This window comes from Pygocentrus nattereri, chromosome 2 (genome assembly GCF_015220715.1).
Source record: "Pygocentrus nattereri isolate fPygNat1 chromosome 2, fPygNat1.pri, whole genome shotgun sequence".
Taxonomy (NCBI): domain Eukaryota; kingdom Metazoa; phylum Chordata; class Actinopteri; order Characiformes; family Serrasalmidae; genus Pygocentrus; species Pygocentrus nattereri.
In genome coordinates, this window is record NC_051212.1 from 26,503,450 (window position 1) to 26,644,471 (window position 141,022).

General features: G+C 40.4%; 11 protein-coding genes across 16 annotated transcripts in view; 7 read left to right on the plus strand and 4 right to left on the minus strand.

Annotated features, from left to right (window-relative positions):
- Nucleotides 1-3,539: 3,539 nt before the first annotated feature.
- On the minus strand, nt 3,540-11,632 carry snx15 (sorting nexin 15). Of its 2 annotated transcripts, none has more exons than XM_037546798.1 (8): nt 11,436-11,632; nt 10,621-10,656; nt 9,673-9,793; nt 9,329-9,444; nt 8,099-8,393; nt 5,894-6,013; nt 5,571-5,780; nt 3,540-4,368 (listed from the first exon to the last, which is right to left on the minus strand). In XM_037546798.1, the coding sequence occupies exons 1-8, from the start codon at nt 11,535-11,537 to the stop codon at nt 4,256-4,258; spliced, it is 1,113 nt and encodes a 370-aa protein (XP_037402695.1). In that variant the 5' UTR covers nt 11,538-11,632; the 3' UTR covers nt 3,540-4,255. The 2 variants fall into 2 exon arrangements, with proteins under 2 accessions (XP_037402695.1, XP_017565346.1); XM_017709857.2 differs by having other exon boundaries at nt 5,894-6,043.
- Nucleotides 11,633-11,995: 363 nt separating this feature from the next.
- fis1 (fission, mitochondrial 1) lies at nt 11,996-20,738 on the plus strand. The gene is made up of 5 exons (XM_017709858.1): nt 11,996-12,073; nt 12,956-13,088; nt 13,259-13,335; nt 13,501-13,606; nt 16,822-20,738. Exons 1-5 carry the CDS (start codon nt 12,029-12,031, stop codon nt 16,923-16,925), a joined length of 465 nt encoding a protein of 154 aa, XP_017565347.1. The 5' UTR covers nt 11,996-12,028; the 3' UTR covers nt 16,926-20,738.
- Nucleotides 20,739-22,282: 1,544 nt separating this feature from the next.
- On the plus strand, nt 22,283-27,068 carry cldn15a (claudin 15a). Its single transcript, XM_017709830.2, has 5 exons — nt 22,283-22,702; nt 23,668-23,832; nt 24,318-24,399; nt 26,156-26,266; nt 26,447-27,068. Exons 1-5 carry the CDS (start codon nt 22,486-22,488, stop codon nt 26,541-26,543), a joined length of 672 nt encoding a protein of 223 aa, XP_017565319.1. The 5' UTR covers nt 22,283-22,485; the 3' UTR covers nt 26,544-27,068.
- A 1,075-nt stretch (nt 27,069-28,143) lies between these two features.
- On the plus strand, nt 28,144-39,220 carry dnajc3b (DnaJ (Hsp40) homolog, subfamily C, member 3b). The gene is made up of 12 exons (XM_017709860.2): nt 28,144-28,663; nt 29,545-29,655; nt 30,324-30,448; nt 30,622-30,696; nt 30,791-30,934; nt 32,301-32,482; nt 32,722-32,841; nt 33,269-33,374; nt 36,916-37,036; nt 37,160-37,292; nt 37,444-37,592; nt 37,790-39,220. Exons 1-12 carry the CDS (start codon nt 28,576-28,578, stop codon nt 37,927-37,929), a joined length of 1,494 nt encoding a protein of 497 aa, XP_017565349.1. The 5' UTR covers nt 28,144-28,575; the 3' UTR covers nt 37,930-39,220.
- Nucleotides 39,221-40,044: 824 nt separating this feature from the next.
- Nucleotides 40,045-42,435, plus strand: LOC108434590 (cytochrome b5 domain-containing protein 1). 2 transcript variants are annotated; one of them, XM_017709831.2, is made up of 4 exons: nt 40,045-40,339; nt 40,508-40,584; nt 40,715-40,933; nt 42,020-42,435. In XM_017709831.2, exons 1-4 carry the CDS (start codon nt 40,213-40,215, stop codon nt 42,248-42,250), a joined length of 654 nt encoding a protein of 217 aa, XP_017565320.1. In that variant the 5' UTR covers nt 40,045-40,212; the 3' UTR covers nt 42,251-42,435. The 2 variants fall into 2 exon arrangements, with proteins under 2 accessions (XP_017565320.1, XP_037390283.1); XM_037534386.1 differs by having other exon boundaries at nt 42,015-42,187.
- Nucleotides 42,436-43,500: 1,065 nt separating this feature from the next.
- chd3 (chromodomain helicase DNA binding protein 3) lies at nt 43,501-92,066 on the plus strand. Of its 3 annotated transcripts, none has more exons than XM_017709861.2 (41): nt 43,501-43,880; nt 46,038-46,174; nt 46,286-46,459; nt 46,722-46,846; nt 47,345-47,583; nt 48,896-49,023; nt 49,316-49,445; nt 50,082-50,129; nt 50,293-50,468; nt 50,837-51,100; nt 51,438-51,641; nt 53,854-54,071; nt 54,172-54,303; nt 54,430-54,520; nt 55,455-55,646; nt 56,039-56,239; nt 56,830-56,967; nt 57,133-57,254; nt 57,527-57,700; nt 57,986-58,127; nt 59,396-59,527; nt 61,339-61,456; nt 61,660-61,784; nt 62,067-62,298; nt 63,520-63,689; nt 63,869-64,046; nt 65,776-65,862; nt 66,310-66,395; nt 67,208-67,341; nt 67,560-67,704; nt 68,217-68,382; nt 69,882-70,024; nt 70,225-70,480; nt 70,592-70,732; nt 71,011-71,139; nt 72,628-72,736; nt 73,652-73,784; nt 75,405-75,600; nt 78,787-78,950; nt 80,662-80,788; nt 84,462-88,628. In XM_017709861.2, the coding sequence occupies exons 1-41, from the start codon at nt 43,712-43,714 to the stop codon at nt 84,665-84,667; spliced, it is 6,381 nt and encodes a 2,126-aa protein (XP_017565350.1). In that variant the 5' UTR covers nt 43,501-43,711; the 3' UTR covers nt 84,668-88,628. The 3 variants fall into 3 exon arrangements, with proteins under 3 accessions (XP_017565350.1, XP_017565352.1, XP_017565351.1); XM_017709863.2 differs by lacking the exon at nt 84,462-88,628 and adding an exon at nt 89,657-92,066 and having other exon boundaries at nt 43,505-43,880; XM_017709862.2 differs by lacking the exon at nt 50,082-50,129 and having other exon boundaries at nt 43,712-43,880.
- Nucleotides 92,067-93,063: 997 nt separating this feature from the next.
- On the minus strand, nt 93,064-101,609 carry tnfsf12 (TNF superfamily member 12). Its single transcript, XM_017709864.2, has 6 exons — nt 100,658-101,609; nt 97,299-97,380; nt 95,330-95,386; nt 95,206-95,229; nt 94,993-95,120; nt 93,064-94,339 (listed from the first exon to the last, which is right to left on the minus strand). Exons 1-6 carry the CDS (start codon nt 100,829-100,831, stop codon nt 94,085-94,087), a joined length of 720 nt encoding a protein of 239 aa, XP_017565353.1. The 5' UTR covers nt 100,832-101,609; the 3' UTR covers nt 93,064-94,084.
- Nucleotides 101,610-102,135: 526 nt separating this feature from the next.
- Nucleotides 102,136-111,312, minus strand: si:dkey-19b23.15 (thialysine N-epsilon-acetyltransferase). The gene is made up of 6 exons (XM_017709865.2): nt 111,143-111,312; nt 110,777-110,828; nt 110,008-110,091; nt 106,530-106,631; nt 106,351-106,391; nt 102,136-105,216 (listed from the first exon to the last, which is right to left on the minus strand). The coding sequence occupies exons 1-6, from the start codon at nt 111,203-111,205 to the stop codon at nt 105,043-105,045; spliced, it is 516 nt and encodes a 171-aa protein (XP_017565354.1). The 5' UTR covers nt 111,206-111,312; the 3' UTR covers nt 102,136-105,042.
- A 19,952-nt stretch (nt 111,313-131,264) lies between these two features.
- Nucleotides 131,265-132,945, plus strand: LOC119264795 (zinc finger BED domain-containing protein 4-like). The gene is made up of 2 exons (XM_037543757.1): nt 131,265-131,537; nt 132,635-132,945. The coding sequence occupies exons 1-2, from the start codon at nt 131,385-131,387 to the stop codon at nt 132,926-132,928; spliced, it is 447 nt and encodes a 148-aa protein (XP_037399654.1). The 5' UTR covers nt 131,265-131,384; the 3' UTR covers nt 132,929-132,945.
- A 1,048-nt stretch (nt 132,946-133,993) lies between these two features.
- si:dkey-19b23.8 lies at nt 133,994-139,594 on the plus strand. Its single transcript, XM_017709866.2, has 3 exons — nt 133,994-134,308; nt 136,389-137,078; nt 137,880-139,594. Exons 1-3 carry the CDS (start codon nt 134,260-134,262, stop codon nt 137,963-137,965), a joined length of 825 nt encoding a protein of 274 aa, XP_017565355.1. The 5' UTR covers nt 133,994-134,259; the 3' UTR covers nt 137,966-139,594.
- An 85-nt stretch (nt 139,595-139,679) lies between these two features.
- si:dkey-19b23.7 overlaps nt 139,680-141,022 on the minus strand; it is a 4,158-nt gene continuing 2,815 nt past the window's right edge. For both annotated transcript variants that reach the window (XM_017709870.2, XM_017709869.2), the window contains 2 exons: nt 140,893-141,022; nt 139,680-140,597 (listed from right to left, as the gene is read on the minus strand). The exon at nt 140,893-141,022 is cut by the window's right edge and continues 68 nt beyond it. In XM_017709870.2, coding sequence (XP_017565359.1) covers nt 140,482-140,597; nt 140,893-141,022 — 246 coding nt within the window. In that variant the 3' untranslated portion in view covers nt 139,680-140,481. The remainder of the gene's footprint in view (nt 140,598-140,892) is intronic.

A 141,022-nucleotide genomic window follows, 5' to 3' on the forward strand; every position in this document is an offset into this window, starting at 1 on the left:
GAGCTGGCAGCAGGAGATCTGAGTAAACAAAAACATTTGAATAGACATTAAAAAAAATAATAGTAGAGCAAAGGTCAGATAGAAATAGAAAATGACACAGCAGTGTACTGCCTGTGCAGGCCATGTGCAACAAAAGACAGTACGAAATAAAATGAGCACGTACACCTTCACTTGGTAGACTGATGAATATTCATGCGGTAAAATGTGAAAAGTCTCCAAATCTAACGTTTGTTAGACTCCTCATCTTTAAAACAGGATCAGTTTGAGCGTTGTCTCAGCTCTTATGAGACCGACCCTGGGCTGGATACGCCACTGAATTGTGACAACTGCACATAGAGAACTGAATCCTTTGAACTGGAGCCAAATGACTGACAGTATCCCTGTTAAAATTTATGAGTCATTTGAACAAAGAGCAGCGAAATACATGCGGCTGGGTTATGGCCGTTTGTGCACAGCATTATAAAAATGCCACCTAACTCTCAGTCCTTTCAAACAGTGGGAGACATAATCAAAATGCTTAATTTGTGTGAGTCATGATCAAACATATTGCAATATGACTCCAAATGCGGCTGGAATAAAAATTTGGCATCCACAAGGATACAGACAGCGAGAGAGAGAGAGAGAGAGAGAGAGAGAGAGAGAGAGAGAGAGAGACAGAGAGAGACAGAGAGAGATAAAGGGAGAGATTGGAGAGGGTCGATGGACAGCCAAAGTGTTTGCCTATTGATTCCCTTTGAGAGAAAGTGTGTGTGTGTGTGTGTGTGTGTGTGTGTGTGTGTGTGTGTGTGTGTGTGTGTGTGTGTGTGTGCATGCGCACACCCACAGAGCCTTGGGCAAGGTGACAGAGAGAGGAGACAGTGAGAGAGTGAGAGGTAACAGGGACAGAAAAAAGAGGAGTGTAGAGGAAGAGGACAGCAAAAGAGGATGTGTACATATCCATCATTGGTCTATAGGAATTACATCAGTAGCTTAGTGAAGTATACGAGAGAGAGAGAGAGAGAGAGAGAGAGAGAGAGAGAGAGAGAGAGAGAAATTGTTAGAAAGATAGAGAGATAGAGAGAAAGAGGTTGTTAGAAAGACAGAGAGAGGAGAGAGTACTGAAGAGAGAAAAAGGAGAAAGACAGAAAACGAGAGAATGAGGGAGCGAGAGAGAAGACAAGGGAGACTAAAATTAAAAGGCAGAGAGTGTGAGAGAGAGAGGAGTGAATAGGTAGATTAAACAAAATAGTGAAAGAAAGAAAGAAAGAAAGAAAGAAAGAAAGGCAGACAGGAGAGAAATAATGAAGAGAAGATAAAGAGAAGAATATGTATTCATGTGTCAGGACTATTGTAAAGCACTGCGCAGTCTGATAAAAGCTTTCCTTTTCAAGGCATGTATGTTGTTACTACTTACTGGCTTTATCCTGATACACCTCACAATTATCAATCAACATTACTCAAACTCCATTAGAGAGAGAGAGAGAGAGAGAGAGAGAGAGAGAGAAGTGAAGAGAGATGGAGATAAATAAACAAAGTGAAAGAGAGAGAGAGAACCAAAGACTAAGAGATAGACAGACAGAAAGAGATGGAGAAAGAGAAGACGGGAAATACAAACAGAGAGAGCAGAGAGCCAGAAAGAGAGACTGGTGAGAGAAAAAGAAGACAGCAGAGAGATACAAAGACAGAGAGAGCAAGTGAGTGAGCGAAAGAGGGAGAGTGCGAGAGACAGAGAGTTTAACGTAGTTTTATCCACTTAGCAGAGCAAACTGATTCTTTGATCTTTGACCAGAATGACTCCTGTAACGCTGTGAAGAAGATTACTTAGTGTAATGCACTGCAGCACTCTCTTACCTTCCCTCTCTCACAGACACGTGTACATACACACGTATGTGGACTCACTGACTCTCTCACTCTCTCTCTTCTTACACACACACACACATACACACACACACACACAGTCGTACAAATACACTCTCCCTCACTCTGCCGCTCACTCTCTCTCCAGCACTCAGGATGCAATTATCCTCTTTGGCTGGAGTGTTTTGATGGCATAATTGCCATGGACACTGAGGAGAGAGAGATCGGAGGGAGAGAGAGAGAGAATGAGGGATGAGAGAGAGATGGAGAGGGGGAGAGAAGCACATCGAGTGCTGACACTCTCAGCATGCTAATGCCAAAACACACTCCACCTCCCCATTTTCTCTCTTTGTCTCTTCATCCATCTCTCTAAACACACGCACACACACAGGTGCAATAACCTCTCTCTGTTCCATTCCACATCTCTCCACTCACAGAGAGAGATGGGGAGGGAGAGAGAGAGAGAGAGAGAGAGAGAGAGAGAGAGAGAGAGAGAGAGAGAGGGGGAATAACAGAATAACAGGGGTGAAAAAAAAACATAAAAGGGGGGGTGGGATTTTTCCATCCATGGACAATGAAGAGATGATCCCGCTCATCCTCTAATCACACTTCTGTTTTTCAGGTTTGCCATCTTTTTCTCCTCTATTCACCCCTCATTTCTCCCCTCTGTCCAGGAAAACGAATATAGGTATCTGACACCGTACATAACAGAGTTATAAACTTCCCTTGTGCTTAAAAGGGAATTTCAGCGATTTTTTTCTAAATGTATGCATTACTCAACAGTTTACATGTAAAAAAAAAAGTTATTCAAAGAAGTCTCATGTGAAACTGTGCACTGTAGAGAAACTTGTTGACTCAGATTTCTTTACAGTGGTGGTGATAAAAACCAGGGGTTACAATATCTAACACAAATTTAGCCATTTTATTTACTCTTCACAATGACCAGTGAAGCTACTTGTGTTTTCTGAGTTTATATATGTAATGTTGACATGAATGTTGGTAAAATAGTTGCAAGTCGGAAACAATAAGGGAATATTTTGCCTTATGCTATAAATGTGCTTCTCCATCATTATTGGCTTTTAGGTCTAAACACTCATATAAAAATGTCATAAAACAATGTTTTAGGCATCAGGTACTGTATTCAATGTTGTTTGGCCCACAATGCAATCCTATCCGGCTCACTAAAGTATTTTAATTTTCTATTAGCTATTAGACTGTTTCACCATGCGCTGCATTACAGTCCCCAGCATACACTGCAACGTAATATGTGCTCTGACTTTCCTTCCCCAAACAGCTGTCAGTGAGACAGTGGTTACACCTCAGTTCTACACAGTTCTACACAATTTCACACCAGACACTCACCAAACACACTAGCGGCATTTCAGCTGCAGTTCAACCATTACAACCACCTAACGATAGCTCAGCAGCTGAACAACAAGAGTCCAAGTCTTAATGAATCTGCAGCAAAGAAAAGATGCCAGGGGTGTCTAGTTCAAGCAGATAGGTGGGTTTAAAAGACTGAGCTCCTTGGGACATTACAATTTTTTATTTACATAAATGTTTATGTAATATTTCAAAGGTCTACTATAAGTGCTTATATTTTATTGCTGAAGTTGTCACGTATTTTGAATAAACAATGGCTAGTCTGGGTTATAGCACAATTAATTAAAAATGAAATAAAAACTTTTTTTTTTACATCTGGCTCATGGATTTGTTGAGATTTTTTAATATGGGTCCTTTAGTGGTGGAGTTTGACACCCCTGTTATAGAGACCAATGAATGACTTTGTCCACATCTCAATGACTGAATTATTTAAAAAACTTGAAAAAAACATCTTTACATTTTAAGTCCTAGTTTCTGCACAATGCTCAATGAGGACACCTGGTGATAATGTAAAGGAATTACACTTGAGGTCATTTGTTACAATTTTTGTATAATTTACAAAAAAGGCTTGATTCAACATAAGAAACTGATTTGACAAACATTAACAAGGCTCATCATAAATACAGTTACAGCATTTGATTAAGAAATTGACTCTGGAACCATGTCAGGAGAAGTTTTTAGAAGGCTGGAAGGATTTAAATGTCATGGTTCCTTTTATTTAGACTATAAAATCTTCTCTAGTGCTATAGCATTTTAGTGAAAGGATCATGGTGCTAACGACTGGGCCCATATCAGTATGATGTAAGTAAATGCGGGAGTAAAGAGTGAAAGTGTGTGTGTGTGTGTGTGTGTGTGTGTGTGAGTGTGTGTGTGTCTGTAAGTGTATCATGTGGGTTGTTGAAGAGTTACACCGAAGAGAACAGCAGAGGGAAATGTTTCTGTGTGTCTCTGTGTGAGGGAGAGTGTGTATGTGCATTGTGTTGCGACTCTGTGGGAGTTCCACTATTAGTAGTGTAAAAATGTCTGTGTGTGTGGTCTACGTGTTGTGTTTCTGAGTAGGAGTGTGTAAGCAGAGCAGTCTCTCTGCGTGCTCAAGGCACTCAGCTATCCTCCTCTTCACTGCGTCCCTCTGCTGAGCGTCCACCTCTCCTACAGGGAGAGGAAGAAGGTACTGTTCATGCCCTTGTAACAACAAAGCCAAATATGTGCACAATGTTTCATTTCAGTTCATGCATTCCATCTCTGGTTAAGGCTTTTGGGAAAAACTAAGACCCTCTATTCACTACTCTGCTATCTATTCACTGCTGCTTACAACTAGATAATAATAAAATGTACGGTGTAAAATGTCCCTTTGGTTATGTTCATTACATATTCTATGGTTGAAGTTACTACTAAAAACACTAAAATACACTTAAACTACAAGACAACACATTTTTATGAACTCAATTTGAAGCCTACCTACCTTCTTTCACCATTTCTGAGTTTTGTTTTTTTTGTCAATTTGGCCCCCTGCCCACCACACACATTGCATTTTGGTACCTTGTGACAAAAAGTTCAATCAAGCATGTTTTTGAGTGATCTGACCGCAAGTGGACAGCAAGATGCAGAGCAGTTTATACCTGGTATTTCCATGCTTCTCCAGTGTGTCTCTGTGACCACTATGGTCAATTGGATTGGATTTCAGAACTGCGGAAAGTTTACTCTTTACTTTCAGTCTCTCACTCCTGTTTACTCTCAGACAAAAATGTGCTGTGAGTTGTGTGCATGTACAAATGTTTAGACTGTTACAAATGCAGATCACTGCTAAGATAATTATTCATACTACAAATGTGGTCATGTGCATCCCTGACCACCTCCAAAGGTGGTTTCAGTGATTAGAAAACTATCATTTCTGAGAAGCACTGTAACCAATTTACATTTGAATGCAATTTACATTTGCATTCGCCACTGTCCACTTAAGATCAGATCACCCAGGATGTGTGTTAATTCCAGATCAGAACAGGGCTGCAGATCTGACTTTCATGAGAAGTGTCAGAACTGATCCGAATTGTCATATGTTTTTTATTTTTTGTCATCATTGTATTCATCATCCAATAACAGCAGACAATTGGCTAGATGAGTCAGCTGACCTCCAGTGCAAATAACAGTTCTGATTGTATTTGCTTTTTTTTTCGATTGCAATGATTGACAGACTCACAAATATGAGTTTTTTTTTGTTGGTGTTCATGATGCATGAATGTTGCTTTGACTCTATTTGAAGACTATGTAAGGTTCTACAATGATTCAGGAAACTTGCTGATATTTAGGCTCTATAATGATCGCTACCCATTGCCTCTTTGCCTCTTCCATACCTTGCACTCCATTCATTAGGATGTCCACTGCTGATCTGTATTTCAGTATTGCTGCACTATATTCTCCTTCTTTTTCTCTCTCCTGGGCTAAGTTCAGTTCCTTGGTTGCCTGGGCCACATAACCTTCATCGTCACCATATCCAGCACCATCTGATTTTGTCAGTTTGAGGGACAGGAGTTCAGAATGATCAGGAGATCCACAAGACTGATCTGAAATATAGCATGAAAGTAATTAGCAAATGAAAAATAAAGCAGTACTGCAGTGCATGTGATACACAAGGCACAGATGAGGAGAAAAGAAGTGGATTATAGGTAGTACAGACCTTCCTTAGCACATGGGTCAAAGATGGCTAGGTCATCAACTGAGAGAGGAGGTGGAGCCCTGTCCACAGGCTCCTCTGATATGCAGTCAAAGAGAGCATCAAACTCCTCCGATTGGTCGACTGGAGAACCAGGAGGTTCAGTGTAGGCAACTTATATGAAAATAAGACAAGTCAATAAGCAGTTTCCCAAAACTGACGACCTAGGGGGTGGGGGTGGAGGGGTGGGTGATTAATAGGGAGGCTGATCACCACACTAAAGCACTGTTCGGAGGGGATTTGTTTTACATGCATGTGTGTTGTAATTGAACTAGTATAAGGTTTTCTCAGTGTGCTTAATCCAGTCCAAATACACCATGCCAGCAATTTTACAGACATGCCTGCTTCAGTAAAGATTCTGATAGATCTGGACTCTGGCGTGGACAGTTTATTCCTCTGAGAACACCAGCACCTTCTTTGTTTGATTTGCAAAGGTTCTTCTGCTTCTGTCTATTTCTTTTTTGGGTAGTACAGCACCCTCCACAATTACTGGCACCCCTCGTTAAGATGTATTCTTAGGCTTCTAATAGTGGGCATGAGGTGCTTTTCCACATACTCATCTTTTGTGTTACGCCAGACCCACTTAGAGTGTTTGTTGCCAAAAAGTTCTATCTTGGTCTCATCTGACCAAAGCACATGGTCCCAGTTGAAGTCCCAGTACCGCTTAGCAAACTCCAGACATTTACATTTATGCTTGTAAGTGAGAAAAGGCTTTTTTCGTGAGAAGTGAAGAGTGGATAAGAGAAATAGGCCTCTGTGCCACGTCATATTTATACCCCAGGGAAACAGGAAGTGATGATATACTAATTAAAGGTTCCTAGATACTCTGGTCAACTTTATAAACTACAGTAGAAATGACAGAAATGCTTCAATTACATTTATTTTCTATGAATTGTTAGGGATGCCAATAATTGTGGACCAGGTGATTTTATGAAAAATAATGATTTCTTAGTCAGGGATCTTTTTTTTTTTAAATTCACTTTAGTTAAAGGTTAAATTTTTCTACATTTTTCAGTGTGAGATTATGCTTCTGAAATAAAATTTGAATTTATTTGAAGGCTTTTAACACATCCTAACAAGGGGTGCCAATAATTGTGGAGGACATCGTAGCTACCTGATAGTTTCCCTTCAGATTTATAGAACTTAGCTGTCTTCTCACTGTTTTAGCCCCATCCATAGAATAGAAATAATCTAGAGAACTATTCTATATCCTGTATATTTTTTTACTATATTTCTTAAGTATGCTGCAGTTTTTACTTGTATTCTGTGTCCCAAGTGAAGCCTGTACTGTCAAGTGTACAACTCCGAGCATTAAAACATGTAAAACCAAAAAAAAAACAAACAGATTTTATGTGGTGATAGTTGAAAATTCCTAAGGTAATGATTACTAAAAAGTGAGCACATTTTAAGTTGGCTTGACGAATCTACTAATGGTTCAAATGTTAAAGGGGTTGTAGAACACTGTTGATTGTTTTTGATAACTGAATTGAGTTTATAAAGTATTTTAGGTAGCTAGGCATGCTATGCTATGCTTTGGTATTCCAGCTTGTTGTAAGGGCACTGCTTTATTGTTGTAACACAGTTGTTAAAGTGTTGTTAGGCTGTTGCTATCCCAGGTGGTTACTAAGGTGTTGCTAGGCTGTTGATTGGCTATCCCTAGTGATAGCTAAGGTGTTGCTAGGCTATTGTTATGGTAGCCAAGATGTTTCTAAGGTCTTTCGAGCGGTCAATTGCATTGTGCATAGATCTTTTTGGTGTACTGTAACATGAAAATAAAGTAGCCCCTCCCATCTCTACAACTTAAACCAAGATTTCCTTTCCTGTGCATATTGGTCATAAACATTATAGACAGCCTGCAGTGAAAATTACATTACCAGAGTACCCCATGACAAACTAACCCTGTCCGAATTGTACTTTAGACATTATTTTCTTAAAATGGTAATCAGGCCCCGCGACCCAGAAGGAGAAGCGGCTTAGAAGATGTGTGTGTGCGTGGTAATCAGGTAAATGGCCTACTGCAATTAGTGACTATATCATATATCATATGTGCAACCTAATTATAATACATAATGCTGCCAAGTCCAAATCTTGTATAGATCCAAATTTGGACTGCGGGCTGCCAGTTTGGAACTCTTAAAAAAACTAGCTAAACCAGAAATGCAACTGCACCTGTAGTGAACTGATCTGTGCTGATATTCTGTTGTGTTTCCTCTTGATCTCTGTGTGTCTCCTCCACTGGGCTGCTCTCCATGTCACTGAGAGCCTCCACTGCCACCTCAGTCTCATCCAGATCTTTTTCTTCCAAGCTGGACTCCAGTTCCTGAGCCTGGATGGGAGCTTCCCTCCCTGCCTCCTCTTCTGCTTCCAGTCCAAAGGCCCCTTTGGGTAAAGGGATGAGAGGGGGAGGTAGCGGAGAGGAGGAAGAGACAGAGGATGGTTCTAATGGTCGTCTCACTTCTCCTCCCTGAGAGTGAGAGAGGTAAGACAATACCAGAAAAAAGATAGTTACTGTCATATGGAAAAGTTTAGGCATCCTGATCAAATTACACGCTTTATTGATATTTGACATGAAAATATGTTAACAGTTTCTCTACAGAGAACATACCTATGCACATGTTAACACTGTTTATTTGCTACTTTTAACATACTGGAACAAAATTAAAACATCAAACATGGTCTACAATTTTTGTTTTATTTTTTCCAACATGTAAAACTCTGCAAATATATACAAATTTACTAACATTTGCAGAAACTGCCATATTTAAGTTTATTCCCTATAGAAAATGTGTTAACTAAAGTTAACTTTCTAAATGAACATTACTGCTATGCTTTTATTGCTATTTTGTTGAGAAGACAGTGGTGGTTGACATGATATTTTTCCAAAACAATTATAACTTTTCTCAGGCAAAGAGTTTTATCTCATCTAAAGTCACAATTTGAATGTATGTAGTGATTTTCCATTAGTATTTGATATGTGTTTTCCAATATAATCAATGAACACTGCATTTATATGAGCTCAAATGCAAATGTTAGTAGTTTACATTATCAACTATTAGATTTCAAGGACAACTAAAGACATGTTACATTGTCATGTCAATTAAGTTTTGGTTTACATCACTGGTTTTCAAATTATTGCTTGCATGTGTGATTATTTAGTTTTAAAAACTGTAATTTAATGAATGTGAATGAATTAACTTTTTACAATGTTATTTGGGCCATATACAATTTAGCATGGACAAAATGATGATGTACTTACAGACCTGTGATATACTAAATAAATAAATGTACAAATGAACAAATGAAAAAAGTAAATGATGAAAAGATTTCATTATATCTTTAAGCTGCTGACTCAAAATGTATCAAACCAGGATGGTTTGTGGAAGGGTGTGTAAATCTAACCCTAAAAAACTCTTTGAGCTGGGGGCTGTTGTACAGTGCTGGGATATTTGTAGTGAAGAGCAACATAGTTTCTGCAGCCTTTCTCCTCTCCTCAATCACCGCCTCATCAAACCGACCTAAAAGAGAGAGTGAGAGTTTTGTGTTAAAGAAAAGGAAAAATAAGAGGCCTCTGATATGTCAAAATTTCATTGCTATTGTAACAATACACTGCATCTCCAAAATGGTAACTGTTTTTTCTTCTTAACTTTAATGTATGCTGAAGCTACAGGATTTCAAGGAATTCTAGACCATGCTGTTCTGAAATGTTCACAGTGTAAGCACAGCACATTGTTTTCTAGTCTTACCAAACAGCTGTGCCCGTGGAAAAGGTGGGAACTCTTCTTGTCTTCTGAATAGGTTCCTGTGAGTATAAGCCAGCTCTCCATGCAGCTTCTTCAGCTCTGAGTACCTTCTCCATACCACTATCTAACAATCAAAACAGCACACCACTGACTCTGTGTCAACATGAGCTATGTCAATATTCAACACAGTTGAAATTTCTGAGACTATTTTAAGTAACATTGCTGAGTAAGCTGCTGTTTCAATTTCAAGGTATTAAGTCCGTAAGCTTTTTACCTTAATGCTTTAGGATTGCTAAAGTCATATTCACATGAAATTTACCCATTTAGTCCACCAATTCCTTAACACTTTATCACTACCAAGTCATCTGTTTATTAATACAGTGTGACACTAGAGATACCGATACCAGTTCATATTTTGAATTTGATACTGATTCCTGATTTTTTTTAAATACAAAAGACAATGACATCTGTAAACATTAAATTTCTAAATCTATAGTGAAAATTTGCATGATGTGTATTCATTTTGCTCTTAATTTAATAGGTAAAAAATTAAATCTACTCCAGAAGTTTCAGTCACTGCGTCATACCCAGATGTTGAAGAATGTGAAGCAGGGCTGTTCAGAGACACTTCTATTTGTATTTGGTGGATAGGCTAATGTAAAAAATGTGTCTATCAGCGAATCACCAAACTATATTCGGTACTGAAATTACTGAACAACACAGAATGTTTCCATCTCTGTAGTAAGTCATTTGGTTGGTATCATGAAAGCAGGGAAATTCCCAGCTCTAGTCAGCTTAATCTAAAAAAAATCACAACATGTGGTAACAGGCAGTTTGATTTTATTAAACTCAAATGAATACTTTGAATGAAATTATGCAATATAAAATGTTGCATATATCAACTCAAAAGTCCAAAACACTGCGGAGTGACTGGACAGGATCACAACCCACCTCTTTGACATCCTCTGGTCGCTTCTTTGACACAAACTGTCAGGAGAGAGGGAGGAAGAAATGAGAAAGGAGCAGAACTCATACATTACTGCAGAAAGAAATCAATGAAAAAGATTTATTATTATTATATATGATACTTCAGTCTGCAACTGTACATTGGTACTTTGTGTGTATTGCACCGAAATGAACTGGATGCAGTTCATTTTGTACCGAAGGTCTGTCAAAAGCAAATTCCCCCCCTGAGAACAAAGTCCTACATTGTAGTTCTTCATAAGAATTCTAATCTAATGTAAGCATAAATCATTGTGAAAGGAGGTGGGCAGTTTAATAATGCACCCAATGAGCACAGAGCCAGATGTAGATGTAGTCACGAGGGTCTCCTCTCGTGCACCGTGTCACGAGTTTTATTGAGCCACCCAGCGAACAATGGCCCATTGCTATTATTTAAACGGGGTGCAGAAGGGCACACTAACCATTACACGGCATTTCTTTATAACCTGGTCCTATTTACAGACATGTACCATCACCCACAGGCATCACTAATACAATACAAGCATGGATATAAAACACAGATCATCATCATCATCATCATCATCATCATCCAGTTAGATGGTCATGTCAGATAAATCTAGCTACTGATAACGGTTATTATATTATTATGTATTATAATTATTGTTACTCGATCGAACTGAAATAGCCAACTAACGTTCGACTTATCTGAAAATTATCACTGCTATCAAAGTGCTGTCACCCACTGAGCCTCTAAAATAAGATTACAGTCAAACGAACAGTTAACAGGTCTGTTGACTACTAACCCTCGCCGTCACTTTATATTCCGTGTGGCCTTTCTCGTGTGTGCGTGGATCTGTGACGGTGAAGAAACGGTAGTACTCCTCTTTCTTAGTCTTTCGAGCCATTCTGAAAGCTTTAAATAAATATATTCTACGGGAAACGAAGGCTCATGTGCTCTCTGCTCCCTGTGCTTCAAACCTGAAGCCAGTGTTTGGGCTCTCTGACAGATTCTTCCTGCTTAGTGACGTAGACACGGCGCGTCATCGACAGCTGAGTAAAATATTCAGAAAAGACGAAAAAGTGTTTTTAATACACGTGAATAAGTTTAATAATAATTAAAGAAAATGCGTATTCCAAAAAACTACTTAAACGTTTTAGACACAAGTCTTACATACAGTAAATATACATAAAGAAGCAGGCATAGACTAATGAATAGTCGTATTAGGAAGAGTATAAGGTGTTAAATATTGTTTATTTGTTTATTTGTGTATTTATTCATTTGTTTATTTTTTATTTATTTAGGCTTTAAGTAAATGTAAACATCACAGAAGCTGATAAGGTACGCTTCGTCATTGACTTTTATTTTGTGATTATTTTGCGAAGTGTTTCCGGCAACATGGAAGAAGTTGTGACGGACGTCGTAGCTCCCGAAGATTTAAAGGTATTTAAAGTTTCTCAAATCGTAACTTAAACTGCAGTCTCTTTATTCCTGAATTACGCTGTTTGTGTTAGTTCAACAGCAGACAGACTGACAGCCTGCCCGTTATCCTGAGACACTGGTAGTTAGGGAGGTTAACTAGCTAACCTAACTACATTACATCATCGTCGGTGACGTCGCTGTCTGATGCTGTATCGATCAGTTTAGCTCCTGAACCGCTGGAGGAACCGACTCGGACTGTCATACGGGCTGACCGAGCTCATACCGGTTTATTAACAGCCCTGTGATTCCGATGTTAGGAAGTGTAAGCGTGGCTTTGCAGTGCTAATCATAGGCGCGCAGTCAGGGCTGAGCAGAGAACCGAGTTCGGCCCTGGACCACACCCCTCTCTCTCTCTCTCTCTCTCTCTCTCTCTCAGTCACAACAGACACACACCAAAACAACCGCGCCTTTTATTCACTGTGCTACTGTTTTGCTTTCTCTATCAATGCTAGTAATAGATCGGCATCGGTCATACTCCAAATTAACAGATAGTTTGTCCGGTTAATCTTGCCTTATACTAGCTAAGTGTAGTTTGAGCTGAAAATCCAAAATGTTGCTCAGCCATCATATGACCGCTCTCTTTTTATTATTGTCAAGTCTAGTTATGTAACGTGCTTCTGTTTAGAGTAATTCGATTTTTAATAGCTGGTTTTGTGGCTCTTGGCTAACTTTTAAGAAGATTGAGGAAGGTGGTGCTCATGGAAATTTAAGAATAAAAAAAAAAGTTCCACGCTGAAACTATGGTTTAGATCATTGATTTTTATGATGGCAATAAATCACACAAGATCATTAAACAGTCTTGGTAGCAAATGTCTTAATTCCTCTTATGTCATTTTTTGACAGAGATTTGAGAAAAAATATAACGCTGAGCTGGTGAAAGGACCTGTATCTAAAGAAACCAAATTTGAATATGCATGGTGCTTGATCAGGAGTAAATACGCTAATGACATCAAGAAAGGCATTGCGCTCTTGGAGGGTGAGTGAGTCATTTGGACAACACCAAGAACCTTTGTTACAATTGAATTACAGCTTTTTACAGTTAGCACAGGCAAAAATATTTTGTAGTGTTAATTAGTTGGATGCATGTAAAGCAGATGTTGTGAAAACGTGTTCTATTTCATCACATGTTTCATTTCATGGTTGCAGAGCTGTTACATAAAAGCACAAAAGATGACCAAAGAGACTTTCTGTTTTATTTGGCTGTTGCAAACTACAGACTCAAGGTGAGGAGAAGTATCATCAGATTCTGTTTCTCTGTTCTAACTGCCAAATTATTCTTTCATCACATAATTGTCGTCAATAGACAATGTATTACAGTGTGTTCTATTGAAGTCCATAACCATGAGTAATGTGTGTGTCTTATTGATTTTCTTGTGTTTCTTCCTCAGGAATATGAAAGAGCTCTAAAGTACATTCGCATGCTGCTCAGAAATGAACCAGGAAATAAGCAGGCCATCGAATTGGAGAAGCTCATCAACCAGGCACTAAAGAAAGGTGCTGTCTCTGTGTTTGAGTTAACTGTATTTAAAGATTGAAAGTTTAGGGTATAACAAAACAGTGTAATAAAAAGTTTTTCACATTAATTCCATGTGGTACAAAATGTAGCAGAAATGTTAACAGTTAAAATTACGCAAGTAGTGAAAATAGTAAACTTTGCACAAGTTCTAAACATGTAGTCAATAGTCAGCATTATAGCAGTCAGCATTACAACATAATGAATGTCATTTAAGGAGCACAGTAACAAAAGCAGACAAGAAAGATCAAGAGCACTATAGAAAGGGAGACTTGTGCAGTTCAGGAAAGTGTCCAATTTTTGAGATCAACCAAAAAGCACAGAATGTCAAATGAGTTATGAGGTCTCCACTCTACATACTGTCTGGATCTGCAGTCTTTATATATGGGTTGGAGTGAAAGTGCCAAGGGCTCTTTGGAGCAAAGCCATATAAGTACCATTTTTCATTCCCTAAGAACCGTTTATAACATTATTTAAAAATATGTATGAAATGTGAAGAACCTTTTTAAACCTTCAGGTACACACATATATATATATATATATATATATATATATATATATATATATATATGAGATACTGATTTTTTATATATATATATATATATATATATATATATATATATATATAATCAGTATCTCACAAAAGTGAGTACACCCCTCACATTTCTGCAAACATTTGATTCTATCTTTTCATAGAATAACACTATAGAAATGAAACTTGGATATAATTTAAAGTAGTCAATGTACTGCCTGTATAGATTTATTGTCCTCTGAAAATAACACACAGTCATTAATGTCTAAATAGCTGGCAACACCACTGAGTACACCTTACACTGAACATGTCCAATTTGTGCCCAATTGTGTCGTTGTCCCTCCGTGGTGTCATGTGACTCGTTAGAGTTACAAGGTTCCAGGTGTGAATGGGGAGCAGGGCTGTTAAATTTGGTGTTTTGGGTACAATTCACTCATACTGTCCACTGGAAATTCAACATGGCACCTCATGGCAAAGAACTCTCTGAGGATGTGAGAAATAGAATTGTTGATTTCCAGAAAGATGGCCTAGGCTATAAGAACATTGTTAACACCCTGAAACTCAGCTATAGCATGGTAGCCAAGGTAATACAGCAGTTTTCCAGGACAGGTTACACTCTGAACAGGCCTAGCCAGGGTCGAAAAAAGAAGTTCAGTCCATGTGTTCAACGTCATATCCAGAGGTTGGCTTCAAAAAGCAGATGCATGAGTGCTGCCAGTATTGCTGCAGAGATTGAAGAAGTGGGAGGTCAGACTGTTAGTGCTCCGACCATATGCCGCAATGCCCAATGCATCAACTCAGTCTGCGTGGCCATCATCCCAGAAGGAAGAATCTTCTGAAGTTGACACTCAAGAAAGTCCACAAACAGTTTGCTGAAGACAAGCAGTCCAAGAACATGAATTACTAGAAACATGTCCTGTGGTCTGACGAGACTAAGACAAACTTGTTTGGCTCAGATGGTATCCAGCATGTGTGGTGGTGCCCTGGTGAGGAGTACCAAGACAACTGTCTCTTGCCTACAGTCAAGCATGGTGGTGGTAACTTCATGGTCTCGGGCTGCATGAGTGCTGCCGGCATTGGAGAACTGCGGTTCATTTAAGGAAACATGAATTCCAACATGTACTGTGACATTCTGAAGCAGAGCATGATCCCCCTCTCATGGCAGTTTTCCAACTCGATAACAACCCCAAACACACCTCCAAGATGACAACTGCCTTGCTGAGGAAGTTGAAGGCAAAGGTGATAGACTAGTCAAGTATGTCTCCAGACCTAAACCCAGTTGAACACATGTGGGGCATCCTCAAGCGGAAGGAGGAGGAGCCCATGATGTCTTATATCCACCAACTCCGTGTTGTCATCATGGAGAAGTGGAAGAGGATTCCGTTAGCAACCTGTGCAGCTCTGGTGAATTCCATGTCCAAGACGGTTAAGGCAGTTCTAGATAAAAATGATGGTCACACAAAATATTGACACTTTGAGCACAATTTGGACATGTTCACTGTGAGGTGGACTCACTTGTGTTGCCAGCTATTTAGACATTAATGGCTGTGTGTTGAGTTAATTTCAGAGGCCAGTAAATCTAAACTGCTATACTAGCTATACACTGATTATCCAAGTTTCATTTCTATAGTGTTGTTCCATGAAAAGATAGAATAAGATATTTGTAGAAATATGAGGGGTGTACTCACTTTTATGAGATACTGTACATACATATATTTGAAGACTTTACTTAGAACTATACAAAGCCATGAATCATTTAGGGACCTTTATTTTTAACTGTGCTTGATTAATGTTTTCTCTACTTTTTGTAGTTACCATATGGTAGTTGTATTTAAAATGGGCATGTGTATTATATACAGTATATGTACACAGATGGTGCTTCAAGGGTTCTTTAGGAAAGAAAAGTGTTCTATATAGAAAATGAAGTTGGGACGTTGTGTAAAACATAAATAAAAACAGAATACGATGATTTGCAAATCCTTTTCAACCTATATTCAATTGAATACAGCACAAAGACAAGATATTTAATGTTCAAACGGATAAACTTTATTGTTTTTTGCAAATATTCACTAATTTCAATCGAATATACATTGAAAAGGATTTGCAAATCATCGTATTCTGTTTTTATTTGTGTTTTACACAACGTCCCAACTTCATTGGAATTGGGGTTGTATATAGTACTCAAAAGGGTTCTTCTATTGTTGCAAATTTGACACAGAACCCTTTTGGATGCTATATAGAAACATCTAAAGCACATTCTCAGTCAGTCTAAAGAACCCTTTCATGATACAAAGAACTCTTCTTTGAGTGTTCATGGTTCTACATAGAACTGTTGTCTATACTAAAGAACCTTGAAGCACTATCTTTATTCAGAGCGTATGTATGGCTCACTATATGTGGGTGTCTATCTGTGTATGTTCCTGTGCATATCTGAGAAAAGACTGGTTGTCGGTGTGGAACAAAGCTGTATTGATTTACTGCACATCTAACAGGGAAGTGCCTCTGGTATTGGCTTATGAGGCAAGGGAGGAAATTAGAATTCTTAGTAATGTTTTCTTAACTTAGTTATTCATATATGTGTGTAGCAGAGTCATGGTAGATAAATATTAGAAGTGCATCACAGGGAAGGAGGAATTAATGACATGCTTTTTTTCTTTTTTTCAGATGGCCTAGTTGGGATGGCTATTGTTGGGGGCATTGGTTTGGGTGTGGCAGGAATAGCAGGACTGATTGGGATGGCAGTGGCCAAATCAGCAAAATCCCAATAAAGGAGTTGGGGGAGTATCTTGATTTGCCAGCTCCTCCTTTCTGAAAAAAATGTCTGGCTTAACAACAGAGACTGGTTTACCATTCTTTAATTACAGGTGTTATATGGAAGTGGTCTGACCTAACACTATATTATAAATCTTATGCTGTTTTTTTTTTCTCTCTTTGTCTTATTTTATAATTGTACAAATTTGTGACCTTTAACAATGAAGCCTCATATTTTATCAATTTATTACACAAACCATTTTGATTTGGGTGAAATGTTTGCATGTTTTATACTTTTGCCGTCAAACATTTAGAAAAATAAGGGAATCCCAATGCAAGGTTAGCAGGTCTTATGGAGTTATTAGAGAGTAACACTTTATACAGATGTCTGAGTTTCTAAATTGAGCATAATGTACAGTCTATATAATACAGATGTTTCCATGAAGCTTCATTTTCTTATTCTTACAAATCAAGTGATCTGAATGTCTGTTGTGAACATGTTTGTAATGGAGCTTTCATCGTAACATAGGACAAGAGCAAAAACAAAACTGCTCTGTGTATGTGTGTAGTGTCCCTGTAATGTTATGTTTGCCCAGCCAATCTAATCTAATTTTAACAGTCTGACTTAAAGAGTTGTATGACTTTTCATGGGGCTAGGTAACGAAACTTAATACTTTTATGGTACCAGTGGTAAAAACCTCAGCCATGTTGTTCAAAAAGATTGAACAATATCCAAATAAAGACAGTAGGTAGATATTGAATGAAGTTGAAAAACTATTTAATAAAAATTAGACTGTGTTTTGTTACAAAAATACATAAATTTAATACAAAATACATCTTTTTGAGTGAGGGGCTAGGGGTTAGGGTAACTTTCTGCCAAGCCAAGTCAAATGTCTGGATAGGCCAACTTTGGCCTGTGAGGCACACTTTGGGCAGCACTGATGTAAGTAAGTAGCTTTATTGCATGAGTGAGTCAGTTTATTCCAAAATCTGGTCTGGTGGTTGGCTGCTTATAATATGACACTATGACTGGTACCTTTAGAATAGATTTTTTGTAAGTTGAGTTACAAGAAATGCTTATAAAAAGATTTTGATCAAATTAATCTGGGCCAGAAACCTTCAGCAGGCTTCAATATTGCACCTTTATTTGCATAGTATTTCTGGCAGGGGCAAGTGCCCATGGACCTTTGTTTCTATAGTATTATCATTGTTTTTTATTTTGGCTGTGAGAGGCTTTCTGCTGTAGACCAATAAGGCACTTGATGTTGGGAGTGGTTCATCAGTTGGATGGGTTCTTGCTGTTTTAATTGGGTAAAAATATCTATTGCAGTGATGATTAATGTCATATAAAAAGCACCAGTCTTTGAAGTTGTATCTATGTTCACATAAAGTTCAGACCAGGGGTGTTACATAATCCGTTTGCCAAACTGAAACACATCTGAATGAATGAAACAAATGTTATTAATGTAGTTTTGTAGATGATCTATTAGCAGATCACGATGAGGTGAATTTTGAGGGAAATCAATTCCACAGAAAATAATGCCAGATACGGGTCTGGATAACCAATGAAGTCTTGAACTTCTGTGCCTTCAAAGTACACTGTAACCCTCTATATTGAATATAACTGGAGGATGTGCATCGGAAAACCAAGTTTCTGTGGCAGCTGCTTTATGAAAGAGAGTGGGTGAAAGAGAACAAATTTCTCCAATTTCTTTATGGAGATCTGGGGTTGCACATAAACACACTAGGCATTCTGGTAAGATTAAACTCACATTTTAAATATGTGTTAACATGCTGCTTGGTTTGAAGAACACTGGTACTCACTGCCTTTAGTTTGGTGTGTGGTTTGATTGACACAGATTGACACTCTTCCATACAAAATCTGTTTTCCTTTGAAAGTTTACACCCCCTTTGCTTCTTCTTGGCCAAATCCTCTAATGAACAACTCCCAAGGTTCAACAAGTGTTGCTTGAGATCATGATTCAGAGGTTATCCTCTAGTTTTCAGGTTGTAGAGGACATTTCTCAGGTAGCAAAGGATGTTTGAATGTCTGATGCCAAGTGGACCTGATGCAGAGTTTGACATAATCTGTAACCAGTCACAGAAATCAGGATAAATCCACTTTTCCTGAGTTAGTTCTTATGTTTAGGATTTGCAGTAAAGTTAACTAAGATAGTTATTGCTAAAATAAACACACTCTGAAACATTAAAATACAAGTTGTAACAGACAGACAACTAGTGCTTCACATATGTGGTTGCCCTTAGAAGAGCCACCAGTGAGGTTGTATGTGCAAAACTCATAGACCACCCTTGTGTAGCACTGTATGTCATATCATGTTTTGTGAAAATTGTCTTTTTTTTTTTAATATAGACATAGAGATATAATGTTTTTGCATGTTGTCACAAAAGAAATCTCACTAATCACACTACATCATTTGAGCACAGAGGCCGCCTTTTATTTGTGTGAAAATTTCCAGTAGAAATGCTCCAAATTTGCTTAAAAATCTCTACATTAAGTTACATTAAATGTCAAGAATATTTATGTGCTCTCCTGTAAAGTTATTATTTTGGAAATAACCAATTTATCTTTGGGTAGCGACAATATATCATTTCAAATAAGCTGTTGGAATAGTATCAGCATCAAGGTGTTGTTGATTTCAATCCCTGAACATTTTTAGTGATACCCTCCCCTTCCTGTTCTTAAACAGTGCCAACACTTGGTTTTACAACTGGTGTCCTTGACTTCTGCTCATGTGATATTTTAAAAGCAGCCAATTTGAGGTCAGACCTTTCCTGTCTACAAAGTGATCATGTTTTAAGAAGCTGTGAGCCAGATCAGTGCTCAGATTCTGAGATGATGTGTGAATCTGACAGTCTGTTTTGTTTGTTTCTTTTTACTTTTTGCTGAAATGCTGGTTTTTGTTTAGTTTCGGTCACTCTGAGTTGAAACCCTATTCCGGCCTTGAAAAAAAACTAATGGCTATTTGAAGCAATAGACCAGCCTTCAACACACAGACAGCAGACCAGACAACAGTGATTTGGGCAGCTGGCCTGTTTTTTCACATCACTGGCCTTTACATCAAATAGATCTAAGCTCATTTTAATATGTTGAACATTTTTACAACAGGAGAGATTATGGTTGCCATTAGTAATGCTCCTTTATTGCTGCAGATTGTTGTTACTAATTAACTATAGTAAAAGTGAATGATGGCTATTTGCCTAAAACGCAAGTGTCTTTCAGTAGATCCACCACACCATACATACTGAATCTGCTTATACAGATTCTTTCCTGATATCAAGACTTTTTAGTCTTAAAATCTGTTCATTTTTAAGATTGAATTCTCCACATGTCTGAAAAGAGCATGTTTGGTATCACTAAACATACACAGAGTTCATCCAAATGTAGCCAGTAAACAGTGTAAGTCAACACAAAATATTTGCAGTTGTCTTACATGTTATTAAATCTTTACTCAGAATGTTTGTTTTATTAGGCAGTTACCTGACTAAGTTACATCTAACATGTGGGGTGATCGGGGGTGAAATGTCCCTGTAAAAGTCAGTGTATTTAGATTCATTGGATGTCCATAGTGTGAAAGTCATTATGGGTTCACAAAAAGAACCATAAAACCAAGCTCTCATGAACATGCCCACCATAAACATGACCTTTGCAACATAGTTCATTACTCATACTTGGTGTCATCATGCTCATGAATGTAAAAAAAAGCAGAATGCCTCTGAAGATGATTTCCAAGGTTGACTAAGAAGCTGAGAGCAGATTATGCATTCACTTGGGTGTGTAACATTGATTAAATATCAACTTTTGCAGATTATTGCTTTGTTTCAATGTGTTTTTCTCACCATTATCACAGAATTAATAAATATAATGTTTGCCTGGGTCAACTAATGCAATGATCCCACAACCTGAAAACTGGTCATATGTGAAATTGTAAGGTTTTTTCTGCATTTATATGTTTTTTGTGTGAACTCAACACAAGCATCACATAAATGAAAATTCATGTAATACGTTATGTAGAAGCAATGCAGAGGGTTGCTAGTGTCTGTGCAGAAGAATACATTTTTGTATAGTATTAAACAATATGATATAGATTTTAGCTCTCACCTGGTGTGCAGCTGGAATAAACAATAAAACCTGCACTTCCAACTTTTTTTTGTTTATTCTGACATCAAAAAATAACCAAACAGTGGCCAAATTAAAAGGGAAAACGACCATTGACATCATCAATACAGTCCAAATATGGAAACTGGGCTGCCAAAACAGCCTGTATTTAATTCTTTGTTCTGTTTTTAGGATGTCCCAAATGCTAACACATTTACACATATCTACCTATTTGGCCTACAGCAGTTTAGCTCCACCCATCCACAAACAAGTTATTAGTGAGTGTTTGCACCTGCACTGCTTTTTGAATGAGGCACAATACAAGACAACCTATCAGATGAGCTCAGTAACAAAAAAGTGTTTAATTGTAAAGGATAAAGAGAGATTGGAAAACAGTTGTGTGAAAAGGTAAATTATGTGGGGTTTTTGGTCTTTAAAACCACACAAACTGGACCTGCACCACTTTTACATTCAAATGATAATAGAATATCTCCTTGTCTCCTGAAACAAACACTGAATTGGTTGAAAGTTTAGCATCCACACTTTCAGTAGAATCCATCCAGGCAAAAGAAACCTTTAGAGGACATTAAACTCAAATTTCTATCTTCTAGAAAATACACTCTAGTGCAAAAATACGGGCCAAACCTACAATATAATGTATGTTACACATTATTTTGGGCCTGTCTGAAAGCAGATTTAAACCCTATAGAGATGTTTATTCACATTTAACACAAACTAGCTTGGCAATGAACTTGCAATAAGTATTTTGGTCAAAAATGATGATGTATATTGCAGAACTGTATTGGTAATTGTATTATTTTTTGTTTTCTGCCCTGTCTTGTTAAATGCCCTGTGAGCATCTATGGGAGGTCATTTATATGTAGGGTTTTACGTAAAAATATGCATTAGGGGTTCTAAGCTCTGTCTCATTCATTGTCCCATGGAAACCTCTGGGAGGTCAGTTGAAGTTATATCAATATGTAGAAGCGTACATATCAGCATTGTTTTAAACTATTGTGAAAACTGAGAAGTTTTGCCTTTGTTCCTTTTGTTCCTTGTTCTTCGAACAGACGTAAAACAAAGAAACCTTTCCAGTCCATCACAGAGCAGTGACTGTGCTCCCAAGGTTATGGGCTGATCGTTGGACTTTGGTGACGCCTGTTCAGCCTTCTGATAACCACCTGCTGAGTTTCAGGGTGTGAAAAGCACAGCAGAGATGAGTGCTCACATGAGATGGGGAGGGCAAAACAAGATCATAAATCATTGATCTGTTCACTTTTAACTCAACATCTCCCCTATTGTTTCCCACAGGAGCGCACTCTCTCCCCATGGACTCTCACCAGTAAGACTCAGCTGTGAGCCAGACATGTCTGCACTGAAACAGTGAGAAAAGAGAGAGAAAAGAGGAGGGAGGATCAAGGACTATACATTTCTACCTTCACTCACTCAGAAAGGCAGTTATGGATCCAATAGTTGAAGTGGTAGCAGCGCTGCTGGGATTTATAGGCTGGGTCATGGTTGGAGTGGCCTTACCAAACCGTTACTGGAAAACCTCCACTGTGGACGGGAATGTGATCACCACTTCAACTCTGTATGAGAATCTATGGATGTCATGCGCCACCGACTCCACCGGAGTCCACAACTGCCGAGAGTTTCCCTCCCTGTTTGCACTGTCCGGTAGGCCCAGGGTCAATCCCATACCAGCTTATCACTACACCTGAAAACTCTCTTTTCTTTCCCTCCAATTACCTCTTTCAAATCAGAAAAGAAATGATCTTCTTTCTGTTTTAGTTGTTTACTTGTAGAGAGGTGGTTTTAATATAGGCACAGTTTTAGCTGTAGCCTTTACTTCAGTAATTAAAAAAAAAGAAAGAAAAAATAAACTTTTTACTCACATTATTTTCTTTTCTTTATTTATTTATTTTTACTTTTATATACTTTACAAGGAATTAGCTTCAACTATAAACTCACCCACTAAAGCATTTAGGCTTTTATAATGAGCAAGGTTTGAGTGTACTGGTTTTCTGTTCTATTGGAAATATAGGAAAATTATTAACTGTGGTAATCAACCATACACTTCAAATGGAGCAGATAGAGATTGGTTTTAAAAAATACTGGACTATACTTTTATCATAGCTTATGTATGTAAATATGTCCTGTTTTGGTTTTTATGTATAAAAATATATAATGTATAAAAATACATTAAAAGATTTTCTCACTGTTGTATCAAAACCATAAATCATTTTTTGCACATTTTTGTGGACACAGCAGCTTCCCTTCACACTGTGTAAACATTTCATGATGAATGGACGAGTAAAACTGATAGGCCGATAGAACATTAGCAAGAATAAAATCTCATAACATTAACTTACACTAAAAGTTCAGAACCTTTCTTCACCTGTAAAATCACAATTTTTGAGTTAGGTTTTTTTCTGGACAGTGACAAAATACACTTTATTTATCTTTAATTTCGTATCTTTGTGAAAACTCCTTATTCAGAGAAATAGTTTTTTTAGTACAGTAGCTAACAATATGCAGTTCCCTTCATGTTTAAAAACTTGTGGGGTAGAATTTTAAAAACAAGAAAAAGCTGCTAATGAACATGGATACAGAACTCATAAGGGAATGTTTGTATTGTTCAGGATACATCCAGGCTTCGAGGGCTCTTATGATTGCTTCTATAGTGATGGGAACCTTCGGGCTGGTGACTTCTCTCATAGGCATGCAGTGCTGTAAAGCAGGAGGGGACAACTATGTGCTGAAGGGCAGAATCACTGCAGTAGGGGGCGTCTTCTTTATTCTACAAGGTAATATTACCTCACATAATGCAGTTGAACTGCATTTAAAGTGAATTCCAATTTCTTTCTTTATTTCTATGTAATTCAGTGACAAAGATTCCTTCAAGTCACTCACAGTGGTCTGATGTAAAATGGTTAATTGTAAAGAAACTTACTGACTAGTGGTGATATGAACCAGGAGCTGCCATGTTTACAACACAAATATAGAAATTTTATTTACTGTCCAGAACAACCAATGAATTTACATGTGTAATCTTTTTATATGTAATATTAATGAAGTTAAATCTGAAAACCATATGGTTTTGCTGTGACTGGATTTTAAAAATGCATTTTAGAACTATTGTTAAACAATGTCTCAGGCATCCAGTCTGACACTTTGTTAACATCTTAATGGTCTAATTATGCAAACATTTCCACTTTAAGTTTGTAAATATTATGAGTTTGTTCCCTGGAATGACTTTGTTTATTTTTTTATTTTTTTAATTTCACCAAAGGCTTGTGCACCATGATATCTGTTTCATGGTATGCATTCAACATCACTCAGGACTTCTTCAACCCGCTCTACGCAGGAACAAAGTGAGTTAGTGGTTCATATTTGTTTCGAGGAAATGTTGCCCCCTGTAGTCATGTGGAGGAAACAACAGAGAGAGAGAGAGAGAGACAGAGAGAGACAGAGAGATGGTATTGCTATCCTTCGCCAAGTACTTACATATAATTGGCAGTAGAGCTCACACTGAGACATATATATAAATATATATATATATATACTGCTCAAAAAAAATAAAGGGAACACTTAAACAACACAATATAACTCCAAGTAAATCAAACTTCTGTGAAATCAAACTGTCCACTTAGGAAATTATTGGCAATTAGCAAGACACACTCAATAAAGGAGTGGTTCTGCAGGTGAGGACCACAGACCACTTCTCAGTACCTTTCTGCTTTCTGGCTGATGTTTTGGTCACTTTTGAATGTTGGTGGTGCTTTCACACTCGTGGTAGCAGGAGACGGACTCTACAACCCACACAAGTGGCTCAGGTAGTGCAGCTCATCCAGGATGGCACATCAATGTGAGCTGTGGCAAGAAGGTTTGCTGCGTCTGTCAGCGTAGTGTCCAGAGGCTGGAGACGGGCCAGTACACCAGGAGACGTGGAGGAGGCCGTAGGAGGGCAACAACCCAGCAGCAGGACCGCTACCTCTGCCTTTGTGCAAGGAGGAACAGGAGGAGCACTGCCAGAGCCCTGCAAAATGACCTCTATGTATCTAATGACTGCCATTATGTACCGAAATGAGATCCTCAGACCCCCTGTGAGACTATATGCTGGTGCGGTTGGCCCTGTGTTCCTCCTAATGCAGGACAATGCTAGACCTCATGTGGCTGGAGTGTGTCAGCAGTTCCTGCAAGATGAAGGCATTGAAGCTATGGACTGACCCGCCCGTTCCCAAGACCTGAATCCGATTGAGCACATCTGCGACATCATGTCTCACTCCATCCACCAATGCCACGTTGCACCACTGACTGTCCAGGAGCTGGCGGATGCTTTAGTCCAGGTCTGGGAGGAGATCCCTCAGGAGACCATCCGCCACCTCATCAGGAGCATGCCCAGGTGTTGTAGGGAGGTCATACAGGCACGTGGTGGCCACACACAATACTGAGCCTCATTTTGACTTGTTTTAAGGACATCACATCAAAGTTGGATCAGCCTGTAGTGTGTTTTTCCCCTTTAATTTTGTGTGTGACTCCAAATCCAGGCCTCCATTGATTAATAAATTTGATTTCCATTGATGATTTTTGTGTGATTTTGTTGTCAGCACATTCAACTTTGTACAGAACAAAGTATTCAATGAGAATATTTCATTCATTCAGATCTAGGATCTGTTATTTGAGTGTTCCCTCTATTTTTTTGAGCAGTGTATATATATATATAGGAGCTGCCATGTATATATATATATATATATATACAATTAGGAATTGTACCTTGTACCTACAAATTGTCCATTTTATCAGCTTCAATTATAGGAGTACTTTGTCACTTTGTAGTTCTACAATTACAGACTGTGGTCCATCTCTCCATCAACTTTGTTAGCCGTATTTTACTCCACACACTACTTCAGCAGCACTACTGTGTCTGATCCACTCATATCAGCACAACACACACTAACACACCACCATTATGTCAGTGTCACTGCAGTGCTGAGAAGGAATCCAACCCCAAATAAGACCTGTTCTGTGGGGGTCCTGACCATTGAATTATATATATTTACTGTAATGTTATGTTAATATTTGTGCAGTAGTGTTGATACTGTGTAACTATTAGTGATTGTACTGCAGGTATGAGATAGGAGAGGGACTCTACATTGGATGGTGCTCCGGGACTCTTGCCATCTGTGCTGGAGTGTGTCTACTGTTTGCCTGCAAATCTAACTCGGATGATAACAAATCGTGAGTATCTATCTCTCACACACACACACTCTCTCTCTCTCTCTCTCTCTCTCTCTCTCTCTCAATCTCTCTCCTTTTTTTCTCTCTCTCCAATTCAAAAAAACACACACACACACACATGTATATACATGCATGTCTGCATATTTCACATATGCATACTGTGCATATTCTCCTTCTCAGTGCTTACCCGTACCAGCCCTCCAGGGGAACAATATACTCAGGAGCAGCTTCAAGGAGAGACGTTGCAAGCACTTATGACAAGAATGCGTACGTCTGATCAAACATCAAAGAACCAACCAGACCACTGAGGTTTATTCAAACCTTAGTCAATGCAACATATAAAAATGTGACACTCACTGTTTGTTGCCATGTATGCTCCTACATTCATTATCACTGCAAATATGTAAATATTTAGACTTTAACCAGTGCTGGAGGCAAAGAAGGTTAGTTCTAATCAAGAAGCTGTGTCAGTTTGAAAGTGAAAATACTGGTCAAAATAGATCAATTTAGAGTGTTAACTTTATACAAGAGCTTTTACATCTGTTGTACAGAAAATGCTGTGGAATCATGACAACGTTACACAGGTTTTGTAATTATGCTGCACGCCCATTTACTATGTAGAGGAATATCAATGCTTTTTATAAACATTTTGTAAGAATGTCAGTAATTCACAATGTAGATGAATAACTGCTGTTAATTGTCATATCTATAACATTCACATAAAATTAGATCATAAATGTGTTTGTCTGTGGCTAATATAGCCAAATAAAAAGAAAGTAAAATGATGTGAGGCTGATGATTTTATTTACATAAAATAATGAGGAGTCTGTCCAATAACTTTACATTTCACTAGCAAAACATCACTAGTAATATTTCACAAGTTGGGAGGTGGGAGTTTTTTGGTGCAAGAACATGACAGGATCTTTTTAAACCATCCAGGTCAAACAGTTTCTATTTAGTTTATGGCCTATTTACCCCTTCCAGAATACATGCTGGCTAGTCACTATCACTTTTTTCCTCATCTTATACATCGCATCGCCTGAATAGACCTCTGTAAACAACATAGATATTGAGCCTGCTTTGAAAACGTGGAGAGGAGAAAGCATAGACTTTTCTTCTTAAATTGAATGAGTAAACGTAAAAGGTATTAAATGAAAACTCAAATAAAGTACAGATGCTTAGAAAAAAATCAACTTAAGCCCAGTAACAAAGCACTTACACTTTGTTACTTCATACCCGTGATAAGTGGTATCAAAGACATAAACATGATCAAAATTCCTCTTCTACTCTTGCATACAAAAGAGTATGATTGGGCAGAGTGATGGCTCCCAAGCAGGATGTCACTTAGGGTCCCCATGCTAGTTACTACTTAGTGTTTGCTTTTATTTAAGTATTTTGTTCGTAAAGTTAATCTGCTTTTTCCTCAGGTACATTTAGTCATTTACATTTAGTTGCTAATTCCTGTTTATGTTTCATTTCATTATGTTAGGTTGATGACAGCATTCTGACTATTTCGTGATTATTGACAACTCTCACTTTTGAGACTTCATTACTTTATTATCTATGGTGATACTCCTATAGTGCCTATAGTGGTTTGACCTAGTACTTTTGTACTTCTGCTCAAGTTGTTTTAGGAAAAGTACGTTTACTTGTTTAGTCATTTTCTTCAGAGAAGTAACAGCACTTTTACTTGAGCATGGGTTTAAGCAACCCACCTCTGACTACAATGACCCCCTGGTTAAAGCCAGGAATAACCATACAGCAGGAGGATGATACCGTGCATACAGTGGCTTTCCTTAAATGGACATGGGCGTACCTTAAAGTGGGTATTAAAATAATCCAGCCAATGAGAGGCGCCCACGTTCGTCGGCAAAGCCTCCACAAACACGGACGTGAGATCGGCCTGAGCAGCCACTCACCGCGCTGAAATGTAAGGCGATTTGAATTCTACGCCCAAGGAGCTCAAACGAAGTCTCTGAAGCACAAAGTTGACAGCTGTCGGTGGCGTTCACTATCGTCCCTCTTGTCATCTAAAGTCCATAGAAAACTCACCGTACACTCCGACACGGTCCTGCTCGTAAGAGCGGGTGAACAGAAAAGCGTATCGGAACCTAAGTGCTTGGGCTGTGTTGTGGCTGTCGGAATTATTTGGTAGCAGCACACTGAGATGTCTACCTGTCGTCGGCGCGCTGATGTTTAGGCTGGATGTGGGGATTTTGTGATTAAATGTTGCGATATTCGTTGTAGGGAGTTGTTAGTTGTGTACTTGCAGGAGCTTAAAGATATAAGGAGGAAGTGTGACATTTGAAATGATGGAGCCGGGACGGCGGAGAGGTGTGAGCAGCCTGGTGTCCTCTCTGTCCCTGCTCTGTGTGGTGCTGGACCTGCAGCTGGACGGTAGGACTGTTTACTGTTTATTCAGCTCCGAGTTACTGACTTACTGAGTTACTGCTTCAGCTCACAGTAAAACACCAAAAACATCACTGATTTTTAGTCTGGAGCGTTGCGCTTTTAGAAGAATGACTCGGTCTGATGCCGGAACTGGCTAAACCCTCTGGGCATTCTCTCAGGCCTTTTGAAAGTTTGTCACAATATCAGATTTATCCAAAATAAAGGTTTTTCGAAGTTATTCAGGGCGCTTTCTGTGCTGTCTTCTCAAGCTGGAATCCTTGAGCTGGACAGCGAGGAAACATCCAATGCCAATAAGTTATGAAACCTAATATTAGGTTACTTACTCAGCTGTCAGGGCGCTCTGTGATTCAGCATTCAGATTTGCCCTTTATAGTATTTTGCTTAACTAGTTAGGTTAGCTAGCGAAGACTGGTTTGTGTTTACGTAGTTGGTTAAGGCCCTCTTTAATAGCCCATTCATAAACCGATTTATTAAACGACTCATTCTGCCAGGTGTGATTTGCCGGTTACTTGTTGTCTAGTTTCTGTTAGCACTGGGCAGTATGGCACAAAACGAAACACTATGGTCCTTAAAGACATTTTCACAATATCTAGTTTTTCTGACGTCTGATTAGTTGGAACAAAAAAGCCCCAGTAGTGTCAAAATTATGAGTATAATGGCTTTTATTCAGTAAAACAGAACTAGCCATGTTCTGTATGCTGGTGTCATGATGTATTGATGATATCCACAATGTGCTGTGTTTGAAGAACTTTCAGTAATACTTAGTGGGGGGAAAAGGCTTTAAGGAGTGCATGAGTTTTTTCATTGCCTGCCTGTATTTTGTTTAATAAATTATGTTGTACTAGTTAGTTTCACTTGTGTTTCAGGTGTGTTGGGTGTCTCTCCTGTGGAGATTGAGCAGCACCTGGAAATGGGCCGCAAGCTGCTGGCAGCAGGACAGCTGGCTGAGGCCCTGTCCCATTATCACTCTGCTGTTGGTGAGACATTTGCACACACATGTACATACAGTGAACTTCATGTAAAGGAAATTTGAATATTAGGGTTATTTGGTCAGGAGATGTTTCTGATAATGTTAGAAAAGTGTTGTGCAAAATGTGTAGTGTATTGTTATCTGCCTGGAAAGGACACATGACCTGTTGTTCTTTCACTTTCATTTCTCCCATTTAGAAAGTGATGGAACATTTGTGTTGTTTGAAAAGTAACAAAGTTACATATTGTGCTTGCATTAACACGTGTTTTTGGTGATTTGATCGCATTGAGGATTCACTTGACCATATGAAAAGCCTGGCTTAAACACCCTCAGGATGCACTGTGATCAGATTATGGTCAGATCACTCCCATCACATTTAGAGGCGATGATGGATCTTGACCACAATTGACATAGTTGTAAATGGTATGCGTTTTTGGCCACACAATGAATGAAGTTTATTCAGATACGGTCTTTGCCTGAAACCCATGTTAGTCCAAGGTGTAAACAGTCTCTTTGTGTTTCTTTCATTTTTTTCTTTTCCTGCTTAAACAACACTGCACCGTGTATTTTACGTAAAATCCTGTATGTCTATAATGGCTTATTATTTCTTGACCTTTTTATCAGGATAATTATGTTGTTCAAAACTGTCTTCTAATATACTGTAACCATAAACAGAGGGTGACTCAAAGAACTACCTGACTTACTACAAACGTGCAGCTGTGTTTCTGGCCATGGGGAAATCTAAATCAGCTCTGCCTGATCTGACTCGGGCTATCCAGCTCAAACCAGACTTCCTAGCCGTAAGTTTATTAAGTGGCTTGTTATTAGAGAAGGTGATAAAACAATGATAATAATTTAAATATACAATAAATGTATGGTGCATATTTTACATAAGTGTATTTGTCTTGAACAGACTAATTCGGTTTTAGGTCTGTAACATACTTGACCTTTCTTGTGGTCTGTGTGTTTTCAGGCTCGGATACAGAGAGGAAATATTCTCCTGAAGCAGGGGAATACTCAAGAAGCCAGAGAGGACTTTGAAGCAGTAGTGAGTTGATTAGTTTGTCCTCATCTTTTCAGCTTTGACATTACATCTGTGCACTGTTCTGTCCCATAACATCCACGTTCCTTCCTCTTTATAGTTGCTGCGCTCCCCAGACCAGGAGGAGGCACAAAATCAGCTCCACAAAGCTGAGGAGCTAGAAGAGCTCCAGGAGGAGGCACACAAAGCCCATCACCGTGGAGATTATACCACCACCATCCAGGTGCTGGACCGTGTTATAGAGGTGAGTTACAAAGGCACAGTTCAGGGTTTACTCACAATTTAAAGGAATGGTTCAGTGAAAGTTTCAAACATTTGCATATTTGCTGCTTAGTATATAGTCTGGCAAAAAAATCTAATTTTAAACAGTTTTCTGTTGACCCCATATGTAGTTAAACACTTGAGAAATGTTTGTTCAAACTAGATGTGAAATCACCAAATCTTTTTTGTAAATACAACCCCATTTCCAAAAGTTGGGATGCTGTGCAGAATGTAAATAAAAATAGAATGCAATGATGTGCAAATCATGTAAACCATATTTTTAAAGGAAAATGGTATGAAGACAACATCAAATGTTGAAACTAAGAAATTTAATTGATTTTTTTTTAAAGATATATGCCCATTTTTAATTTGCTACCAACAACACATTCCAAAAAAGTTGGGATGGGGCACTGTGCTGCATCACCTCTTCAACAAATCAGTAACTCTGTAAGCATTTGGCAACTGAGGAGGGCCAGTTGCTGTAGTTTTGAAAATGAAATGTTTCATCATTCTTCTTTGATGTAGGTTTGTTTGATTTGTTGTATTTTCCTTTCATAATCTACCAAATGTTTTCAGTGGGTGACAGGTTTGGTCAGTAGGCAGGCCGGTATAGCATCCAGATTTTTTTTATACAGAGCCATGCTGTTGTAAAACATGCTGAATGTGATTAGTCATTGTCTTGCTGAAATAATCAAGGCCTTCCCTGAAAAAAGACATCGACGATTTGTTTTAACAGACAGTGGTTTTCAGAAATGTCTTCAGAAATGTTTCTGATCCCATGCAGTGATTTCCACTACAGAATCATGTCTGTTTTTAATGCAGTGCTGGGGCCCAAAGTTCACAGCCAACAAATACCGGTTTTTGGCCTTGTCCCTTTTATACAGATATTTCTCCAGATTATCTAAATCTTTTAATGTTATTGTGTACCGTAGATGATGATAAATCAAAAGTTCTTTGCTATTTTATGTTGGGAAATGTTGTTATTCAATTGTTGTACTAATTGCTTACACAGTCTTTCACCCAGTTGTGAACCACTCCCCATCTTTACTTCTGAAAGACCTCTCTGGGATGCTTTTATTTTATTATTTATACCCAATCATGTTACTGACCTCTTGCCAATTAACCACAAGGTGTTTTTGGCATTAAATTCAAAATGGGCATACATTTGAAAAAATTGACTGTTTTGGAAGAAAACATTAACTCAATTATGCTCATGAACAAAACTAAAAATTATAGGAATTCTTTTATTTGTCTTCATCAGGCCTTAGACTGTATGAAAGTATACTTCTAATATCTGCTGTAGGAAAAGAGAGCAGTAATTTTCATATGACATTTATCCTCCCCTTTAGCTTTCACCTTGGGATCCAGAGTCCCGGGAGATGAGAGCTGAATGCTATATACGCCTTGGGGAACCAAGGAAGGCCATATTAGATCTGACACCTGCAGCCAGACTCAGGACAGACAACCGAGCAGCCTTCCTGAAACTTAGTCGCCTGCTATACGACCTGGGAGAACACCATAACTCACTTAGGTACACATAAATACAGTTAATAAACACATACACACATGTATCACCACAATAAATTGGGTACCAAAGTTTTGTAATACTCCGATGTAGAAGGCATATTTTACATGTACCATCACTAAATATTCCAGGATTTGTCTCTCTTAAAATTTGAAACATTCCAGGCTTCAGTTAAATAACATACTATTAAACTCCATGCTGAATCTTTCCGCTCCCTTTCTCTGCTCTGCCTGTTTGGCCTACAGTGAGATTCGAGAGTGTCTGAAGCTGGATCAGGATGATAAGGAATGTTTTGCACACTACAAGCAGGTGAAAAAGCTTAGCAAGCAGATGGACTCTGCAGAAGATCTCATCTCAGAACAGAGGTGAGCATATCGTGCATAATCTCCTTCATCCTCTGGTTTGCTCCGTTGCAAGAAGACTTTCCACCCACATTACTTTGTATAACCACAAACCTGATCATAGATCAGTGAAAAAGGACATCATCTCTTCAGTTCACTGTAAACCTCATGTCAGTTTGAAAGAGCACATCAGAAATGTACTAAATATTTTTGCTATTTTGACAGAAGCCTATGTCTCAAAAATGTCTATGAAGTTTGTAAAAAATGAGAAAAGCTTTAATTTATATTATATTTATAGTACGTTATTTTAGGCCATCTGTTTAAGCATTAGTCATGAAATGTTCATCACTTGTGATTTTTAAATGTAAAAAAAAATTCATCTCTTAAGTCTCTCTTATATTTTACAGTATACTGAAATTATTTTATCATTATATCTATGTTTATGTGACAGATATCAAGAAGCAATAGACAAGTATGAGTCTGTTATGAGGACAGAGCCAAATATTCCATTCTATACCACCAAAGCCAAGGAAAGGATCTGCTTCTGTCTAGTGAAGGTATGTAATATTCTGGACATATGTTATGACCTACTGTGGCATTGGCAGTGACTCAAATGCTTTTAGAGCACTAAGTACATCAGCCATTTTTCTCTTTTATAAAATGTAATTCTTGTTTGATTTTGATGGCACTAAATTTCCAGCAATACCCAAAACATCAGCAGTGTTAAAAACAAAAACTCATACATAATGAGCATAATTCATGCCTGCTGCTCATTATTAAGCAAAACATGGACTGGTAACTGTACAGTGCTCTGCACAAATATTGGCACCCCTGGTAACTGTGAACAAAATGAGCTGTAAATTACTTATCCTTTATGACCTTTCATTCAAAATATTAGCAAAAATCTAACCTTTTATTTAAAATATAAAGGTTAAAAAAATAAATCTGGTCACAAAATAAATATTTATATTTATTATTATTATTATTATTATTATTAAGTCTGTAGGCACCCCTAGATATTCTTATATATATATAAGAATAGCTAAACAGTTGAAAATGCCCATTTCTACCATCAATAAGTATTTATAAAATTTTAAGTTTTAAGCTTTTTTATTTATTATAGAAAAGATTAAAACAACTACATGTTATAAACCTGTAGGGAAAAGGACAGTGAGGATGGTTCAAGGGGACAAAGAATCTAGTTTAAGAAATTAGTTGGGTCTTGGGGTCACAACATCTCCCAAACTATAGAAGTTGTCTGGGGGGTTGCCAGTAAAAAAGCCTCTGCTATCAAGGACCAACAGAATCAAGTGCCTTCAACTTGCCAAACATTAGTGGAACTTTTAGTAGGACAGTGTTTTATGGTCAGATGAGACCAGAGTGGAGGTTTGGGTTTTTTTGTTTTTTTTTTTGGTAGAAAAATACCTCATCCCCACTGTGAAGCATGGTGGTGGATCTGCGATGTTGTGGGTCTTTTTTACGTCCCAAGGCCTTGGACAGTTTATTCCGATAAATTATTTGGATACTCCTGTAGAACAGTGATCCAAAGCATGCTTGAAAATCAGCATAAAAATGGTTCACTGACCAGAATTAAGATTTTTCCATGATCATCCTAGTCCTCTGACCTAAACCCCATTAGAAAACCTGTGGGATGAGTTCAGTGAACTCAAATTCTGAAGATCTGGAGAGATTCTGTAAGGAGGAATGGTCTCAGATACTTTACTATGTGTTCTCCATACTCATGAAGTGTTATAGCAGAAGAGTTGTTATCTTTGCAAAGGGAGGCTGCACAAAGTATTAAATGAAGAGATGCTAATAGTTTTGGCGCAGACAGATTTTGTGATGAGATGTAGGGTTTTTTTCAGTCATTGTGCTTATTGTTTGTTTTGCTAGTATTTAGAATGAAACATCAAACGAATGAGAAATCAAGAAAGTTATTTAGGCTTGTTTTAGCTCATGTTTTCCACGTGTGCCAATATTTGCAATTACTGCAAACATAGACCGAAATTTAAATTTGTAGCTTCATCAGGTTACTTTTTTTTCGATTTTTGTTCCCTGCAATGTTCAGTGTTTTTCAGATGTCTACAGCTGAGAAGATGTGTTCAGAGAACTCAGTCTCAGAAAACTAGTGTTTTTTGTGTGTGTGTGTGTGTGTGTGTGTGTGGCTGGTAAATGCTAACACAGGTTGATGTTGTCTTAAATAGTTTAATGATCCATTCAGTTACAGCCATAGAAAACATTAAACTGCATTTATGCATTTGTAATGGGAATTAAAGCGGGGGACCGGGAAAATAATCCCAGGTCATTTAATTGCTATCCTGACAAAAGATGCAACTTAAAGTATCTAATCCCTATCCCTTGTGTATCATGTATGTGCTTATAAATAATAAATGGGGCATACACTACAATTCAAAACGTGACATTGTGAATATGCTCAGTATCGGCTGCATTCTGTTACAGCTGCACTGCATATGATTTTTCGTTAAAATTAAATGTTGCAAGTAAGTAGCATTACTGAATCAAGAGAAAACACTGGTCCATGTGCTGCTGTGAGTCGCTCTGTAAAGGCTGAAATAGTAACTAGTCAGATTTCTCAGGAGTTTTTTGTACTGCATCACACATTTGCCCATATTAACACACCAACTCAAAAAGAAAGTCCAACTCAACGTTTAGGCCTCAAATGTAAAATGAACAATCATACTGAAGATGTATACTATAGTACATCATTCACTTACTTCCTTCACCAAGTTTTGACTGAGTTCTCTTTGGCTGCGTTTACACAGCAGGTAAAAGTGGCCCAAATCTGATCTTTTTCCTCATATGTGAAACAGATGTGTCATTTGTGTATCACTGTGAACAGCAAAAAAAAAAACACAGTGAATCTGACATTTTCTATTTCGATTTGAGACGCTTTCATATGCGGTACTGAAATCCAATCCATATTTGATCTGCGGGAGTGCGACTCGGTCTGAAAAGCCAGATCAGAATTCATGCGACTTTTACGTCAGTACAACTCGACATTCATCATAATTTAGTGCTGCTGAGACTCAAACTTTTAGGCTGATGTTTCTATACCAAAAAATAGAAACTCATTGCAGCCGCTCCGGGATCAAAGAGGATTCAGACGAAACGGCTGGGCGCAGCCAGAGGAGAGCGAGGCTGCTGCATTCAAAAGAGTCTGAGGACATGAACCAAAGAAGTGGCCGTGGCCGAATAACATGCCCTTTTTACGGCGAACTCGAACACATTCTGGGTGATGAGCCCAGCTGGCAACCTTTGGGACATAATGTGATGCTGGCAAAGACGAAACTGAAAGCTCCGGGAGCAACCAGCGTTCTCTGGCGGTCATGACAGTTTACCACTGGATGAGCCACTTGAAGCATGTTCTTTTGTGCATGTGGGTCAGTTTAGGAGCTGATCTTTCACTCATATCGCACAAATCACATTTAAAAGATAAAATGAACAGCCAAACAATAAGATCAGATTTGGTGAGAAAATCTGATTCGGACCACTTTTACCTGCTGTGTAAACGTAGCCTTTGAGTACTCTTTTAATGTGTTTGCAATCACCAGTTTCATCCACTCTGGTAGGGAGTCCAGAGCACAACCAATGTTACAAAATGCTTTTCCACATTTTGATGCAGTTACTCATTTACACCAGAGAGGTCTGCAAATTCCCAAATTGTACATAGTGTAGCTTTAATTATGACGCTTAATACAGTTGCATTGCATGAACACCAAAGGTTGCTGTCCATTTAACCCACCAGCACATTCACCAGAACATTCAGTGTTATGTCTTTCTTCGAGCTCCAGGCCACACATATTCCCACTTGCATTAATAGGTTGTGTAATGATATGAATACAGTCATCATTTTGTTTAAAACGTGAGAATATCAATTTGTGAACCCAGTACATATTTAAACAAACTTATTTTGGGGTAGTATATGCTTACCTTGACAGAAAGGGTCTTAATTATTTCCTGGTTATCTGTAGTTTTTTCTTTAGATCATGTTCTGTGTCCAATTTTATAGGTTGAATACAGTGTCTCACTTTTCTGTTGTATCTCTGTTTCTCTCTTTTTTTCTTGTGGTCTCTGCAGATTAAGGAGGCAGAGCTGGCATTGGACACGTGTTCAGAGGCCCACCAGAGAGACCCTCAGAATATCCACATCCTCAGAGACAGAGCCGAGGCCTATATCCAACTTCAGGACTATGAGAAAGGTAAAATCTCTTTTATAGTTAGGTTTATTTAAAAGAGAACTCCTGTCAAACCTATTTACTGTCTATGAGGGATGATGTGCTCTTCCTCTATATCTGTTATTATTTGTCGTCTTCTTCTCTCAGCTGTGGAGGACTATCAGGAGGCGCGGGAGTTTGACCAGGACAACCAGGAGATCCGTGAGGGTCTAGAACGTGCACAGAAACTCCTGAAGCTTTCGCGCAAGAGGGACTACTACAAAATCCTGGGAGTGAGTCGGTATGGACATGCTGTCAAACTTAATATATGCGCATCTAATACTACTATGGTTTTCTATCAGCAGTTGTTCTTGTACATTCTTTATGCACTTGCTTTTAATAAGATCTACATTATTCCAAGGTCTAATCCGTTTTACACTCTTTGTTCTTAGGAGTGCTAACAAACAGGAAATCATTAAAGCATACAGGAAACTGGCACAGCAGTGGCATCCAGACAACTTCCAGTCTGAAACGGAAAAGAAGGAGGCTGAGAAGAAGTTCATTGACATTGCTTCAGCTAAGGAGGTCCTAACAGATCCAGGTAACTTGTGACTTATTATTAAATTAACAATCTAATTAAAACAGGCCAGCTAATGCAAGCTCATGTTTTTAGACGTTTATGTTCACATAATAAGAATGAATCAGACACATGCTAAACAATTTCACAATTACTCAAATGCATGAGAATGCAGCAATCCACCAGGCTGTTCCTAAGTTCGGTTTCTTTTTATTCTTCAGAGATGCGTCAGAAATTTGACTCGGGCGAAGACCCCTTGGACCCTGAGAACCAGCAGGGAGAAGGAGGAAGAGGAGAGTGGCCCTTTGGTTTCAACCCCTTCCAGGGTGGAAACTTCCACTTCAAATTCCACTACAACTAGTATGGCTAAACCATGGGATACTGTTGATACTACAGTAGTAACGGACAGTGGAATGGACTCATCAAAAAGCCCCAAATGAGGGCTGGGAAGAGGAATGCATTTATTCTTCAAACTGATTTACAGTTGGCTCTTATCAAATGGTTGCTTGTGAGCCAGTTTTGACTTGAATATGCAGGCTGTTCTGCACTTCTTAAGGAATCAGTCACTTTTATGTGATAGGAAAATTGTTTGACGGGTGTTTTGCTTGACGCCGTGCAGTAAATGGCTGTGATGAATGAAGTCTAATTTAGTTTGGAGTATTTTTGAGGCTGAAGAACTTTATCGGCTGACCCTCACTCTGTGGCATTTTTAGCACACCTTGTTTTTGCATTCATGCTACATCTCGTTCTCTCTTGTTCTCTCTCTCGTTCTCTCTCTCTCTCTCTCTCTCTCTCTCTCTCTCTCTCTCTCGTTCTCGCTCTCTCTCGCTCTCTCTCTCACACATCTGTATGCTACTCTACTGCCCTCCAGGTTTTCTCTAACTGAGTACTTGATAAATTCTGTTTTCAGTATATATGGAGTCATGTATTTGTGACAGAAATGTCACATACTGGCCTTTTTAACATTCAGTTCAGACACTCCAGTCTTCACCGTGTTAAATCAGTATTGCACGTGTCCACTTAATGAGTTTATTTTGCAAGGCAGACAATGACATGCTCTTTTCTGTTCAAATGAGGTTGATCATGCTTCTTTTTGAAACCTTTTTGGCCACCTTTTGTTTTCTGTTTCTTTTCTGTTGTCTGTTCCTGTTGCAAACAGCAGAACTGGCTGTTAGTGTTACTAGGTTTTCTCTGTCAGTTTCTTTCCAAATTGGCTACAGAGCCTCAAATCATAGCATTGCCATAGTCCAAAACACTGTTGAACCTTCCGTGGAACTGTCCCAACATTATTTACAGATTTGTACTTTAGAGATATCAACCAGTTATTTCATTTTAGCACTCCAAGCTGTTACAGACTAAATGAGATATTATAATTATATTGCAGAGAAAAAGTGGGAAATTTGTCATTTTGTCTAATGCAGTTGCCATGATTAGACGCTAGGTAGCTGACTGGTCTTCTCTTGGTGCCCTATCAATGCCTATATCAACGTGCCAATGCAGCTTCCCCTTTGAATTAAATGGATCAATTATCTGGGTTTTCCAAGTGGTATTTATGCCTGCAGTTAGTTATTTTATGCTTTCTTAGGATGAATTTGTTCATTTGGAACTGCTTTTCAGGCGGATTATTTAAAATAAGAGAACGTTTAGAATGATCCTGTCTAAGTGTCGTTCTTCACCCAGCCTGACAGACACAGCCACCCTCAAATGCAGCCTTTATTGTTTGATATTTATAATTTTCGGCTATGCGAGAGCAGAGTAACAGGAGTAAGGCACTCAGCAATAGAAATGGGAAACAGTATAAACCTTATCAACATTATAAATAATAAAAATTAAAGCTAAATCTCTAGACTATTTACAGGAAAATAAGGATAATAATAAAACAAAATAGCAGTTGCATAGGAATATGTATTGCACAATGCAGAATGTTCGCATTCTGAATGTAAGTGTATATTGTACATGTACTGTATAGGAGTTTTAAATATTTAAGAATAATTACTGTAAAGCATTCCTTTTGTCATGCAAATTTAGTGCAGTTGAAGTTTATTTCTGTAGATAAACTCTTAACAACAGTTTGCTGAGAGGAAAAAAATAAGATAGAAGTGAATGCCGTAGCTCTGTGTACATGAAATTACCTGTGTGAATAAGTGTAATTATCTTTTTTCTCAGGTTCCATAAAGCAAAGTTTGCAGTTAACATTACTGCAGACTACAACTGATTGCTAACTGATTAAAAAAAAGTGTGTGTAATATATAAATATAATATTTTTTATATATATATATATATATATATATATATATATATATATATATATATGTGTGTGTGTGTGTGTGTGTGTGTGTGTGTGTGTGTATGTATATTAAAATTACACTATATACTTTTTATATATAGTATAAATACACATATATTTCGGTTGTGTTTCGCTCCTCAGCAGGTTAGACGCTGCTGCGGTTGCCACAGCAACAGTCGTGTGTACAGAGTTCAACAACAGTAAAATAATGGAGCCTCCGGGAGCTAAACTAGCTAACGTTAGCTAAATAGATAGCTAACTAACCTAGCTCGGTTACCGAAGTCCACTGCTGGTCTTGTACTTTACCCAAAATTATTGTGGTGTTCGTGCCCGTGTTTCTGTTGCTTTGCCAGTGCAATGGCAATGCGGAGGCCCAAGTATTTCACACCGATTGAAGTGTCCCTGCACAGCACAATAGGAGACCTGTGGGTTTCATATCTGGGAAAGGTTTACAACTTGACTCCACTGGTTGAAGAATATAAAGGTAAGCGGCTTGGCGAGTTTCTCTCGCTGAAGAAAACGACACTATAATAATCTGCTGCATTCAAAGTATGAAGTAGGCTGTCTAGCGATATGCTTGGACTGTACATTAACTCAAGTCTATCCGCTTCGACCACACCTAACGCTGTTTTACTCCGTGTTTGTTTTGTAGGCAACGTACTTTTGAAACCGATTATTGAATGTGCTGGGAAGGACATCAGTCACTGGTTTGACCCAAAAACGAAAGATGTAAGCGATTTACCACAACATATGCTTGTTTGCGGTATAGGGAGCCTATAGCTCTACACCCATCATTTACTCACTGCGTTTTTTGTTAGCACGAAACTTATAGAATGAAAATGACTGTCCGTTTACTCAGATTCGTACCCATATCGATCCATTATCTGGCTGTGTGAAATACTACACCCCTAGGGGGCGCTTCGTGCATGTGCCCCCTCCCTGCCCTCGCACGGATTGGGCTAATGATTTCGGGAGGCCGTGGTGGAGGGATAGCCGCTACGAGGTGGGCCTGCTGTCCACTAAGACCCGCTGGATCCGCATTATCAACACCCTCACCTCACAGGAGCAAAGACTGGAGGTAGGCATCTCTGACTACCTGTCCCAAAAAGTACAACTCTCACAACTCTTTCCAGCACCCCAGACCCCCCCCCCCCCCCCCCCCCCCCCTCACAACCCAGAAGGACAAACTGATTTGAAAGTGTGTGGTGTGAGAACCAGTTAGAGGGATATAAAGCCCCCAGCTCTGGGCTATAGAGCAGTCGAACAATGCTCTTTGGAGTGATCGAGCACCATAGAATAACTTTGGGATGAATAATGTTTGTGATGCAGAACTACTCATCCACAGAAGTACCTGACCTCACCAGTGATCTTGTGGCTGAATGTAATCAAATCCTCACATAGATTGTCCAATCTAGTGGAAAGTCTTCTTAGATGAGTAGAGACTACAAATATCCATGATTTCAGAAGAAATGTTGGATGTATAGAGCACACAAACAGTTATGAACGACTGTATCTGTTATTTTGCTTTTGTCAAGTAGTTGCACTGTGCTTTTGCATGCTGAAGAGGGCAGGATCGGTCTATTCTTCTGTTCCTCTCACCCCCCCCCCCCCTTTTTTTCCTCTCTGCTTTACTCAGTTTCCCCTCCCTTCGCTTTCTGCATCTCATTCTCCTGCTTGACAAAGGGAAATGTTACTGATGTTGTGCCTCTGGGCATGCAAGTGGTCCAAGACTGGGCTGGTGCTTTAGCCCTGCAGTCCAGTGGCCACCAGGCTCTCTGCAGGGTGGGAAAGCACACTCCTGCTACATGCCCCATCTGGCATCGGGCTATTTTGCATGGTCCAAAGGCTTAGCAGAGCATTCCTATTGTCTTTCTCTTATACCCTCCCAACCACCCCCTTTCTGTACTCTCCCCTTTCCCCCCTCCCTCTCCAGTGGTTCTTGGCAGAGCACCACCATTGGATAAAACTGACACAAATTCCTTCCCTCTCTTTTGGGAGATCCAGGAGGCTCTGCTTATATAATTCATATAAGTGAAGGAATTTGGCAGAATCCATTTTGCCTGAAGGATGAAAAAAACTCTTAGTTTGCATTGTATTATGAATATATAACATCAGGAATATGGCTGGTACCTAAATATTTTCTCTGTCTTTGTTCTCTGGCGAGGTATGTTCTGAGGAAACTCTAGATGAGATTTTGCAGCGTTACCTGCGCTACAACTCCCATGCGGCCAGCTACACCTGGAAGCACAACGGTGTAAATCTGGACATGAGCGAGACCCTAAGTGAAAACGGCATCCCAGACGAGGATGAGGAATTCTACCAGTGTCGCATGGATCGTGACCTCTACACTCCATCCATATGTCTTTACTTCAATGATGACCTAACTGAACCTTGAATTTAGATCAATATTGCATTCTAAGAGTGGATGTTTTAACATACTGCAGTATCCTTATCATAAGTTGTAATTGTGTTACAGTGCAGCATTATAACAGCAGTGTTCAGTGTCTCCCGAATTCTTGACCCCATTATTGTATTTTCCCCAAATGAACATTATTAATTAAAAGACCGTAACACACAGTACCATAGTACCACGACACCTTATGTTACCATAATGATGACTGACAGTTGCCATGGTAAATTTTCATATAAATTTCAGTAGCTGGTGTTTCAGAACATTAGCTCTGCATCAAACACGACGTTCATAATAACAATAATTCATGATGTTTTTGTGCTCACAGTTTACTATAGACGGATTACTTTTATATTGCTTTGTGTAGTTTTTGCATCATTTCTAATAAGTAGCTCTCACGTGAGAACTGAAGCTGATGTACTGACATCTCAACGCTTAACAAGACCTCTATTGTAAGTTAATTGCATATCATTCAAGGCAGGAATTACTTGTTGATCTTCAAGGATGAAACCCACACAGCTGATACCCTTTGAAACAGAATGCAGAAAGATCTTGTGGAGAAAGAGGTGATCAACAGAGTTGTTGTACAAAAGTATCTGCTCAGTTTGCTCCTCAGGTCTCTAATCTGGCCCCTTTTTATTTAAAGGCGAATAAGCAACTGACTTGTTCCATCCTCGCTTTAAATGGTTAATTTTTAAGCAACACAATCTGATGTAAATCTGGGCATGGCTGCAGCACAGCTCCCCCAACAGCCCCCCCCCCCCCCCGCCCCTTTCTTTCCAGCCTCCAGCCAGACGAGACCACAGCGCAACCCTTTCGCTCCGAAATAGTTTTTCATACATCGGCGGGGGCCTTTAAGACTATTAAGGTAGCCATATTTGTTAGATTTGCGCGGCTCTGCAGTGCAGAAAGAGTGTGAGAGTGAACACCAGCGTCCGCGTGCACTCTCAGAAAAAACACACATATATACACACACACGCGAGAGAGAGAGAGAGAGAGAGAGAGAGACAGCAGCCAAGTCGGAGAGAGAGAGAGAGAGAGAGAGAGAGAGAAAAAGAGTTAACGAGTTAAAATACAACTTAGACTGAGCTGTACACCCCCTTTCTGCTGGAACAATGTGAATGTTTTTGAGGAGGGAGGGGAAACGGGAGAGAGAGTGCGAGAAAGAGAGAGTGAGTGAGAGAGAGAGAGAAAGGAGGAGGAGGGGGGGCGTTCTGAAATAATATAGTCAGCCATTTTTTATGTAAGGGGATTTTTCTTATTGGGGGGGTTGTTAAAAAATAAATATAAGGGCGGCCATCTTTGTTTCTCTGCCTTGTAGTGTAAAATATTCCAAAGCGCCCCCCCACTTTTTCCCCGTGTGTCGATTTGAATATTCAATAAATATCATAATTCGGAAGGAATAGACTTTTTGATCTCGAGGACGGGGTCGCTGACAGGAATATAATGTCCTCTCCTCTCCGTTCTTGTGAGGAAGATGAGGGCATGGCGGTTAATTCCGAGGGAGGAGATTTTGATGAAGAAGAAGAAGACGACGGGGACCTGGACGAGAACGCAAGCGACATAAACTCGCCGGCGGCGCCTAGAGAAACTGCAGCAGCCCTCGCCGCGCCAGGTACCGTGCAGACACGGGGGAGCTGCGGGGAGCGCGCCGAGGAGAAGGCGACAGACCGCGCGCAGCATTTAGCTTTACCCTCACCCAGAAATAAAAAGTGTGACCCGTAACATGGGGGACAACATCTGCGCTGAGCAGCCCGCTCGCCTGTAGCGCTGGCTCTCGGCGTTTCTGTGCTAGCCGAAGCTTAGCCTCTAGATAAACCCCGGTGGAGTTTAGAGTTTAACTAAAGTTTCCAGGTGCCCCACTGAGCTGCGTCCCGTTCGCTCGGTTCAGCCGCTTTATCCCACTTTCGAAAATGTTGCTATTGTCTTCTCGGTGTCTGAGCACTTCATGAACGCCGCCGCCACGTAGGTAATCGCTCTGAGGTTTTCGTGAAGCCACCCGAGGCTGTGTCTGCATGAGCGGGCAGCAGGGCAGCCCGAGCCGCCGAGTGGCGAGCGCCGTAGCGGCACTGCGGGAGCGTGCGGAGCTCACAGGACTACCGGTTGATTGAGACAGTGGTGTTGTGACAGACTGTAAATAAACTTGACCCGACCCACTGTCACTCCGACCGCAGCGGTTCAGGGCAGGACAGACCTCTTAAGATCACTGAAACCTGCTCGTTTCTATTCAGAGCACAGTAATGACTCGGGTCCCCGTCTCCTCTTGTTGGCATCAGCAACACTAACACAGACCTGCATGCAAATGATGTTTGTGTTTCTGCGATGGGGCGCAGATAATGTTGAGCTGATCTCGCAGACAGGACACGATAGTATGAAATAAGTAAAGAACAGTTTGACGTTTGTTTGAGCCCCATGTGAAGCTGACCTACATGCAAATGTGTCTCTTAATCAAAACAGAGGGGAAAGTCTGAGCGCACAGTCTGAGTCTGGCTTCTGTGACTAAAGGAGAGCATGTGATCGGGCTGTATGGGGTAACGGGTCGCTGCGCATTCACACAGGGACGTTGTTTGCATTGGTCAGGGCCTTTATTTCAGTTGTGCAAAAAAAAAAAAACGTGCTGCAACCATGCGCGCGAATCAATTATCCCTCCTCGTTCCCCCTGGCCCCCTTTGTAACCCCCCGGCGACCCCCAGCAGCCCGCCGCCCACCGCTGCGCTCCCAGGTGAGGAGACCCCGCGGCGGTTGGGCAGGCGCAGTTTCCTCGCGCTTCGTGTCGTGTGGCTCGCGGCCGCGGCCTCCCGATCACCGAGACCCGCGTGCGCGCTGCTGCCGCCTCTGGCTGCGCGAGGCCAGCCGGGCGCGAGAAAAAAAGCGCGCGGAGAGAGCCTCGCGCTCGCTCCCGCCCGCTGCGTCCTAGCAACAAAGGCGGACGAGAAGAAAAGCGAACTAATTTGCTGAGTGCAATGGCGACCGATTAGCTTGTCTTTCCCTCCTTAAAGGACCGAAAACACCGAACCAGACAGCGTTTTTCTGCTTTCACACTGTGTCGTGAAAACGAAGAAGCTCCGTAGTTGTTCATTGACTGGTTATTGACAGCATGTTCTGCCTCTAGCTTTGTTAGCATTTTAAAGATTCACGTTAACAAAATCACACTTAATAGAAGTTAATCCCGGTTGAATGTAAGGACATATAATAAACATGTGACATATTTTAGAAAGCTTTTGTAACTAAACTCGACAGAGGAAAAATGTTCTGTTCTGTTTAAAAGTAGATCAAAGGGGGAAAAGTGCAGCAGACTATATCCCTATTTGTTTACATATATAAGTGTGTCTTTCTCTCACTCAGGCTCCTTTTTTACCTTTCAGGCAAATAAATGTTCAGCTGCTTTTCTTCTGGAGTGAAGCATGTAGTGCATTATTGTGTATGGAATAATGACAGTGACCATGTTAGGCACCCTCAGCACTTTTTTGAAGCCCTTTTATGGTCTCAATCCTAATAAGACCACATACATGGTTGTGCTTATTAGCTTCACTCCTTAAAGCTCACGTCTTACTGCTGGTCAGAGTTTGAATGAGACGTAAGTCGTCAGTGATGGGGTCTGCTTGAGCACCCCCTGCAATGCTCCCAAGTGTCACACCATTGTTGAGTCTAATTGCATTGGGAAGCGATTAAAGGGATAATTTTCAGCTTTTGTAACGGATTATTGTCAGTCCTGTTTAGTCACCACTCTTCTTATATGCTCCCCCACCTCCCTCTATGTCCTCCTTTGTAGATGATGGTGAGGGTGGGGGTGAGGCCTCGGATAGGGACACTCTGGGAAAGAAGAAGAGGGGTCCCAAGAAAAAGAAGGAGACTAAGAAGAAAGAAAAAGATGGCAAGACCCCCAAAGCACGCAAGCGCAAAAAAATAGTATGTTGCTCCAACTTACTGAAAAAATATCCCCCTTATACGTAATGGATTTTACCTTCTGTTTTTAAATAAGGAGTTACAAATTCAAAATAATAATTTCTCTCTCTATAGGAAAGTGATATAGAGCGGGACTCAGAACCAGACTACGGAGTGAACTCTGACAGTGCTGCCAGCGATTATGGAGGAGAGAAGAAAAAGAAAAAGAAACACAAAGACAAGAAAGAAAAGAAGACAAAGAAAAAGAAGAAAGATGATGATGATAGTACACATGAGGAGACCACTAAAGTAAAGACAGCTTTCTGATTCTTTCTTATGCTTTTAATGTTAGACTTAATTTCCTGTTGTCATCTGGAGATTGATTCCTTCACGGTTATATGCGGGCTTCACTATACCTATTTCAGCATTTTACATCAGATTAAACCCTGGACAAACTAATTTTAAGTTATACTTTGCAGATAACTCAGTGGTTGTTTTTTAGATTGCAGAAGTTTAACGACAACATTGTTCATGTTTTCAGTAGTGTTGTTTGGTCACATCTCTCCCACAGCCTGTAGAACAGAAGACATCTGCTCAGCTAGCAAAAGACTGGGGACTAGAGGATGTGGATCACACCTTCACTGAGGAGGATTACCGTACGCTAACCAACTATAAGGCCTTCAGCCAATTTATGAGGTGCTTCTAGTCAAAACCTGTACTGCAGTTTAATGCAACATAAACATGAATAAACAATTCATGAAATCCTGCATTATGTAGATTTAAGTAGCAGTTCTTTAGTTGGCTAATAGGAGAAGAAAATCTGCCCTCAAAATGACTGCTACTGCTGTTCAGTTTATAGATAAGAATATGTCATACGGTGTCAGAAACCACAAAAGTAAGTCTATTTGAGATTACTTGACAACTTGACATGGTTTGAGGCAAGTGGATGATGATAAAGGCACACAGTTTGCACAATGCTAATTGGTAAGGCACAAGCTTTAATTACTTTTTAGCTGCATTAGCCTTATAGCTCCGGAGCAGAACTAAAAAAAAAGCATTCTTTAGTTTCCAAGCACATCTAACTGACTGCAAAAAGTGTAGACGGGTAGAGTGGCAATTAATTAGATTTTTCACCGAACTATCACTTCCTAGATAAAGATGACCGTCTACTTTTTAATCTTTCATGCTTTGCAGGCCAATGATAGCTAAGAAGAACCCTAAGATCCCTATGTCTAAGATGATGACCATCTTGGGGGCGAAGTGGAGAGAATTTAGCTCCAATAACCCCTTCAAAGGTTCAGCTGCCGCCGTTGCCGCTGCTGCTGCCGCTGCTGCAGCAGCCGTTGCCGAGCAGGTCTCTGCAGCAACTGCCTCTCCTGAACCTCCACCTCAGCCACCCCCGCTTCGCAAGGCAAAGACCAAAGAAGGGAAAGGTGAGAAGGCTGGAAGAGCATGAAGAATATAAATTACTCTTAATCATTTTTAAAATGTTTTATAAATTAGGTTGAACTATGCTCGTTAGTAAATCATTATCTTCATTATGTATCCTGTTTTCCTCCCAAAGTACACTTGTAAGTCATTTTGATGTTTTTGACACTAATAAGTGGTTCTTTACACTTTAAGTCTGCATAGCGCATCATCATCTAAGGATGTCTGCTTTCAGAACTGCAGCTGCAGGTGCCAAAAGTATTGAAAGGAGTGTGATAAAATATCAGAAGTTGAAAATGTTTTGAGCATATTAAATACCCATGTTTGCTGCTTAAGCGTGGAATATGAATTCTCATTTTATGTTTTGATTTTAATTGTAGTAGCCATGCGTTGAAATTAACACTGTGTTTTCATTACAATGAAGCTGTTGGCTGCTTTGGAATGTGCCACGAAAAACATGCAAGTTTAGATGTGTAAGTGTAAGCTGCGTTGTAGGCTAGTTCTGTGTCCATAGCGCATATATATATATATATATATATATATATATATATATAGATTATATTAACAGTATAATATTGCTTCTATATCTAAAACCAACACAATTATCTCCCTCTCAATGTGTGTTAGAGTACTGAATCTTTAGCATGTATCTTGACTATAGGAGTAACACAATTGGTAACTGCGATATAACAGAATGAATTATCTCGGCTCTGCTCATTTACACAAAGTTTTAGTACAGAACAAGACAGCAGCGTGGCCAGGGTGTGCACTAGAAGTTGTGTTGGTGCTATATTGTCTTCTCTTTCCTCACTATAGACCCTTATGACATGTTCTGTTCGATGTAAATTACTCAGAAAATTCAGATGGGAAAATTGTCGTATTATTCAGCACAACCTCACTGTGTATGTCATCCTTATGCTGCTTAAAATTTCAGCAACCCCGCTTAAAGCAATACTTGCCTCAAATGTTCTTGATCAGCTAAGACATGTTTGGTGTCTGAAATCGCTTCTTTTGTTTTGGATTGGAGTTATGAGGCTGATATAATTTTTACTGGCATAGTTTCCTATTAATCACCATGAGGCAACATTGCCTAATAGTTTCAGTGTAGTTTTAAAGAAGCAAACTTCCGACCCCAAACATGTCTTGGCTGAACAGCTATCTTTGGGGTAAGTTGTGTAAATTTTATGTTTTAATGACTGTTTCCTCTAAAGCACCTTATTGCATCTCTGCAGTTATATAATCATATTATTAGTAATATTATTTTGTAGTAATGCCTTCACTGTGTTCAGTGACCTGTTCTCTGTCTGTATCTGACAGGCCCTGGCTATAAGAAGCGGAGTAAAAGTCCTCGCGTATCTGACAAGAAGAAGCTCAAGCTTAAAAAGATGGCTCCCCTCCGAATCAAACTGGGAGCTCTTGGAAACAAGCGTAAGAAGAGCAGCTCGGTGAGAAATTAATCTGTGTACCTGTGTTTTGTGCTGTTAAGGAATGACACTGTCTGGGACTCATTAATGTGTGTGTGTTTTTGATCGTACGCATATATATTTTCGTCAGTACAGGTTCTTCTTAGGATGTGTGCATGCAGACCATAAGTCCTGTGTGATAACACAGTGTTAGTGTGTGTGAGAGAGTGAGTCACATATAAGAAAAGTAGATAGTGGCTGTAAGCAGGAAAGTTCTGTTTGAGTATGGACTGCCATAGATTTGACTAATTGTTTATGTGTGTGTTTTATGCAGAGTGAAGATGTGGATGATGATGATTCTGAGCAGGAGAACTCGAGTGTTCACAGCTCGTCTGTGCGCTCAGACAGCTCGGGCCGGGTCAAGAAGAACAAAAGAGGTCGCCCAGCCAAGAAGAAGAAAAAAAGTGGGTGACATTTTCTTTTCCATTTTTACCTGTTCTCATGTGCCCTCTGACACTGAAGAGAGGGTTTCCCAGGAAACTGTTTAGGCCTTTGGGGTGATGAATGATACACAGTTGTTGACAGGGTTATTGAATGCTTTGTTGCTCGAAAAATAGCTCCTGGCTTGAAAAAGAGTCCATTTTCTTTCTGTCAATTTTGCTGCTAAAACTGAAATGGAGAAACTCAATCATTTGTGCTCGAAGCCTATTGTTACAATTATTTGTCCTCTTCATCATCATAATTGTCATCTTTTTAAGTGTTGCTCAGTGGTTTAATTGTAATTGTAAGCCCATGCAGCTTAACTGAACCGTGTTAACCAAACATATTGATCATGAACAGCTAGGATCTTCCAAGCTTTTATGGAGATGCAGATACAGGATCAGTTAGTAAAGCAGTGCAGTTTCAAACTGGTAAAAGGGCAGTTTTGGTCCACATATTCTACACTAGGCTATAGGGCTAAGGATTAGAACTAAGGTCCAATTTAAAACCTTGTTTTTAATTATTAAACCATGCATTAGTGTGAGATATGTTTACATATGTCTTTTATTATGTGTATATTCCACAAATGCAAGTCTGTATATTTGTAATCTCAATTTCAGGCATCCTTGGAAGACTTGAGGAAAGCAAAGTTTTCACCCATATTAAGAGTAGGTGATATCTTCCTATTTGTTGCTGTAGTCCCTTTCACTCACTCACTCTGATTCCCCCTCTCTCTCTCTCTCTCTCTCTCTCTCTCTCTCTCCCTCTCTCTCTCTCTCTCTCTCTCTCTCTGTCTCTTTCTCTCTCTCTCTCTGTCTCTCTCTTTCTCAGTGGTGGGAGATGAGGATGGGGATGGCTATGAAACGGATCATCAGGACTACTGTGAGGTCTGTCAACAGGGAGGGGAGATCATCCTGTGTGACACATGTCCCCGCGCGTACCACCTAGTGTGCCTGGAGCCGGAGCTGGAAAAGGCTCCTGAGGGCAAGTGGAGTTGTCCGCACTGTGTGAGTCACCTTCATAATGCTTAAGCTCCCCTGAAGCCTGCTTAAAAGCTTAAAGGAGCAACAAGTCCAATTTTCTGTTTAAATCTGAGTTATGGGTATTATGTGCTGGTTGAAAATTACATGTTTTGACGAGAAGCAAGGGAGCTTTGAAAATCCCTTTTTCTTGCAGTGGTGTGGTCAAAAAGGCAAATTACTTTTTATTTTGATGTGACAAATCATGAGACCTGCCATGTGAACAGCAGGAATGTAAAAAATATAACTGGCAAGCATGAAGCAAAAAAATATACTTTTAAGGACCTACTGTCATGTACTTGAAATCACTATAAAAAAGAAATAACATTTAAACTCTGTGTTGTGTACTCTACTAGGAGAAAGAAGGGATTCAGTGGGAAGCGAAGGAGGAGGACTTTGAAGAGTTTGAGGAAGAATGTGATGATGGAGGGGTGGCGGATACAGGACCAGGAGGTGGCGGAGAAGAAGAGGAGGACGATCACATGGAGTTCTGTCGAGTGTGTAAAGACGGAGGAGAGCTGTTATGCTGTGACTCCTGCCCCTCCTCTTATCACATACACTGCCTCAACCCCCCTCTGCCTGAAATCCCCAATGGAGAATGGCTCTGTCCCAGATGCACAGTGAGTACTGTGACACATTGCTTGAAGTGAACTGAAGTGAATTGAATTGATGCGAGCTAATACAATTTGGACTTGTAATGAGCTGAGTTGATTTAAATCAACTCAAGTCTTGTGACAAATTTATTTAACACATTAAATTTTAGGATGCCCAGTCCAGACTTTGTTTTCTCACTCTTAAAACTGAACTTAAATATTAGTTTCATAGTAGTTGTGGGGTAATTCATAGTAGTTATTGCATAATAAGCCTTTACATTAGATTAATTACAGAATAATAAGACTAGAGGTTAAGAGGTGAAAATGCATTATGATATGTTGATGTTTGTTACTTTTCTTGCAGTGCCCACCAATCAAAGGGCGAGTTCAGAAGATCTTACACTGGCGATGGGGTGAGCCCCCGCCCCCAGTACCTGTTCCACCGCCCCCAGATGCACCTCCTGATGCTCCGCCCCCACCCCCAATGAAAGGCCGTCCAGAGAGAGAGTTCTTTGTGAAGCTGACAGGACAGTCCTACTGGCACTGTACATGGATCACTGAACTTCAGGTGTGTGTATATGTGTGTGAATATGTTTACAAAAGAGAGAGAAATTGACTAATTTCGCCTTTCTCAATACAGGTGAGGTATAGGTGGATATAATAAAGGATATAAAAGAATATATAGGATGAGACTGTAAAAACTAGAAGCAAGTAGACATGAGGTGGACAAATTTTACAACTCCTGTAAGTAAACGAAGATTTCTGTTTATACATTGTACACAAAGGTCTGGGCACCTCTGGCTAAATTACATTTTTTGTTGATTTTTGAAGTAGTATACAGTCTGTGCAGCAAACTATTGAAAAATAACACCGTTCTGCAGATATTAATGCACAATTATTTTACCTTTAATTGAAAAAATGATTATTAGTTACAATGCCATTTGCACAATTTGGACACCCTTCCAGCCTCAGAACTTATTAGGTCTTATTATGTTCCAGAGTCTGACAAACTGTTGACTCCTCTAAGCAGCTGAAGATTTGGAAATGAAGCTGTTTGATGTGTACAAAGCAGGGGAAAGGGGTTTTAGCTCAACAATTTTCACTGTCCAAAATGTCAATAAGGAATGGTAGTTAAGGGGAACAGTGAAAGTCTAGGAATAATTTGAAAGAAAACTCTTAGAACTGCTCATATTCTAGCCAGAAAAGCAAAGCAAAGCCCCCATATGACAGCAAAGGACTTACAGGAAGTGTCCCGAAGAGACAGGAATGGTGGTGAACCATTCTACTGTGCAGCATTGCTTGTGCAAACATGATCAGCATGGATGAGTCATCAGATGCAAACCTTACCTGTGACCTTATCACAGGCAGCTTAAGTACATAAAACAATGTCTGTATAAGCCAGAGGCATTTTGGAAACAAGTGCTAAAGACTAATTAAGTACAAATAAAACTCTTTGGCAACAGTCACCAAAGATATGTTTGGAGTGAAAAAGGAGCAGCATTTGATGAAAATAACAGCTTGCCAACTGTTTAGTGTGAGGGTGGTCTGTTATGTTTTGGGTTTTTGTGGCAGCCAGTGGCACAGGAATTATTACGCAGACAAATGGGAGAATGGATTCCACTAAAAAGCAGCACATTATGAAAGCAAATTTAATGCAATCAATCAAAAAATTAAGCCGAAAACAGTTGGCTTCTACAGGACACTGTTCCAAAACATACATGAAAATCCACCATGAACTACTTTAAGAAAAATAAGCCGAAGCTTTTGGAATGGTTCCCAACTGAAACATCATTGAAAGTATGTGAGTAGACCTGAAACATGCTGTGGATGCAAGACAGCCAATCTCAAAACTAGAGGATCTCTACAAGGAAGAGTGGATGAAACAGAAAGACTCTTAGCTGGCTACAAAAAAAATTGCAAGCTGTCTGCTAAAGGAGATGTTACTAAATATCAACATAGTTGGGTATCCAAACTTTTTGCACATGCCAGAATTAGTTTTATTTTCTAGTCTGTATATTAATTGTATGTTAAATAACTGTGAATTAACATTTGCAGAATGTTTTTTAATTGTTTCCTCCAATATTTAATTTGGCCAGGGTGCCCAAACTTTTGCCTACAACTTAATTTGTACTTCAGTTAAATTACCGTTGATGAAACATTTCTGTGTGACTGAAAGATTGAAAAATACTCAAACATTCCTGTTAAAAACAGGCCTTTATTTGAAACAATGTACATTTCACAAGTATGTTATTTCAAAACAAATCAGTAATAACTCAGTTTTGCTTTTGTTGCTTGAACTGGATGATCCTGTTCACCACATAGTGCTGCTTTTTCAGCAATACAACTCAGACACAACACAATGGAAGAATACCAGGCACACACCACGCTGGTATACAGCCCTGACCTGCACAGGCAACACAATGTTACAGCCGTCTGGCATTTTTCTTTAGCTGCACAGCTGTTGGTAGCATTCTGTTTTCAGCCAACCGACCCATCATCAAGTGTTGTTCAAATTTCACTCCCCCTCTCCAATATTTCCAGGTATCTCATTTTTCTGATATTTTAAACGTTTTCTCTCACTTCAGAGTAACGCGTAACAACACATACTGGAGAAAAGGAGTGGAATGAAAAGTAGAATATTTTACTGTGAAATGTAGTAGAGTGTGAGTAAAAGTCCCACAGTATATTGTAACAAAATGCATCTACTTCATTACTGCCCTCTAGTTCTCTCTGAGATACAATGTCACTGTCCTTCTCTCTTTTAATCCCTCTGTCCTCAGCTGGAGATCTTCCACTCTGTAATGTTCCGCAACTACCAGCGGAAGACTGATATGGACGAGCCGCCCAGTCTGGACTATGGTTCTGGAGGAGAAGAGGATTCTGGAAAGAGTGAGAAACGACGAGCCAAAGATCCTCAGTATGCCATCTTAGAGGAGAAATATTACCGCTATGGCATCAAGCCGGAATGGATGATGGTACACAGGATAATTAACCACAGGTGAATGATGGTTTATATAATGTACCGTCTCATGTGCATGAGAAGTTTTGCCAGTATTTATTGATATGTCTATTGCAAATGTTTTACTGTGTATGTGCAGTGTGGATAAGAAGGGGAATTACCACTATCTGGTGAAGTGGCGAGACTTAACTTATGACCAGTGCACATGGGAGAGAGATGACTTGGACATCCCAGAGTTTGGTATCTATAAGGCAGCTTACTGGAGACATAGGTACATTTATAAAGTCCCATTTGAGCCAGCTGTTCGTAAAATCTTAGCCATTGATAAAAGTATTAGGTTAAGAGTACAATTAAAGCCAATTAAACCCTGGACACTAAGACTCTTTTTGTCTGAAAGGGAGGAGGTAATGAAGGAGGACCCAGACAAGCCAAGAAGCATGAGAAGGAGAGAGGAGAATGATGAAGCTCCTGGAACCCCTGTTACTGATGTAAGTATGAACCCTCTGAAGCTTCTACTTTCTGCTCTGCCCCGAGTGGCTGCAAGCTGCAGGTGCTCCCTGGATAAGTGGTTTGTTATTGTTGTCTTCTGTATATTTTATATAGTTTTTCTTCTACAATGGAAATGGCACCAGGGCATGTACTGTTTAATTCCTGGCTTCAGCAATGTGGCAGTGAGCAGGGGTTATTGGTAGTCTATAGAAACCCCCTACTTTCTTATTATTTTCAGTATAGTTAATGTTATTATACTAGTATTTTTATTAAGCCTAAGTGTTTGCCAGTATGTTTTCATAATCTAATGTTATGTGACTTTATCCTGCATCATATCTCTGCATGGCCTTGTGCATGTGTGTCGTTTGCTTTATTTGATGGTATAAGTGAAAAAGGAAACTGACAACAGTAACATTTAACGTGGCTGCAAACCCGTCGAGGACAAAAAAGGAAATGAGACCAGAAGAAAAAGCACCATTCAATCGAAAACATAGTGACAGCTACATTAAATACAGATTCATTTTCATTGGATGTCAATGTGCCGAATTGTGTTGTGAGTTGTGTGCATGTAGAAGCTAGCAACTTAGGCTATGTAACTGCATTATTACCCCTACCTCCACACTCCTCTGCTGGTCCATGAAAACCTTTGTTGACAGTGGTTTGATCCACAGTGTTAAAAAGGTTGTGATCACTTTTTCTAGAGTATTACTTGTTAGTTTTTAAATACATTTGAAGTATAGGTGTCAAATAGGAAAGATTTCCTGCTTCTTGAAATGCTGCAGTTATCCTCAGAGATCAATAAAATATTTACAATGACCCATTTAAACCTTCAGCTCTTTTTTAAAAGAAAAGTGTCAGGACATGCTCAGGTGTCTGTATCCCTTGATTCTCGCTTAACTGTTGTTCATTTCCTCTTGCTTCTTCATTCTCCAGCCCACAATAAAGTATGAAGAGCAGCCGGACTTTGTGACGGTGACAGGAGGCACTCTGCACCTTTACCAGCTGGAGGGCCTCAACTGGCTGCGCTTCTCCTGGGCTCAGGGCACCGACACCATCCTGGCTGATGAGATGGGCCTGGGCAAGACTATTCAGACCATCGTATTCCTCTACTCACTTTTTAAAGAGGTGTGTGTCAGATACAAACAGCCATTATCAGTGCGCCTGTGAAAAGCATCAAGTACAGACATGAGAGTTTGTTGAAGTAATGCACAAATGCTATTATGAGATTCGTTGTGATTGTGGTCATAGTTTTGCCATACTGAGTATACTTATGGAACATGTCTTTTTTCAGATATGAACAATCATTACAAAAGATCTGCAGTTTTGAAAAATTAATTTGAGAAAAATGAGTCCTACTCTTTGGTCATGATTCGACCAGTTGATAGATTAGCTGAAATATTCGGGCCTAAGCAACTTTCTTGAGGTAGCTTACTAGTCTTCGGTCTTAACCAGCTGGTTTTTTTTTGTTTGTTTTCTTTTTTCATGGTATATGTTCTCTCCCCCTCTCCATTCCCCAGGGCCACACAAAGGGGCCGTTTCTAGTGAGTGCCCCACTCTCTACCATCATTAATTGGGAGAGGGAGTTTGAAATGTGGGCTCCAGACTTCTACGTTGTCACCTACACAGGAGACAAAGACAGTAGAGCCATCATCCGTGAGAACGAGTTCTCCTTTGATGATACAGCTGTGAAAGGAGGAAAGAAGGCCTTCAAATTACGGGTGAGCAAAGAAGAACAAGAGAAACAGACCAAATAAAGTGAACAGTAACTCTGCTGTTTATTTCACAGACATCTGCCGTGTACATTTATTCAAATTTCCTCCTACACTGTGACAGTACTGTGTGTCTTAAAAATTTCTTGATATTAGTTTGTTGCCTTAAATACACACACACACGCACACACACACACACACATATATATATATATATATATATATATATATATATATATATATATATATATATATGCACACACACACACACACACATATGTAAAAGAAAGTAGAGTATGTAAAACAAAGAAGAGTAATAGTTGAGGTGAGCTGAATAGTTCAGAAAGAAAGAGAGTGGAGATGAGAGGGTAAAAAGTTGCAAGCAGAAAGACCTTTACAATTTTAGTAGGCCTGTCACAACTACATCATGACCATGATTAGTTGATTTGTCAAAAAATATGTTCTTGAATCGGCAGTGACTGGTCAACAAGGATTAGTAATTAGCATATGTAATCGATAGGGACAGCCCTAGATTTTCAGTTAATGTGCTAAATTGGTGACCCTCATTTTTGCATTACTGTTTTGTTTGTCTCTCTCAGAAAGAAGCTCCCATTAAGTTTCATGTATTGCTGACCTCTTATGAGCTGGTGACCATAGACCAGACAGCTCTGAAGTCCATCGACTGGGCCTGTCTTGTGGTGGATGAAGCTCATCGCCTCAAAAATAATCAGTCGAAGGTATCTGCGTTTGTGCATGTAGACGGTGTGTATGTGTGCATTACAGATGTTGATAATGGTATGGTTAGTTCATATTTCAGGTTTATAATGGTAGATCCTATTAACTCCTAATTAAGTATAATTATAAAAATTCAGTGTGTGAATGAGACGTGTGTGTGTTGTCAGTTTTTCAGGCGACTGAATGACTATAAGATTGACCATAAGCTGCTGCTAACAGGCACTCCCCTTCAAAACAACCTTGAGGAGCTCTTCCACCTGCTTAACTTCCTTACACCTAACCGCTTCAAGTGAGGACAAACACACACACACACACACACATACATACACACACACTTTCTAATAGTAAATTTCATTATTATGTAAAAGTTATGGATTCAGTGAGGACAAGTAAAACTCAGAAGTTGCAGCATTGCACCATAACACACTCATATCTCTCACTCATACACATGCTCCGAAATATATTTTGTATATTATGCATCCTAAGTATATCCTCATGCTGACATGAGAATGATAACAAAAGCACACTCAGTCAAAGCTTAGCCTCTCTCTCTGTCTGCAGTAATCTGGAGGGATTTCTGGAGGAGTTTGCAGACATCTCTAAAGAGGACCAGATCAAGAAGCTGCACGACCTGCTGGGGCCACACATGCTCAGACGGCTGAAGGCCGACGTGTTTAAGAACATGCCAGCTAAAACTGAGCTGATCGTCCGCGTAGAGCTCAGCCCCATGCAAAAGTGAGAGCACACTGAGAACATTGAGAACACTGAGGGGATTTCAACATGCGTGATTCTGTAGAGCTGTTGTTTTCTTTCTTGTGTAGGGTCAAAGAAAAGTGAAAATAATAATAAGTGAAGAAATGATTAAACCTGTTTCATAAACTGCAGAAGATGAAAGCGGAAGGCTGGAGTTTGTGGTTTTGTATAACGTTTTGTGTGTGTGTGTGTGTGTGTGTGTGTGTGTGTGTGTGTGTGTGTGTGTGTGTGTGTGTGTGTGTGTGTGTGTGTGTGTGTGCTGAAAAGGAAATACTACAAGTTCATCCTGACACGGAACTTTGAGGCGCTGAACTCTAAAGGTGGAGGGAACCAGGTTTCTTTGCTCAACATCATGATGGACCTGAAAAAGTGCTGCAATCACCCCTACCTCTTTCCTGTTGCCTCAATGGTAAGATGAATATTCACAAGTAGAAGTGCATTGATTGTGATTTTTTTATTGCTGATTCTGATTTCTTTATACAAATTTTAAATAGCCTTGTTCCATTTCTAAATACCTGAAGCCCAGACTGGCACACTGACACCAGTTCCAGTACTACCAATCACAATTGCAGCAAAAATGCAAAACATTATTTTCTCTTGTGTGAGCCATACCGACATTTTAAATAAAGGAAAAATCAGAGGCCATATGCCTGAGAATGGAATTTCCCTTTTTATTTTGAATTTAATTTCAATAAAAAAAATTGACATAGTATGTAAACATTGTTAAACAGTGCACAATTCACCTCTCAGTCAATACAGTCTGTATATGGACACTGCAAACTCAGCTTGTTCTGAATTCAATTTTTGCTGAACTAATTTTTATTCATTTTGGGTCATCACAAAAACAAGCACATGCACATATTTCCACCTACTCAGCCTGTATCAGTTTAGCCTGCCTATTCACACTAAATTTATAAGGGCTTTTAAAGCCTGCACTGCTTTTGGATGAAGCACAATGCAGGACAGCTAGTCAGAACAAAGCTTATTTACATATGTCAGTCTTAAAGACACAGTAACAACAACAGCCTTTTTAATTCTAAGGTGTAAAGAGAGGTTGGAAAAAATAGGTGTTAAAATGATATATGGCTGTTTTTGGCACATAGAACCTCTATGTCATAAATGTGCACTACAACTTTTCATTGCTCAGAAAAATTAAATATTGTGATTATGGATTGTAAAAATGTCTTCAAGTGCTGTGATATTTTTTTTCTATGTTGCCCACCCACAGTATTAACACATTACTGTGACATCTGTGCACATAATCACCCCTATCTCTTTCATTTTACTTTCATGGTGTGATACTATACACACATTACACACAGCTACGTTAACATACTCTCCATTGCTATAACTAATGCTCACAGTAATGTACACTTCAACCTCCAATTCCACATAACTGTTCTGGGTCTGGGTATTCTTTTGTCTAGACTGTGTTGTTTATTTGAAAACACATCAAAGCAGATGATCGGTGCTGCCACCTTGTGTCTGAACCTGATACTACAATATTGGTTACTTTGTAGTGAGATTCTAGGCAGAATACAGCACTGAAGGATTGTGTGTTTCTCTCCCATATGCTGTTTGCCTTTATTTGACTGAACATTTTAGGTAATTATTTATGTTACTTGCTTTTTGTTTATGCTGTTTGTGCATGTCTGCTTATTTGTGTCTGCTTTGCAGGAAGCCCCTAAGACACCAAGTGGGGCATATGAGGGAACCAGCCTCACAAAGGCTTCTGGGAAACTGATGCTGCTGCAGAAAATGCTGAGAAAGCTGAAAGAGCAGGGCCACCGCGTGCTTGTGTTCTCTCAGGTACACCTACTATTTGTACAACCTACTTTGACTTGCAGACACACATATAGACACACACAGAACAGGGCCAGCCAATCCCAAATATCTAGAACACGGGTGTTCACACAACTGTTAAATAAAATAAAACATATGAAATATGTTTTGATTAACCGTCTTATTTTGGACATCCATTTTGGCGGAGATTTCATGTTGAATATTTCGTTTTTCACTTTTGATGAGCACCACAGAGTCTAAACAGATGAGACAACTCGGTTTTGACTTTAAACATGAATGACAACACATAGTTCTGTATTCCTTTGTTTTAAAGATTTTTCTTTTTTTTTTTAACAAGCAATGTTGTGGCTTCACTACTCATAAGAGAAATAGTAAATAAAATTTAAAATCTACAAAAAATCATAAATCATAAATTTGCTTTCTGACCTGAAATCTACCGCTTAAGTCTCTGTTTCAATGAGCTGCCTTTGGTTAAAATAATTTATATAAATGCATTGTATTGGATCAACTGCAGCACAGGACTGCTGCAGAAGCCGTAACAGTTCATGTTCTTGGATGTCGCTGAAATAAGACCAAATAGTATCAACAACTATGAATGCAATAATTTATATTCATCGTTTCATATGAATCCAATTAAACAGGGCTAATTATTCTGTCTTTGTAATTAAGCATGCGGTTAATCATTGTTGCTGATGATGTCCACAAAATGCTCAGAAAAGCATGTTGTGACATGTTGTAATTCATCATGACAAATATTGTGCTAAATATTGTGATAAATAACATGATAAATATTGCTATATTGCCCAACCATAATTATAGTGTAATTAAAGTATATAGATAACTTATGTTTTGTTATGACATGATTGCACTAAAGAAAATGTAATCATTGGGCAGCTTAAGCATATTGCTTGATGGTTGCAAAAATGTTGCTAGATGGTTGCTATGGCATGGGGTGTATGTACACACTGGTTGTTAGAGGGTTGCAAAGTAGTTGATAATTGTTTGTTAAAAATGAATGGGAGCCTCGGAGAAGAACAAGGGATGGAAAATGACATAGATCAGTGAGGGTCGGTATGGTTGTGGATTAGAGTTTAGGAACCTGTCCAGAGTGAATACATGTACTTTGGTGGCTGTTGGGGAAAGAAATAATTGGACTTGTGTATGGGCAAAAATGATTGGGAGTCTATGGGGAAAATGAAAGATGAGAAAAAAATGGTAAACAGATGAATGTGGGTCAAACAATGAATTCGTGTTCGGAGGCTTGCCCTGAGATAGTGTATGTGAGACAGAGTTTTTCAGTCAAGCAGAAGTACAGTAGATGGGCCTACCATTTTTTACCCCATTAATTCCTCTGGGAAACATTTTGTCATTTAACAAAGATTGAACAAAATCGGAAATCAAAAAGCTGTATACAAGTACACCATTTTCAGTCAGACAAACATTGCATCAGATAAACTCTGGACATTTTCATAACACTTGCCTGGCGTGCAAGTAGGGAAAAAAGTTAATATTGAACCTTTTGTACATCATTCCCGTGCTTCAGCTACACTGGTTACCTTTTCTATGTTTGTGTCAAATACACCTGTTTGTAACATTCAGAGTCTATCACAACTGTTTTTACTTATCTTTTCTAAATCTTGTTTTACTTGTACTCCTGCATGTACATGTATCTCTTTATAAATCTCTTTGTAAAGTGACTGTTTTTTTCATGCAGCAAATGAAGGCATTCAGACAAAGTGTGCTGATGTTTCCACATGCATATGGCAGTTCAAAGTGAGTTATCATGTTCAATTCCTAATCGTTATCGTTTAAATTAGATGACTAAGATGCTGGATTTGCTGGAGGACTTCCTGGACTATGAGGGTTATAAGTATGAGCGCATTGATGGAGCCATCACTGGAGCCCTGAGGCAGGAGGCTATTGACAGATTTAATGGTGAGAATCTCTGATTCATCACTTATTTTTCACTATTTTTCTTTCCTAAAGGATTTATAGTTTGAATGTCAGTAGTCTCAGTCAAACTATAGATTAACAGTTAAAAGTTAATTACAGCCTTAAACTAAGCAGTGTCCTAAATAAGTCCGATCTCAGTTCTCTCTCTCTCTCTCTCTCTCTCTCTCTCTCTCTCTGTTTTTCAGCTCCGGGAGCTGTTCAGTTCTGTTTTCTTCTCTCTACAAGAGCGGGTGGTTTGGGCATCAATCTGGCAACCGCTGACACCGTCATTATCTTTGACTCTGACTGGAACCCTCACAATGACATTCAGGTATAGTCTGCAGGCTAGGTAATAACCCTAAGTGGGCATTACTTATTTGCCTGTTGTTTATAATGATTTGTTTAGGTGCCTTTTGCTACAGTGAAATGACATTTTTGAAGAATTGCATTTTCTACATTTGGAAATTTGGAAAAAGTAAAGACAAGTCGGGGTTGGAAAACTTGTTTTAGTATGTCTGTTTGTCCTGACTACTGATCTGCTGTCATATATACATCCAGTAGAAGGAACCAGTCAACATATTTACCTCTCTTTCTGCCTCTGTGTCTCTCTCAGGCCTTTAGTCGAGCCCACAGGATTGGCCAGGCCAATAAGGTTATGATCTATCGCTTTGTTACCCGTGCCTCTGTAGAGGAGCGCATCACCCAAGTGGCCAAGCGCAAGATGATGCTGACCCACCTGGTGGTACGGCCAGGGCTGGGCTCCAAAGCTGGCTCCATGTCCAAACAGGAGCTGGATGACATCCTGAAGTTTGGCACAGAGGAACTGTTCAAGGACGAGATTGAGGGTGAGTGAAAGAAAAATGAATGGAGGAAGAAGATGGAAAATAAGGGGTAGAATGAATATACTGTGTACAACTGCTTCTGACACTAAGAGATCTACTGTAGATCATTGGTTGTTGTACATACATCTGGGGTTTCTAGGCCTGCACAGTTCTCCTAATGAATCCTTTATAAAAGGGAACACTTTAACTCCACAGCAGGTAGAATTGAGAAGCAAGTGGACTTAGAAAATTGCAATGAGTAAAACTTAAAAGCCACTCCCTCCCCCAACAAAATTTAGTCTGAACCTGACCCGAAATGACCAGAACCATATCATCAGATTCTGAGTCTGAAGCTGACCTGAACTGCCTCATCATCACCCAAAGTGGTGAATAAAAAGTCATAGAAGAACAACAGTTGGAATCGGGATACACTTTTCTTTATGAGCAGTTTTTCCACTGCTGATATAGCAAGATGTTAGCCTTCATATTGTTTAATTCCAAAACTTTTTCTGTACATATGACATATTACATAAACATGAAGAGGTATGAGTTTTTAGCCAAAGTAATTAAATATAAATATTGTTTTGTGCTAAACTGCCCTCTCCTGAATTGCTTTGCTTTACCTCTCAACCATTTTCCCATGAGTGTGGAACTTGTGGACCTTGGTGCTAAATTCAATGTGAGTGGGTTTTAAGGTAACGAAAATAGAGAGAAATACTGAAATAGAAAAACTGAAGTGTAGGAAAGTGCAGAACAAAATCTCTTATGTTAAATTTGAACCCAACTCAAGTCTGACACCCAAACCCAGTGTAAGCAGTCTGGTCCTATTAAATTAGGACAAATATTTAAAACTCAGAAGGACAATCTGTCTCTGTCTGTAGGACAATCTCATATTTCCAAATCAATAAGTATAAAGATACGAAAGAAATTCTTACTGGTCCACTCAGCATAAATATTAGCAATATATAGCTGTGGACATTGTAATAGCCAGCTGCTTTTTCAAATGGTGGAAAAAAAGAGGGTTTTTCTTATGTCAGTAACAATATGCAGACCTCCTCAGAGTCTAAATGCTTTGCTAAATTGTGCCCCAATCTTTAGGCCCAGTTTGTATTTTTGTTTTTATGTTTGACAACATGTTTTTTGACAAATAGTTTATGACAGTCATGACACTGTATTATTTTTTATATTACAGAGTCTGGATAGCACATCATTCCTGTAACTGTATGTATGTGTGTGTTTGTCCAGCTGGGGACAATAAGGATGAAGACAGCAGCGTGATTCACTATGACAACGCTGCTATTGAGCGTCTGCTGGACCGTAGCCAGGATGCCACGGATGATACAGATATGCAGAACATGAACGAGTACCTCAGTTCCTTCAAAGTAGCTCAATACACTGTCCGAGAGGATGACAAGGTATGAGAGATTTGGGGGATACAGATGAAGATATCGAGATAACAGGGAAAGATGAGTAAGACAGGGAAAGATAAGAGGGAAAGATAAGTAAGAATGAAAAATATTGATGCTTCCAGTTACTGTTTCAGTATGGGTTTCATATGCACCTGGTCTTTACATACTTTTGTGTATGTTTGCAGATTGAGGAGATTGAGAGAGAGATCATTAAGCAGGAGGAGAATGTGGACCCAGATTACTGGGAGAAGCTGTTGAGGCATCATTATGAACAGCAGCAGGAGGACCTGGCCCGCAACCTGGGCAAGGGCAAAAGAGTCCGCAAACAGGTCAACTATAATGATGCGGCCCAGGAGGACCAAGGTACCTTACTGCACACTGTAAAAGCACAATGATATATAGTTATATGCAGGGCTGGCTAATTTGGCCATAAACTTCATTGAACAAGTCGTTCAATGTTGATAATTATCGATAATTTTTGTGAACATTTCCTAATGCTCAAATTTAAGTCTGAATACTTTTTTCCTGCTTTCTGACCTTGAATGTTATAACAAGTATCTGATTTAACATCACATTTAGGAAAACCTAACCACTTCTTCACCATTGTAGATAGAGAGAGGATGTCTAACCTTTTTAGTTTCCATTTCCTTTTGTTTGAAGAAGATTCATTAACTCACAATCTTTAGTTTCAAGGGTGAAAATGGCCAGCTAGCTAACTCTCCTATATATCATGGTGGTTTGTGAATTTATTAATATCTAGATGTCACCTCTTTAACCATCTAGAACATCCATCCATCCATCCATTTTCTAAGCCGCTTCTCCGTCATGGTCGCGGGCGGGGGGGTGGGGGGTTGGGGGCTAGGGGGGTGCTGGAGCCTATCCCAGCATCTAGAACAGATTTTGTTTATTTAGTTTTTATATATTTCTTTTTTAAATTATGTATTTTTTCATTATTAATTTGCATTCTTCTGTGACTATAAACCACAAAAACTACTGCTGCTACTGTTCATTAAATTAATATACATAATAATTATAATTAGTAGCAGCATTTATAGTGCTAGTAGTAAAAACGTGTAGATTATTTAATCAATGTTTTTGTGTTCATACAAAATTACAGTTATATTTAGCAATAGAAATATATGTCAGCAGTGAAGTCATTGCAAGTGAAGTGTTGGCAAATGAACAATTAAATCTGCATTCTGATCAGTTTAATAATTATGTTTACTTCTTAATTATGCTGCATGACAATTATCTACTGCATGACAAATAAATTCACAAAGGCATATTTAACTATCAGTCTGAATAATAAGAACAATATCATTTCTTACACCCATGTTACAACCATGCCTGCTCAATGTGTGAAGTTCATGCTGTATATATATATATTGGATAACCAGAATAAGGATAAACTGTAGATATGTGAAAGGCCATATGAGGCTGTCTAGCCAGGTGTGACCCATGGGTTAGTGTGTGAGCCACCTGATTTTACAATTAGTGTACAGTGGTGTAGGTAGGAGTGGACAATGTGACATTGTTTATTGTTATCATGATAAATTACATCTAAGTATATTGTGAATATTGTCAGTACTTTAAGAACAGTTACAAGCTGCATGTTTAATTACAAAAGAGCACCAATAGTTGAGTTTAATTGTATTTAGTGCATCTCAGTATAAGAAATGTTAAGAAATGTTAAATAAAAATCAGTGTGTTCATAGTTTAGTTTGTATTTTTTAAATGTGGGATGACTGGTTCTTTTTTTCCAACTTAATAAATCTGACGAAAAAGCGAAACACTGTGATACATATCGTGTATAAATAAAAATGTCTTGAAATATCTTGAAATGTTATATTTTTTGCCATTTAAAACTCAAGCTTTGGCTGCTAATACAGGTGATTGGAATTATTAATATAATGTGTTAATATGTATTCATATAATGTATTAATAATGTAATCATTATAATGTAATACTTTTTTTTGAGGCTGCCTTTCTTTTAGTATCTCGATCCATCACTACCTCTATATCTAACAAGCTTCACCATTAATGAAAGACAGGTTCTCTGTATTTCCCTAAAAAAGTTTTTTTTTTGTTTCAGAGTGGCATGCTGATATCTCAGACAACCAGTCTGAATACTCTGTGGGCTCTGAGGAGGAGGACGAGGACTTCGATGAGAGGCCTGAAGGTGAGGAAAGCTTACATGTCCACAAGAACTGTAAAAATACACTGATTATGATTGATGCATTGATTTTGAAGTGCACAATGTCAATTCAGTGTATGTACAGTGACCGATATCATGAAAACAAATTCTGTTCTGAGCATTTAGCAAAAAATAGTAGTAGTAATCTATTATTGTTGGCAGTCAAGCAGAGCTTAATAAATGTTTCTCATGGTCGTCAGGAAGTGATCCAATGAGTTTCATGAACGAAGTCTTGTCATATCATGACATTATTTTGGGTGAATTTCCATGAACTCACTCAAATTGAAGCGAATAGGCAATGTTTGCAGTGTAAAAAGCACAAGATACTGAAAGCGATACGTCGTTGGAGTATGTCCTGCTGATATTAAAAATAAACATGTAAAGCAATGTCATTTTGAACAGACCTTCACTGGCAATTCCTACCTCTTGCAGGTCGAAGGCAGTCTCGCAGACAGATCAGAAATGAAAAGGATAAGCCACTGCCCCCTCTGTTGGCCAGAGTTGGGGGCAACCTTGAGGTAAAATAAGTTCACTCTCTCAGGCTCTCAACCCATTTCTTTAGGGCCTTTGTGTAATACCCAGAACAATCCGCATATGTCTTTACTAAATGATTGTTTTGATTTACTGGCCTTTTTCAATGTGTGATCACTTGAGCCAGTATACACAACAACTCTGGCTTCATGCTCTTCAAAACACAGCCAGCTGACAGATCTGTAGGAAACCCTTGACTGGCCAGGTCTTTTACATTCTTTTACCCTGTGTTTGAACTGTGATAAACCTTTCACCACAGTAAATTCTCATCTGTTATAATTTATTGTGCCCAGTGAACTGAAACCACATTGTTACCGAAAAACATTTCCTTATATTTTGGGAAAGATATTTCAGAGCCTTTCAATTTGTGCATCTACACATACACTGTATGTCCAGAATTTTGTATATACCTACTCTTCCTCTATTTGTCCCCATTTGCTGAAGTAACAGTCTCTACTAGATGTTGGAAGAATTGATTGCATTCAGCCGCAAGAGCATTAGTGAAGCTAGATGCTAATGTTGATCTGGAACACAAATACCACTCCAACTTATCCTAAAGCTTCATACCCCTCTAGCTGATCATTGGGCATGGTAACCTTAGGACTATGTGGAGCTGCTTCAGAGCATCCTGTTTTATTGGCACTGCGTTTCTATGGAGATTATGCAAGTAATGTGTGCACAACTGAATGTCTGTGTCAGCAATGAGTACATCTTAAAGTTACTGAATTCACTTATTTTAAATATTGCATGAATACTTCGGAGCATATAAGGTATGTGTGTGTGTTTCTGGTGGTTGTAGGTGCTGGGCTTTAACACTCGTCAGAGGAAGGCCTTCCTGAATGCAGTGATGAGATGGGGTATGCCTGCACAGGACGCTTTCTCCTGTCAGTGGCTGGTACGAGACCTTCGGGGCAAAACCGAAAAAGAGTTCAAGTAAGAAAGATGAGCAGAACAAAGAGCAGACTGAATGGAAAACAAACAAATGCACCTTAACGAATTATATAAGAAAAATAAAAAGTACAGTTGAATAACTTCTATGTATGTTTAATCTTCTGCATCCTTTACTTCCTCTCTATTGCTTTCTTTCTGCTCTGCTTTCTTTTCTTACAATTCCTCTCACTTTTATTCTGCCTGCCTCTCTCTTTACGCAGAGCATATGTGTCTCTGTTTATGAGGCACTTGTGTGAGCCGGTAGCTGATGGTTCAGAGACGTTTGCGGATGGTGTGCCGAGGGAAGGGCTGTGCAGGCAGCCTGTATTGACCCGCATTGGAGTCATGAGCCTGGTGAAGAAAAAGGTCTGCCTTTTTTTTTTTTTGCATATAGTTGCATTAAACTCCATTCCATTCCCATTTACCTATCAGGAGAATTAACTTAATTGCTGTAAAACACATTACTTGAATCTGAGAACATGAACATGAGAATTTACATTTGAATAAAATTCCACCGAATTATTTGATTTGATTAAAATACAGTGAAGCATATTAAAATATTAGTTGGCTTGGTTTTTGGATATTTTCAGTGTTAGAACAGAATAAAAGTACATTTTCACACCTTTCACAACTTTTACAATTTAAAGACAATGAAAGAAGTGTTTATGAATAAATTAAGTCTTTCTGTGTGAATCTGTGATATCAGAGAAATCTGAATGATTATCTATAAAAAGATTTGTATTGATTTATGTGGTAGTATTATTTGTCAGAACTGAAATATGGAAAAAAAATAGAGACAACTACCCAAACAAAATTTACAGAAAAGGTAAACTCGTGGGCTCATGTTAGAGACATGTTTGCTGTGCTCATGTGTGCAGGTTCAGGAGTTTGAGCACATAAACGGGAAGTGGAGTATTCCTGAGCTGAAGCCTGAAGTCACTATGGACTCCAAGAAATCCTCACGAGCTTCTTCACCTGCTATGAAAACAGCTACACCAACACCTGAGCAAAGCTGCAACAATACGCCCTGCACCTCCAAGCCAGGTGCATGCACATACACACGAACACATAAATAACAGTCAGGCACACATCTGCACTCATATCACAGCACATAGACATACATACAAACACATACTTGAGCAATGTTCAAACAAACATGTATCTACAGATGATTCTACACATGATTCTTTCTCCATGCAGGCATTCTCCTGGACTCATTATACATGATACATACCAATGTTATTGTGATATAAACCTTAGGCCACTATTTTGACATTGAAGACAATCCATCTTTTGTCCACAAGAGGGTAGAGTGGAACTGTAGTGAGCAGCTCTGCCTTAGAACAGTGCGCTGCTAATCTGTGAGCTTGCCATTGCCCACACAGTTCAGACACAGAGGCTTCTGTTGGTCCAGAATGTTCTTGCTGGTGACGAATGGTTGCATTTTAGGTTAATGTTTATAGGGGCACACATTTGCTCAGCAATTATAGTTGAGGAGTCTTAAAGGGCTTGTATCATGGTAAAAATAATTTTCTCTGCTTTCTGCAGTTTTTTTGATGCAGTACATAAAAAATAGTTGTTGTTTTTTTTGAAAATGTACCATTCACACCCCATCCATATAAAACAAATACATAAAATGAAGTTTAGCTGCAAAACAGCATGTTTTGAATTTGTTGTGTTTGTGATGACTTATTTACATCTATCCACTTATTCAGGTTTTAATGGTGTAGGCTTGTCCATTTACAATTAAGTTCTAAGCAGTATTTAAGCCGGAACTATTTTTTTGTGTTATTAGTTCTTTTCATTTACATATATTAGCCCTAAAGCCACAGTAACAACGACTGTTGGAATATTAAGGAATAAAGAAAATGGAGACTGGAAATATAATTACACAAACCCAGACAAAGGTGTCCTAAGAGAAAAAATATGTTTCAGGAAAAATGTAGGATTCAAATTCTGCATTCAAACCACATATGCACATGGGCGCTATCATGTCGTGATAAATTATGTTATAATATGCCACAGTATGTTTTTTGAACATATCTTCAGTACTCAAAGAATACTTATCAGGTACATATTTCATCAAAAAGAGAGCATATTTAGTCTCTTTAATTGTTTATTATGTGAAATAATAAAAATTATTGTATTCTTAGTGGCACTACCAAATAGAGCTAGGTATTGTTTAAAAATCTTCAATATCAGTACTTCAATACTGATTCCTAAACAACACTTTTTTGAACTACGGCTCTCCTTTTAAACTACGGCCCAAAATAGTTGTGGCTTAAAACTAAAGTGAATGTGAGATGCTGGAAAAGGGTGTTTTTACTGATCATTGTATATTGCAGACTAATCAAGAAGCGCTGAAATCAATATGAAATGCATACCGAATGGAATTTAGACAGTGTAGCCAAATTTTACATTTGATTGTATTGTGCATGATATTTTTTCTTCCGTATCATTCACCCCTAAAACGCAGGACATATGTAGTTGTCGTGCTCACATATTTGTCCATGCCTGACAAGATTTGTCCTGTCATTTTTTAGCCACGCCCTCTCCACCTGACAAACCAGAAAAGAGTGCAAAGGAGGGGGAGAAAGAGGAGGGAGACAGCCAAACTGAGGCAGAGAAAGAGAAGGGGAAAGAAGGAAAAGAAGGAGAGAGCACAGAGAGTGCAGAATCTAAAGAGGTAAGTATGTAGGCTGGATGTGTGGTTGGAGATGCGGATGTCTGTGGATGTGGGTGTGGATGGGTGTGTTGGTGAGTGAGTCAGTAAGCAAGCAAGTGGTCATGCAGGGCAGGAGTGGTGCGTGCATGTGTTTGTTTGTCAGTGCCTTTTCGGCAGAATGTTGATACTAGAAGATGTTCTTTTTTCGTCTCACTCTGTAGACTGTAACAGCTGTAAAGGAGGGGGATAAAGACGCTCTAGCAGGTGAAAAGTCTGAGCCATCTGAAACGTCCACAGCAGCAGCTGCAGGCGACTCCAAATCAAAAGAAGCTCCTGACACCATTCCACCCTCCCCAAAAGAAAGGTGCGAGAAAGAAAAGGGTGGAGAGGAGGAGAGCTCTAAGAAAGAGGCTGTTACTGAAAAAGTGAAAGAAGAAATCGCTTCAGACCTCCTAACAGTTAAAGACGAGAATCAAGGTAGTTTTTTCCTTCCCAGTGCAGCTGCACTTCAGAATTCAGTTAACAGATCTGACTGGAAATCAAAGTAAGTTATTGTCCCAATCTACTTGTCTGTTTTCACACCGACAGAGAAAGCAGAGAAGAGTGAGAAAGGAGGAACAGGTGAGAAAGCTGCAGAAGAGAAAGAAAAGTGTGAGGAGACGCCTGTTCCCACGGAAACAACAGAAAAGAAAGAGAAGGCCGAAGGCCAAGTGTCAGATGTTAAGAAAGGTGAATCGTGAAGAGATCTCTTTTTTGCACTTTTTCCGCACTACTATTTTAACATCTTCTCTAATATTCCAAACATTATGTTACATACTGAGGCTTATAATCCACTAACTACATGGACTACAGTGCAAACTGGCTGGGTTATTCTTAGGTTATAGAAGTGTGTAGTTGCATCTACCAAATGTAAAACTCACAAAAATGAGTTTTTTCTTTTTTGGCCATTTAAAGGTATAATACCTCTCTTATAATCTTTTCTATTATATTGCTTTCTGTGCTCACAGAGGAGGTGAAAGGAGAAAAAGATACAGGAAAAGAGGTCAAGGGGCAGAAAGAGGACACAGCCAAGGGCAATGGCAAACCAACTGAGCGTCCACGGTTTATGTTCAACATTGCAGATGGTGGATTCACAGGTAAAGTAATCTTCTTTTTTGGAAGTGCGTGGTTTATAGCAGCGATCACCAAACTGCCTTATGGAGATCTGACAAGTTCAGGGTATGACTTAATTCTGCTGGGTGATAGCTGTCCAGGGACAGTGTTGATAGTAGTGGTGGGTCCTGGAGATGTACTACCCTTCAAAGTTTAGCTCCAACCCTAATCTAATGCAACTGACCCAGATAATGAGAACCTTAATCTGAATATTAGAGCATGTTGGATATTATATATTAAGTGTGTTGATATGAACTCTACATGTTGATAGACCCCCAGGATAAGGATTGGTCACCCCTGGTTTATAGCGTATAAGTAGATTGTTAATAAATGGTGGCAACATTTGTTAGTATCAAATGTCTGCTGTTTGTCTCTTAGTGTTTTCTGTTAGGGCGTTAGTGTTATTCAGTTTTCTTAAAGGCAGAGGTGTTCAAATCTAGACCTAAAGACTTTTCAATCTTGGATTGTATAATCACTTGTCTGGATTTGAAGGTCTTTGCTCTTAGGGCTTTATGATATTTGAAGCTATTGCAGAAATAGAAATCTTATTAACATAAAGCATTGCCACATTAGACTGGATGGACATTTTGTTGTGGATGAGCTTAAGTAGTTAAGTGTGGATCATTCTGTAATTTGTAAACAGTTTCATAGATGTACAACCCTGAGGTGATTTTCTCACCCCTTTCTCAGAGCCCTATGCATTTGGTTTAATGCTGGGATGGAAAATCTGGGCACAGCATGAGGGACTCTCTGGCACAGAGTGTTTAACACAAATGCTGCTTCTGTGCTAATACAGCTTGGAGTGAAGCTGCACATATCTTGACAGAATTAGCATAGGCAAATCTGTTAAAAAAAAAAAGTAAAGGTAAAATGTTAAAACTAAGGTAACTCCACTAATTTGTATTTTATTTATAGATAAAGCAATTCTCTGTTCTTTTCAGCTGTTTTTCTTCTTTACATCTGTACCATTCACTGCCACAGTAGCACGCACTTGTAGCTACCACCAGAGCACAGGAGTGGACTATGTATTAAACACACATATAAGGCCAAACATTACATTTACATGTTTTCAGCAGACGTGCTTATCCCGATTTAAAGGTAGGTGAGTATAATGTGAGGAGGCATGCAAAGGTACTTAAATTGGTGTATCAGTAGTAGTTGGATAGTCCATGTCTGAAAGGGGAAAAAAACCCTCACTCCTGTCAATGGGGGAGAGTGTTATTCACTGTATTTGTATTATTAATCACTTTAAATCAGAAACTACTGTTTCACTACATTTAAATACTTTTTTTAACATAAGGTTTTTTCAATACTCATATTTGCCCTCTTAATTCACCACCATTTTTTTTTCTATTGAGACATTAGAAGGCGGTCATTAATGGCCACTTCATGAAAAGGTCATGCGATTGAGTCACATGAATACATTTCCTCAATGTTAGCCTAGCACTACATATCAGTTTTCCTCTCTGCAGAGTTACATACCCTGTGGCAGAATGAAGAGCGTGCTGCAATCTCCTCTGGCAAGATGAATGAGATCTGGCACAGACGGCATGACTTCTGGCTTCTTGCAGGCATTGTACAGTATCCTTGGTAATGGGTGGCTGTTGCCATGGAAACAGTCTGTTCTTATGTGTGAAAATATGTACACATGACTCTGTGTGACCTTTATGTGGGCGCATGACTGAGAATGATATGAGACACATTGATGTACGTCATTGCCTGATATGAGGGAAGCAATTAAGTGACTAATGAAGGCCATATCCATCCCCATCCAAGTGATTCAAAAACAAATTGCTTCACTATCTTCCCGTTTTTTTTTTTTGTTTGTTTTGATTTTGTTTTTTTGTTTTTTTACCCGATTTTCTCCCCAATTTGGTCGTTTCCAATTCTACCCACTACTTAGGACTTCCCCAATCACACGATACTACCAATGCTATGAGGTTGAAGGCTAGCACAGGCTTCCTCCGAGACCTGTGAAACCAACCACCGCTTCTTTTCGAACTACCGCTCACGCAACATCACAGGACAGCTGAATACGCTCAGAGGACAGCGCCAACCGCCAGATCTGTTATGTCAGCTAACAGACGCCTGTGCTGACTAGCATCGCGTTGATTGATGGGGGGAGAAGGGGGAGGGCCACCCTATCCACCCAGAGAGAGCGAGGCAAATTGTGCTCTCTTGGACTCCCGGCTACGGGTGGCTGTAGCATCACTAGGGATTGAACTCTCCTGATGGTAGGGCCAACACTTAGATGGTTGCACCACTCGGGAGCCATCTTCCCAGTTTTTGAGTCTGGACCAACTTCACATCAACAAACACCAAAACAAAAGTTTACATTTTAGAATATTATATTTTGTCTTACTTAGAAATAATTGTAATGACTAATGTACCCATTTTGACACCTAGAAGTCTTATTCTTAAGAAATAAGTTGGGTGGTTGGGCTTTGGCTTTAATTTAAACCTTTGGTTTGAACCTTAACCTCTGACCGCTTGCAGTCATGGTTATGCCCGATGGCAGGACATTCAGAATGACCCCCAGTTTGCCATTGTCAACGAGCCGTTTAAGTCACAAGCAAACAAGGGCAACTTCTTGGAGATGAAGAACAAGTTCCTGGCCAGGAGGTTTAAGGTAGACAGAAATAAAACTGGCCACTCTGGCCATCAAGCCAGTAAGTTTTGTGGCCAGTATTACCTAAAAAATGTTTATCACATTTGTATTTATAATTATCAAGCATGCTTCAGTACCAAAAACAGTCGAGTCTTGCTTTTTGCTCTCCTAGTCATTTTTTAAATCCCACTGACCCACTTGTATTTATCTAGCTTTGATCCTTGGGCATGGCTGGTTTGTTCTTGGGATCTCTGAAGATCGTAGTGCCATAACAGCACTCATTGTTGAAAGCTCTGGCTGTGCTTTACAACATTGTGCTTTCTAAAGTAGCTACTCTGGTAATGAATGAAGTTGTGGTGTTTTCTTGTCATGGGAATGGATGATATGCTCCACAGGACATCACATCTTGCTCAGAATCCAGCCATATGAAGTTCGTCTCTGAACTAATTTGTCTTTGATTGTGTGCACTACCGTTGGCATCTTAATAATCCTGACATTGGCTACAAAGAAATTTTCAGTTCTGGAAGGACGTTCTCACTTACGTCACATTAGCTATCACACGGTAACGTTAATGTTACAGTTTATGAATTCTGACAAAACCTTTTAATTTGTTGCAGTTAGTTCTGAGTCCAGCCAAGCAAGCTGTTTCACATGGCAGAGTGAAAAGTTGTTATTTTGTTATTAATTAAGTAATGGATTTTGTGAATATGGAAATAATTCAGTTGATCTGGTGTTTGGTTTAGGGAAAGCAATGCAAAATATGTCCAAAATATGTGCCTTGGGGGGCAGTGCCAACGCCTGTTTGAACAAACCCTGCAAGCTTGATTTATTAACCAATAAATTTGCATGTTGATGTTAAAATAATTGTCAGAAATGTACTGTCATATATACTGGCCTACTTGTGGTTACAGTGCGATTAATTAGCAGCACATGTGGTCATTATATATACTGCATTTTTACGGTTCAGTATGCTATTATATTAATAGATTTTTTTTGAATATCAGTGACTAATCTGAGACTTTTACTCCTCCTCATGTTAACATGTGATGAGAGGCACTCACATCTTGCTGACCCAAGCTCTTGTGCAAACAACATCCTCTCTTTTTCTTTTTCCGGTGTTTTGCTCTGTCACATGTTTCATATCCCAATTTCTACATCCTCATTCCTTTTTTCTTCCATGCCACTCTCTCTCTCTCTTTTGCTCTCCCTCTATATCATTTGTGAGGATATTGTTTCACCTCAAATCTTCCCGGTCAGTTTCATCTGGAAATATTACATTTATCATTTGGCTTCTAACCTCTCTGTTTCTCCTCTCTGTGTACAGATTGTTCTTTTCCTCTTTTTTTTTGTTTGTACACCCTGTAAATCTACACCTTTAAATCTCTATAATCTTCGCTCTATTCTGTTCATTCACCTTTTCCATGTCTTACTCTCTCTCTTTTTCTCAAACACAAAATAATTTCTCATACACTCTCAGCTTCTTTACTTTTTTCCTTCTCTCCAACACCTGCCCCTCTATCATGAATAGGACATGTTATTGTCATTTACTCTGTGTTTTTACTCACTTTGATCTTCCTCTGATCCTCTGTCTCTCTCTCATGCTCTCTGTCACTCTCTCTCATACTTCTCTGGCTCTTTAAGCTGTTAGAACAGGCATTGGTGATTGAGGAGCAGTTGCGCAGGGCGGCATACCTCAATATGACGCAGGACCCCACTCACCCTGCCATGGCCCTGAATGCTCGCTTCGCTGAGGTGGAGTGTCTGGCAGAGTCACACCAGCACCTCAGCAAAGAGTCACTTGCAGGCAACAAACCTGCTAATGCTGTCCTGCACAAGGGTGAGAATACCACATTCATGTGTTTGACATCTGTGCATTTTATGCATGTATCTGTTTAACATCTGTATATGCGTTAAACCTATCCAGATTTGAAGATCAGAATTTGCACAGATCCTCATAAAATGTGGGCTGGCCAAATGCTCCTACAACGTGTATATAAGTAAGGAGACATCATAAAACACTCTCTTTGCTGAGCATAAAAAGAACCAAAAAAAGAAATGCTGCTTCTGGAAGAGCTCCATATTTCACAATATCTCCAAGATATGGGAACACTCACAACCACAAAAGGCATTTTTAGCTAAAAATGCACTCTCTGGGAACCAGAATTCTGTTTGCTATGCTAATCTACAAAGACAGACATTTGGCTCTGATATAATTTGGCTCATCATGCAAAATGTTTCTTTGCAGTTATTTTTAATAACTGTTTGGTAATCAAAATGATCAATTTTAGCTAGCATGCGAGAGTTCAGACAGTGTTTTCAAAGTTGAACCAATATTGTTCACTGGAAATATTCCACCTAATGAAGCATATGATCCTTTATAATACAGTACACAAATGGACAAGTAGATGTTTCAGTCCAGTCCAGTGCTTTACAATAATGGTTCCCAACCTTTTGCCCTGTGTGTTAGCTTGATCAGATGCGTTAGAGCAAGTAAATCAATAAAACATGTCAGGCAAGGCTTCTCCAGGGCCAGGATAGGGTATCACTGCTTTAAAAATGGCAGTTTATTAGCAACTAGAGATGGTTTGAAATAACATTTTACTGAGTTCTGTCAGTGGATTGAAGGAACCCTTTAATAGTGAATTAATGAACTAATACTATAAGTTCATTCTGAATTTGCATCCTCTTTTACTCTTCTTGACAAAAATTATTTACTTAAAGGGCCCTTTGAAATAAAATAGTTTATTATAGTATAGGGATGCATCAATACCATTTTTTTTTTCAGACCGAGTATGAGCATATATTTGTTAGTATTCGCCAATATCCTGTCCAGTACCATACTGACTAACCTACTTAGAATTAAGTAGTTGTTAGTGTAAACGAGTGCAATGTACTTTAACATTATTAAACTCTGATATGCATCATGAGTTACCTTGGATTAAGTAGAGCTGCAGTGGAGAAGAGTGAGCAGAAAAGTACTTCTCTACAACGACTATGTGTACACAGCAGGTAAAAGAGGCCCAAATCCTATCTTTCCTCCTATGTGACAGAGATGTGCCATTTGTGTATCACTGTGAACAACAAAAAATGCATTGAATCTCACATTTTCAATTCCGATTTGAGACGCTTTCATATGTGGTACTGAAATCTGCTCCGTATCAGATCTGCGGCAGTGCGACTCAGTCTGAACAGCCAGATCGGAATTCATGCGACTTTTAAGAGAACAGTTTAAACAATCCGAGGACACGAACCAAAGAAGTGGCCGTGAGCAAATACCAGGCCCTTTTTACAGAGAACTCGAACATATCCTGGGTGATGAGCCCAGATGTCTACCATTAGAACTTAATAATTGCTCCTGAGATGCTGGCAAAACGGGTCACAGTGAAAAAGATGGTGTGAACAGGCAAACAAAAAAAATGGGATTCGGTGAGAAAATCAGGATTGGGCCACTTTTACCTGCTGTGTAGTTGTGAACACTGATCTGTCTTAACAACAGTCTCTGTAGCACAGCGCCAGCAGGAATCACATCTGAGGCTAATGCGTCTGAAGAGCTCACTTGTGGAATTTTACGTCTGAAGTATTTTTTTGGCTGGTTGAGCTGTAGCTGAATGTCCTCTGAAGTCTGACATGCATTGTGTGATTTAGGAAATCTTGTTCTTTGGTGACTCACACTGTACATCTAAATAAACTATCATTTACAGACAAAGCCTACAACTTAATACTCAGACTGTACGAATAACGCTCCGTCCGTGCTACATGAAACAAAACCTCTACGCACAGCTCTGTCTACAGGCCGTTTCAAGTAAAGCTATTCCATTCAAAATAACATGCAAACTAAACTTTTTATTGAATGTTAAAAGTGACCAGTGACTTTGTATCCAACCTTTACAGAGTCAGTAACACTTCTCTGTGTGAGCAGATCCTCATTCACTGCCAGCTTGAGTCATTTGTTCATTAATGTGACAGCTACACTCAGCTTACGTCAGTGGGTATCAGAATGTTGGTATTGGTGAATTTTTATGAGTACATGTAAATGAGGATGGTATCGGCCCAATACCTTATAGTGTCAGTATCAATGCGTACCTAATATAGAATGAAAACATTTTTAAGCTTCCAAGATATGCCACTCACTCCCCCAAAATGTTTTTTTCTCCCCTACTTAAGTCAAGGCTAATTACGCCCACTAGCTTGGTCTACTCCCATCACACAACCGTGCCAGGTTGGGAAGGTGAAGACTAGCACGTTGGACTGATCAACACATTTGGAAAAGAATGCTAATTACATATTCTGTTGTATCAGTTGTGTGATGGGATAGGGGAAAAGCCATCCTACCCACCTAGAGAGAGCAATGATAATCTCTTGGACTTTGTGACATGAATGGCTATGGCATCACCAGAGATCAAACGTGCTATTTCCCAGTGTTAGAACCAAAAGCAATTTAGCCCCACCCATGCCAGCCCATTCAGATTGAAGTTACAAAAAAGTGTTTCATCAAGGACTGCTTTTTGAATGAGACACAATACAAGGCAGCCAATCATTACAAAGCTCATGTGCATGTGTTAGTCTTAAAGCACAGTAACAAAAACAGGCAATTTATTTCTATGAGACATTGGAAAATGTAAATTTATACAATAATTGCATTTACTTTTGATAGATAATGTATACAGATATATTGGACAAGCCAAAAAATACTTAATATAAATACTTATAAAAATGAATGTTGAGTGTGGAACTTTTAAATATTATTCAAAAGATTTTTGCAGTTTCTGTTTGGTTCCAGTAACTGTAATATCAGTTCTGCAATTCCCAGTGATGTACATATGCATTATCTTACTGCAGGTGTACATCTGGTAAGCCCATTTTTGCAAAAATCAGCAATAGAAAGTTCCATTTTGAGTGAAGGCATGCTCTGGCAAACCAATATTTCTTACATTTTCTACTGACTAATGGAATTTCAGTGTTTCATATTTTATGACTGCCTTTCAGTATGTTTGTTTTGACCGTTGTTGTGATTTAACTGCAGTTCTTAACCAACTAGAGGAGCTACTTAGCGATATGAAGGCGGATGTGATGCGGCTTCCGGCCACCCTCTCCAGAGTCCCACCCATCGCAGCACGTCTGCAGATGTCTGAGAGGAGCATCCTCAGCAGATTGGCCAACAAGGGCAATGAGACTCACACACCACCGGTGAATGCACAAACAGACATAGCTTACAAACTTCCACAACACCCACACTATAGAAACCTAGGGCATAACCAGGTTAATCCATTGGCCAATAATATCAGCTGATACAGAGGTCCCCCAAATGTATCTGCATTGGCAAAAGTAGAACACTGATAATTAGTGGCTTTTTTATATTTTAACCTCTGATGTCTTTATAGAGGCCACTATACAGAAAATCAATCCTCACTTATTTTACATTCAGCAATACAGTCTGAACTGGTAAATCTGAACACAAACTACCACTGTAGTGGAAATGTAACCACATTTCCAAAAAAGTTGGGACGCTGTGCAGAATGTAAATAAAAATAGAATGCAGTTATATGCGAATCATGTAAACCATATTTTTAAAGGATTTTTTTGTTTGTTTTTTTAAATATATGGCTATTTTGAATTTGATGCCAGCAACACATTCCAAACAGTTGGGACGGGGGCACGTTTACCACTGTGTTTCCTCATTTCTTCTTTTAACAACACTCTGTAAGCGTTTGGGAACTGAGAAGACCAAGTGCTGTGGTTTTGAAACTAAAATGTTTTCCTGTTCTTGTTTGATGTAGGATTTTAGCTGCTCAAAATTCAGGGTCTCATTTGTCATATTTTTCATTTCATAATGCACCAAATATTATCAGGGGGTGACAGGTCCGGACTGCAGGCAGGCCTATTTGGCACCCGGACTCTTTTAATATGGAGACATGCTGCTGTAATACATGCAGAATGCAGTTTGACATTGTTGTGCTGAAATAATCAAGGCCTTCCCCAAAAAAGAAGTCTGGATGGCAGCATATGTTGCCAAAACATGTATATATTGTTCAGCACTAATGGTACCTACACCCATGTGCACATCACCCATGCCATGTGCACTCCTATACCATTATGAATACTGACTTTTGAACTGTAAACTGATAACAAGCTGAGTGGTCTTTAGCCCAGAGTACACAAGTGTCCGTGATTTCCAAAAAGATTTTAAAATTTTGATTCGTCGGACCACAGGACTTTTCTACTTCCCCTCAGTCCATTTTAAATGAGCTCAAGCCCAGGTGAGGTGGAAACTGAGAAACATATATGCCCATTTTGAAATAGCAAAGAACTTTTACTTTTCATTATATTATAATACCATTTCCCAGTTTCAAGAGATACATTATAATACAGTATAAATCTCTGTATGCAAGGGACATGGCCAAAAAAACAGTCTTTGCTGGCCATGATCTTTAGGCCTTCAGCCGGCAATGCTTTAAAAACAGTTCTTTGCTATATTACAGTAACATTTCTCAGTTTCAACATTTGATATGTTATATTTGTACTATTTTCATTTAAATATAGGGTTTAAATGATTTGCGCATCATTGCATTTTGTTTTTAATTTACATTTTGCATTACCTTATTTTACTTTACTTTTTGGAAATGGGGTTGTAATAAGAACATGTAAAATGCATCAAATCCAGACAGTTAACATGACAGTAACATGTAAAAATGGTTTAAAAAGTACTTTTTTACCATTTTTATTAATATTGGGTGATCTTACAAATTATGGGAATAATAAATTTACAGTGAGAAAATTTTTAACGTCAGTCAAGACCTAAAACACATCCCAGCACTTAGTGGACAAGACAGAGTGGGAATTTACATTTTGCAGATGATTTCTGTAGAACCTACTAAGATGTGGTCTTTCTCTTCTCCAGCCTATCCCTCCAGGACCTTATGCCACCCCTCAGAACTATGGCCCCCCATTCACACCAGCACCCCCGGGGGGCATGACTCTGGCTGGGGCGAACTATAGCCAGATGCCTCCGGGGTCATTCATATCAGGTGAGTGCTGCTGTTCCATTCATACAAAGGGCTTCTCCAAAACCATGATGAAAGATTCTCCAATGGTTTCACATGTTTAGTTGAATTGGCCAGGGCTAGAGTTCAGCGATGAGCATGAAGGCTTACTGTTGAAATTTAGAGATACAACTCTGGCTTGTGCATAATCCTACAGAAATTAATTACAGTCTCCTGTTCTTTTTCGAAGACACATTGTAACCCTAAAATTTGGTCAGTTATGAAACCATTAGTAAACTTTAATCATGAAAGCTTTGGGAAAGAGCTTTGCATGTGTAATGTAATTTCCTTTGTCGTACTTTGGCTGATTACTAGATGTTAGAAATGATGAAGAGAAGAAATGATGTTTGAATGTGAAGGCATGCAGGTTGGAGCATGTGGATTTGTTCAGTGAAAGCTGAGAAAGATTTGACACATTTGAAGGAATATTACTGATTCAAGTATTTAACTGTGGTTGTGCCTTAAGAGCTGTGGAGTGTTTTGGAAATTTGTGGCTTCCCACAGGTGGATCTTTTGGTTAGAAACTGTTCAGTATACGCATAAGTACAAAATAACCCATTAATTTTGAACAACAAAGAACCTTAAAAAAGCAGAAATGAATATTAAGGAACAAAATTATTGTATTATTGAACTCAATGCACAAAATTGCAAGGATATGCTGTCTATAATGATTTTTAGTTATTTTCATCATGATTTGTTTGTTTTGTTTTTTATGTTGTGGGAAATGCATATCCGTGGATCATTCTAAAGAGGTGGTTGCTCACTACTTAGCTCATTTGCTGAAATGCCCTTATACCTTATACTGATGTGACCTCTGATAGGCTCTACTGGCTAAATGCAGTGTGCAGTGTTGTTGATATGAAAATTCTAACATTTCAAATCAAGTGGTCTTTATTGTAATACGTCTATATACATTGGAACAAAATGGCATTATTAGGCTTCATGGTGTAACACAACAGCAGCACATTACACAGGACTGCATAGAGTGAAGATACACAGCAGTGTGAAACAAGTGCAGAATGTACAATAAATACACCACCCAAATGCACAGAACAATAAATACACATGACAGTAAGTACAAGACAGCTTCAATTTATATATATATATATATATATATATATATATATATATATGTGTGTGTGTGTGTGTGTGTGTGTGTGTGTGTGTGTGTGTGTGTGTGTGTGTGTGTGTTTTTTTTTCTTCAGTCACGTATGCATATTCTTTCACTGTATGGTGGTAGTGTTTGACTGAGCTGTTTGAGCATGGTACTTTTAGATGGCCGTCTGACAAAAAATCTTTTGTCTCTTGAATATCTTAAGTTTTAGTATCAATACTCATACAATACAATTTGTAAGTCGCTTTGGATAAAACGTCTGCTAAATGTAATGTAATGTAATACCAAGAAAGAAAAGTGTTCTTTTATCATCTGTAGTTATAAATGCTCTTGTACATTTGATACATTGGCAGGATGAAAACAGAAATATTGAGAAGTTTAAAGGCATATTATCTAGCCCCTTAGGAAGGTGATGTGTTCCAGGACACAGAATTATAGCGGTCATCAAAATAAGTATCTGGAGTGACCAACAGGGTGCGCAAATAGTTAAAAAATACCACTGAAATGTTCATCTTAATATAAGCATTTCTCTCAGAGTCTAAGTGAAAAAGAAGCATTTTTATGTACTTTTTATGCAAGCTTGCAAGTCTTTTTGTTTTTCTGTATATTTGCTAAACTATCAACCCATTATAATGAAGTTAGATGGACTTCGAATAACTGATATTTCTTTGTGTTGATTTTATCTCACTTAAAATTCTCCAACAGAAATATTGACATTAGTTAATGGTTTTGATGTTAAATCAACTTGGAAGACCAAAATCACAGTTACAGGTTCTAGCAGCAAGTAGGTTTAAAATGAAACATTAGTCCTGTAGGCCAGGAGCAACATAAGTAGACCCTCAACTTTCCATATCTATTCCATATAATAGCTCGGAATGTGTAAAACTAGAGTGGATCTCGAAAGGACGTGGAAAGTCTTTGAATTAGCTACATGTAAAAGGATGAGAATTCTGTAAACAAAAGCACATCATTTTCTCAGTTGTTATAAACCCTGGTGACATGAGCCAAATACTTCAGTTGTGCATTACTCTGCAAAATGTGAATCTTGTTACAGTTTTTACTGAAGCAATTGCATTTAAACTTGAAAATGCCTCTGAAGAACTTTGAATAAATAATTCTCCCTTTTCCTCTGGTTTGAAAAAATCTACTTTTGCTCTTCCAGTAAACTGTGTTTATTGCTTCAAAATTAATTTCGCAACAGCATAAACAAGTGTAGGGTACACACAAAACAATCATGACCGACTGTGTGTGTATTTCTGTTTGTTCTAAAACGTGACCAGGGTACTTTCACCCTAAAGGAGCTCAAGTGTTCTTGTGCACTGTTGATTGAGTATTTCTATACCCGTCATTCAGCCAAGCCGTCTGTGGGAGACATAGTAGCCCCGTTTTTTGGTGCAATGGAGCTTTTTCTGAAAATGTCATTACGCTGATCCACTGCCCTAGCCGTGCCAAGAATCGCTGAGCTGAGGGAACATTTTTTCTCCTTGGGCCAGGGATATTTTTAAGAGAGGAGAGTAAAAAAAAAAGAAAAAGCAACACGGGAGAAAATGTGCTGGTTTTCTTAACGGTGAGCACACAAAGGCAGATGGGGCTCTGTGCTGAGGCCGCATGCACTGACCTCTGACTGGGCTGAAAATACACTACACATGAGGCCAGTCTGAGCGTTTTGGTCCCCGATTGAGACAACTGTGGCGACCCCTATATAAACTTAGCAAAGGAGGGAGACTGAAAACAGCACACCAGACTAAACAAAAAAGACAAAAGAAATGAGAGACGGTGGAGGGAAAAAAGGGAGAGATAGGGTGATAGAGAGAGTTGGGGAGAGAGATAAGAGGAGAGATGGAGAGAGTGAGAGACATATGGAGAGTGAACTCTTTAACCCACGCCATGTTTAGAAATTTTAGGCCCTGTTTTTCCTCAGTCAGATTTTTCTAAAAGTGGTTAAGGATATAGAAGAACAAATGATTTTTGTTTTTCATATCTTTAGTCACTGACACTTAAACTCAAACGTTTTTGGGAGTCATGAACTGTACAGAGCAAATGATTTTAGGAGTGTTTGTCTTTGAAGTAAAATGGGCGATAAGCCTTATGTTTTCTTTTTAAATGCAACATGTCAGCATTTCTACTGAAAAGACTTTTTTTTCTTCTTTGAAAAAAATACTCCCATCTCTGCATAGTTCTTTATAAAAGTTAATTGCGGCATTATTATCACAGCCTAAGGACATCTAATAGAGCACTGGGGATTGCGATTTCCAAGGACTGAGATGACAATTGGACAATTGGGAATGAAAATTTTGTGGAAATGAGGATCCCATGATTCGTGTTCTTTTCAACAACCCATTTTTTCTTTCTTTCTTTCTTTCTTTTTTTTTTTGATTGGCCTCGCGCCTCCCTCTTGCCTTGAGTCTGCTGATGATTTGTCTGTGAATATTTTGAGGACTGATACTGTTCCACTCGTTCTGATCTGATCTGATCTTGCTGCTGCTGCTAGCCCGCTCGCTGCCCCTCCAGTGTCTACAGTTTGCCACCTTTCTGCCCCCACAGAAGCCCTGCCCTGCCTGAAGACCAAGGAACACGACGTCCTGCAGCGCCAGCGTGTGGTGGACCTGTGGAAGGACGGCAAATCGGAAGGGTCAATCGGGCAAGAGCTGCGCATGCCAAAATCCACCGTGCACAGCATCATCGTCAAATACCGCCTCAGCAACACAGTGGAGAACTTGCCGCGCAACGGCCGGCCCAAAAAGCCATGACTGACCATGAGCCATGGAGAAAAGCATAGAGAGAGGGCGGGTGAGGGAAACTGGACGGGAGAAAATAAATAGAGGGGATCAAGAGAGAAAGAGAAAATATGAGGAAGGGAAGCAGTAATAGAAGGTCAGCTCTATGTTTGGTGGGGGGCTATATAACTGATAAATGGAGAGGGAGAAGTGGAAAGAGGGGCGCAGAAGAGGGGCTGTCAAAAAGCATTTCACTAGATTGAAAAAGGCAGAAAGAAAAAGGGGTTGGAGCAGAGAGCCACTTAAAATACACACGACCTCCCTCACTGCCAAAGCAAGGATGATGAAGACATCAGGAATAATATGAACAGGCATTGAGGTGGACAGACAGACAGAAAGAGCAAATGAGATGAGCGAGTGAATAAAGGGAGGTGAGCAAGAGTGACATAAGAGGAAATCGCCCGACCACTCCAGTGAAAAACGAGAGCTGTGTGGACTGTGCCAGAGAGACAGCCTGCAAAAAGCACCCCTCTCTCTCACTCCCTCTGCCCCCCTCTTTCTTTCATCTCTCGCTCCGAGAGAAGCCCCAGTGGATTCATCTTTCACTTGGCAAGAGAAATGAGTGCACATGTCTAAGTACCCAGGACCTTTACTCCCTAATTCCTGTGGAAATGTCTCTCCCCCTTTCTCTCTCTTTCTCTCTTTCTGTTTCTCTCTCTCTCTCTCTCTCTCTCTCTCTCTCTCTCTCTCTCTCTCTCTCTCTCTGAACCCTTTGCCCCCCCCTCTTCGCTCACACACAGAGGGAGTACTGCAACCTTTCACAGTGTCAAAACGAAGGAATTCCAAGGACAGATTGCGAGTTTGTTTTGTTTCCTCAACATTTCCCATCCCAATCAGAGGCTTTGGGAATCACTATTTGATTCACTACGCTCGAGATGGACAGTCATGGATTTTTTTGCACTTAAACATTACGTAGTGTAATTGCAATGTTTTATCACTCCATATCATTATGGCTTCTTTACCTGAAAAAAAAAGAACTCTGCTGAAACCTGGACAGCAGCAAGAGGCAACATTTTGGACTTTTTTTTCTGCGTCTTGTGGATGCAAAAACGAATCTGTATGTTTAATACTGTATGGCACAATATCTAATTTGAGCTGACTGAGATATTAAAAGGTGTGTTGGTTGAACATAGTTAGCCTCAGGATAAGGCAGGAAATCTAACACTGGGAAAGCAAGTGTAAATTGCTCTAGAATATACCCAGCTGTGAGTGCTCACCTTAAACTGGCTTGCTTCGATTTCATCGTTGCCCAGGATCTTAATCATGAGGTTGATTTTGTGCTGCAGAACCTGATACTGGCGCTGTTTTGTTCAGCTATATTTGGAGTAGGTGTATCGGCGGGTGTCATTTGCCCTTAAATGTAATTAGAATTATTAGTCCGATATTGGAATTGCAGTTTAAACCAATAATTTTAACCGATAATTTAGTGCACCATTTTTACTTGTGCGTGTACTGATTAATGTGTAGATACAGTAGGCAATTCCACTCTTTACAAATGAAATGATGAGTACAATTCCATGAAATAGCATAATGGAGGAGACCATCGCCCCACACATAGAAGAATGGTGGTTTGATTCCTAGCAGGAATGCCATTGCTTATTATGGTGTTCTTGGGCAAGATTCCTAATTTACAGTCACCGGCCATTGGGAATAGTTCTGGACAAGAACATCTGCTAAGTAATGTAAAAGGCTTACATAAAATAATGTCAGAGTTTGTAGTTGCAGATGCATGTCTGATTTAGCTGTCATGTAAGCTATGCAGCTATGATTATGTAAGATTTGTTAAAAAGAAACTGTAGAGTTGTAACCTGTGTTATGCTCACTTTATATATTGGTGGTATTGTGAATATGACTTATGCTGTTGCTTGATATATGCTTGATTATTGATATCGGTATCAGATTCAGCAAAGTGTGAATTATCGGTTGACATTATTGGCCCAGAAATTCCATATTGCTGCGTCCCTAATTTGGAGTTACAACAAGCTAATGCCAGGTCAGTCCAAATGGGCAATGCTAAATTCCTTTGCAGAGCTGGAGCCAGATCAGCTCCCCAGTGAGACCCTTATACAGTGCAGAACTGTAATGGGAGTGTTCTCAGTGCTCCCAAAGGCACAGATATGCTTTATTTTTGAGTATTTGTGTGTGTACACTGTCACAAGTTCTTGCCTACATTCTTTAGTACATGCTGTACAATTGTGGCTCTGAGTTATGCATAAATGGAGATTGGAGGCTATTTTTGTGTGTGTAGGTGTGTGTTTGTGTGTGCACTCAAGCACATCATGAACTAAAGACTTGACACTGATGCTCTATGTGTGGGTTGGTTCTCATTGCCTCTAGGTGAGTGATTAATTGTACAAGCGAAGTGGTTGTTTAGACAGGCTGGGGTCAGGGAGGCCTTCTGCCAACTGAATGTTTTTCTAGGTTACTGAGCGAGTGAGAGTTAGAGAGAGTGAGTGAAGGCAGTTATGCAGGAGCAAACCTGTGCAGTGAGGCAGTGAATTAAAGTATTTGATTCCTCTGGATCAAGTTTGCTGAGAAAGTGAGTGAGAGAGAGAGAGAGAGAAAGAGAGAGAGAGAGCAGATGGCTGCTTCAGATCTGACTATGTGATATGAGTTATTTTCTTTGGCTTGTGTGTAGAACATCACTTTCAAGGATCCAAGAAGTCACAAGATGGGGTTTTTAGTTGTCGTCTTCCTTGTTATTATAGGGAACTTGTCTGATCCAGTCCTCTCCTTGCCTCTTTGCCCATTAAAGAAGAGTAAGCAGGGGGGGGTTTCTGTCATTTCATTGTATGTGTTTATGAAATGGTCTGAATCAGATATGAAGTTTTCCCTTTCTTTTCTCTTTTTAGTTTTTACTTTGTGGATAAGGATGTTAATTTTAAAGCACTTTGCACAAGTTACAACATTTAAATACTTTAAACATAGTCACACTTCAAATTATCAAGGCAATACTTTATTTGAACTTCTTTGTTTAATTGAATATGTTTTTCTTATGGTGCTCTCTAGTTAGTCTAATTTTGTAATGCACAGTGTAAGAAATATGCAGTATGATACCAGAGCTAATCAAAGGTCAGCAGATACTGCTGTCACTCAAAGCCAAGCTCCCTAGCCCTTATGTTGATAGGAACGTTAAACTCATAAAGTATGTTTAGTATGTGTTGAAATTGTGCGTTGCAGCATATATAGACAGCGTGAATGAAAAAGAGAAATAAGAAAAAAGTGTTTGCACCTTTTGGGTCTGATTTGCTAAAGCGATTAACATACGCAGGACAAAGTAAGGTAGTCTGCAGTTTTTAGGTTTTGTTTGTAATCCAGTCATTGATCGTGTCTCTGGAACTGCTTAATGAAAAGATTTTCTGCATGAAATCTTTTGATAAATAAGGTCTTTCCTATATTAGAACAGCAACAATAAGGATCCATTCATTATTGTCCTATTTTACCATGACTAGTTTGAATGTAGATTGATTTGAACTGTTAAGGGACTTTTTGTGAGTCATTTTTACAAACCAAAGGTATTGAATGTTATGATCTCATTAGAGAATAGAATAGAATAGAATAGAATAGAATAGAATAGAATAGAATAGAATAGAATAGACGCCCACCAGTAACCAACCACCAGAGTAATAGTCACTTAATGTTCACTGTTGGTCCTTGTTCAAATATGAAACTTTCTAGATTTTTTTCTGTCTTCTAAGATGTAACTGTAAGAACAGTGGGCATGTGCTGACAGGTTGCAGTATGACATGATTCAGGAGTCTCAAGGACGATAGACACACTTTGTGTAGTAGTTTATTGTGTAATGGGGGCATGATCTGTATAAGCAATCCACTGACCCTCTACTACCCCTAGACAGTATATGATTTTTATATTATTTTCATGAAATGTCATATCCTGAATGTACAGAAGACTTCACATTAAAATATGACCACCACTGCACTGTGTTCTGTTTGTGATAGAACATCTAATAATTAACAATTGTGGATATTTTCTGCTCAGCCATTCAAGTGCTAGGTAAAGGAAAAAGAAAAGAATCAGGCTGGAATAATAAAAGAAGAACAGGAAAGAGGAGGGACAGCTAAAAGCAAGTAAAATGCAAAAGGAAGAGAAATAAAACAGTAGAAACAAAGGCAAAGGGGAGACAAAGTGAATGAAGCGGAAGAAAGAAAAGGTACTGAAGGAGAGGGGGAGAAAACAGAAAAAGGATAAGCAAAGTAATGAAAAAAGAGGTGAATAAAAGGTGAGTGAGGGAAAAAAAACAAGGGCTTAGAGTAAGTAGGAAGGTTGAGTAAGCACAATGAAAACCTTCAGCTTAACCCTTAGAAGTCAAGTTTTAACTTTTATTATGTTATACTATTACACATTGAATTACATGCAAATTCCCATTATATTCCTTTTTCTACTTTAATGTCAAAAACTTACAAGCACAAATGTGGTGTTGATTGATAGTTTAGAAGCTAAATTTCTAATAGAATTGCCATGCCTATTTAAATAAGAACGGAGAGAAAAATAACATTAAAACCATGCTTTTCTTAGTGTGGAGGATGACTGCAAATTTCAAAGGTTTAACCTTGTCAGACTAAACTGCTTCCTAGCATCTATTCAGTAAAAACAATAGTAAACCTTCAGATTTATTTAAATTTGCCACTGAAGGAAGTGCAGCTGTCTGTGTCCACACTGCATATGGAAAATCAATAAACTACTTCTGATGTTCCTTATATTCCTATTAGTGTGTTTGCTTGTTCAGAAATGAAGTTTGCATAACAGTTGTTTACTTTGTTCATGTTTTTTGCATCGAATAAGTGCAAGAACTGTGCTGAGAAGTCATGTTTTTAATGGAGAAGAGCAGACTACACAGCAGAAATAGTCATGTTTTTACAGCCATAAAGAGTTGTTTTCTTATCTAACTGTAGAATAAAAGCTGCTAAATCTGATCTGTGTTTGTGTTTGTGTTCCCTGCAGTGCTGAACGGGCCTCCCATGTCAGTTAAGAAAGAGAGAGAGGCAGAGCTTCTGATGGGAAGGAGGGAACAACGCACCGGAGAAGTGATCTGCATCGACGATTAAGGCCATCCTTACTTACACACACAAAATCGCACCCACACACACACATTTGCACACATTCTTACACAAATCGAAGCCCTTTTCTCCAGTCAGCTCATTACAGTAATGGGGAATATGCAGTGAATTGTACTGGGAGATAATTGGCAGAAGTGAACAACAAATGAAAAAAAAAAATCTTTCCCTAAAACACTTCACATGCTTGTGTATGCGCCTTTAACTGGCAAACTCTCTAGTTACTATAATGGCAGCACTTTGATGAAACCCAGTGGTAAAGTCTAAGTAAACACAATGAGACATTTTTCACACAGTCTCACAACTCTAATACACTCCTTGTTGTAGACCTGCTCTCTCGCTGCCTCTATCCATGTCAGAATCTGCCTCAAACCAACTGCTCACAGTCTGATAACTTAAAGCAATCTGCGAATACACACAAACCACACATATACACACAACCCCAGAACCTCACTAGCACCCTGCCTCCCCACCCACCCCGACTCAGAGATGAAGCTGCATGTGAGTTTAAAAGCATTTGCCAGGCTTCATATTAGCACAGCCCCCTCTCATTTCAGCAGCATGCTTGTCACGTTCTGTGCTTCAACAGAAGGATCCATCCATGCATCAAGCTGTGCCTATCGTTCCATAGTGCAGTCTCAGAAAAATATCCACAAGTCTGTCGTCACAACTCATTTAACTTTATGTCGCAAAAAAGACTGACAGGTTTTTTTCGTTGTTTTTTTATTGCTGCAGTACTAGTAGCTATGGACCATGCTTTGTTAACTATCTTAACAGAGAGCATGTGGCTGGAGGATATCGCAGTTCAGTACATTAACAGTCATGGCAGAGAACAGTGTTGACTAGTAAAAGCTGACTTCTGTAAATCGCAGCTCTTGCTATTGTAACTACCCCTCCTAACAGTTCAGTTTTCGTTCAATGGCCTGAAATGGTTAAGAAAGAAAATGCAGTATTGATTGTGGTGTCACAGTTGGATAGAAAGGTGTTTTTGGCATTTATCTTCGTCTCGGAAAAAACAAAACAAAAAAAATACAGGCAGCGATCTGAATTTAGATTATTGGCACATAGGTTTGTCGCATTCAGAGGTTATGGGCTCAGCCTGGAAGGGTCTTTAAACGAAACCTCTGAAAGTTATTTATCTCTGTCAAGTTCATGATGGTTATTATATACTATATAGGACTATATCAACAGTCCTGTGCTTCTTCTAATTCCCATCTACCCCTAACCCTCATCACTCTACTCTCCCCTCCTTTCATTGAGACAAAAAAGTCACCCACTTCCTTCTGTCTCAGCACTCCTTTCCTCTTTGTATTTTTTTTCATATTTCTACTTCTCCTTTTTACAAAGTCTCTGAATTGTTTGCATATTTAAACTTGGTTCATTGTGTTTTTTCTGTGTTTTTAATCCTCGTTATAGCAACTATAATTATTGTTGACGTTGCTGTTGATGTCGTCCTTGATGTTATAATTGCGAAGCTTTTACCAAATGAAAATAAGAAAAAAAAAACATTGAAAAGATAATTCTTTGTAAGTTTGGTCCATGATGTTTCTCTATATACGGCATATTGTAATGATAGCCAACGAAGAGGTTGAACGAACTTCGGAATGATTAACATCTTTCTAGCTTGCAATCTACAGTAGATTTGGGGCTTGCAAATAAATGACCTATACGAAGTGGATCACTTATGTAACCCTGAAATGCATTGACAATATAATGTATACGTCTGTTATATCTTAAATCCGAACGCAAATTCCTCCATCAGCTCTGGCACGTCTCAGAGTTGAAACCTTTGGCTTCTGAAATGCACAGTATTATAATATAAGCGCCTTAATTAATGGTAAAAACAACTGTAAAGAGTCACACAGAGTTTGTAAACTCTGTACCTGCTTGTTCTTATACTGTCTTTAGCTAGGCCTCAACTCAAAGTGATAGTTAATGAGTTGAAAAGTTAATTTATTTGCTCCACTCCCTGGCATACCTCCTGCATAAGACTGAGAAAAATACATTTCAGTGCTTGACAGTAATTGGGAGAGTTTAAGTGTTTTATCAAGCACTTTTTGTCCACTCTATATTTCTGTTTTCCATTTGTTTTATTAGTTTTGTTTTTCTTTTTTCAACAGTTTTGTGTTTTTTTTTTTCTCTCATTTATCGATAAGTGTCACTGTGTAACTTGTGGTTCCAAACCAGTTCCAAAATCAGTGGCTATGTTGTGATTTGACTCCAGGTGGACAACGAACGGAACATGTTAATAATACATCTTTCTTTTCATTTTGTTTTGTTTGTAATAAAGATTCAAATGAAAACATTATGGAAAACTGTGTTGGTTATCAGCAGAAAATGGCTGCATGAGGTCTTCCTCTTGAACGGTGGGCTTTAGTCTTGTAGAGGTTTGCTGCAATACTAAAGCAAAGCAGGCTGTGCCTTTTGTTATCGCTGTTTCTGGTTGTGTGAACCCACAAACTGATGAGTTATCCCAATCCCCACGAATGACACTGTTAAACCTTGGATGAGTCAGGGATGGGATTGTTCACATTCAGCCAAACCCTGCAGTTTTCAAAAGCTCATCTTGAAACAGGTTCTGGTGGCATTTAAACTCAGACATTTGGCATCTCATAACCCTATTTATTGGGTGAATATGATTGTCAGGTTTAAACAGTTGAGCATATCACCCATCACCTCTCTCTCACACGCTTCTCACTTTTGCCATTACGAAATCTCTGGCACTGATTTAATATCGGCTTTATGTAACAGAGCAACCTAACCAACCAGTTTTTAAGACCATTTTTTAAAATCATTTATATTGTCATGGTCAACCATTTAAGGTCAAATAAACTGAAAAAAAAAGAAAAAAGTATAGAGATATTGGTTTAGAGTTGAAGGGGAGAGCCGTGAAATTTTAACCTGGCTTTGGACTCGCCCTAGTCGATCATTTATACCCACACATGCAGCCATTCCACACTTTACCTCAACCCAGACGAGTTTATCTTGGATGTCATTTCTGAAAAGCATAAACCCCTGCAGCAAGCCAACTGTGGATTGTGTGCAAGGAGCAACCAAAAACGTGGAAAAAAAGTTGACGGTAGAAAAAAGGGGGAAAGACTGGAAGGGGAGACAAACAAGCACATGTTTTTCCTCCAAGGTTTTCAACTATTCGGTTGAGATAATGATACAGGAAGTGAGAGCTGGAAGCATGGGGAAATGGAGAGGGGCTTTAGGGGGAAACAAGGAGTGCTGGGGGGCAGGATATACAAAAGGGAAGCAGAGGAATGATTAGGAAATCCAATCGCAACAAAGTGTGTTTACAATGGCAAAGTTTCCATTTCAGATTTAATTAACAGAAATGGTAATATTTGTGGAAGCCTTACGGCCAAGAGACGTTGATATATTTTTGGTCACAATGAAACACTAGCTGTTTCATGCATCACTAATCAGTAAGATTAAATGCAATAAAGACAGTATACAAATCTGTAACTTTACCTTTAAAAAAACTCTTACAAAACATTGCATTGTATTAAAAAACAAAGGCATATTATGACTTCATCAGAAGATTCATCTACATCAATGAACTCAGGAACTGAAGTATGTAATCAGCCACCAACTTGTACTGTATTTTCACAATCTAAAGTCAGAAATGCTTACAGTACAGCATATTAAGACACTTAAAGCAAAATGTCAAACTTAAGATGCATTGACTGTGAAGGTCAGTATAAAGGACAGAATATTATTTGGTGCATATTTGGTTAATTAGAGTCCTCATCACAAGCCAAAACTAATTCAAAAAGCAAGGCATATATGGTTCAGGACAAAGTTTTTGTACAGCCAAGCAATCAGTGGCGAAAACTACCATGTCCAGTGGTCCCTCTGTCATTACTGATCTTTTTGTTCAGTCTGGCTGCCACACTCTGAGGCAGCCTTGTTCCGGGAGCATGTCTCTTGCATGCTACAATTGTAAGCACAGTTGTTTTTTTTTTTTTTCTTGCATTTAACAAGGCATCTTATGCCCAGACCAAAAAGTCCAAAATAGATCCACTGTAAAATGGTCCAACAGTTCAGATCTCTGAGTGTTTCCTCAAACTGAATGTTTCTTTATTTATGCCACCATTGAATGTACAGTCATCATTTAAACCACTGACAGGTGCCTCTGGAAACATCCTTTTCTCAGTCCTGGCCAACGAGGTGCAATCAAGGGCCGAGCCATTGGGTTCAAACAGTCAAATGCAGGTTTAATAAAAGAAACAATAATGGTCCTTGGAGCCAGTGACCAGCGACTGTTGTAACCCTCCAAAAAATGTAGTCATCAAGGCTGAATTGTCCTTTAGTTAACCTTGAAGAGGCCGAAGTAATGTTTGCCTGAAACCTGCAGAGTGAAGGAGCTTCCAGTCACAGCCTTCAGCTCAGCCCCCTTGTCTAGGAGCAACAGGCCAGAAACCTGGCAGGGCTTCAGGAAGTGGAACTGGTGCGAGCCGGCTGCTGGAGTGGTGCCGTATCCCTCCACGCATTGCAGCGAAGGGCCTTTAGGGACAGACACTTCCAGCTTCACATACTGACTCTGATTCTCATTGAAGTGCACCTGAAGGAGAAAGGAAAAGGAAGGCGAGAGAGTTGGAGAGAGAGCAACATGGGAGGCAGACCAAAAAGAGAAAATGCACGAAACGTAGGCAGTCAGCCAAGATATGTTTGGCGTCCAAAGTTTTCTGCTCAAGTTTTGCACTGGAGCTAGTCTATATCACCTAAAACGATTGTGCATGACAGACTAATGTTACGTTTTAACTACATTAGCCTAGTAGCTCCAGTGCAAAATTTAAAAAGCAAACTTTGGACACTAATCTTGACTACAATTGGAGTAACTGTAAATTTTATTTATCACTGAAATATTTAAAAATAACAGTCCCAGGAAGTTCAGTGCCACAGAAGAACTTTCCCTGAATAGTTCTTTTAAAATCTCAGTTGAAATGACTAGACAGAAAGGTTCTTTAAGGGAATCTAAAGCGGTTGTTCTACAGCATTGCTTTAAAAAACCCTACTGGCATCTTTATATTTAACAGTGCTGTTAGCCGCATGATCTCTAAGGACCGGTCAGCGGGTCCAAATTTTCATTCCTCATTCTCATAACTGTGAATTTGATATTATGCAGATGGTTCAAAGGGTTAAAGTTTCAATAGCTTCTTCTGTGCATACAGAATGTTGGTAAAAGTATGAAACAACTAGGTTCACTCCACTTACTTGACAGTATAGGAAGTAGACACCCCTCCGCACCACTTTGAAAGTGCCAGTGTCTGCGTTATAATGCACTGCTTGGGTCATATTCAGCTGCTGTTCAGTCCAACCCTTAATGATTCCTTCACTCCCCACTGTAACACACCCAAACTCACTCATTTGTACTGAACTTGTTCACATGATGTGGTACTACTGCAAATTACTTTTTATCATACTTACCTTTTTGGAGGGAATCTTTGGTTACTGTTGAAAACAAGATAGACTTAAGTACTTTTTGGAAAAGTAGTAATGTTAGTAATGTTCTATTCTTACATAAAAATAAAGTACTATTTAATATACTTACTCTCAAAGTGAGAGGCCACTTTCTTTCCATTTCCATATTTTCCTCTGCCTGCTCCCACTTGAAACAGGAAGGAAAAAAGGAGAGATATTTTGGAATAAATAATAAATGCTGGAATGAATTCTGCTAGAGAAATAGTAAGTTGTCTATTCCCTTTACCTTACATGTCGTAGCAGCTGTGCAGATGCAAACATCATGAATTAATCTAGAATCATTTATCGACCAGCTGAGACCCTGATCGTCTGTCCAGATGGTCAAATATTTCCTTTCCTTTCCTCTTTTCTACACCTTTGAGCCATTGTTTTCAGCCAGCACACAGCCATGCACAGTATTTTTTATTTTCACCCGACCAGATGGTTCCAGTCAACAAATTAAGGATAAAAAAAAAAATAGTGGCGAGACGGAAAAAAATGGAAAACAAATGAAGAGAGAAGCTGCTAGAAGAGGGGGTCTATGGCTCTTTTGTGACCCTGAAGGGGCTGCAAAGATTCCGCCTGTGAAACGGGAGAGAGCAACGGCCGTGGCTACTATTCAAGCAACTGCAATAAATTAAACAATCCACCTTGAAAAATGGGCGAAGAGAGATTTTTCTCGGCCCTCTCCAGTGGTTCTGTTTTTTTCTCCTGTGTCTGGGCTTATGGGAGCTGCCTGAACTCCCAATAGTCCATCAAAATGTGCAGCGAACGATCTGATACAACTCAGACCACAAACCGTAAACATCAAAGGGAGCCCCGAGAAGCAGTTCATGCGAATGTTATTGCTGGCGCACTGGGTGAACTCACAGCCCTTCACTGTCCCCAAAGGATGCTATTTATAGGCAGGAGAACAATGATGCTTCGAGGAATGATTGTGGATAAGCATGTTGGCTCCAATTTCAAATAGCTGTCAGGTGTCACTTGAAGCCCTTCAGCTGTTCATTAGGCTCTAACAGTCCATCTGTTATACAATAATGTTTATTTGGTCAGTCTTTTTGGCCACTATTACTGCACGTCTGTTTTCCAATGTTAGCACAACATGTACATTCTGTACTCGGGCAACCAGGCCAGATGTGTTATCGGATAATTACAACAGCTATCAAAGGCCATTCGTAATTACACAAAATAGCAAATTGAAGTTATTTCAGGCTTCAACGAAGGGGTCACTTAGTTTACAATGTCCCTGAAACCACCAAGCCTGTGCGGTCCTCATGCCAGTTGGTTTTGCTTGGTGTACGTCCATCCGGCTCAAAACCTGCAATTTCTCCTGTCAGTCAGAGAGCTGCCTACTGCTTCCTGTTGCAGCTTTTAGAAACATGTGCCCATTGGTTTACCCAAGCTGCCATGCTGTCCAAAGTTCCTTCATCTCTGTAAATATCACACGCAAAGGCTAAGGGCTGTCCTTTCTGGTTGCCTGAGATGGCAATCAGAGGCACCTTGGTTAAGACAAATATAGTCTTAAAAATTAAAGTTGCCAGAAAGAGTTCCTTAAAGCAAAAGCCTTTTCACATATGGTCCTTTAGAGAACTCAGTTGAAACCACTCAGTTTAGAGCAGTGGTTCTCAAACAAGTCTTCAGGGACCCCAAGCAGTCCATAATTTTTTTGCTTCATCCCTGTGTTGGCAGTTCAGATTGACCAAAAATGTGAACCATCTTCAGGTCCCTCAAGACATGTCTGAGAACCACTGCTTTAGGGAACAAAAAGTGGTTCTTCTATGGCATCGCTTCAAAGAACCTTCCTGATACTTTTATTTTTTCAAGAGTGGATTATGTTATGTAGCTTGGACCCTAAAAATGGCAGAGAAATCGATGTCTCCAGGTGGCATATTTAATGTCAGTGTTTCTTTGTCGTGAAACGTGAGGTCCACTGCTCGTGGCAGCTGTCATACTTTCATGGCATGTGGTCATTCATTTAACATTGCCATTACATTGTTGTCATTTATATATAAAACCAATGAGTACACTTAGCGGTTTAATGTCATTTAATCCCACAGTACCTTCTCTCCTCACTCGTGGGCCCTCTAGCAATTCTCTCTTCTCCAGGAAGAGCTGGACAATAGCCTTGCGCTGCATATTCACCTGGAAGAGAGAGAGAGTATGTGAGAAAGGGAGAGAGAGAGAGAGAGAGAGAGAGAGAGAGAGAGAGAGAGAGAGAGATGTAAATCTGTGGTATGTGGTTTGAGAGGGTTAGACAGATGAGTAAGTTCATATTAATCAATGTCTCTTGTGGCCACCCACAAACCAGCTGAGGCCTGTGAAATAATCAAACCCATAGACTTTTCTCCTCCAGACACAAACAAACAGCCCCCCAGAGTTTGGCACCCACTCTCTCACTCCTCTGTTAATAGGTCCCCCACTTTGCCTAAACCAAAACTCTTTGCCACATCTTATACATTCTTTATGCGTGCCACGCATTCCTGAAATGTTTCGACTCCCTCGCTGAGAAAGAGAGCAGAAACAATGAGGGAAAGAAAACGTTAGCAAAAATTAGTGGCAGCCAGGCGTCGTCAGCAGTTTGAGCAGACTTTGGGCAGACAGCCTTACAGCATGAAGAGATTACGCAACGCTCCTATGCAATATTCAGCAACAATGGATGGTAGCACTGCAAAACTGAGCAAAAGTGTAGAACAGAGGTGCACATCTGCATTGTTTGTTTGCTGGTTTGTTTATTTGTTTGTATGTGAGCTGTATGAAACATCAAAGAGTACCACGAGGTCAGCTGAAACCACAGCACAGCGCAAAACCAGAGTCATGTGTCGCCTGAGCGCGCTCGCTGATTCAGCATGTGTTTGCATGTGCGTGTGTGCGCGGACGCGTGAGCGCGTCCTCCACTTTGCTCTGTGCAGTTAACTCCGCTCTACCCGCGCGCCAGACTGGGACGGAGCTGACGGCGTTGCGCCTTTAAGCGCGCGCCCGACGAGCTGCACTCCGCTCACTCGCTCAGCAATAACTCCATAAGCCATAATTACAGCCGCGCGAAGCGACAGCCGCTGCTCCGAAACTGCGCGTCCGCTGGCCGCCGCGCGCCAAACAGCACAGTAACTTCCAGTAAACTGCGCTAAACACGGACCGCAGCTGGCAGCGCAGCCACTGGGCTTTGGCCCAGAGCGCGAAGTGAAATAAACCATCAGTCAGAGCGCACAGGCGCTTTGAGCCGTAAAAACGCCCCGCAGACCCCCAGCACTGCACAGCTGCCCCGCGGTCACCCCATTCAAAACTATAGTGTGTGTTTGCGCGTGTGTGCTTCTCCCAACACGAACCCCACTGACACACGAGGTTTAAAGAGATCGCAGCGGAAAGAGAACGAATTACAACGAACAACAACGATGAAAAATGAGGATAACAGCAGACAGCTCCAACACTAGAAAAGCGACTGGAGAGAGAGAGAGAGAGAGAGAGAGAGAGAGAGAGAGAGGGAGAGGTTTGGAGGTTGAAGAGAGGATCCGGTTATTCTAAACCATCAGCTGACTCAGTAAGAAATTAGTGTTTGTTTCAGTTAACACAGACTTTCTCAGCAAAAGTAAATACTGCAGATGAGCTAAATAATAATAATAATTATAATAATAATAATAATAATTATTATTATTATTATTATTATTATTATGCAATTGTGGAATATTAAATAGACCATCGCTTTGTCTTTGAGTGCCAACTGTAATTTTCCCTGAATCACACACAATACCAACACTGGCCGCTAATACCCCACACAATGGTATACCTCACACACTGCACCACAATCCCAACGCTGTCCCATAATACCTCACACAATGGTATACCTCACACACTTCCCCACAATCCCAACACTCTCCCATAATACCCCACACAATGGTATACCTCACACACTGCACCACAATCCCAACGCTGTCCCATAATACCTCACACAATGGTATACCTCACACACTTCCCCACAATCCCAACACTCTCCCATAATACCCCACACAATGGTATACCTCACACACTGCACCACAATCCCAACGCTGTCCCATAATACCTCACACAATGGTATACCTCACACACTTCCCCACAATCCCAACACTCTCCCATAATACCCCACACAATGGTATACCTCACACACTGCACCACAATCCCAACGCTGTCCCATAATACCTCACACAATGGTATACCTCACACACTTCCCCACAATCCCAACACTCTCCCATAATACCTCACACAATGGTATACCTCACACACTTCCCCACAATCCCAACACTCTCCCATAATACCCCACACAATGGTATACCTCACACACTGCACCACAATCCCAACGCTGTCCCATAATACCTCACACAATGGTATACCTCACACACTGCCCCACAATCCCAACGCTGTCCCATTATACCTCACACAATGGTATACCTCACACACTCCCGCACAATCCCAACGCTGTCCCCATAATACCTCACACAATGGTATACCTCACACACTGCCCCACAATCCCAACGCTGTCCCATAATACCTCACACAATGGTATACCTCACACAGTCCCGCACAATCCCAACGCTGTCCCATAGTACCTCACACAATGGTATACCTCACACACTGCCCCACAATCCCAATATTGTCTCATAATACCTCACACACTGGTATACCTCACACACTGCCCCACAATCCCAACGCTGTCCCATAATACCTCACACACTGCCCCACAATCCCAACGCTGTCCCATAGTACCTCACACAATGGTATACCTCACACACTGCCCCACAATCCCAACACTGTCCCATAATACCTCACACAATGGTATACCTCACACACTGCCCCACAATCCCAACACTGTCCCATAATACCTCACACAATGGTATACCTCACACACTGCCCCACAATCCCAACGCTGTCTCATAATACCCCACACAATGGTATACCTCACACACTGCCCCACAATCCCAACACTGTCCCATAATACCTCACACAATGGTATACCTCACACACTGCCCCACAATCCCAACACTGTCCCATAATACCTCACACAATGGTATACCTCACACACTGCCCCACAATCCCAACGCTGTCCCACTATGTGTCGTAATATTCCTCACACCGTCTCATCATACCTCACATACTGTCCCATAATACCAGCAATCTCCTATGATACCTCACACTGGCCTATAATACCTCATACAGTGCGCCCCCCACCCCACCCCATGTGGTTTTATTATTTATGTATTTTTGTGTATGTAATGCATTTTGAAATCCATTTCACTCATTAAAACCAGCACACATTTATGGATCGTAGGGGACAATAGTCAACAGCACCGCGCCTCACATCACCTGAACCCCCCCCCCCACCACCACCAACACCCCCAGCGAAGTTGTGAGTGCCTGGTGCATGCGCGTCTGCGCGCGGTCGCTCGCTTACCTGCTCCAGTCTCTCGCGCAGACTCTGCACGGATCTGCGGAGCTCTGTGCTCTGCCGCCACGTCCACGCGGTGAGCAGCGCGCTGCAGGCGGCCAGCGCGAGCGCCGCCACCGCCACGAGCGAGCAGGCGAGGCGCAGCGCGCGCCCGCGTCTCCGGAGCACGAGGCGCTGCATGGCAGCTTCAGCACGCCAACACGACTCCTTTAGTGCGCGCTCCAGACGCGCAGCACGTGCACATTTCGAGGTTCTGTTTGTGTGTGCGTGCGTGTGCGCGTGCGTGCGTGCGTTTGCTGCAGGTTCCTGAGCGCGCGTGCTGCACCGAACTTAAGCGCGATCGCAGATGTTGGCTGCTTGTTGCAGCCTAAACCGCGAGACGACGTTCCATCAGCGACGAGCGTGTGCCACGAAATCGCTTCTGCAAGTGGAAAACAACAAAAAAATGGCAGGAACTGCAGCTGGCAAAAAAAGAGTAGAAAGGGAAAAAAGGGTCTCGCTCTGTCCGCGTGAAGCGTCGGCGCTCCTCCTCGCGCTTTCTGACGGACGGTGCGCGAGGCAGTCGGTGAAAGGTCGCGTTTGAAAGCGCTTCGTCACGTCCAAGAGCTCAGAGACGCAGCGCAGCAGCACAGCGAGAGCAGCACTGAGCACACAGTGGAAAAAGAGAGAGAGACTTCCAGATTTCCTTCCCCGTGGTGTGATGCCAAGTATTCTTTTCTTGAGGGGGGTGGTACAGTTTTGATTTGCCCTGCTCAAAGTCAACAAGTGCCGTTTCGCAAATTTCACTTGTTGATAAACTTGCATGAGTTTTGCTCGTCACTTTGCACCAATGCCCCAAATAAACCCATCACTGCGGGCGAGCAGCGTTACGGGAACGCACCTCTGGCTGAATTGTTTAGTGTTTAAACCGTGTTTATAGCAGGAGTAACGGCGTGTCTGCTTCACTATAACAACCGGCGATCAGAACTGCTTTTGAGCCCGTACAAGTGATGAAGCACAGTACACATGCTGTCACTTTGCCTGCCCAGCTGGTTTTATTATACCTCTGTATATCCCTGTGTATCTCATAAGCACATTCTTTGTCTAAGTGACCACAGGGTGGCGCTGCTTTCCTAGGTTTTCAAAGCTACTCTACGTTTGGCCCTTTAAAATAAAAGTCTGCAACATATTCGAACAAATCCAACACGCTGTTCGAGCAGCACCAGCAGCATCGAGCGGTGGAACTCGGTTCAGTGAGCTTTTCATGCAGGACAGGATTCGTTTTTTAGGATTCCCTCCAAGACACCAACACAACAGGGCACCAGAAACTAGCAGCGATGCAGTACGCCTGCTTAAGGTTACAGAATTAAAAAAAAGTTTATTATAATGAAAGAGGAATTACAATGCAGGGAATGTAAACTTCGTAGAAGGATAGAAGGAGGAAAAAAGGGGGAACAGGAAGAAAAAAGGTTGCAGAACATGAGCAGGGCACCGAAGCAATGGAGGTGTGTTTAAGCTTTATTTGCAGTAAAGTGACAACTGGTAATCAGTGGACATCACAAAGCAGCAGCTTGTAAGGACATGTTCAAAAGATGTCATCATAGCCATCAGTGATGCTCCACACAGGTGCAACAGAACAACAGCTCAGTTATATAAATACAGTACTACAGCCATCGAAGAAAATGACAGGTATCACTATTTGTCTGGGTGTTTGGATTTATTTGCTTTAAAGAACAGATAAACACAGTTAAGACCTACAAACAAATAAACAATACATTGTGATTTTGTGTCAGTGTGTTAGCTTAAACATTTCCAAATTTCTCCTTGGGGGAATTCCAGTATACAATTATCATCCAATCCCTGCTTCAGCTAATCAGTACTTCTTTACATGACCTCATGTGTGCTGCTGATAGAATCAAACACATGGCTCAGTGTTTCTATTCTAATGTTACATAGTGTTGTTACTGACAGACAGATAAGATTAAACAGATAAACAGCTTTGAGCAATTTTCTTGGCTGCCTAAGACCTCTGCATAAACAGCATGGTGCCATGTGTTAGGCCCCTGAGACAGCTGTATTCAAAAAGCTATTAATCTTGCCTGTATTCACAAAGCCTCTTGAAGCAGGAGTGCTGATTTAGGATCAGATGTCTTATTTATGATGGTCTTACTGATAGGAACAGATCCTAGATCAGCACTGCTTATCTGAGAAGCTTTGTGAATACGGGCCCTGGGCGGTAAGAGTATATTTGTCCAGAAAAACACCGATATTAAAAAACGACAAATAATATTAATACAATAAGTAGTGATTTTATACATGAATGTATATGGTTAGTCATTTCCAAACCTCTCCTCACAGCTGCCCAGCATTATTTGCAGTTTATCATCCAGTGCCAGGCTTAGCTAGTCAGTTATTCACTAAATCCAGTCAGTGTTGTTGATGGAATTTAACAAATCAGTCTGATGATTAAGAGCATTGGAGAGAAATCTCAGAGTATGTATACATATATATATATTTTAAAAAAACCTTTTACTCTATTTATGTTTATTTTTATATTAATATATGGTGTCTACTTGCAAAGTTACACACTTAATACAAAGACAAATCATGTAATAATTATTATCTTTATGTGCTTGTTGTAAACATATACTAATGAACTAATGAACCCTAAGGTGCAACAATGGTCCTCACACACACACACATAATGTCAAGCTGTAACTTGTACACAGTTATGACACCGACTTAGCACCACTGTGCTGCTGAAACAACACAGCGTTCTATTCCCAGCGTACTACTTGGCAGGGACCCTAAAATACAACAGTGCTGTCTTGCTTAACAAGTTTTACTGTCAGAGAAGAACATCTTCTAAGAGAAAGGATAAACAGTCCAGCAGAGCAAAGTGCAATAGTGTCCTCATCTATACACACAGTTATAAACAGACTTGAACATAGTATTACACTCTTAGAGTACTTTTTATATCTTTAACATTCTTTTCCATTGTTTGATTCTCACTGATCTCAGCTAGCACAAAAAGAGACAGTATCTCTAAAGTATCTCTATCACTGCAGTATGATGGTCAATGATCACACAGAGTACACATAAGATTTCATTACATATACAGTACTATGCAAAAAGTCACAGACCACCCTTCATTTCATTTAAAAGTAGCCAGTATACTAATATATACATTATACTACTAAAAGTTGTTCTTTATATATTTATATATTTCTGGGGAGATGAGATATGAGATCATCCACTTACATAAGAAACAGGAAAGTGAAAAAACTAAATATAGATATTAAAGAGCACTTAAAGCTTTCATCTTTGAGAAAAATCCACAGGTGTTTCTGTCCATCCTTCCACTGTGAGAAGACAACTCAACACTATGAGTCTAAAAGGACGTGTAGCTGGTAAGAAGATCTTATTGAGAACAAGAAGTAGACAAAAAAAAGAAGACAAATCGCAAATCAAGTACGAAAATTGTGCTCTCAGAACCGTGGACTGTCCACCCCAGAGTCCAGACCTTTGAGTGAGCCATGCGGATTACTTTGAAAAATTGAAAGTGTGAAGAATGGAAGCTGTTATAAAAGCAAAGTGTGGAAATACTAAATACTGAATTATATGACAGCGTCATGTTCTGTTAAATACATGCTTTGTGCTTTTGTCCTTACAAAATGAATAACGTCTACTTAATGGCTGTTCTGGCTGGAAATTAAATACATGAAGAGTGTCAGATGTTTGTACAGTACTGTAGATAATGGATGAATACTTGTTGCTGTTTGAAGCTGCTGATTGTGTAGCCTTAGTAGGTGGCTGTAATATTATAATAGTGCCTAAAATGCAAGAGGCAATGAGCTTATTGCACTCATTGCATTAATGTTTTTACACTGTTATTGGTTCTTGAGAGAAAAGCATTAAACATGTTTGTTCAAAATTTCAAGTTACTAAAAATCAAAATTGTATGTATTAACACTAAGCTTGGACCACCGAACAAACACCCAAAACGTGACATGATGGACATGGATGTTTTGACCTACCAACAATGCAAACATAAAGTGTAATTACTACCATCTACTCTGTAAACATCTAAAAATGCCATAGCCACAAGGAGGCAGTCCAGTTACACACTTTCAGCACTGTGTTTGACAACAACATGTAACATTACACCACAGTTTACATAAACATGTCTTGTGTCTTTGGTTGTCTTCAACACACCTGATTTACTTCATTAATAAAACACTAGAGTGTGCCCTGGGAAAAATCTACACAGAGAACAGAGGGAAAAGTCAGCTTTCACATAATTATTAAACCGTTCTTGAGTGGTTACTTTTGCTTCTTCCCTGTGTTGAACTGATAACCTGCAGCTTATTTATTCTGGTTAGGGATGTTGAGGAACAGATGTGCCCTGAAATTTAGGGGTCTCCCTGTGCCAGGTATTCAAGGGCATCCCCCTCGCAGCGCAAGTAGTGGTAGCCCAGGTCAGAGGTCACGTCCTGGCAGCCTTGACTAAAATAGAAGTCGAGAGATGGCTTGTTCCAGTCCAACACAGAAAAATTCAGCTGAGTGCAACCAGCAGCCAGTCCTAGCTGGATACAGTGACAACCCAAAATAAACAGCATAAAAAAATAAAATAAAAAAAAACATAAGACAATTTAGAATATGCAGAAAGCAGAAAGAAATCTGGCTATCAGACAAGCTTGTTGTGTTATTTACATTTAACTAATGGAAAAACTAAATGCACTTTAATATTAGTGGTGCATCAATCATGAATTTTCTTTGTTTCATAACAGACATCATCAGCAATAGCAGTATTAATATACTTTTTCACCCAAAGCTCACACTTATGATATGAAACACAGTCCTAACAGTTAGACAGACTTCATGCACTTCAGACAAAGTGTAGAGTAGCAAACATTTTTTAGATTGCATGCACTATTAACATGGCCTACATACATTATAGCCTTTACAAATAGTCCTGACAACTTTCCATTAGGGGTCAGTTTTGACTGAATGCTCATATGCTTACAAGTCAGAAATTGGCCCAAAACTATAGTAAGCATATTAGTAAGCAATGACAACAAGCACAAAAGACTGCTAACAGACCAAGAGGCTCCTCCACTAGTATTCCGATATAGGCCTTAAGTACACATTATGGAACTGTCCAGTGCAATTACAACATACAAAGTAAAGGGTATGTTACACACTTAACAAGCTTCAAGTTTGCCTTGAGAGATATTAAACCCAATGTGGGCACATCTTCATTAATCAGCATTAACAGATATAAAATACTGATCACAAACTGAAAGGTTCCACATGAAATGCTACTTAATGAAATGTTCTTCATTATATGACAACAAAATGCATGAACTGCAATATTCTATGCATTAAGTTAGTACAGACTGTGCTAGTAGGTTGTGAAGACTACAAGGAAATAATCTGCACGTGTTATTGAAGAGTGGTGCTAGCATGATTGATACAAGATGATATAATATAGTTTCTTGCTGACACAACTGAATACTATTTGTTGAAAAATTAAGATGTTATGAAAACAAATACAGTTGAAATGCCATCAACCAAAATGGCAACTCGCAAAATATAACACAGCCCTCATATACTTAGCTGGATCACATTATGTAGTCATTAAATCGCAACACATTGATTGAAATGATCTAAATAAATCAGCCAATTGCTGATTTTATATTAGCAGCAAAAACCCTTACCTGTGCAACTTTTCTCATCAGTGCCTTGCCAATGCCTTTTCCTGGGGAAGATTCAAAAATGGATATGAAATGTCTAAGCATTGATAATTACAACCAGGTCAGATGTTCAGATGTTCATTACAGTCTAGTTTCAAACAGTTTTATACATTTCAAACATGCAATAATAGTACTACACTTACCTCTGAACTCTGGCATCACATACAAGTCCTCCATGTACACAGCCCGGCCTTTAAATGAACTGTATGAGTAGAAGTACAGGGAATACCCTACTTTACTATGACCTGAAACAAACAGACAAATGAGAACACACATACTTTCTCTGCACTGCACTGCAGTTTGATAAAAGGTCAAGTACACCTGAAGGCTACATGGGACCTAGAATGAGTAATAGGTTGATGAAAATTCATGTCAGATGCTTTGAGGCAAAACAAGAGAACAGGAGACAGTAAGGAGAAAAAATGTATTATGTAACAATCATGTGTCTCAGCTGCAAGCGAGGGGTAGCCTTAATGAGATAACACAAAGGCTATACCAACATCAGAGCAGACGAAATAAGTATTAATGGAATATACCAGCAGTTTAAAACCTAATCTCTATTTGCTGTATCTGCAGAGTACATTTGATTTCCATTATTATCCATCCATCCATTAGCTTCCGCTTCTCCGGGGTTCGGGTCGCAGGGGCAGCATCCTAAGCAATGAGGCCCAGACCTCCCTTTCCCCAGCCACTTCCACTAGCTCTCCAAGGGGGATTCCGAGGCGCTCCCAGGCCAGCTGGGCGATATAGTCATGCCACCTCCCACAGAATACCCCGGGGAACACAGTCAAATGCCTTCTCCAGATCCACAAAGCACATGTGGACTGGTTGGGCAAACTCCCATGAACCCTCCAGAATCCTGGAGAGGGTGAAGAGTTGGTCCAGTGTTCCATGACCAGGGCGGAACCCGCACTGCTCCTCCTGGATCCGAAGTTCAACTATAAGCCTTTTTTAAAAAGAGGCACCACCACCCCAGTCTGCCAATCCAGTGGCACTGCCCCCGATGTCCACGCAATGTTGAAAAGGCGTGTCAGCCAAGACAGCCCCACAATATCCAGAGCCTTGAGGAACTCAGGGCGGATCTCATCCACCCCTGGAGCCTTGCCACCAAGGAGCTTCTTAACTACCTTAGCGACTTCGGCCTCAGTAATGGACAAGCCTATTCCCATGTCCCCAGACTCTGCCTCCTCACTGGAGAACGTGTCGGTGGGATTGAGAAGGTCCTCAAAGTATTCCTTCCACCGCCCAATGATGTCTTCAGTCGAAGTCAGCAGCACACCATCTCCACTATATACAGTGCTGGTGGCACAATGCTTTCCCCTTCTGAGTCGCCTGACAGTTTGCCAGAATCTTTTCGGAGCCGACTTAAAGTCACTTTCCAAGGCCTCACCAAACTCCTCCCATACACGGGTTTTTGCCTTGGCGACGACTGAAGCCGCAGATCGCTTTGCCTGTCGATACCTGCCAGCTGCCTCTGGTGTCCCACAGGCCAACCATACCCGGTAGGACTCCTTCTTCAGCTTGACGGCATCTCTCACCTGGGGTGTCCACCACCGGGTTCGAGGATTACCGCCCCGACAGGCACCAACTACCTTACGGCCACAGCTACAGTCAGCCGCTTCAACAATGGAGGAACGGAACATGGCCCATTTGGAGTCTATGTCCCCCACCTCCCCCGATATCTGGTCAAAGTTCTGACGGAGGTGTGAGTTGAAGATCAATCTGACAGGTTCTTCTGCCAGACATTCCCAGCAAACCCTCACTATACGTTTGGGCTTGCCTGGTCTGACCGGCATCTTCCCCCACCACCTGAACCAACTCACCACCAGGTGGTGATCAGTTGACAGCTCAGCTCCTCTCTTTACCCGATACACCCCTCCAGGTCTCACTGTCATTGCCCATGTGAGCGTTAAAGTCCCCCAGTAGGACAATAGAGTCTCCAGGAGGAGCACTTTCAAGCACCCTTTCCAAGGACTCTAAGAAGGCTGGGTACTCTGAACTGCTGTTCGGTGCATAAGCACAGACAGCAGTCAGGACCCATTCCCCAGCCCGAAGGCGTAGGGAAGCTACCCTCTCGTCCACCGGAGAAAACCCCAACATACAGGCACCGAGTCGAGGGGCTATGAGAAAGCCCACACCTGCCCGCCGCCTCTCACCATGGGCAACTCCAGAAAAGAATAAAGTCCAGCCCCTCTCAAGGAGATTGGACCCAGAGCCCAAGCTGTGTGTTGAGGTGAGCCCGACTATATCTAGCCGGTATCTCTCAACCTCGCGCACCAACTCAGGCTCCTTCCCCGCCAGTGAGGTAACGTTCCAAGTTCCAAAAGCCAGTTTCAGCAACCGAGGATCAGAACGCCAAGGCCCACGCCTTCGGACACTGCCCGATCCACAAAGCACCGAACCCCTACTACTGCCCCTCCCATTGGTGGTGGGTCGATGGGAGGGGGGACTCATGTAACTCCTTCGGGCTGGGCCCGGCCGGGCACCATGGGTAAATGCCCGGCCACCAGACGCTCGCTGGCGAGCCCCTCCCCCAGGCCTGGCTCCAGGGTGGGGCCCCGGTAACCCTGATCAGGGCAGGGTACACAAATCCTGTTCTTGTCTTCTCATAGGGGTTATTATGGATCACACTTTGTCTGACCTGTCACCTAGGACCAGTTTGCCATGGGAGACCCTACCAGGAGCTTTTGCTCCAGACAACATAGCTCCTAGGATCATTCAAGCACGCAAACCCCTCCACCACTATAAGGTGGTGATCCATGGAGAGGTTTCCATTATTATTATTATTATTATTATGTGTAGTCAAGTTGATTCAGACTATATTTAAAAATTAATCATACTGTCTTTTGTCTTTTACAATTATTTGTTTTTTTCTCATTATATGTTAAAAATCAGCTTTAGATTGGTTGCAAACTTCATGTGAGAGATGAGGCTTGATTTAGCCAAACATACATTTGTATGTCCTCTCAAAAGTCTTCCCCAGCATCAAAGTGTTTTTCCTGTCCTGATTTTTTAATTTTCCAACTTTTACATCTATAAAGAAATAAATAAAATAAATAAATAAAAAACAACAGCCTGCACTATTCTGACCTTTGTTTGTAGAGACACATCATTACATTTAAATATCTCTTAAAACTTCTTCATCCTTGTTCTGCATTTTGTGTTTTTACTGTGGTTTTCTGATCAGTTTAAAGGTTCTTCATTAGAATAATGAGATGTTCTGGGTACCCATTTTCTTAAGGACATTTTTCTTTTAGGGGCGGCATGGTGATGGATGGATGGATGGATGGTGATGGATGGATGGATGGATGGATGGATGGATGGATGGATGGATGGATGGATGGATGGATGGATGGATGGATGAATGGACTTTTCTTTTAAATGGTGAGAACAAAAAACAGAAACAGCATAAAATACATTGACTCTATTTTAAAGTATGATGATGATGATGATGAGCCCTATTTTATTGGTAATGGCAGCTGACTGCATGCTGTATATACAGGCATAGAGATTATGTGGAAAACATTAGCATTTCTTTAGGTACTGTGCCAGACTAACAGTACTGACTGGGCTGCTTTAGGAGTGCATATGAATTCTGACACCCTTGCAGTATTTCCTCACCGTCTTTGGACTTGTGCTGTTCAGGAACTTCTGCAATTATTCCATGGAAAAATGGGTTTTTAGAGAAGCCATCCTGCTCTAGATCTACAGAGGATATTAAACACAGTTTAATTAATTACATGCATGACACTTTTACAAAGCAAATTAACAATACCACTTTAATTTACTTTGATATTTGTATTACAGCATGACACCAGAAGAATTACACCAGTTCTCCACAATGTCTGCATAACTACATGGTTAAGATGCAAACAAAGCCATTTGTAATGGTTTGGTGTGACATGCAGCATTCAAGAGAAGCTTGCCAGCTCAGAATTGTCCACCGCATTGGTGACAGGAACCAGACGTCTCAAGTATTTATTGCCAAAAAATGCTACACAATGCTCACACAAGGCTATTACATTAAATGAATAGGAATACACTGCTTGGTGCCTGTATTTCAAAACACATTCACAGTGGAGGGGTATGAGCAAGGCATTGTAAGGCAAAGCAGTACAAAAGAAAATAGATTTTACAGATGTACTACTATGTTACCATTATCAGCATCACATATAAAAACTCAGAAGACACATCTGGGTTCACTGGTTGTTTTGGATAGGAAAGCCAATGACATCAAAAGCCCTGGTTCCTATCACTGCCATTAAAAAGCAACCTGATTCAGCAAGTTTCCTTACAATGAACCATTCCGCATCAGAACAGATGAATGACACTGTTTACACCTGGGCAACTGGGTTATGCAGAAATTCTGAAAAATAGTTGGAATATGTACCTTTTTGTGTAATCTCCACATGGTCTGCAGCTTTCTCATACTCTGCCAGCTCCTGATACAAAAAGAACAACGGGATTAAAATACTGCATATGCATTTGTGTGTCCACGTCCTTTCACCACCTCTGTTAATGACAGCTGATTTGTGAGGCTACACAAAGTTCAAACACCGTGCAGCAGGTTCAGGGAAACGGACTGACCAGATGTCAGAATTAATCAGTGACAGTTAATCAAAAACACTGTTCACAGTAAGGGCTGCGACGCTGGCAGTGACACAGCACGCCCATGCAGACGATGACGGCACCATGCAGCTGCGGCTACGGCTCGTTTTCTCTTCGACACGTGCGCGGCTCGCGCGGCTCAGCTCACCGTGATCATGCGCGCGACATCCTTGCAGTCCTCAAGCGTAGCGGCGCGAATCGTGAAGTCCATTTGACTCAGTGTAACAAACTGAACACAGAGGAAACGTACAGGCTCTGGCAACGCGCTGCGCCGAGTACGGAAAGGTAAAAAAGCGAAGCGGCTATAAGTGCCTTTATATTATAACCGCCCGAACAGCTGTAGCTCAACAGCGCCATCTGTTGGGAGGTTCTCAGTAGTGCCGCTTAGCTCAGCACAGGCTGTTTTGGAAATTCTGCAATTATTTCATGGAAAAATGGGTTTTAGAGAAACCATCATTCTATAGGTCTATGGGAGAATAAAAGGAGCTTCCTTAAAAGGCTCAGTCTTTGCCAGAAAAGATGAGTTGGCTCACCACTTTGTGCCAAACATCATGAAGCGATTGTCAGTTTAAAAGACCATTAGACAGCATTGCATGAGAAATAGTCACATTACTGTGTTAAATAAAGCCACATGGGCTCAGGAGTACTTCAGAAAAGCATTGTCACTTAACACAGTCTGCCGCTGCATCAAGAAATGTAACTCAAAACTCTTATTACACAAGGATAAGGCTGTACATCAATACTATGCAGAAATGCAGTTGAGTTCTTTGGGCCTGAGCTCCTCTCAGATGGTCTGAAAGACAAGGGGAATTTGTGCGGGGGGCAGATAAGTCCACGTTACAGCTAGTTTTTGGGAGAAACAGAAGTTGAGTGGCATAACCATCTAAGTTGGCTCTATGATCAGCTGAAGTCTTCTATCAAGCAAGAATAGGCAAACATCCCTCATGTAAAATTGCAAAAATTTGTTTCCAAACAATTAAAAAAGCATTAAAGTGCTTAAATGTAGGCTGCCCTCTTTACTGAATAGCCAGACAGCGCTCTATAATCTAACCTACAACACACAAGTATTCAACTGTAGAAAGTGATTAGTTAGCATGATAAATGATTATAGCTGACTATTGTTTGATAGTTTACTCATCTTAACATTGAATAGCCTACTTCATAATGTCACTCACAGAGCAGCACTGACCCAGTGTACATTCACTCACCTGTAAGAGGCTTTTTTAAAATTTATTGTCATTATGTACAAGTGCACAGTGGAGTGAAATTACATTCCTCCAGGAAAAACACAGTGCAACAAGGAACTTAAAGTGCAAAGTGTGAATGTGCAGACAGTGTGCAAACAAAAAAACTAGGCAATGTTACAGATAGTGCAAGTAGAGCATCAAAAGAGGTGTGTGTGTGGAGTATGTGTGTGAGGGGTGGCAGGGGTTAGTTCAGTCCTTGATCGCTTGAGGAGCAAAGATGTTGCAGAGTCTGGCAGTGGTGGCACGGATACTCCGGTACCTTCTGCCAGATGGCAGCAGTGAAAAAAGTCAGTGTGAGGAATGGATGGGGTCTTCCACAATGCTAGTGGCTTTCCGGATACAATGTGTGGTGTAGATGTCCATGATGGAGGGGAGAGAGACCCCAATGATCTTCTCAGCTGTCCTCACTATACACTGTAGAGTCTTACGGTCCAAGGCGGTGAAATTCCCAAACCAAGCATTGATGCAGCTGCTCATGATGCTCTCCACAGTCCCCCTGTAGAACATGGTGAGGATGGGAGGGAGAGGTGAGCCTTCTTCAGTCGCAGGAAGTAGAGGTGCTGCTGGGCTCTCTTGGCTATGGAGATCTCTGTGATGTGAACACCAAAGAACTTGGTGCTTCTGAAGATTTCCACAGCAGAGCCAGTGATGTTCAGTTGGGGGTGGTCACCTCGAACTCTTCGGAAGTCAACAACCATCTCTTTAGTTTTGTCTACATTCAGAGACAGGTTGTTGGTTCTGCACCAGTCTGTTACCTGCTGAACCTCCTCTCTGTACACTGACTCATCATTCTCGCTGATCAGACCAACCACAGTCGTGCCATCAGTACAGTCATGTGTCAGCAGAGTAAACAGCAGTGGACTAAGCACACATGGGTTGAGTAACCTAAATCCATTCTTAAGTAAAAGGTATTGTTACTTCTCAGAAATAAAAATGTGCCTTTCCAAAAGTAACTTGAGTAGAAGCAAAAAACAACCTGATAAAAATGTTATTGAGTGCCTTATAATATAAAATAATAAAATCACAGTTAATGTTCCATCCATCCATCCATCCATCCATCATCTTCCGCTTCTCCGGGGTTCGGGTCGCGGGGGCAGCATCCTGAGCAATGAAGCCCAGACCTCCCTTTCCCCAGCCACTTCCACTAGCTCCCTGGGAGGGATTCCGAGGCGCTCCCAGGCCAGCTGGGCGATATAGTCACGCCAGCGTGTCCTGGGTCTTCCCCGGGGTCTCCTCCCCGGTGGACTTGCCTGTGACACCTCCCAAGGGAGGCGTCCAGGAGGCATCCTAACAAGATGCCCGAACCACCTCAACTGGCTCCTCTCAACGTGAAGAAGCAGCGGCTCTACTCCGAGTCCCTCTCGGATGACCGAACTTCTCACCCTATCTCTAAGGGAGAGTCCAGCCACCCTGCGGAGGAAACTCATTTCAGCCGCTTGTATTCGCGATCTCGTTCTTTCGGTCATTACCCAAAGCTCATGACCATAGGTGAGGGTGGGAACATAGATCGACCAGTAAATCGAGAGCCTTGCCTTATGGCTCAGCTCTTTCTTTACCACAACAGACCGGTAAAGAGCCCGCATCACTGCTGACCCAGCACCAATCCGCCTGTCAATCTCCCGCTCCCTTGTACCATCACTCGTGAACAAGACCCCGAGATACTTAAACTCCTCCACTTGAGGCAAGAGCTCATCCCCGACCCAGAGAGGGCTCTCCACCCTTTCCCGCGTGAGAACCATGGCCTCGGATTTGGAGGTACTGATCCTCATCCCGGCCGCTTCACACTCGGCTGCAAACCGATCCAGTGAAAGCTGAAGTTCACGGCCTGATGTCCCCAATAGGACCACATCATCTGCGAACAGCAGCGATGTGACCCTGAGGTCACCAAACCGGACACCCTCCATCCCCTGACTGCGCCTAGAAATTCTATCCATAAAAATTATGAATAGAATCGGTGACAAAGGGCAGCCCTGACGGAGTCCAACTCTCACTGGGAAAAAGTCTGACTTACTGCCGGCCATGCGAACCAAGCTCCTGCTTTGTTTGTACAGGGCCTGAATGGCTCGTAGCAAAGAGCCATGTACCCCGTACTCCCGAAGCACCTCCCACAGAATACCCCGGGGAACACAGTCGAATGCCTTCTCCAAATCCACAAAGCACATGTGGACTGGTTGGGCAAACTCCCATGAACCCTCCAGAATCCTGGAGAGGGTAAAGAGATGGTCCAGTGTTCCACGACCAGGGCGGAACCCGCACTGCTCCTCCTGGATCCGAGGTTCGACTATAAGCCGGGCTCTCTTCTCCAGTACCCTTGCATAGACCTTACCAGGGAGGCTGAGGTCCCCCTTTTTAAAAAGAGGCACCACCACCCCAGTCTGCCAATCAAGTGGCACCACCCCCGATGTCCACGCAATGTTGAAAAGGCGTGTCAGCCAAGACAGCCCCACAACATCCAGAGCCTTGAGGAACTCGGGACGGATCTCATCCACCCCTGCAGCCCTGCCGCCAAGGAGCTTTTTAACTACCTTAGCGACTTCGGCCTCAGTAATGGACAAGCCTATTCCCGTGTCCCCAGACTCTGCCTCCTCACTGGAGAACGTGTCGGTGGGATTGAGAAGGACCTCAAAGTATTCCTTCCACCGCCCAATGACGTCTTCAGTCGAAGTCAGCAGCACACCATCTCCACTATATACAGTGCTAGTGGCACACTGCTTTCCCCTTCTGAGTCGCCTGACGGTTTGCCAGAATCTTTTCGGAGCCGACTTAAAGTCACTTTCCAAGGCCTCACCGAACTCTTCCCACACCCGGGTTTTTGCCTTGGCAACGACTGAAGCCGCAGATCGCTTGGCCTGTCGATACCTGCCAGCTGCCTCTGGTGTCCTACAGGCCAACCATGTCCGGTAGGACTCCTTCTTCAGCTTGACGGCATCTCTCACCTGGGGTGTCCACCACCGGGTTCGAGGACTACCGCCCCGACAGGCACCAACTACCTTGCGACCACAGCTACAGTCAGGCGCTTCAGCAATGGAGGAACGGAACATGGCCCATTCTGAGTCAATGTCCCCCACCTCCCCCAATATCTGGTCAAAGTTCTGACGGAGGTGTGGGTTGAAGATCAATCTGACAGGTTCTTCTGCCAGACGTTCCCAGCAAACCCTCACTATACGTTTGGGTTTGCCTGGTCTGACTGGCATCTTCCCCCACCACCTGATCCAACTCACCACCAGGTGGTGATCAGTTGACAGCTCAGCTCCTCTCTTTACCCGAGTGTCCAGTACACATGGCCGCAAATCCGCTGACACGACTACAAAGTCAATCATTGAACTGCGGCCTAGGGTGTCCTGGTGCCATGTGCACTTATGGACATCCTTGTGTTCAAACATGGTGTTCGTTATGGACAAACTGTGGTTTGCACAGAAGTCCAAAAACTGAACACCACTCGGGTTCAGATCAGAGAGGCCATTCCTCCCAATCACACCCCTCCAGGTCTTACTGTCATTGCCCACGTGAGCGTTGAAGTCCCCCAGTAGGACAATAGAGTCTCCCGGAGGAGCACTTTCAAGCACCCCTTCCAAGGACTCTATGAAGGCTGGGTATTCTGAACTGCTGTTCAGTGCATAAGCACAGACAACAGTCAGGACCCGTTCCCCAGCCCGAAGGCGTAGGGAAGCTACCCTCTCGTCCACCGGAGAAAACCCCAACATACAGGCACCGAGTCGAGGGGCTATGAGAAAGCCCACACCTGCCCGCCGCCTCTCACCATGGGCAACTCCAGAAAAGAAAAAAGTCCTGCCCCTCTCAAGGAGATTGGACCCAGAGCCCAAGCTGTGTGTTGAGGTGAGCCCGACTATATCTAGCCGGTATCTCTCGACCTCGCGCACCAACTCAGGCTCCTTCCCCGCCAGTGAGGTAACGTTCCAAGTTCCAAAAGCCAGTTTCAGCAACCGAGGATCAGAACGCCAAGGCCCATGCCTTCGGACACTGCCCGATCCACAATGCACCGCACCCCTACTACTGCCCCTCCCATCGGTGGTGGGTCGATGGGAGGGGGGACTCATGTAGCTCCTTCGGGCTGGGCCCGGCCGGGCACCATGAGTGAATGCCCGGCCACCAGACGCTCGCTGGCGAGCCCCTCCCCCAGGCCTGGCTCCAGGGTGGGGCCCCGGTAACCCTGATCCGGGCAGGGTACACGAGTCCTGCTTTGTTGTCCTCATAGGGGTGGTTATGGATCACACTTTGTCTGGCCTGTCACCTAGGACCAGTTTGCCATGGGAGACCCTACCAGGAGCTTTTGCTCCAGACAACATAGCTCCTAGGGTCCTTCAAGCACACAAACCTCTCCACCACGATAAGGTGGTGATCCATGGAGAGTTAATGTTATTTACTAAAATATCACAGAATATAACACACATACACCTTCTACATCGCTTCTCTTTCTGGGTCAAAGAGCTGCTGGAACCTTTCCCAGCTATCATCGTGGCGGAAGGCAGGATACACCCTGGACAGGTCACTAGTCACAGACTATAACAGAAATATATTATTTTCCCCTCAAATATACCTGTGAATGACAGAATTACACTACTTTTGGAAGTAAATGTGAGCAGTAGGTACAGTTTTACACACACACACACACACACACACACACACACACACATGCATTACTGTGGCTTGATAAACACTTTGCCCTCTTACAAGTAATGATGCATGCAGAGCGAAGTCTGGTCCTGAGGGATAGAATTGACAAATACACTGCAAATCAGCCCCTTCAGGGCAAGGAAATAACTATTTATTCATCACATAGAGAAGTGGAGTTTTATCTGTATTCCCCTGTTTCAGTCACTGCCCTCTACAGGATGCTTTTAAACCTATTTTCAGCATAATATGTTATGCTTTGTACTTTATTGATACTACAAGGGACATTGGTCAGTTCACTGCTTAACTAAGCCCAATTTGGGATATATTACGTATGTATAATCAACCGATGGTGTGGTAGCAGTGCAGTGCATTAAATCATGTATATGTCCAGCAGCTTCAGATTATGTTCACATCAAGCATCAATCATCTGTTTCTCTGTATACTGTGTTAGCCCCCTTTATCCTGTGCTTCAGTGATCAGGTCGCCCATATGACTTCCACTGAGCAGATATTATTTCAGTGGTGGATCATTCTCAGCACTGCAGAGAGATGATTAGGGTCTCAGTAATGCAGTGTGGCATTCCTGACCACTGAAGGACAAGGTAAAAGAGGACAAAGTATGCAGAGAAACAAATGCACTACAGTCTGTGGTTGTAGAATTACAAAGTGCACCTATGGTAAGTGGAGCTGATAAAATGGACAAAGAGTGAAGATGTGTACTTAATGAAGTGACTGGTTGGTATATGTACATACACTGATGAGCCAAAACATTATGGCCACTTACAGATGAAGTGAATAACATTGATTATCTCAAAGACACATGTCAAGGTCTGGGATAAATTAGACGGCAAGCAAACAGTTGGTTCTCTTAGTTGAGGTGGCTGCTGGAGAAATAGGCAGGTGTGGACACCTGAGTGACTCTGACGAGCCAAATCATTATGGCCTGACGACAGGGTGAGAGCATCTCCTGAACAGCAAGGCTTGTGGGGTATCAGCAGTGGTGAGTACTGATGACAGTGCTCTGAGTAGGGACAAACCACAAACCAGCAACACCAGTGTTGGGCCTCGCACTCATCAGTGCACAAGGACAGGGAAGGGTGTCCTGTCTGGTCCTAACTGACAGAAGGGCTACTGTGGCACAAGTAAGAAATCTTTGCTGATGCTTACAGGAGGAATGTGTCACCACACCCTGTGCATCACACCCTGCTGAGTATAGGTCTGTGTAGCCAGAGACTGGCCAGGATACCCATGCTAATCCCTGTCAAAAGCGCCTACATAGGGCCCACGAGCACCAGAACTGGACCTTGGAGCAATGGAAGAAGGTCGTCTGGTCCAATGATTTCCATTTGCTTTTTCATTGCATGGACAGCTGGGTGCGTGTGTGGTGTTCACTTGGGGTGACGGTATATGTAGTCATACATTATGTGTGTGTGAATGTGTGCATATGTGTGTGTGTGTGTGTGTGTGTGTGTGTGTGTGTGTGTGTGGGTGTCAGCACCAGCACAGATGGACCAAAACAAATGCAGCAGTTCAGGATTAGGCATTAATGGGTTAAGCATGGCCAAGGGTGTTAACTGCGCTTTAATAGTGGGAAAAGGGCTTCTGTGTTACATTAGCCCGTTAGTGGTAAATATAGAACAGAGCATGAACACATGGACACAGGGCGGGGAGGAAATGGACACGCCGTCACTCCACAGTCCACACACAGCGATTTTCACTCCTTTCCATAATTTTCTCTCTAAACGGGACCCTACCCGCCAGGAAAAAGAGAGAAGCCGAACATTGAGTGCAGGGAAAAAAGCGCAGTTACTGATATGTGACGTGTGTGCTGTGCGCAATCAGAGCTGACGCATGCGCAGACAGAGAGAGAGAGAGAGAGAGAGAGAGAGAGAGAGAGACAGAGAGAGAGAGAGAGAGAGAGCGAGCGAGAGCGCGTGTTTCCGGTGAGTGAGCTGTGTGGGCTCGCGGAGTCATGAGCTTCAAGGCTGAGAGCCGTAATAACCCACGACAGTCAGCCGTTAGTCATGACGTGGAGGTAGCTGAGCTGAGACCGGCTGTAAGACAAAGGCAGATTCTTGCGGTTGAAAAGTGAAGTTTTAAAGGCCTGAACTGTTTGCGTTTGACATTCGTGTTCAGAAGTGTGACAAAGCAAAAGGGGGAGGTAGGTCAGTCTTTTCGTAGAAGAGCGTTTCATAGGCCTGGGTCATTCACACTTACATATGGCTACTGGCAATAGCACACATAATAAAACCTGCGGGGAAAGGTGTGAATTCACGTCACGGCCAGCACAGCTCCTTTTATGTAAGACCCAGAGACTCGGTAAAAATAGCTGATGGACTTTTAGAAAAACTACACTGATGGATGTATTTTACTGTTTTCAGACCTGCTAAGCCCCCAAAGGGACCCCCGTTTTCCACGCCTACTGCTGACGTCTGCGCCATTTTTTCCTCATCAGTCATAAAGAGGAGTGAGATGATCCAAAAGGCCTCCATCATGGAAATACACATTTTCTGTTTTCAAATAAGAGTTTGACACCGCATATAACCATGTTAAAATTTCAAAATGTGCCATTCTCCCCAGTCTATATCTATACATAAATTGAGCTGCTAGGAACATTTTTGATTTTTCTTAATTACAAAAAAACAATACAGTTGTATGCAATAGATTGGGCACCCCAGCTAAATCTTTTGTTGATTTTTAAAGTGAAAAGAAATAAACACAACCTTTGCAGCAAACATTTCTTCTATAAATGTTAATACATTTTATATTTCATTAACTAAAAAACAGAAAAACAGTATTTGTGGCATGTGCAAAAAGTCTGGACATCTTTCCAGTTTTAAAGTTTCATGAAGTCTAAATCGATTTGTTTTAAACCTTGTGCTAACACTCAACAGCCACTGGCTCCTCTTAACAATCTGAAAATGAAGCCGATGCCTGCAAAGCAGAGGAAGACTTCTGTAAGGCAATCAAAAAATCACTATTTCCACTGAATGAAATATCATTAAGAAATGGCAGTTGAAGAGAAATGTAGAAATCAAGGCATGATCTGGAAAACCAAGAAAACTGAAAACAATAGAGCTGTTCATGTGCTGGCCAGAACAGCAAAGCCAGAGGAAAGAAAAGTCAAATAAGAGATCTCTTTAACATCTTCGTAGTTTCTCCATGACAGCAATGAGACCAGATGGGATAGTCTGGAAATTGGCTCAAAATGGCTTTGGAGGCCTGCATAGCAACTAAGGCAAAAGAAGAAGATTTACCCCATGAAATCCTTGATAACTTTTAGAGCCATACACCCACAATGTTGCAGAGTAGAAGCTTATATAAATGTAATTTCATTATTTGTTTTAGCTGTGTTGTTTTAGTATGATCCTAAATCTAATGACACTTTGTCTAACACCGATCCAATATAACTCTTCTCTGGTGTCCTGTTTAGGAAATGAGTAAAGTTTCACTCCCCTCCCCCAAAAATTCTTGAAATACTGGCTATGTTATGCTCCCTGAACAACAGAGCAAAATACCGGAACATTTTTGAAAAGTTGTCAAAAGATGCTATCGTCCCATGTTTGACCAAACCGTTAACTCAGCCTGCATGTGTGAAAATCATGTGCATGTGTGAATGATGATTGCATTTTGAACTTTGTGGGTATGATGTAATGTTTAATTCTGTGTCTCACTTGTCTCATCACCCCCAGAAAAAAGTGTGTACACCTAACACAGAGACATTTGCTGACCTTAGGTCAGCCACACTGTAGATTGTACTACATAGAGCAGAAGGGCAGAACAGGCTCCAGATCGGTGAATGAGTAATAACCGAGAGCGCTACTTAGTCAACCCAGTGCAACACAGGAAGCTGCCTCCTTTTCCTGTTTAGTCTATGACGTTATGCAGTTCTGCTGCTGTATTTTTTTCTTATCATTGGCACCAAGATTAGGTGCTTAAGTCACTTCAGTTTCATGCAAGGCCTAGCATATCTGGCTAATATCTCAGGCTTTTGATAAAAAAATGTTTCTTTTCCTATCTTTTTCTTATTTTAAGGCAGTATTATCAGTTCATATTTTGTGACATATAACCGATTCATGTTCTCCATGTTAAATACATCTTGAATGGAACTGTATGGTTTGCCTATGTCTTATTGTGCATATGTTCACCTAAATGGGATCCTTTTGAGAAATGTGGAATTTGTTCAAACACTTGAACACTTATTAACCTACAATACTATTAAAATAGGCAACTTATTAGCCATCTTATTACTCTAATTTTTAGGAGTTTCTTAACTTAGTCTTCAGCATCCCCACCCAGTAGCTATTTCTGGCCCATTTCGACTGCCAAAATGCCTGAATGGGGTATTCAGTGTTCTACAGCTCTGGATTACGTGGCTAAAATGAGTTGGTAGAGAGAACAGAATAAAAGTTCAGACTGGCTGTAGTGGATCCAAAGACCAAGTTAAGAACTTGTATTTTAGTTTTTTTTTTCTTTCTTTATTTATTTCTTCACCATTTCTCCTGGTGTCTCACCTTCTACATCCTTGTTATTCCCCTTTTCCAGTACAGATATGCAGCTGAGATATGTGAGGTTAATGCGTTACAGTATTAAACATATTTGCTGTAAAAGACACTAATAACACCAACAGTCTAAAGAGACTTGAGTCACATGACCAATGAGCTCACTGTCTGGAGCAAGACCCTCTACCCAGTTCCTCACTTAGACACCCTGATGAATCCTAGTTGTTGTTTCCCTTATATGGAAGATTCTTGTCTATAGCTGTCATTAACGTTTCTTGCTGTCTGGATCCATTCATACAGCTTAGGAACGTTACTTCGCTACTTTTCAGCTTCAACATTCAAATGTGGAACAAACATTCAGCTACAATAGAACCAGATTACATTTTTTTCTTAATAATGACCAAAGGCTCCTGACCTTCACTTACAAGTGAGGACACAGAGGTTTTGGAAAGTAACGCTGTCTGCATTGTGCTGGAGTGTGTATGCAAACAAGTAAATTATTTAGTAAGCATATGTTTGTTATTAAAACACCAATGTCAACGTGTGGAAACACACATAGGCCTGGATCTACTGTAAACAGGCGCACCCTTGCCCACCCACGATCAGAACAGCGGCTTGGAGAAATTCCTCTGTGTACAGTGATGATATGTTAATAATTCAGACAAATACAAAGGTCAGATTGTTGATTGTTGTACAGTAGATTAATTATAGTGACAAGAGCAATGAGTAGCTGCTTATGGTGCTCTTACATCATCATCTTATGTTACCAGAAAACACGCTAGAAAACGACACAATGACAAAGGCCTATCACCATTTCAGGACAGGGTTTTTTATTATACAGTTATTGAATGATCACTAGAAATGTCAGCAAAACGGCTGATATTTATATTCAGAATGAATGTTATACATTTTGTAATGTAACCAGTGAACAATTTAATAATAGGAATCTACTGAATGAATAGGACTCTGCTGTGTTTAACCCCTTAAATGTCCAGGGCCCAAGGTTTCATTACACACTTCTATAATCTAATAGCTCAACCAGTTTGCACTGGGGTTCCTGTAGTTACTAAATAATATGCCTTAGTATGTGATAAGACTGGGATTTTGAGGGGTTAATTCAACATAACATAACTTCAGTACAGAGATGGGTAGTAAGTTACATTTACTCAAGTACATGTACTTAAGTAAAATATTGATAGATTTGTACTCTCCAGAGTGTTGCCAATCATAGTACTTGTACTTCTACTCAAGTACATTAATGTGTAAAGGAATCTACTTTTTATTCATCTACATTTTTGTCTTTCATGTTTATGTTTTGTTGTGATGTCTGTCACCAGTCATTGGTCAAATCGGTTTGTTTAGAAGCATTAGCATTTTTTTTTTTTTGTCAAAAAGAATCTGAAAAGGTCTGTAGCCAATCTTTAGTTTCTGGGCTGATAGATGCTGAATTAACTAAGAAGTTTGCAATTCTATAGATTACTCATTACTTAAGTAGTTTTTGACGTGCTACTTTTGTGTTGCTACTCAGGTTGTTTTTTGGAAAGGTAATTTTGTTTTACTGCAGTCATCATTACATAGCTTTAATAAGTATTGATTTAGGCTGCTCTACCCACCTCTGATGTAGTATCTACTCTACAGACATTTAAAGGATTAATTAATGTTATTTAGTTCTTTTAGTGGTGATAATGATCTTTAAATGCCTTGAATGTTTCTTTGTTCTTTGTTGTGCCTGTAATGTATAATGTACAACATAAACAGGATACCAGCCGCTAAATCCTGCTTGTTTGCGGGAAGGACGTTTTACCATAATGCCTCTCTCTCTCTCTCTCTTTCTCTCTCACACACACACAGCATGTTTGGCATGTGGCCAGAGAAGGGTGTGTTACTTTATGCTTCGGTGTATGTGTGAGATTTAAGGCTGTTCAACAGAGAAGATAAATAGTGTGCTGTACAACAGTGTAGTTGGTAAATATAGCTCATTGTTAAGTCTGACAAGGACTATCAATTATACACCCTGAAAAATATAAAAGATTAGACACTTAAATACAATAAAATCCAATGTACACATTTGGTCATTAAGAGATGGCAGTGTTTTCATCAATGCTGAACAGTTCTTGTAAAGCATGCTGTAAAGTTATCCATCTAATTGTTTATGAAAAATTATTTACAACATGGAAAAAAATCAAACATACTGCTAACACCTGCCATTGCAAATCTGAACTAACTACAGAAACCTACAAACACTAAATATAAAAAGTTAAACTTTAAGGGGAATTAGGCTGATTTGTGAAAAGTACTTCAGAATTCAATGGTTGAGATGTAGACAGCCATTCAGAATGGGTTGATATGAGATGGTTAATTGTAGAGAAACGTATGAACTCTGATTTCTTTATAGTAGTATATAGTGGTTCCCTGATAGGAACGTGTTTTCTGTGAAGACTATTTTTCCCTGAATATTCCTCTCTGCTGTTATAAAGCACATTTTAGACTAAAAGCTTGTAGTGTTTTCAAACCATTTCATTAATAACTTTTTTGAGGGAGCTTTTAATTAAAGGTATGAAACTCTTCAGAGGTGGTCACCATCTCAATTCTGTCTCAATAAGTTTCTCTCAAATGGAGAGTTTCACATCTAGCCACTCTAGTCTCAATTACACCAATTTATTTGTTAGCAGTGTGAAATTTCATGCCAGCATTTTTTATGCAATCAATGCAGTGGCTGCAGGCATTTTATGATGCAGATAACTGACCTGATTTGAACACTGCATCTGAATGTTCATTTGTTACTAAATTTGGCACAGTGCTTCGCCAGATATCTACCACCCCGAAAGCCAAATATCAATACCAGAACAGGCTACAAATCTACTACAGTGACCAGTAAGGCTTGGCACTGATCCATAGTCTGAGTCAGTTCACTGTTTTCAGAAACTGGTTCAGATAAAAATTCTGTTTATTCTTGCTCTACAGTGGTTTCACATGTTTTCATTGCTTCATTCTCTAACAATCCTGTTTCATACGTATGTGTACAGTTTGTTTTCAGGGCTACATATGAGGGAGCACTAACGGATTAATTACATGCAGTTTGTACCACATAGCTTTTTTACAGGTCAAATCAGTGTCATGTAATTTATATGTTATATAAAGCTCAATCAATAATCTGCTCCCATCAGCAACCACTGTAAACTGGCTCCAGTGTTCCTGGGTACATTTTTGCACTCTCATCTTGATCAGCACAACACGCAGTGCTTGCTAAAAATGAGCAAACAATACTGTCATCTCAGACAACACTGGCCAATTTCCCCTCTGTAAGAATCCACGAGAAGAAAACACGTTCCGCCAGGCAGCTCTGAGACAGATAGAGAGATAGTGTGTAGGGTGTGTATATGTCTACATGTTTGCCCAGATGCCTTTGTGCATGTGCCTGTTTGTTTGTGAATAGACAGGGAACACAGAGTCTCATAGCGTGTGTTAAAGACAGAAGGTATAGCATGTTATGCAACCCTTTAAACTGACCTCATGCTCTTCCATGTAGAACAGTAGACCACATGATGAATCCGTTGTCTTTCATTGAGTTTCCTGTGACTATTTTTTTTCCCCCAGTGACACCAAAGATGCTGCCTTATGATTCTAATATTGGAAAAATGAAGTCACCATTACTCCTACTCATACATCCTACACAGGCACATCCTACACGGTTCTCAATTGGACCAGGGATGTAAGGGGATGCCACTACTGGCTAAAAGAAGACAACCCCCCCCCCCCCCCCCCCCCCCAACCCTTCAAAGCTGTCTATCCATTTCCTTTGGATTAAAGTTATGTGATATGTGACACTATATTTCCAAAAGTATTTACGCACCTATCCTAATCAGTGTGTTCCTGAATTACTTCCATGGCCACAGGTGTATAGAGCCAAGCACATAGTCATGCAGACTGCTTCTACAAACATTTATGAAAGAATGGGTCGCTCTCAGGAGCTCAGTGAATTCCAGCATGGTACAGTGATAGGATGCCACGTGTGCAACAAGTCCAGTCGTGAAAGTTCTTCGCTACTAAATATTCCACAGTCAACTGTCAGTAGTATTATAACAAAGTAGAAGCAATTGGGAATGACACCAACTCAGCCACAAAGTGGTAGGCCATGTAAACTGACAGAGCATGACCATGTAAACTGACAGAGCATGTATCCATGCCTTACATCACCAAGCGCAATGCAAAGCATCAAATGCAGTGGTTTAAAGCACCACCACTGGACCCTAGAGCAGTGGAGACGTGTTCTCTGGATTGACAAATCATGTTTCTCCATCCGATGGATGACTCTGGGTTTGGCGGTTCCCAGGAGAATGGTACTTGTCTGACTGCATTGTACCAAGTGTAAAGTTTGGTGGAGGGGGGATTACGATGTGGGGTTGTTTTTTAGGAGTTGGGCTTGGCCCTTTAGCTCCAGTGAAAGGAAATCTTAATGCTTCAGCATCAAGAGATTTTGGACAATTTCATGCTCCCAACATTGTGGGAACAGTTTGGGGACAGCCCCTTCCTGTTATAACATGACTGCACACCAGTGCACAAAGCAAGGTCCATAAAGACATGGATGAGTGAATGTGGTGTGGAAGAACTTGACTGGTCTACACAGAGTCCTGACCTCAACCTGATAGAACACCTTTGGGATGAATTAGAGTGGAGACTGGGAGCCAGGCCTTCTCGTCCAACATCAGTGTCTGACCCCACAAATGTGCTTCTGGAAGAATGGTTAAAATTCCCATAAACACGCTCCTAACCATTGTGGAAAGCCTTCGCAGAAGAGTTGAAGCTGTTATACCTGCAAAGGGTGGGCCGACATCATACTATACCCTATGGATTAAGAATGGGATCTCACTCAATTTCATATGCATGTGAATGCAGACGAGCAAATATTTTTGGCAATATAGTGTATATCTACTGTCAATATTTTAATTCCACCCATATTTGAGATTTACATACCAAAGACTAACCCTTTGTTTTTTTTTATTTCCAGTGAAAACAGACATTAAGGGGGTTCCCAAGTGGCGCAACTGTTGCCAAGCGTTGCTAAGCGTTGGCCCTATCGTCAGGAGATCGCGAGTTTGATTCCTGGTGATGCTACTGCCAGCCGTAGCCAAGAGTCCAAGAGAGCACAATTGGCCTCACTCTCTCTTGGTGGATAGGATGGCCCCCATTCTCCTCCCATCACTCAACATGATGCTAGTCAGTGCAGGCGTCTGTTAGCTGATGTAACAGATCTGGCGTTTAGCTGTCCCGTGATGTTGCTTGAGCGGCACTTCGAAAAGATGTGGTGGTTGGTTTCACAGCTCTCGGAGGAAGCCTGTGCCTTCACCCTCCTAGCATTGGTAGTGTCGTGTGACTGGGGGAGTTCTAACTAGTGGGTGGAATTGGAAACAACTAAATTGGGGAGAAAATCTGGTAAAAATTTAAAAAAAAAAAGAAAACAGACATTAAATACAGATTCTGCATCATTAAATTTCAGAGAAAATTTCTTTAGTCAACTAAAATGACTAAAGTAGATCTGAAGAGGTTAAATATAATAATTTGCACAAAGTGCAAAATAAGTGAAAACATTCGGGTTTCCAAAACGGGAATTTTAAAATGATGTTAATGTAGAGAACTGGTGACCTGTCCAGGGTGTATCCTGCCTTCCACCCGATGACCGCTGGGATAGGCTCCAGCACCTCCCTGCGACCCTGAGGGAGAAGCGGCTTAGAAAATGAAGGGATGGATGGATATTAATGTAGAGATATTGGAACTCCTAACAACCATGCAAGACCAGAACATTGTGCACTGTTTTGTTACAGTTTCCAGGTTTGACATGTTTCGTCAAAACAGTGCAAAACAGTGTGCAGTAGGTGTTTTCTCTCGTTTGATTGGTGTGTCAGGAATGTTACCCAGTCACCTGTGACTTGTACATAAACTCCACTGTATTAGATAGGCAGTATACTGTGCACATGGATTCTAATAACATCCTCTACAAATGCAGCCACTGTAGTTTAGTACATGCAAAAACTGAAGATGGTAGAAGACGTATTCTGAAGTATTAAACGCACATTTTGAACCCATCAGGCTCAGAAAATTCTTCAAAAAGAATGGCAGGAATGGACCTCTCAGCAGCAATAGTTGCAATGCTTGCGTGACATAACAAGAAGTTCAATGCAACACCATTTCCATTTTGCTGTCTTGTAACGTAGAGAGAGGGAAAAAAAATCAAGCTCTATTCTTACTTCAAATTTGACAAAATCCACAGGTTTTTTGTCCATCCTTCCACTGTAAGAAAACAACTCAACTCTATGAATCAGCAATGATGTTTAGCTGTCAAGAAGCTGTTATTGAAAAAAGTAACAGACCAAAACGTAGTACATTTGCACCAGATACAGAAATCAAAGGCAATCAACTTCTAAGACTGAACTTTGGAGGTGGACTAATATCCTTATAGATTTCTTAGAAAAACTGAAAGCAAGTCACCAAAAAAGAATGGAGACACTACATACAGAAAAAAATGCAGTTAATAGTCGCTGTAGAGGGTGAAAGTGTGGTGTCTGACTTTTGCACAGAACTATACTCAAAAAACAATTAAAAGTCATTGTGAGTTTGTCAAAGGCTTGTTGTTTGTTTGGTTTGCTAAAATTGTTGTTTGAGAATAATGAAGGTTCATTGTGCTTTCTCTAGAAGTTTATTATATGTTGGCCAATTACATGTCCCTAACTCAGGATTAGATTATGACATTTACTTCTCTTTGAGATTTTCCCAGTTCCCCTATGATCTCATGCTTTTGCCTGATAAGATGTTGTAAGCTGGATATGAGAACCATGCTGCCCTCATTGCCCTGATGATTCTGATGCAGGGGAAAGAAAGCACAAAATATTTTTATGAGCTATTTTTAATATCTGTCTGCTCACAATCTTAGGAAATGTAGCAGAACAAACAATTCAGCAGTGGCCGAAACAAGTCATATAGCCAATAGTGATAGATAATCGTCTGTAAACATAATGTATAGCGCTTGAGAAGATTAATCGCAAGTCTTGATTTCAGCTCACCAAATTGATCTGAAATTATAAATGTATGTACATTTGAATTCTGAGTACCTTTTAGAACTCAAATTGTCATTGCATTTTAGGGCACATTATCAAGTCACCAGAATCATGTTCCTATGCCATAAACAGGGGAAATGATGGAGAGGAAACAGGTAATTAGGTTGAAGGGAATTGGGAGGGGTGCTACAAAGGGACTGCCTGTAAATAAGGCGTTAAGTGTATTACATAAGTGCATTTACTTTGATATCACCTTATCCTACATTTTGGCAATAAAACATTTTCCTGACTTGATCTGAACTCTGTGTGTTCATTTGTTGCAGTGCATTTTATTTTATTTTCCCTTTTGTTAAACCCAGGGGTTTAACTGCTCAAATGTTGGCTCAGGAGAGGTAATGGTGAGTTTCCTAAAATTCCTTAGAAGAAATAACATTGGACAAAAATAAGATATGAAATTCTTCCAACCAAGACACAAAAACAATATTAGCTTATCATCAGAACTTAGCAGGCTCTTCACCTGAGATGAGAAAGGTTGTTTTTAACTTAATTGCAGATAAACATGAGTGTTATTATCTTGACAAACCTGAGCACAACATTTAACTTTATTGAGATCTCTACCAAAAATCAAGAAGAGACACCTGTGAGATTACCGGGCTCTTTAGCTCAGGAGAAATATCTGAGCAGCAGGGGACTTCAGCAAAAGTCTCATTTGTCTTTCTATTTGATCTCATAGTTGTCCAGGAAAAACTACCAAGATACTAAGGAGGTCTGTCTTTTGATTTTTCTATCCTATGGAAAGGCCATTGCATGAGACACTTATGTGCTTTCCCAATAAAGCCAAGCTCCAAGGACAGGTACCCACAATAAAATAAAATATAGTGTAACAGTGAGAAACCGCTATTTTCAGTCCCACCCTTTCCAGGAGCAGACACAGTACGTCAAGCGTTGTACATCTAACAAGCATTCAGTCATCCTGAGTCTGGGTCCTGGACGTCAAACTCTTGGAAAATCATGCTTTTATGTGGTGTTGCGAGTGTGTGCCTTTATTTGTGTGTGTGTGTGTGTGTGTGTGTGTGTGTGTGTATTAGTGGGGGCAGGGGGTGTAAGTGGCGTCACTGGTACCTCAATAATGGCAGTGCTGTGCTGCTAAAAGTAGGAAGGGTGGGTGTGCCGTCCAGGCCTAAGTGCTGATTACACAGAAGCTCTGTGTTCTCTCCTCTCTGCACACATGGTACCTATTTAGCCTGTTCTGCCTCACTGCTCTTTCAGAAAGCCCAGAAAAAAAACACTATAACCCCAAATATTAAATTCACCATACCTCATCAGAAGTATCACCTAATCTAGTGCACACTTACATAGGCCGCCATGTGCTTTCAATGCCTAGTGCAGTTGTTTTGGAGGTAGACCTTTAGTTACCAAGATACAGGTCAGTAAAATGCTCTCAGATATAGCCTTTTGACCAGGTGCATGTTTCTGCACCATGCTCTTCACTTTTTTTGCGCAGCCTCAGAGTTTTTCAGACCTTGCTATAGCGTGCTCTGCTGATAAAGCGCCCTGGATACTGACTGTATCTGCTCATTCACAGACTGGCTTAGCAACTAATATCACTCTCTCTCTCTCCAAAGTGCTTAAGGGAACAGTCTGTCCTCGAGAAAAAATAATAATACACAATCATAACATTTCCTCGGAGTGAACTCTCACGTACACCACAGCCTCTCAGCTTCTCCAAAGCTGAACACAAGACACTGCACTCTCTCATCTAGTTACCTCACTCTGCTTCTGTTTGCTCTTACGTCGTGATTTGTACTCAGGAGTAGTGATGCGCGGATCGATACTGAAATATCGCTTCCATCGATACCAGGTCTTTATGTTCTAAAATCGAGTTTCAAATCAAAATATCGATACTTTTGATACTTCAGTCATTTGAGGTAATGCAAAGCACTAACAGGAACACTGTGGAAGTAACTAAAATATTGAGATCTTGTCTAAATGATATGCGGTTGGTGGGAACTACTTTTTCTTCCGCCTGGGTCACTGCATAATGCGTAAGTACTGCGGCACGCTCACACAGACGCTCACTCAGTCTATGGCGCTGTACGTACGCTATGGCGGAACACAAGAGACGTCATGTGTGGAGCTATTTCAGCTCCACAAACAGCCAAGATGCTGTTTGTGATTTGTTTAAAAAAACTATAAGGAGTTGTGGCAACACAACAAACCTTGTTAAACACCTTAGGGTAAACCACAAGGCCAAATATGAGGCTTTCATGCTTAGGCGGACAGAAGAGGAGAGCACTGTGTCAGATGCTGCTAATGCTAGGGCAAGACAGACATCTCTAGCGGAGTCCTTCGGCTTCGGTGCCGCAGGCAGACACTATCCAGGTACAGAGGGAGAAAATGTGAAGCCTTAAGCAGCACTAAGCGCTGTTACTGTTAAGAGTTGTTCAAATCAATACCATAAATATGGTTATAAAGTAAATAACGAAATAAATACATGATTCAACAAAAAGCTGCATAAGTTTAGCTTAGAGTAAAAAATATGTGCATCACTGGGTGATTTATTCAGGTAAGGTTTGCTAACGAATTGATAAGTATTTATAATTGATAACTATAAATTATTTAAAGTAGATTACATATACTAGGTGTCACTAAGTTATAGTAATTGTGATAAAACAGCCATGGTGAACTTTCAGTGAGCATTTCATAAAATGTATCTATTATTATGTACAGTCAGGCTAATTTGCTGTTAAATGAACATATAAAAATGTAGGTATTGTCAACCTTCTGCAAATATTGTGGCATTTATTTATTTAACTAAATATTTTACTGCCAATTTCAATTTCAGTTACCCAGTATTATAAAACAGCAAGTATTTAATTTGTTTTGCCCTGTGATTTTATATTGTTTGAAGATGATTCCCCAAGAGCAGCAACACTCACAAGATGCCTGGGACAGATGATTGTGAAGGATCTCCAGCCTCTGTCCATAGTGGAAGACCAAGGTTTCCAAGCATTTGTGAGAGCTCTTGACCCTAAATATAATCTCCCAGGAAGAAAAAAACTGACAGAGACTCATCTTGTTAATATGTGCGATGAATGCAAAGGCAAAGTAAGGGCGTCTTTGCAAAATGCTTCTAGTGTTGTAATTACCACTGATATGTGGACTTCAGTTTCCACAGAGGCATATTTAACTGTAACATGTCATCTAATTGAAAACTGGCAAATGAGGGAATTTGTTTTGGAAACCCACACTTTCCAAGGGCAGCATACAGCAGATAATATCTGTTTAACACTTAAACGAATCACAGATGAATGGGGCATAACTGACAAGGTTGTTGCAGTTGTGACAGACAATGGTGCAAATATGGTAGCTGCAGTGCACAAGGCTGGATGGAGGCATCATCCATGTTTTGCACATACACTAAATTTAGTTGTAAAGGACAGTATAAAAACTGTCCCAGAAGTGGTGAAAGTGCTGGAGAATGCAGTGCGATCGTGTCCTTTTTTCACCACAGCACTCAGGCCACACAAAAGCTCAGGGGTATTCAACAACAGTTGAAAGTGGCAGAGCACAAGCTAATCCAGTCAGTAGATACCCGCTGGAATTCAGTTTTTTACATGCTGGAGAGGATATGTGAACAAAATGAAGCTGTGACCACTGGCCTCTCCCTTTTAGGGAGGAATGCACTGTGCTTAAATCAGGGAGAACTATCCCTCATCAAGCAAACAGTTGATGCATTAAGACCATTTGAGGAAGTGACACGGGAAGTTTCGGCTGATAAGTATGTTTCAGTCTCCAAAGTTATTCCACTTGTATCACTCATTCACAGGGCTGTAGCAGCCTGTGAGTGTCAAGGTAGCTCACTTGCTGCACAACTGGCACAGCAATGTCAGCGCAGATTCAGGGGTATTGAGAGCATTTACTGTCTAGCTGCCAGTACATTTCTGGATGTTAGATTTAAACATCTTGGATTTCGAGACAAGGACAATGTGGAAGTCATGAAAAAACGTCTCCTCTCAGAAATGCAGGAAGTGTATCAGACAAGACAGGCAGCTCCCACTCTAGCCCCAAGCTCAACAGCTACTGTTAGCTCTTCCCCATATACTTCCACTTCAGGGCCTTCTACTTCAGAGCCAAACCAGAGTCCTGCCCCCTCAGGTTCAGCTGTATCAAAAGGAGACATATGAACTGATTTTGACATGCAGGTTTTGTCAGGACAACATCACAGGTCAGCTGCCAGTGATGTACTCATTGAAATACATCGGTACTCAGAAGAGAAAGTGATGGCCCGAGATAGTGATGCACTGGTTTGGTGGAAAGAACATGAACCAACCTTCCCAGCCTTGAGCAAACTAGCAGTGAGATACATGGGAATTACTGCCACTTCTGTCCCAGCAGAGAGAGTCTTTTCAAAGGCAGGAGAGGTTCTGAGCAAAAAACGGAACAGACTAAAGGGGAAAACAGTAAATATGATATTGTTCCTCAACAAAAACCTGTAAATTAAGTGTTATTTAGATATTCAGTTTGTTCATGTTAATGCAATATTTCAGGAGTTCTAGATAATTAAACACTAATTTATTTTAATTGTTTTATTATTTTACTTATTTAAATTTTTTTGCATGTTTGAAAACAATTTGTGTGAGGGTTCTCTGTTTTTTCTGTTGAATTAGTTCTGTTATATTGTAAATGAGGCTGCTACCTCAATATACTTTATTTAAAATAAATAAATAACTCTTATATCTTGTATTTTTTTTATGATGCTATGACTTGAAATACACTACTTTTTTTTAGATTTACGAGACACATTAAGTGTAGTTGCAAAAGGTATCGGTATCGGATCGGTATCGCCGATACCAGCCTGAGTTTTATTCAGTATGGGATCGGAAAGGAAATCGCTGGTATCGAACATCACTACTCAGGAGGTGTGCCCACGTTACTTTTGCACACCCGTATTCCGAAACCTCCAGACCAAACCCCGCCCCCTGCGGTAGGATTGGTCAGAAGTTCAAAAGTGTGGTCTTATAATTTCATTGGCTAGGCTTGTCCCTGCAAATTAATAAGGTAAAAAAGAAATTTAAAAATAGCTAAATTATGCTAAAGCTTGTTTATTACACTCGTATTTTCTCTCTCTCTCTCTCTCTCTCTCTCTCTCTCTATATATATATATATATATATATATATATATATATATATATATATATATACACTAGCTCAAGTTGTTTTATATGACTATTATTTCTCTGTCGGTATATACGGATCATGAATTGTAGTGCTTTTTAGCAATGCAGTAATACACATACTTCAATATATCGCAAAAAGATGATAGAATAGATGTTCAGAGTTTGTAAATAAAATAAAGAAAATAAAATGTAAAAAAGAAATGTCTCACAACAGATGCAACAAGCTTCAGCATGAGTCTTATCCCTTTCAAAGGTCTGTCAGTAAAAATAAAGCACCCGTCTGCTGGGCGCAGTGGGCGTGGCCTGGCGGAATACGGGTGGGAGAGCGAGGCTGCGCTCATATAGGGCTCCTCCACCGCGCGCCTGACTCACACGCTGAGCTAAGAGCAGGCAGAGCTCGAGCCGGACGTCTTCACCACATCATCAGCAGACTTCAGCTCTGGGAAAGCACGGTTCTCCAGTTTCCTCTGTTTGGCTAAACTGGCCTGGAGATGCTCGATACTCACTGAGCTCTGTAAGCTGCTCACAGGAGGTTTTGCGGTTTGGAGGCAGCATTTTTAGAGTGTAAGTTCAGTGAGGAGGTGCTCGGAGGGGTCTACTGCTAACCTTAGCTAGTTGAGCGTGACAGATCCGACCACAGACGAGAACGAATGGTTTTCCTTCATACGGACCCAGAAACGCATGGACTTTGTATGAGAGGTGAGTAGAGATCTGATTCACACCAACGAAGCAGATGTTTGACGTTTTTTACTCAGACTGGACTCGAGTTTCTGTGAGAGGAGCTCGTTCCTTTAACGCGAACATTGTCTAGCTAACCTTTTTTATTTTTTTACCCTATAGACTGTTCAGTCTCTCTTCGTCTATTTTTATTATATTTTATGTAGTTAAAATACCTTTTTACCTTTTATTTTTTCGTTGATTCGCATTGGCGGCGCTGGCGCGTCGCACTGGTGAAGTTTTTGCCCCTGAGGGCAGCAGCAGCGCTGATGGAGGGGCTTTAGGAGCTTTCATGGCGTTAGAAGGATTTACGGGAGGTGACTGCAGAGTAAAACTCACGGAACTTAGGATAATTTAGCAGCCTTTCCAAACCTACTTACCAGATTTAGCTTTTGGATGTTTCTGAACTGGTTCCGCGTTTGGGGAGCTTTCCCCAGTCTGGTGTCTGGTGTGCTACGCCTGGTAACTCCGCTCAGTACATCCCTGAATTCTCGTGTGATTGGACGATGAAGACCCGCAGAGCGTGTCATGGTATATGTATTTGCTGATAAAGTGCTTTTTCTCCCCTCCTGACGAGTCACTGGACTGTAATACTTTCTCCATGAGGAATACTGCTGGTCTGAGATGGTGCGAGTCATTCAGCCATGGGAAGATCTCCTCTTTGTGAAAGTACACGTGGCCCTGCATTATCTGCAGTTCTTTTTGTCTGTCATCTGGGGTCAAGTTACTGTCTAGTTTGTTTGTCTTCCTCAAACATGACATACTTGGTCAAGCATGCCATTGTCTTTTGGACTAGAAATATTTTCGGGGGTGGTGGGGATGTGGACCAAAGCTGTTTCCTGTGACTCAACAATGGCCATCACTGCTCAAGCAGTCGGTGGTCCAGTTCCTGGCCAACATCAGAAGCAGACAGGGATGTTGAAATAATGGACCAGAAAAGAGAAAGGGGGAATAAATAAAATGCTATACAATAGTTCGGACTGCAGGGTGGACACAATGTACTGAAAAAAGTGAGATGTTTTCAGGAACTGAAAACAAAGGGGTAACTGCAACCTTTACATAAGCAATATCCGTTACTATAGCCCACTCTTACTGTTGTTGGTATTGACCCCCAAGTGCCCCCCAGAATTAGTTAATGCATTTGTGTCTAGTGTGTGTAAGAGATGGCAGGTCTGCTTGTTTGCCCAGTCAAGGTACATTGTTAATACAGCCCGTCACAAGGGCTGTAATCCTTAAAAAAGTAAAAGTAGACTTTTTTTTAACAGTCCACTTCTTTTAGTTAATGGACTTATTTTAACGAGGTTGCAGGTCTTGATCTCTAAAACTGTTATAGTGATTGTAGTGCCTTTTTCATAAGGTGAGCGAAGCTTATATTGTTTTTAAGTATTACATAGCAACAAAAAAAACCCCTCTAAAATCTTGTATGGAAAACTACCCTGAACAGTCACTGTGTGAAATATGGCTTGCTCTTTTTCCATCCTGGACAAATGCTGTCATATAACACTGGTTACAGTAGCAGTTTTCACTTGCAGACACAGATATAGCCTGTTTAATATTTGATGCACCTTCAATGACTGTTCCGAGTTAATGCGTCACAAGTGCAACTGATCCTGCACTGAGGGTTAAGGGTCTGGAATCTCTCTGTAAAGGGCAGCACAGTACTGATGGTACACTTGGTAGTCAGTAGACTAACTGCACTCTCAGCAAATGATCACATGCCAGTAATACTCTTAAAAATACAGCTATATACAGATTCCTAATTGATCTTTGCCTTGAATGTATGGTACAAGGAAAAATCTCTTAACTGTTACAGAAAAGTTATATTAAATGGAGGTTCTTATACTTTTAAAACTCGTATATGAATAATCAACCATTATTTTGAGCCAATCAACCATTTAGAGAACCAAAAAATATTTTTCTATGACACATTTTTAAAGTTTTAAATGTTTTATATTGTAAGAATTTGCCAGCATGGTGCAATGTCCTCCCAGCCCTCTGATATGTAATGTAATAATGCTGTGGATGTCTAGCTTATATCTTTTCCATATTTTTTCCTGTTCAGATCTTGGAGGTGAGTCCCACCACTTTACACCAGGGATATCAGTGGAAAAGGGAAAGAAGGGTCCCTCTCATTTGAAAGGCATCCATCTCTTCCAGAGCTCCACCATGTCTCTGGCCTCCTTCCACTTGATGCAGACCCTAAAGAACTCCCCTGCAGCCCTCCGAAGGCACTTCCGGCGGGACCGCACTGAGAGCCTTTCTCACGGAGACCCCATCTTCAAGGTACACTATTTGGGTACCAAGAAGATCTTCTCCTTGGACCTGGAGCAGGCAGAGGATGCTATAGACCGGCTTCTAGATGGTGCACCTGGCAAGTTATCCAAGGACCATGCCCTTGTGGTGCGGCCACGCTATGTGGAAGTCAAAGAGTTAAGCACAGGGAGGCAGCTCACCAAGACCTACCTGCACGACATTGCATACTGTGCTTCGCACACAGCCCGGCCCAACGTGTTCCTCTATATCTGCAGGCAGCCAGGTCAACAGCTGCAGTGCAGGGTGTTCTGGTGTAGTCGGGTGGAAAGGGCTAAGGACATGACTGCGTGCCTGGCAAAATCATTTCAGAGGGCATTAAACGATTGGCAGGATGGGTGTGCCACGTTGGCGCAGGCAGAAGGCGTCGCTAAGGAGGACGAGGCACTCAGCAACTCTACCATGCCCAAAGTGTCAACGTTGCCAGCCAGTCTGGGAAAAGGTGAGCGCTGCAGAAGTGATCAAACATCCCTTTAGAAACCTAATGTGTAAATAAATGGCGAATGATGGGTCCAATATGAAGTGACAAAAGATTACGTGTACATTGTGATGCGGCGTAATAAATTAAACACAGACTGGTGCATCAGTAATGTCACATGGTTACAGATGGACCTGCATTGTTTTGATCTAAATAATTGGTTTGCGTTTGTTGGATTGTATAAATAGCTTCACCACAGAAATGCTGATTTAGTGCTTGCATTTTTGCAGTACGCAATAAAAATACTATGACTGGTTAAAGGGCCAGTATTATGATAATGGTTAATCAGTAATACATATTTCAGCCATAGTTTGTTAAATAACGATACAACTTATTGTATTATAATGCATGGTATTATTTTCTATCATTGTAATGTACCTAGCATGTTAACTCTAGCTTAATTTGTTAGTTTAGGGATAACATTGTGGCTAGAACATTAGATGAGGATACTATGGCTATTGTTTTAAATATTGTACTTTTATAATGTTGAATGTTCTAGTATAAACTAAATAATCTAAATATGGGAACGTTAACATGTTAATGTAAGGTGTGTTTTAGCCAGTCCTTAGTTTTTCTGTATTGAAAACTATATAGAATTCACCACTGTGTCATATCAAATCAAATGATTCGTTTTGTGAATCATCACACCCCTTCCTGCTATTATTCTCATATTCATATTTAATGTGCATGGTTATGTGTATTTTGTTCTACTTACATTATTGTTGTGCTAGAATGTAATATTGTCTTTCTCTGTCATGCTCACAGTTCGTTGGAAGAAGAAAGGCTCTGTGTCTCGCAGTCCTCTGAGAGCAATCACCAGACGGGGATCAGGAAGTGACAGCTGGCACTGAATTGTCCAGGTTCAACCCTTCTGCTTGATCTTTTGACCCCTATGGGATCTTACCAACTAGAAGACACTTTCTTGTGTTTGGGGAGGTGGGAGCAGGGAGACGGGAGGTGGGAGGGGAGAGAAAGGCAACAACAGCTGGACTGAACAGAACAGACCACCAAACCTTTCCTCCCAGGAAAGTAGTCTTGAGACTGCAGTCAGTGTTTGAAGTGATGCCAACTTTGCTGTTTGGTTATATGCTGGCCAATTTTATTTTATTCTTCATCTTATTGATGGTAGTGTTGTGTACCAGTGTCGGTACTTTGGGACCATTAAGCCTAAAATGCAACGTTGTGCAGACAAAGTGCATCACCAGTCAACTAAAACCAACCTAACCAGTTGCTAACAGTGACAAGTGTTTTAATCGGTTTGGCCTGTTCTGAGTACATATATGTTTGGGAAGGGGATGAGCATGACTGACATGACTGATGAACATTGAAACAGGAAACGTGTCTGTGTTTGTATTGGACCTGTCATGCTGGAGATTTGTGTGGGAACAGGGAGGATGCTGGGACAAGAATAGCAGACAATAGCAAGACAATTCCATCTAATTCAAGCATAAAGGTGGATTACCATGTTAAAATACAGTGGCAAAAATTAGACCTTTCACATATACTTTTGGGCCAGTTTTAAGACTTTAAGCAGTGGAAGGGAAATCAATGTGAATTAACTAGCTAGAACTGTAATAATCTTTAGTCTTTTATCATGAGAACAAATAGGTTCTGCTATGTAAGGGCCTATTTCCCTGCAGAAAAACATTCACGTTGGATTCAGTCTTCTAAAGATTTTCACCATTTCATTTGCCTCTGAGCAAATAGTCAGCAAGGCAGTAAGCCATGACTTCAAGTACTCTCCCAAAGAGAAAACAAAGTGACTAAGTGGGTATTCTGCATTCTTGTGCACGTTTGGTTAGAGAACACAGTGCGCCCTAAGTAGTTTGGAATTCTTGCCGTGCACCTGCATTCCGGTAGGGCCATTCTGGACTCCTTTATGTCCCTGCCCCTCCTCCTTCCCCTGTCTGCCTTCATGACTCTGCAAGTTTTGAAGCAAAACATCAACTCAAGTGTTTTTCTTTTCCACATTTTGCAGATTCATGCTAGTGACTTTTTTGAGACCAAGAGATTTAAATGCTGATTATGCTAACAACTGCACAGAGAACCTAAGCAGAGTTTTAACAGGGCCAAGCACTTGTCACGTATCCTCTTGCTTTATTAGCATAAACCATGTGTTCTAAACAGGCTGAATGGTCCAGATTTACTGGACCATTTACCTAGCCCCATAAGTATCCATCTCATCTAGACAGCATATCCTTGCTGTTACATATTCTGACTGGACGCAGCTGCATGTTTCAGTATCTTATTGTGCCTGGCCCAAATATTACAGCATCCAGGCATGTAGATCATTAATTTTCTGGATATTTTAATCCTTGCTGGTTTTAATCTAAAGCATATTAAAGTGTAACCCGTGTTACAAAGATGCCAGACCTGCTTTCAGGATCTGTATGTCTGCTCGAGGGTTTTTATGTCTAATAAATGTGCATGTTTTTATTTTATATATTCTGTGTACATATTTAAATATGTATCTTATTAAAATATAAACTTTTATACAGTATTGCTGTGTTATTGTTTTGTATAATTGCCCATCTCTCTCTGTCACTGAAAAATGTTACCACAAAGCACAGAAAGGAAGCTTTTTAATTTTGTCTTCAAAGGCAGATTATTGCCTTGGGTTCCAGGAAAATGAATTCCTTTGAAAATTTAAGACCAAGTAGCCCCCTGAAATGTCATGTGACACTAAGCTTAGGATTAATCCATTAAGATATGGCATAAAACCTTGTGTTATAAACACTACTGTACACTTAATGCCAACACCCTTGTATACAATGCAGGCCTTCTACAAGTAAAATCTAAGGCTTTACCTCCATTCTGACCAGCATAGTCACTATTGCTTTTTATCTATACCAGTCAGCACTTTCAGATGAACAATGTAAAGTTTTGTTAACACAGAGCATCAATTATGTGAACTGAAGTTGAATATGACAAGGATCACTGATCCAGTCCTTTACAAAGAATTCCATTTAATTCTAATTAATTTAATTTAATATACAAGTCCTGTGTCCAGACAGCAGCAGACCAGACTCAAACTGAGAAAAATGTCCTGTTGCAATGTGTGGCCAACTAAGATACGCAAATTCTAAACAATTCCATAGAGAGATAAAAAGCACTTGAATGATTCAGCACCAAAATGTTTTGTGAAGACTATATCCACACATCGTACAATATCTTAGTGGTACAGGTATTTCTTCAAACGCCCATCATTTCCAAGACAAATGGACCCTCAGGAACCTCTGTGTGTTCAGATGAGTCTAAAGTTCATCTCAGTTCCTGCATCTGACTGATCGCTACAGTTCTTTTTGTGCAAACTGTTGTGATGTCCAGACTGGACCCAGTGGTCATCATGGCAGTGTGACGCCATTTACTAGTCGCCTGAGGAGTCTGGCAGTGATGGGCTCCTGCTCTTCACCCCACGGAGCCTGTGAAGCTCGACAAGACTCTGGAAATGGAGTCGCCTCAAGGGTTGCATCTCCTTCACAACTAGGAGGAAGAGAGGTAAAAGAAGATTAGCATTCAAGCCTACAGTATCCTGGCAGGACCTTCCTATGCTTTCTAATTAAAAAGAGGAAATTTTCAAATTAACAATGAAATCAACAGAACTTTTTTTTATATCAACATATATTAAAATGAGAAAATGCAGTTTTATAACTGCAGTGATTATTGGGTTAACAAGACCAGAAATCCAATCTATGCTTTTGTTTACAGCTCCCATTATAGTAGGACCAGGGTCAGCCTTCAGATTGAGTGTGCTCCGAACTGCCTTTCTTGCACTCACCCATATCATAGAAGGGTTCCTCATGACTTCCCTGAACGACAATCATCTCCAGGAAGTTAAGGAGGGCCCCAGTGACTAGGAAGCGCTCTGGGAGTGGAAGGGTTTGGAGGTAACGCATGTCCAGAGTGAA

Coding starts and splice junctions, on each gene's coding strand:
- snx15 (XM_017709857.2), bottom strand. CDS start 11,537: ATGGCTCGAAAGACTAAGAAAGAGGAGTACTACCGTTTCTTCACCGTC. Junction 10,657..11,435: donor AATATAAAGTGACGGCGAGG/GTTAGTAGTCAA, acceptor CTCTCCTGACAG/TTTGTGTCAAAGAAGCGACC. Junction 9,794..10,620: donor GACCAGAGGATGTCAAAGAG/GTGGGTTGTGAT, acceptor TTTGATTGTTAG/ATAGTGGTATGGAGAAGGTA.
- fis1 (XM_017709858.1), top strand. CDS start 12,029: ATGGAAGAAGTTGTGACGGACGTCGTAGCTCCCGAAGATTTAAAG. Junction 13,089..13,258: donor AGGCATTGCGCTCTTGGAGG/GTGAGTGAGTCA, acceptor TCATGGTTGCAG/AGCTGTTACATAAAAGCACA. Junction 13,336..13,500: donor TTGCAAACTACAGACTCAAG/GTGAGGAGAAGT, acceptor TTTCTTCCTCAG/GAATATGAAAGAGCTCTAAA.
- cldn15a (XM_017709830.2), top strand. CDS start 22,486: ATGGATCCAATAGTTGAAGTGGTAGCAGCGCTGCTGGGATTTATAGGC. Junction 22,703..23,667: donor CTCCCTGTTTGCACTGTCCG/GTAGGCCCAGGG, acceptor TGTATTGTTCAG/GATACATCCAGGCTTCGAGG. Junction 24,400..26,155: donor CCGCTCTACGCAGGAACAAA/GTGAGTTAGTGG, acceptor ATTGTACTGCAG/GTATGAGATAGGAGAGGGAC.
- dnajc3b (XM_017709860.2), top strand. CDS start 28,576: ATGATGGAGCCGGGACGGCGGAGAGGTGTGAGCAGCCTGGTGTCCTCT. Junction 29,656..30,323: donor CCATTATCACTCTGCTGTTG/GTGAGACATTTG, acceptor AACCATAAACAG/AGGGTGACTCAAAGAACTAC. Junction 30,449..30,621: donor TCAAACCAGACTTCCTAGCC/GTAAGTTTATTA, acceptor GTGTGTTTTCAG/GCTCGGATACAGAGAGGAAA.
- LOC108434590 (XM_017709831.2), top strand. CDS start 40,213: ATGGCAATGCGGAGGCCCAAGTATTTCACACCGATTGAAGTGTCCCTG. Junction 40,340..40,507: donor ACTGGTTGAAGAATATAAAG/GTAAGCGGCTTG, acceptor TTTGTTTTGTAG/GCAACGTACTTTTGAAACCG. Junction 40,934..42,019: donor CACAGGAGCAAAGACTGGAG/GTAGGCATCTCT, acceptor TTCTCTGGCGAG/GTATGTTCTGAGGAAACTCT.
- chd3 (XM_017709861.2), top strand. CDS start 43,712: ATGTCCTCTCCTCTCCGTTCTTGTGAGGAAGATGAGGGCATGGCGGTT. Junction 51,101..51,437: donor GGCTCTGTCCCAGATGCACA/GTGAGTACTGTG, acceptor CTTTTCTTGCAG/TGCCCACCAATCAAAGGGCG. Junction 57,255..57,526: donor CTTACACCTAACCGCTTCAA/GTGAGGACAAAC, acceptor CTCTGTCTGCAG/TAATCTGGAGGGATTTCTGG.
- tnfsf12 (XM_017709864.2), bottom strand. CDS start 100,831: ATGCAGCGCCTCGTGCTCCGGAGACGCGGGCGCGCGCTGCGCCTCGCC. Junction 97,381..100,657: donor TGCGCGAGAGACTGGAGCAG/GTAAGCGAGCGA, acceptor TCTCTCTTCCAG/GTGAATATGCAGCGCAAGGC. Junction 95,387..97,298: donor CCCACGAGTGAGGAGAGAAG/GTACTGTGGGAT, acceptor TCCTGTTTCAAG/TGGGAGCAGGCAGAGGAAAA.
- si:dkey-19b23.15 (XM_017709865.2), bottom strand. CDS start 111,205: ATGGACTTCACGATTCGCGCCGCTACGCTTGAGGACTGCAAGGATGTC. Junction 106,632..110,007: donor ACAGCACAAGTCCAAAGACG/GTGAGGAAATAC, acceptor TGTTTGTTTCAG/GTCATAGTAAAGTAGGGTAT. Junction 105,217..106,350: donor TGATGAGAAAAGTTGCACAG/GTAAGGGTTTTT, acceptor CACTGTATCCAG/CTAGGACTGGCTGCTGGTTG.
- LOC119264795 (XM_037543757.1), top strand. CDS start 131,385: ATGATTGTGAAGGATCTCCAGCCTCTGTCCATAGTGGAAGACCAAGGT. Junction 131,538..132,634: donor GCGATGAATGCAAAGGCAAA/GTAAGGGCGTCT, acceptor TTTGACATGCAG/GTTTTGTCAGGACAACATCA.
- si:dkey-19b23.8 (XM_017709866.2), top strand. CDS start 134,260: ATGGTTTTCCTTCATACGGACCCAGAAACGCATGGACTTTGTATGAGA. Junction 134,309..136,388: donor GCATGGACTTTGTATGAGAG/GTGAGTAGAGAT, acceptor TTTCCTGTTCAG/ATCTTGGAGGTGAGTCCCAC. Junction 137,079..137,879: donor GCCAGCCAGTCTGGGAAAAG/GTGAGCGCTGCA, acceptor TCATGCTCACAG/TTCGTTGGAAGAAGAAAGGC.